At 37.5% G+C, this 117737-nt stretch overlaps 1 protein-coding gene across 1 annotated transcript; it reads right to left on the bottom strand.

The window, feature by feature from the left end:
* Positions 1-801: 801 nt before the first annotated feature.
* OTOG (otogelin) lies at positions 802-114724 on the bottom strand (the record flags this gene model as incomplete). Its single annotated transcript, XM_082485060.1, has 56 exons — positions 802-1030; positions 2302-2381; positions 7017-7062; positions 8350-8469; positions 8882-8986; positions 9762-9940; positions 10880-10955; positions 12137-12177; positions 13042-13140; positions 13599-13700; positions 14929-15039; positions 15411-15515; positions 16297-16509; positions 17397-17591; positions 19724-19862; positions 20752-20972; positions 23514-23697; positions 24075-24164; positions 25200-25336; positions 26321-26489; positions 27115-28799; positions 29049-30902; positions 31315-31394; positions 32088-32205; positions 41070-41348; positions 43485-43652; positions 46203-46229; positions 47254-47410; positions 48765-48881; positions 50151-50270; positions 50865-51011; positions 52119-52253; positions 52516-52654; positions 56813-56920; positions 69293-69446; positions 71041-71084; positions 74326-74400; positions 74934-75099; positions 76620-76832; positions 78304-78428; positions 80251-80428; positions 81417-81549; positions 88068-88213; positions 89082-89128; positions 90481-90589; positions 91797-91919; positions 92734-92843; positions 93694-93800; positions 95833-95963; positions 97493-97698; positions 98074-98192; positions 98584-98738; positions 98955-99047; positions 110393-110483; positions 113384-113547; positions 114673-114724. The coding sequence occupies 56 exons, from the start codon at positions 114722-114724 to the stop codon at positions 830-832; spliced, it is 10488 nt and encodes a 3495-aa protein (XP_082341186.1). The 3' UTR covers positions 802-829.
* Positions 114725-117737: the final 3013 nt, after the last annotated feature.

The following is a 117737-nucleotide window of genomic DNA, read 5'->3' as shown; positions in this document are numbered from 1 at the left end:
TGGTGCATTTCATAAACTGGATGCTTTTATATAGATATATCTATATAAAGGACTGTAAAACGGTTTTCATATGTTAAATCTGTGTATTTTCAGTTTATGTCATATTGTTTAGCAGGAAGATAAAGTAACTACTAATTACTAATCTAGATAGCCTAAAGACAGTATATCTGTTCCATACATTACGTTTGCCATAATGCTCTTCACTACAATATAAAATACACTAGATAAACTGAAATTATTACCAGGGAATATTACATACAGTTATCAGTATTGACAATGTTACCCTATTAAAAAAAAAAAGTTTAATTGATTTTCTTATACACGCTCTACTTTGCAAGAGGAATATGATTTAAACTGAAAATTCTTTGCATGTTGTCCAAACAATTTTTCTTAACAGGCACTGAATGTATTTGCACAATTGCAATGCATTCAAAGTAGTGAACTGCTGCCAGATAAGCCCGTCAATGATTTAAAATGGGAATGGGTGCCAGACAAAGAGTGGGCCAGCTTTCCACAACAAAATAGATGGTGTTCTTTCTGTTCAGGTGTATCTAATGTAAATCACTTCACCTTTTAAGTTGGCACATATCACAAGAACTCTTAAAATAATCCCTGTGAATGAACATAAAGACAAATCACGATAAAAACGATGCAAAGCCATTCTTCAGAAATGTAGAAGAGTCCAAAAATATTTTTACTCCTTTAACTTTTAGCATTAAACTGGTAAAATTCAGTGGATCGGGTATTATATTTTTAATAGATAACCTATTCAAATTATCTTATGCTAAGAAGAGATGGGCTTGCTGTTTTCTTTCCTTTTATGTTTTTTTTAAGACCATTGGCAAGAACAATCTGTAGGCTCTTGGATTGTATAGCTGACCCAGGTTGAATTACTGGTGCAATACAATTGCACAGTTCGTCTCTGTAGTCCGAGCTCCCTGCAGCATTTGCAGAATCTTGCGTATGTGTTGATGTTGTAGTTGTAAATGCTTGCAGACGGGCACTTTCCATCACACGAAACAATGTTTACCTGGTAACAAACATGAAGAATAATCAGCAAATTCAAGCAGCTAGGGAATAAAGTTAGGAGTTCTCAAGATAGTCCAAAGACATTAAGCACTCAAAACCAATGGCAAAGCCATGAAAAATTTGGAGATATTTCCTCTATGAAATCCCGCTGTGTCTGAGTAACAAACTCTGAAGTACGTTGCCCAGATAGGTCTCAATTTTTATCTTTTATCTGAGATTAATGACAGCTTTCCTGTCAATTTTGGTAACAGCAGATTTTGGCTATTAACGGACACAAAGAAACAATTTCAGTTCTGAAGTATTCATAACAAACTTGGCTTGAATATAGCCCCAAATGTTCTGTCCACAACTCCCTACAGTATTAATTTCAGTGATACACTGATGCAGTGTTGCTATATTGTTATCAGTAAGGAGGAATATAAAGAATCAATCTTTTGGAAAGCCAAGAGGAATAATTACAAATGATACCAAAACTGTAATACGGACTGTAACAGAAACAGTCATATAAACTGATAATTTTTTTCAAGTTTAATAGTCAGGCTTTGTGTTTCTTTTCAATGAGACACTGAGACTAAATTTCCTGGCTGCTCAACAGCTTGGCTGTACAAAACCTCCTCTCAGAGTCATTTTAGAGGTTACAGCTGTTTCCCTACACTCTTTTATTACAGCTTTTCCAGGCGCTCTTACACATCTCATATGAGACGTCTGTCTGCACCCTTGCTGCTGCTCACATTGCCCAGCAGGACATTGTTGGTGTCCTCCTGCAGTAAATCCTTCAGTAGACACACAGATAGTGCCTCATTATTGCTACACATTTCACAGTATGCTCATGCTGCTGTCTAAAACCACTTCAGGACCCAAGATTCCTTTCTTCACGAAGTTGGCTTTTAAATACTTTCCCTAGGCAGATGGAAAATCAAACATATCTGCAGCCATTTTAACTGTAGTATATCACTGGCAAGATTCAGTTATATTTACGTTAATTTGCATATAATAATAATTGCATTATAGGGTGAACTGGGACCTTGGCTTTGCACTAAATCAACATGCGCCTAAACGCATACAAAAGCAGAAGTCACATCCCCCTTTTTCTTATTATTTGAGAAGATGACTGCTGAGAACGTAAAACAGCTTTGAAACACAAAACCCTTTGTCTCTGTGAGGGAGATGCAGACAACAGCCTTGTGGAATTTGTGTTTCCTTTCTTCCTTCTTTTTATTTCTCACATTTTTTCCCTTCTATTAGAAGAAATCGTGACAGTTATTTACTTACTGGTGTGTTACTCCTGCAGTCATTCTTGCGGATAGTCATCCTAACAGTCACCTTTTTACAGAATTTCCCATCTTCCTTACCTGCAAAATGGGCATTGATTGAAAAATATCAGCTCAAATTTCTAAATGTTTCAGACACAAGAACATTCCTGAATGTTTTATGGGGTCAAGACACACAAAGAAGAAAATACCCAATACAACACTGCACATACAAAACTTCAGCAGTGGCATTAGCTATACGTTGTATTGCTTTTAAAACTATTCTATTTCATGCATTAAAGTATCTATCTCCTAACATCTTTAATAACAATTATAAAAGGTTCATTCTTCACTCAGAAGCCTTTTAAGAGTAAGACCACTGTCTCAAAAAATTTTGTAAAATTGATCAACAGTCCTGTGGAAGGGTTGTTAATAATGCATAAAATGCATTTTCTACGAAATAACTGTAACAACTAAAAGCAACAATTGCATTCCAGTGGTATAAACAAAGTTTAAAACAAATACTTAACAGCAGAATCTGAAGAAGAATAGGGCTTCAGGGGCTTTACATTTCTGCATGTTTTTATTAAATAAGAAAAAGAACACCAGTGAACAGATGAAATTTTTTATTTACATTTTCATTAGGATTATTTCCACAATTTTTCCTCACAGAATTATGTACAAAATACATAGAAGAAATAAAAAAGATAAAGAGAAATCATGAAACAAAATGAGGAGTCAGACTTAAAGGAATCATGAACATTCGAAGAAAAGCAAAGAAGTTTAGCATAAAGTTCAGTTGTTAGAGATCAGAAAGCACAGCATCTTCTTACGATGATCCTTTCTGTGCTGAAACACATCACATTGCAGATCTGTAAGAGAAATGAATAGTCCATTCCATTATAACAGCTTCCACAGTTTCACAGCAGATTTTACACACCATGATGCAGCTTTTCATGACCGTCCACTTACAGAGCTGCATTTTCTTTCAGTCAAGAAATTCAAAGATGTTGACAAAAGGTGAATGCTTAGTTACAGAAAAGCAGGGGCAATGAAAGACTCATTGGTTTGACCAATACCGGATACTGAACTGTGACAGAGGTTTGAAACATCTCGATGTGCGATGTCCTGTTCCTTGCCCTAATCACTGTCAAACCAGGTAATACTGATTCTCAAAGAGTAGCATTTTTTGTGTTAGCTTGTGTGTTTTTTTTTTTTAAATATATAAGCCTGCTACTATTTCTAGACATAGCAGAGGTTTCTTGAATGTGAAAGGACGGACAGCAATGAATCTTCCTGGAAGCAAATAAAAATCTACAATCAGAAATGGCTGGCTACTGCTTGAATACCATTGAATTATACTTGCTTAGAGAAAAAGTAAATTCAGAAATGAAGAAAAAATAAATTGTTTTTGAAAATAAAAAACTCACCATTATTTCATGTTTCTCATAGTCCTATTCATGTCCTTTCTTCCTTTATGGTATAAATGGTGTGTAGGATGGAGAATTCAGTGCAGCTGTGGCTGTGACTTCATCCAGGCTATAGTGAAAGTACATATCTCAAAGATATAAATATTTAATGGATTTCCATGCATGTACTTTAATGTCCAGTGGCTTTTAATGAGCTTTACAACATAATACACTTTTCCATGAAAAACCTTACAAAACATGTGAGCCTCTTATGCGTGTTGTATTATAATGAGATTCTTTTTCACAGTCTGTATGGTTGAAAATTCTTGCTTGGTAATTGGGTTGACACATAACAATGTTGTTGTTTAAAGTGATGTCAATATGAAAGAGTAATATAGATTTCAGTGTAGTACTTCTAGAGCCATGAGTGTAATTTAATGAAGGATGTAACATTCAGTGATATACAAAGTTACAGTCAACATAATTTCTCTTACAGAAATATGGACAGATGTTTTCACATAATAAATGCCACAGTAATTGCATTCTTACCATGTTACAATTCAAAAAAATAACATGCTCTATTTAAAAGAACAAAGATAATCTCCAATTTTCACGGAGTAAACATAGGCTTGGTGTTTTCAGTTTACTGTCCTAACTATGTATGGGAAAGAAATGAACGGCTTCTATTTTATATGCCACTGGAAGCAAAACTATATGATACATCATCTGCAAAAATGTTGCTTACATAATAAGCTTTAACAAGCAAAGCCATTAGTCTCTACATTCTACAGCACTGTAAACATAATGGAATTAGCTTACATTTTTAAACACAGCAATTTTACACATGCAGCAAGCTAAAGACTATGCAAGTGCTTACTACCAACAGTACATTGTTGGCTAACAACAATGCACTGCCCATACAGTGCAAAATGAAAAACAAAACAAAATCAAAATGTGAGCCACTCTGAACCATGAGCAGTTAAACTACACTGCAGCTTTTGGCATAATTGGGTAACATGAGGCCTGATGCTCCTATCAGGGAGTACATTGTTGGAAATCAACAATGATGCTGTTTGGGTTGGTCCCACCTATTTCCAGGAAAATGTACCTGTGTTACAGCTAGCATAGGCTGTAGGAGTGACTGGGCTAACAGGGAATGGGAGGAGCATTGACACTGAAGAACCTGGTAAGAATATTACATATTGAACAGAGTACATGTTACAGAGGTTTCCCTATCAGTATGAAACATTCTGGAGTTACTAGATTTCAGCATATTTGAGAAAATAATTCAACCTTAAAATGTCTGTATACTACAGGATCACAGAATGGCTGAGGTTGGAAGGGGCCTCTCGAGGTCATCTGGTCCTACCCTCCCTGCTCAAGCAGGGACCACTGTGTCAGCAGTTCAAGACCATGTTCAGGTATTACTTGCATTGCTAAGCCTAATGTCAAAACCAGGAAGAATCTGATCTACATTAGTATAACTAGGACAGTCTGGTACCCTAAATGAAAGTTGTCTTTTGGGGCTACAAGAAAGAAATACTATAATTTCCTCTGAGAGGTGTTTCTAAAAACTCTCTAGGTTTTGATGGAACTCCTGGGACATAATTTTCAAACACCACTTAAAACACACAATGGTTTCTAATGGTAAACTAATTCAAAAGAAAAGAAACTGATAACCTTATAAAACGTCTCACATGATTACAACTGACTAACTGCTCTCACGCCAGATTTGTTCAGAGTCAGAATGAACTACATGATTCACAGAGGTACTATGTTGTTTATAAACAGATGTGAAATCAAAACTGTATGAATCTACTTGTAAATGCATCTCAGAAGTCACTGAATTTTTCAAGGGTTTAATTTTACTTTGCGATGCATGCCCCAAATTAATAACTTCCTTTGTCTTAATTATTTAAGAGTGTGGTTATGCTCTCTCTGTACTACTCTCCATAGTAGCAAGGTCCTCTGCCTTGCTGAAAAGTAGCTTAATGGACTTTTAACAGTCTTAATAAATTGCTTGTTCAGAAGCTGGCTTATATGGCTGCTAAGGCATTGAAGGGTAATGTCAGATAATCAAAAATTAATCTCAAAGAGCCTATGGAGAATCTGCTACAAAACCAGGACAAACACAGGCCCATCGGAGTGAGAAAACATGAAGAGAGATTACCATTCCCTTACAGTGATCAGAAGTAGGAAAAAAGCAGATAAATCTTCCATAGTTTCAGTAACCTTTGTACTACAAAATGTGCAATGAATAATACCAAAAAGTACCTCTCAGTTGGCAACATATATCCCACTGCAGTAACTGTGCACATGGTACCATATCTGGCAGTCATGATTGTTCAAGTCCCATCCCACTCCGCAGGAAACACCTGCACTTTTTTCCAGCTCTCTCCCACACTTTATCTCCTACTATCTTTAGCTTTTAGATAACTATTCCAGGCACTTATGCAAATGAAGTGAGATTTTTGCACCTTTCTGAAGATAATCTGATACTGCCCACTATAAAATCTCCTTTTCAATTGCTTATAAAATCGTCAACTTCAAGTATTTGAGCTTAGATTTTTCAGGTTAGGTGTCTGCCTCAGGCTAAATTCTTCATGAAATCAGCCAAAATGTTTAAGCTATGTACCAGTGTGTTAAGAAAAGTGTACTTAGCTCTTGGTTTAGCTTAAGAATTATCATATTTGGAACCTATTCTGTAGAGAATTATTTTATTTTTTCCAGAGAACCTTTATTGACTCTCTTAGATATCAAAACATATCTTGGTAATCAAGTAGGTGGAGGGGGGGTGGGGGGAGGTGGGGGAAGTTTAATTGCAAGTTCTTTTAAAAGATACTGCCTGAAGGCTTCTAAAGTATGTCTATTAATAGAACATAAAACTATATTACAGTCAATTATTTACAGCATTAACTTACAAACTGCATAGATCAATATTCATTTTTACCAAATATAAAAATATGAATGTAGACGAAGCATGCTTTAAGTATTAAGTGTTCCAAAACACAGTACATTGCATTATACTAAATACAGTAACTAATATTTTGAGGAGTTTTACACGGGAACCACAAAATACTCAAGGTAGCAATTTTAGTGACTTGGCCAGCCACAGTCAGTATCAGTGGAATAAACCCTTCAACGTTAAACTACTTTCTTCTGATTTAACTCCACTAGTTTCACTGGTATTTAAATTAGTAAAGCTGGGAAAAGCACAGCCTTTGAGATCAGTGAATCAAGCTTTCTTGTAGGAAAGAATCCACCTTATTTCTAAGGTAACAAGAAATCAGACAGACTTGTGAGGTAGGAAGTGTCATTAATCACTTACATGTTTTGCAGCATCCTTCTAAGAACGGTACAACATAGCCTCCAACCTGACCAAGAGAGAAATAAACAGGAAAAAAATTGATTTTTTCAGTCATTCCCATATATCTGCAGTATTGGAAATATCTTCCAGATAAAAATCTGCAACATTATTCAGGCAAATGCAGCATTCTGGTCAACGGATGAAGGTTTTGCTGCAAATGATCTAACTTGACTGTTCTAACACAAGTGAATATTAAGTGGTTGTCACTGAATACCACTATACATCACCAGCTACAAAAATGACACATTTGGAGAGGAAACAATTGGGTTAAATCTGACACCATCATCTGTTACTTAGAGTAAACCCCTGACTTCTTGTAGAGGCCATACTGATAATCACAAAAAAACTTATTCTGAAATCAAAGCAGGAAGAAATCTCATCTAAGTGAGAAGCCACCCACTCCCCATAGAGGAGAGTCATGGCTGCCGTCAGTGCTGTAGCATGAAGCATTCCTCAGAGTACTGTAGGAAGAATAGCTGCAGCTTTTTAAAAAGCTCTCTCAGGATTACCTTGAAGGAGAGTCCACCTTGGTATCTCAAGCCATGATGACCTATCTCTCTGCCTCATGTTTTTTAGTTTGCCTATAACAGCAAAAGGACTTTCACCAGCTGTGTAACTGAAACTCTCTCTGAAGAACCAATCCATCGTTATCTGTGAGAAAGAACTACAGCCACCTAGTTTCTTTAGGACTGTTCCCTGCTTGTGTACCATCATTCATTAAGGAAAGTATCCTCCCAGGCACATGTAAATGTAGAATTACAGAGAGCAATATGCGATTACTCCCTGCATACATTTCCTGGCATTTAGTCTAACCTCATTTTGCAAATTCAAATAGAGCTTTTCCTTCTCCTGCAAAAACTAGTCCACAAAACCTTATGTCTCACTGTAGAAAATATTTTCCTGATATTCAGACAATCTTTCATTTTCTTCAGTGTTTTTGACCACTGTGATGAATCAAATTGCTATAAGCCGTTAGAAAGGAGAAGTCCAACCCAGAAATGCATCCAAGTTCAGACAGCTGTGTGAGGATGAGTTTGACAAGCCTCTACGGAAAAAAAAAAAAATAATCTGAGAATAAGAAGAGGTCTCTCCGGCTGTGTAACTGGGCAGTCTGGTGGCACACTAGATGTGTATAGTTAGAGCTTTTCACCTTCAAATGTCTGGGCAAAACCACAGGCATTGCAAAAATTTTTAATTTCTCCCTTCTTGAGGTAAAAACGGCTTTTGTCAGTGTTAATCTTTTCATGCAAACATATATCATAGCTGGAATGCAAACAACGTATCGAACACTGACCTTCACACATTCAGTTTCATTAAAGGGTGGGCAGCCAACTGAAGAGGAAACCAGAACTGGTCCTACTGCTGTGTTAGTGCATTCATATCTGATGCAGTTTGAAATCCAAACAGTACCAGGCTGTTAAAAATTGTAAAACAGAATCTTTACTCAGCAAAAACAGTATTATAAGTATTTATAATACAATTTCATTGAATGTGATCTTGTCTGAATCAAAAGTCATACTTATAGCAAAATATAATTTAGACACATGTTAATGTTCTGTTTAAGTACACAACTTTAAAGTCCACCAAATATATAACGTTAAGCAGGTTCTAAAATAATCGAGTTGACAATGATTCATTAGCCTTTGTAGACAGCTATATAATTGTCTCTCCAAGAAATTAATGTTGTGTACATGCAAAATTATTCCTAGCATTTGGCCATATAAAGCTGCTCTTTGCACATTTTATATGGCATTGTCTGTTAGAGTATGTCAATTTTTTTGTTTACTTCTAAATATTTTGAGGGAATAAGACATGTATAAACTTACCTTAAAACTAGAAACTGTGCCATTGCTGAAAGTGTGGAGACAAGACAAGTTCTTACAGCTACCACAGCAAGTCGTTAAATCTTTTGGAGGCTGATAGACTTGGTTCTGCCAAAATCAAATAGATTATTCCTTGTATGAGACCATCTTGCAGCTCGACATTTTGCTACTGTAATGGGCAAATTTTTTTCAGGTATCTGGTTTTAGGGATGTTTTTTAAATAACTTTCAAAACCAAATAGCTTACATTTGTACACACTGTACATTCATGAAGCTTTTATAAAATACCTTTCATCTCAATTGAAGTAAATGGGAGAAGTTCCAACTCAGAATGAACTGGTCTTTCTACCATTTTCAAGTGTAAGTCTGACAGCTTACTTCAAGAACCACAGCTTACTTCTAACACACTAGACATCAAGTAAGTACATATTCAGAAAAAGCAATCTATATAATATTCCCATGGTAATGTACTATACTTTGTAAAAAGACAAGGTATCATTTGCTTATTGTATAAAGCTGTGTTCACCACATTTAGAATTCTTCTTCTATTTATATTTATTCTCTTCCCAGTTCTAATAGAGCTAATGTCTTCCAGGATTTTGTACCAGTTTGTGCATAATACAGCTAAAGTCATACAGGGATGCAAGGTGGCAGCATGCTATATACATTAGTTTAAGATTTATATGGGGGAGAAAACAGTGAAGGGAGTGAGACTTTTATAAACTTCTATCAGAAGTGCACTAGCACATCATTAGAGGGAGATCTCATAGTTGTTCTTTCCATCTGTTCCTATGACTGTAATCTACTCAGCAACCCCCCCCCCCCCCCAAGGTAATTAAGACCACCAGTCACAATATACATGTCCAAAATTCTGCATTTCTTACAGCTTTGCACTTGACAGCACAGTCTATTGAAGACATGTTTATTCGGTAGTATTTAGTGGAGGGATCAATCACGTTTGTACAATAAGAAATATGGCAAATGCCATCTGCACTGTGTTCCACAATTGTCTGTCCAGGAAGCAGCACACCTCTCTCATTACTCAGGCAAACTTTGTCTCTCACTACAAGAAAATGCAAAAATAAACAGCATGCTCAGGACAATCAGCTTGGTATCAAAACTGTTAAAAATGTTTAAAAAGTAAAACAGAAATAGAAAAAGCTACTCTACCTCTTTAAGAGCTATGGGTCAAATTTTCAAATGTAAACTGTTAATAGTAGTCTAATGCTTCACTACAATTGCCAAATTATTTCAAATGTAACCATGCATGAAATCTAAATAAATATATAATATTCTATTAGCTGCACCACCAAAATGACAGTACAGGCTTCTTCAACTGATTTGGTTTATAAGTCTACATCAGGATAAGAAACGTACCTCAGAAATATCTATTTCTCCCCACTGATTATTGAGGGCACAGAAGATAATTAGCTCAGACCTATAATGCCTTTGTTGTAGAAATCTAGGCATGGACATTCCCGACTCTATTGGCCAGGTAGGTGACCCACAGGAATTATTTTTTCCTGAGTTTTCGCAGATGATATTGGGCATGCTCTAAGATGAATTCACATGGTGCTGCACGCTATCCTTGATCTTGTAAAGCACATAAGCATGTATACCAGCTCCTAGGTAGTCTCATAATGGGTTAGCAGGATTTTTCTTTATGTGGACTTCGGGTGCATGTTTTAGTTTCTTGCTGGAGTCCTTACTCCAGCTCAGCAAAATTCAGACTGCTTAGTCAACACCACCCCAACTTTCCCAAAACTCTGCTATTTCGCTGGACAGACCTCTGGCTGCAGGAACTAACAGAATACAAGGACAGGCCATAATCAAACAAATATTTAGTGAGGGGTCTTATTTTCTCACCTCTTCTTACACTATTTGTGTCAGTCAAATCTTTCCTCCTCTGTACCATGTTCAAAGAGAGCATCTGATTTATCATTCCTAATTACCTTAGCACTCAAAAGGTTATTTCTTTGAATTAAATTCTTTTCTGACTTACCACATTTGTACTTAATACAGTTACAGATATTTTCTGTACTGTTCTGAAACTGTTCATCTATCTGAAGTTTCTGCCCCTAAGTGTATAAAAGCAGAAAAAAAAAAAGAGAAGTGAAATGACACTGTTTTCTTATCTGTATGATGTTTTTCTTTTAAACACCTTTCCTTCAGGATTTGAGTAGCAGTATCTCTTTCCCCTAGAAAACTATTTTGAATCCATTTTCATCACCCACAGGGACATTTAATTTAGTAATGATAATTGAATGGAAATTTTTTTTACACCTGAAAAACAGGAATGGTTGTTGGTGTCAGTACACCAGACATTTTGGACAGAAAAGACTACGGCAGGCCAACAATGAAATGCAATGGCTTGCCTTTGTAAAGAAATCTCCATGCAGTGTGGAGTATGCTCTTTCATGGAATAATTTAATCGAGATAGATAGTATTGCAACAGAACAACAGATTTGTAATATATAAATATATTAAAAATATATAACAGATGTAATTTTTAATTTTGCCTTTTATTGTTTATACGTTTACATATTAAGATTTCTCTCCCAGTTTTCTGCAAGTCCTGATTCCTTATGCCCAAGTTTCTTCATCTATGAAATGAAAGTACTAACAACAACCTCACTTACAAGTATTTTGAATTTCCTCTCTAAAAAATGAGTACTATTTCCAATTCCTTCAGGACTCCAACTTATAATTTTTATAAATTATTCCCATTGCAATATTATTTTCTAGACAGAATAATGACAAGCAAAATCAAAGCACACCCAGTACTGACTGAGAACCTAACCCAGCAATGCTAATAAGCATTTTTGTAATGCAGAACAAGTCACAATCAAATACAGCTAAAAAGTTCTGCTTAGTCAGCAGTCTGAGTGCATGGTACAAGTTAACATATTCACCATAACAAATAATATTAACAAAACAATGATGCTTTAAAACATTTAGTTCTGACACTTTAAAAACAAAATATCATCCTTGGGTGCATGAAAGCAGTTCCACTCTACAAATACTTCAGGGAATGATATGGCCGTAAAAAACTTCAGAAATTTCACTGGTATACAGCCATTTTATTCTGCAAACATTTAAACCTGTTTTCTTAAAAATGCATATATCTTCCTGTAAAGCAATTTTTAAAAAAGAGTGACATGGCATTTCATATTTCACTGATAAAACTATTATTAAGATACCAATAAAAAGATTTATTAATAAATTAATAAAAGAATACTGACAAAGAAGAATTTCATACCAGTTTGCACTGAGGTTTGGGGATTGTTTCGCATGCACATTCTAAAAAAAATACGATAATAAAACCAACAGTTTACAAAGTTATTAAAGCCATTTGCTTAAAAAAGAGCATCAGAGAGAATAGAAATTCCAGGTTTACAAGTCATCACTGAAGAAGGTCTGCTCATTTTTTAAATATACCCACCTGGGGAGTCCAGAATTATGTCTGATTTCTATTCCATCCTGAAAACCATTTTCTGGATAGAATAATGACAAGCAAAATCAAAGCACACCCGGTACTGACTGAGAACCTAACCTAACCTAACAAGTCACAATCAAATACAGTTAAAAAGCATGCTTAGTATCCTTTTTAATAAAAAGCATCCTTTTTAATCCATCCTAATACCAGCTTCTATGACCACCTTTACTTATTACAATTTACAGCATTGTATCAACTGCAGTCCATCTGAACACGTTAAAAAAAGATGATCATTCTAGCCACTAGCCTCCTTGCAGTGATGACAGTCATTACAATTAATACGAAGTAATGGAGAATTGTGGTTAAGGCAAAGAGATGTATGATATACTACCATCTTTTTAAACTGGCAAATTCCTGACCGGTGACCCTAATCTTCTTTTTTTTTAAAGCTATAAATAATTTACTAAGTCTTACAAAATTTTCACGATGTTAAGTCACCCAGTTTGGACAGGCAAATTCTACAATATGCTATCACCCTTGTGAAGCAAGGAAAACCAATACAGGCAGATTAAGAAGTTCTGTACCATTAGATGACTTTTCTATAGCATTTGTTCATGGGCAGATCACAATGGTATAGCTTGCTGAAACCAGACTTAAACCCAAAAGACTAAAGCTCTTGCCTGTGTTTTTTCTTTTAAGGCAAATAAAATGAAAATCAGTCATTTTACCACATGTCCGAAAGGGGCAGCACTTCTCTGGGCTCCATACCTCCACCAAAGACATGCCTAGCATACATTTGAATTCAGGACAACGATGTATTTCGCAAACTAAAATTAAAGAAAAGAAAGTCCAATAAACACAAGGTTGTCATATTTTGATGAACAGAAATGTGAAACAAGAGATAGTAAATTACTTATTCATAACAAATACCTTTAGAAAACATCTTACTTGAAAAGACTAATAACCGAAATCTAATCATCAGCCATCAGGTAATAGTAGTGTGGAGTACAAATACTCTAGGAAAATATTTAAAACAGTTTTAAATCTCCAGAATTTGGGGCCTGAAATTACTCATTTGACTCCATGATGAAGATATTCAGATAATGCTTTAGGCACATGAAGCTTTAAAAGTAAAGATTATTTGTTCAGGACTACAAATGATAGCTTGCTTATATGCACAAATGGAGCTGTATCTCTAATCCACCATTTTTGGCACTGAACATCCACACTACAAGATTTTACATGTTCTCTGTTACTTGAAATATCAAAATAAAGTCAAACTTACCACACTGGTATGTAGGGCAACACCTCTCTGTAGTATTGCCATCCACAATAAGAACTTCTCCTTCTTGACATTTGGGTAGTTGATCAGAGCAAGCCTCACATGCTAGAGAAAACAATTATTGAAATATAAAACATTGGAAGAAATTTTACTACTGCCTAGGAAACATGCCCGTAAGTTTGTCACAGATGCATATGAAAGAGAACCAAGATACTCTGCATTCATTCCTTATAGTCCCTATAAAAAATGCTAATTTTCTGTGTGGCTTGCCTTTTCTTTGTCCCCTGCTACAAAGAATGAATACTTTATTTGTGAGTCAGATCACAATAAACAGGATTTTCTCTCCCTTTTGGTTATGAAAAATTTTGCTAGAGTTTCTCTCCTACCAAGCCACCCTGTTTTCAGGAACGCTCCTCTGCCTGAATTATAGGATCTTTGATCCCAAATAAAGGGCATCTCCTGTGATCCCAGTGTTATCCTCCCACTTGAACACATACGAAAACCACAATAGGTACTTGTGATAGATACAGTGCAAAGCCTCGTTATATCAAAAAAGAGACAGAATGATGCTGTGCGGACAGTGAGAAGAGCCAAACACAGCACATTGCTATCACATGATCAAAGTGGCCCCCTGATCACTGTAAATAACAGAAATGTAATTGAAATTCTCTATTAACGCTCACATTTTTGCACATGGAAGAGCTAATCAAGATGATTTGGCCTGTGATTCACAGATATCTATGTGCAAAAATAGAGTAAATTCAATAGGACCTCATTATCACGTTATTGTCATACAGAAAACAACCATATGGCAACATCAGAACTCCTATACTGATGCCAAAAATGCAATTTTATTATTGAATAAAGTCATTAAATGCCAAACCCCAAAAGAACTGAAAAAAATTGTATAATACTCTGATAGGGGATATTCATCATTGAATAAGATGGGCTGTAGCTGATACAACAGGATATAGGGAGCAAGAGCATATTAAACTTCCGTCTTCTTTCAGCTAAAATATTCATGCAGCTAGTCCACTCACTGCACATGGACAGTCCCTCAAAACACTCAACTCCCTCATCCATGGACTCCACCACCACTTCTCTACATGACCCAGGAATACTACTCAGTTGCACAAAACTGTTTTGTGACTCTTGATGGTTGTTGTCATTTCTTATGTTTTGTAAACTTAATGCCCATTTTTTTAACCACCTTCAAGCTTTACTACGTTGGGAGAGCAAAAGGAAGCAGAAGGAGCCTTAATTGGCAAGATAATAGTAGACATCATTGCATATGCAAAAACACTGATGGTCTCAACCAGCCAGGATACTGTACCACATATATAGGAAATGCAACAGGTACTCTCCACCCGCGCAGCAATTAGCGTTTGATCATCTCGACAGCTTGGCATCTGCTCCATTGGTTCACATTTTGCTGGATCACATTCTGAAAAAAGTACAACAGTTGTATTTCTTTATACAAAGTATAGCATTCCTCCTTTGTTATGCTACATCCCTAAGAAATGGCAGTGCAGAGGAGAAAAACACTACAAGATACTTTAGAAAAACTTCTACCACTTATGGCAAGAGAGGAAAGACACGTTCTCGCCTGATTATTAAACACAAGACTCCATCATTGTATCTGCTAAAATTGAGACACAGACCAACCCTGAGCTTTTAGATTAAAGAGAATTTTGTAAATGGCCATAGTAACAATGATGTCTACACTAACTACATTTTGGCTTCTAAGATGATCTATTTAGTTTACTAAATGTCTTTTACAGGGTAAACTTTTTTACCTTTTCAAAAGAAACCTACCACAAACGTAGTTGGGACAACAGGATTCTTCACTGTAGTACATGACCAGCTTTTCCAAGCCATTACACTCAGGGATTAGGGATTCACATAGGCTCTGATTACAAACTGTTACATAAAGGGAAAGAAAACAAAAAAACCTTCTAAATATGTTATGCATTTATAAGTTGAGTAGAGCAGTGGCAAGCAGTATTTGCAGTTTGATACCTCAAATCTCTAAATAACAACATGCATATGAAAACCAAAACAAACCAGCAAAAAAACCCTGAGGCAATATGCAGAAGTGTCCGGCATTTGCAACACTCTCCATGGAGGCAAAATTAAACTAGAGCTGAGTCCTTGTGAGAATTTAATAATAAAAAAAAAAAAATCCCTGTGAAAAAATCACTGCAACATCATCCCAGGTGGTGACAACATGAAAACTGCTTGCAATTTCTTTTTGAAGATGGACTTTCTAAGCTAAATAAGGATTGGAGAAAAAAAAAAGCAGCTTTTATATACTTTTTATAGTGCTCGCTTCGTAAATTAGATAAACAATCATGTGATCTTTTTTCCTCAGAATTGGTCATATAATTTATTTGTATTTGAATATTAAAAATAAATCAGTAGCCTGTACAGCTGAGATAAATACAATTCATATAAAAATAAACATAGTGCTATTTCAGTCTTTATAACCCTCGTCCCCTCCCTCTACCTCTCCCCCAAAACCTACTGGATACTGACCCTAATAGTACAAAGTTTCTACAGTTTTCTATATAATCTGTAAACTCAAAACAAAGTAATTTCTGTTCACTTCAAAGCTAAGATGCGTGACAGGAAAACAAACCACAGAGAAAGTATGTCTGCATATTCCAGTGGACAGTACTCATAATCATTAAGGAATACTTACTACAGATCTTCTGAGGACAACATGTCTGATCACCAGGAACAAGCAAGGCCACTTCTGCAAATCGCTGGCAGTCTAAATTGTGGATATCTGTACAGTTGTACTCCACTGGAATAACGGTCTCACTGTCAACACATTTTTGCATACAGCATCCACTCAAAGAAGTTTTCCAGATCTCACCTACTGCACGAGGTGCTCCTGAGCTGTCTGTACAAGCTAGATCAGGACAACAGAAAACGGAAGTAATTCCTTTTTACTTCAAATTTTGACCACCATTTTCTTCCACAGCGGGTGTGGATCTATGAAGTATAAAAATCCCAGGGTTTTAAAGGCATTACCTATCCCCATCACCCCACGAAAAAGTGAAAGAGGAGACAGTCTGAGACCGAGTTTGTATGGGAAAGCAAGACACTCAATACCCTCCAGAGGATCAGGGCCTCCACTTTGTTTTGTGTCTCCACTGCAAGGCTAATCACTTAAAATTGCCATCCAATCTTTTGTTTTTAAAGCAGTGATCTGAAGTTACTTTTATATTTCACACACGGCAAAACTATTAATCTACAGTGCTTTATGTAATGTGGTATATAATAATATATGTGGTATATATAATGCATCTTTAAGGTTTGCGATGTTAAAGTATTGGTCCAGAATTTGGTGTGCTCGGGCAGAATTGTAATGAAAATAAATATGAATGATGGCAGAAAGAACATAGGACATATACATGTATTATGCAAAACATGTAATTAACTGTTGCTGCATGTCTTCTGAATGTCATTTAGCATCAATAGGTTGGACCCTTGGCAAAGGGCTGGGTGAAAAGGAGGCCAAGTCTACCATACTTAGAATAACAATGCATAAACATAAGCAAAACCTTCCATTTTGGAAAGCATCCTCCAGCTGAGAGAAGGTGAGCAAAATTGTATGTCACAAGGACATTCCCTGCTTGCTCATCTGTAGTTATTTTTTACTGAATATCTAGAGTCCTCAACTGAATGACACATGCAGAACCCACATAACATCAGGCCAGAACTTGGCTTATCACTAATGAAATATCTGACCATAGACTTGCAGATAATAAAGAAGAAAATCACATCCAAATATACCACATTTTTCTTCAGGAATACAGACAGCAGTGTGAGCTCGGTGAAGGATGGTCCCTCCAGCACAGACGCAGCCTTCTGTCAACACCGAGCAGGAGTCTGAGTCCAGCGAAGCAAACTCGTTATTCTGACAACTATCTGCAACCTCACAGGCAGCTATACAAGCCTGATAGGAGAAGTTTTCAGAGCAGGAGAAGGCTAGGAAGGAAATAAACAAATCACTCATTTTGAAGTTATAATCACATGAAGCAGTACCTAAGAGAAGACATTATTATCTTCTTGTCAACTTCCTGCACTTGCCAATTCAGTAGGATCTACCAACCTAAAACACTGATATAGATCAGTTACCTGCTACAGGACAAATTCAAACAAAAGGAAGTTGTGAGCACTTTTACTTCTTTTCTTCTTGTAGTAACAGTTTCGTCAGGCTTAAGTTGGCATTTTGGCAGTAGAGATATCAAAACATGCAACAGTGTCAACACAAAGTAATTTAAACTTCAAAAATATTTGCAAATACTGCACAGATTAATAATATGGTGTTCTGAATCATTCTGGATACTTTGCAGGGGGTAAAGAAAATGCAGTGATTACTAAAGGGCAAAGCTTTGTCAATTACAAAAAAAAATATATATAAAGGCAAATTCAGCATTGTTTTACATGAAATGATAAAAAATTGGATTAATTCATTACTATGCTTAATATATATCCACTTTAATTACTCTTGTGTGTGTGCGTTATTTTTAAGTCAAAAAACACAGTTAAATTTAACATTGTTTATACTAGTAATGTAAATTCATTAGCATGTTATGGGTGCTTGCAGGAATAGACCAAAAAACCTCTCATGTTGGTTTAACTTTTGCTATTGAAAGCTTAACGTGATCTTTCATTAGTCCAAACCAGTGATTAAAGATGCAGAAATATGGCAAACAAAGAATGACTACAAATGCCAACAGTGTGGTTCTGTGAACTACCAAAATATACGATCCTTATCATGTAATGATACCTAAACCATACAGCAACACCATTTGGAATCATGGTAATGAGACGAAGTCCAGTTTACAAAGGGACTCTCTGCTCAAAATTAAAGGTTCCAGTTAGACTTTAAAGATTAATTGGGAAAGGAGGTTGATTTTATTCAGCTCCTCACTACTAAAAATGGCCATAATGCCCCACAGGAAATATCTACTAGACCCCTGTAAATAGAGGAACTCAAACTTCTAAAAATCAGGCTACAGCATATTAGCGCTTAGTGACCACAAAATCCAGATGCGACTTCATGGTTCTTCCTTGCTAGGCCCGCACCACCAGAGGTCACTGTGCTATAAAAATAAGAGCGATGCATCCCTTCACTGTAGATGGAATACATAACTATATTTACAGATATTTTGTCAGATCTCTTTTTAAACAGTTATTTGCTAGTAAAATCCATACGAAAAGAAGATTTTTTTTTTTAATTGACTGGTTTTAAGCTTCAGACTCCATGACTATTAGTTGCAGGGCATTATGACATGCCTGCATGAAGCCTGTACGCATGCACCCCCTTAAATCACTTTTATAAAGACATCACTTATTTCTGTGTACGATGAGTTCTCTTATATTTGGGGATCACGCTTAATCAATAAGTCTTTCCCTTTCCAAGCACTGAAACCACAGACTTCCCTATGTTACTACTGCATAGGGCTTTTCCTAGGCAATCATCGAGAGCACTGAGATGCTGTAATCCAAATTGTCTATTTACTCACAAATATAGATCTCACTTGGCCTTACATTTTAGTATGTTGCTATGGGAGATGTCTTCTGCCAGGATACTCCAGCTCTCAGGTTTTACTCCTTGCTTTCCATCCAATCTCAAAGGCATTTCATTTCTCTAGTCCTTTCCCCAAAGACACAGCTTTCTGGAGCAGCATCAAGCACACATCACCAATTCAAAGTACCACAGAACTTTCTTTCTGTGGCTTCCTCCTTTCCACAACCAATTCTGTTGTGTTTTGGTTTCATCAGTGGAAAGTGGAAAGAGAAATGAACACTACATTGCAAATGAGAGTATTTGACTTGTACAGTTAAGTACATAATAAGCCAGAGTAGGCTTCTGAGCAGGGTTCTTTAGCTTGCCTTTTCCTCTGGTGAAATGGCTATAACAATCCTGATTCCTTTTTGCACAGTGCTTTGAATTGTATCATTAAAAATGATGAATTTATTAGCTCAATAACAACTCCCAAAGTACATGAGGACTCAAGGAGCACTGGTATTTTCAACTTACAGTAACTCTTAAATTAGGCAAATTTTGTGTCTGTAAACACTAGAGGTAAGCATATATGCAGAATACTTACGACAGTAATCAGAGCTCCTCCATTCTATACAAATATTAAATTTGTTGCACATTGCTACATAGGCAGCTAGTGAAATGCATGGATTTCGAATGTACTCAGTGTCTTGAACCCATATATCACAGAATAGCTCAGGTGGAACCTAACAAAGAAAAAATAAAAAGAATGCACTGTCACAGAGACCCTGCTAAGTAGGAAAAAGGCTGACCTTTTTAAATATCAGCTACAAACAATGAAGCCAAAAGTTCCTAGTTCACAGTAAGCAAGAGGCCACCAACCTTCACTGGTGTACAAAGAAACTCTACTAGTATTTAAGAGTAAGGCTTCCTGAATGTTGAAAAAATGTAAGACGTCCTTCATCTCTTATAAGTGCCAAGGTAAGAGCTAATACAGTTTTTCCAAGAGAAGGCATAATTACTCATTATTCCTTGTTCTTCCTTACCTCTATATTTTTGTCTATTTTTGGCCTCCTCTTCATCAAACTCAACAATATACAAAAGGTGAAATGGTAAATGTACTCATATGAGCACAAATAAATACTTTATTTGCATACTATGAGTTTGTTATTTGCTTTAGGTTTGCTTTAAATGGTCTGTTCTACCCTCTCATCTCTCTAAGCTGGAACTCCCTGCCTCTAAAGCCTTTGAGAATGCAGACTCTCAGATTACCTATTGCGATTTGGAACTTGTTAAATTACTGGACACTTAGGGATAAATTAAATCCTAAAACTACTTTATTTTACTTTGTTTTACATCATCTTGATACAATTTGATTAGTTGGGACTGATGGTATTGTCAAAACCAACAGATATATATTATGAATTCTGAAAATGTTAGTTGCTTATTGCAACTCTATCAAGCTGCCACACTCTTAAATTATTTTTACCTCACAAATGTAAATACAAAAAAGTATATATCTCATTCCACAGATGTGATTACATGTAGTTTCACATTAATGAAACTATCGGGTATACAAAATTTTAACAGAACGCATCTCTCTCAAAATGTAAGCTTCCAAAATAGTTAACATACATAGGGATGACAGCTGCTGAAGGTCTGGTTCAACACCATTCTTAAGCACTCTGAGCAGTCCATGACTGAGCAATTAGTTTCCTGATGCCTGTCTTCTCCAACATACTTTAACGTTTCTGGCACTTGCCAGCTGTCTATAAAAGCCGATGGAGAGTTGCTTTTGCTTAAAACTGTCCTGTTGGGTAGCATCAGGTCATTTTCCAAATTTCTATCACAAAAACCTGTGTATTACCAGAAGAAAAAAAACAGGTTAACTTCACATGGTTCATTCTGAAGTGTGTTTGAAGTGGCATATTCAAACAAGTAAATAGCTTTTAAAAAACTTGTACAACGTGACAGTATCACAACCCAAAACACATGTAGAAAGTCTCTGGTAGGATCAAAATCCACAAAAGTAAGACAAACTAAGCAAAGCAAAAGTAAAGATGCATCTATTGAGTGGAAATCTATTGCATATCAAAGAGCTGTTCAGAGGGCCCAGCTACGGCACACAAACTTCACTCCTCAGTTGCACAAGCACTGAAAGAAGAAATCAAACTTTTCTTATTCACTTCTCTGAAGGCAGCATCACATTTTGTTTCTGTTTAAACTAAGGTAGTTGGCAATTTTGAAACACTTCAGAGCAAAGGAAGTACGGTAACACATGGAGAGTGACTGGTCAACACAGAACATCCAAGTACTACAGTAGTATTCTCTGGAAGGTCCTTTAGGAGCCAGCAGGTACAAAAAAGCAGAATAGTACCCCATTCTTTCTTCTAAATCACAATTTCTGAGACTTTTGTATCAGACTTCTAGAACGTTTTCTTCTGACTTCTCCACAAACTTGCATGGCTATTCTAAATCTTTATCTGTTAAAAAAAATATTTGTGGATTTAACCCTTTTCTAGAGAACTGTCTGTTTTATCATTTTTCACAATTCTTGACAAGAGCAAGCCATTGACTATCACTGACACAGCAACAGGCATTCAGAGAGTAAAATAGCTTCTGAAACTAACGATTATTCAACTGAAAATGTTTCTGGTTGAACTTTTTGAGGTTGTGAGGCTATGCAACACAAATAGGAAGTACTTGATAGTTCTGAGAGACTTCAAAGGATTGCTGTCATGTCTGGGATATCTTTTTCCACTTCTCTTACACATTGACCAGGAGATTTAACACAGCAAAACTAAGGCTTCATGTTTGGCTTGGTGGGATCTGGTTGCAGCTAAAACTGACGTGCTTGTGCCCTCTTTCACCAGTGTTCCCTTCCCACATCCCTCATCTCCCACACTAGCTCTTCACCAGTTGCCAAGTTTGCCTGATCCTTCCACTGTAAAAGACACTGTTGCGTCTGACACAGATCATTCCAAGGGATGCTTGCTGCTACAAAACTAATGGTGTCTTCAATTTTATTATTTCCATGAAGCTGAGAAATCAGGATCTGCAGTTCAGCTAAAAGACATCTGAGAAAGCTCAAATACAAGAAGCAGGCTAACACAGAAAGCACAGGAGATCAGGGTAGACTAACTTACCCTGAAAAGATGCAGTACAACTAGTTCATTTAAAACAAGTTCTGGTAAGTTGCACCAGACAGCACTGTGCAGCCAGAGTTATGCAGAGAATCCCAATCAGAGATGAATACCAGAAAAATACAGCACATTATCTGAAGAAATTGTACTTGGAACACCATCTACAGAAATGTGTTGTCAACTAGTTAAAGTGCCTTGTAAACCAGAAATGTAATGTTCCACATTCTCCCTATCACAGTAATCAAACAGGTAAAGGCAAAAGAGACTTTCAGGATAACTTGAATCAGGCTTACAAAAAAATGCAGTCTTTACTTTCTTGTTTCTTTTTGATCTAATTACAATAACAATTAGCCTAATAGAGAAAGAATGATGTTGAAAACAAAAGTGAGGGCAAATTACAGAAAATAATCCAGTTTCAAAACTGCAGTAATTCAAAAACTCTTCCCTTGCAAGAAGCGCATTACTATCTGCAGGACTTGGAACTGGACTGAGCTATCACTGGTATTTGATACTGAGCTACAGGCATTTGCCCTTTCTGAAACTGGAAAGATATCCACTGTAATGATATGAACTCTGTAACCCTGGGTTTCCAGCTCCAATTTACAGCAGATAAATTTACAGATTCAGGTGTCACAGTAAGGATTTACATCAACAAATACACACTTGCAAAAGCTAGAGCACCAACCGCTTATTCAAGGCTATGTTTTTAGAAAGAAAGAAACTACATGAAACTATTGAGCAGACCCAACAGAGTGCAAAATTATGGTTATTTAATCTATTACTATTAAGAAATTCCATCTGAACTATTTCCTCCAACAGATAAATTAAGATTAGTTCTCTCAAGTTAACATTTCCTTTGATTTCTGACCTTTAGAAACTGAAAATAGCACATATCGCTTCCTATCAGATGGATATCAAACACTAAATCTGTAAATGACCTTATTTGACATATGGATTTAGGCCCAGCTTACTTATTTGGGTTTGGTTACAGCAATCATGCCTGTGATTCAAACAAGTTACAGTCAGAAGCAACACTACAGGTAAAAAGTGATTACATGGATAGGTATCAAACATCATTGCAACAATTAACAAAATTAATAATAATTTATTTCTAATAGTATCTTAAACTTTGCAGAGACCTGCAGTGACTCTTCTGGGCTAGATTCTGCAAAATCTGCTTTATATAATTAGGAAAATGCACCTCCCTAGCAAAGCATCTGAATGCCTTTCTTTCTTGCACTACTCTATACTTACCACATAGTCCCAAAGCTCTTGGTTCTCTGGTACTATTAAACTCAATAATCATAACACCTGTGTTGTGAAACCACTGAATTCTGATTTTTGTTGGGGTCTCAACTGCATACTTGAAGCCCGAATCCTCGACTTTGTATCCGTATTTTCTAACAGTGGGCCAAGCAAATCTTGAATTTACTGTTATCTAAAATACACACAGAAAAGGGGTTAAATGTCAGGTACCAAGTGCTGTACGTACAAGAACTAAGGCCAGATTCTCAACAGCTTAAGAATCTAACTCATGACTAATTTCAAAAGTCAGGCTCACCTCCACAAAGGTAATATAGATACTAAAGAAACGAACAGTTTATGTGTCTTGCTGTGTGACTTACCTCATTAACTGTCCTTATATCACAGTTTGACTGCATTTACAAGCAGTTCTTAAATTACAAAGTTGGAACAATGAATTATATTACTATTGTGTCCTACTCTAATCTTCAGTACCCACATGAGGAGGTAGTTGATTACAGAAGTAAGATGATATCTAAAAGGCAAAGCAAAACTAACCCTCAAAATACTTACTTTTCTACTTAAACGATTGATAATAATTTGGTTTGACACATAGGTTAAATTCAACATTGCCAGGCACAAAGAAGTTGAATTTGAATTACTCTGCGGAGAAAGCAAAAATACATCAACCATAGTCATGATGTGCAAAATCTTTATACTTTAGCTGCTTATTTTTTTTAGGTACTGGGACATTAATGATTTTTGAGGGGTGTATTTTTAAAACAGGAAGACTGCTGCTGATTGTAGTTTCAAGTCCGGACTACAAAGTTCATCTGGATAGCATTCTTGCAAAATAAACAAACAAAATATTATGATCTCATGTTCAGCAACTGTCTTGTATCACTCAATCTTGAAATTACAACAGTTTTTCAGGAAAAAAATATACAACGGACTAGCTGTTTGGAAAATATGAACTACGTATCTGAAGGTAGGCAAGAAGGAGACTTGAGAATGATGAATCTGTATGATATATGAAAAGTACAGAAGTAATGGATCGGAAACTCATCCATACTTCCCCAGCTACAAGGTGTTGAACAAAACAAAAAGCACCGAATACAACAGAAAACCAAATGTGAAAGTCAAACAGATCTGTGTTTTCATATCAATCATATTGAGCTTCTGGAATTAATTTCCATAAGGTACTACCTGTGACCAAATTTTGTGATGGACATTTATATAGACATCAAAATTACCTAGCTCTCATAGAAGGGACTGGAGTTTAAAGAGTCTTGTAAAGGCTCATGAAAAATTAACTCTTCATGACATAAAGCCAATCTACACTACCCATTAGGCAGGATATACATTAGGGTTTCTCTCTTCCCTCTCTGAAAAGACAAGTATTTGCCCCTGTCAGAGACTTGGGATGCACAGGGTGGTTTAGTTCAGTCTGACAAACCTACAATGTTTATGGCTCTGAAGACTGGTGTTTCCAATGCAAATTTCTCAGAAGGAACTATCATATACAGCCAGGTGATAAAACGCTATTCAATTCATAAGTGTTATAAAGTGGAAGTACAATTCATAGATATTGCACAGAAGTGAATAATTAACCACAACTATATAGTATTACTGTGCCCTTCAAGATACTTCTTATTAGCAGTACTGAGCACCATTTGTTAACTGATAAATGTTAGTTACCATTCTGCAGTCAAGTACATGTATGGTTATAGTTTCATCTTGAGTTTGACTAACAATGTAGGATGCTTCTTTGAATAAAGCCAAATGATTTCCATCATAGGTTATAACGCTCAGATCAGAGAAAATTGTGCAACGACCTAAGAGAAATAAAAATAAATTAAATGTTTTTTCTAACTTACTTTAGAATTTCTGTAAATATTACAAAATATGAAGATAAAACAATAAATCTTATAAGATTAACTAGCTTACTAGTTTCATATATGTGCACGTATTTTCAGCTATATTTGATGCTGTTGCATCTCTGTAAATGGACAGCAGAGTCAAATCCAGCCTATTTCAGTGGGACAATCTAAAGCCCTGTGCAATCAGTTATTTTCTTACAGTTCTTGCCAGCAAAGGCTTGTAATTTTTACAACCCCCAAAATAGCAAAAAATATGAATGGTAGTGGATCATGCCAGATCCTTAGTTCCCTTCTGGTCTTGTTCCTAAGGAGAAAGCTTATGTGGAAAGTTTCCTTCTTCCCAGTCTTATTGCTAAAGTTTTTGTGTCTCAAAGGGGTTGGAGTTCTACTCCTAGTTCATTTCGAACACTAGAGGGTAAGCAGAAATTTGCATTGCTTATCTCTGCACCCTTTCTTTGCTGTTATAGACTAAATTGATGGGGTTTTTTAAGGTTTGGATTCTTCCTGCCCAATTCTAGGTAATTGATGGGAGTGACTACAGTACAGTTATGCTTCCACAGTCCCCAGACTGTTAACAGAGCTAGTTAACAGAGTCTAGGGAATCTTCTCATCCTGAAGTAGATATAAGATGAACTAAAAAAACCACTAACTGTCCTCTGATTAGACAGAAGACAACATAGGTCAGACCTAGACACATCCACTGCATATACCTAAAGCTGGGTAAGAGGAATATCCTACCTTAAAGGAGCATTTTTATTTCATTTCCCTGGATGTAGAACTAGAATTACAAATTGCATTAGACAATGAGTAACCCGTACAATACGCATCTTGTATTTCTATGGTGTGGTATAAAAAGAAGTGTCAGTTCTTAGCCTTCTTAAACATGCATTAAGTCATTACCTAAATTCACTGCAAAAGTACTGCAAAATTAAAACTTACATGCACATTCCCACCTTGGGCAGCATTTGTCACCATTCATTTGAGTAGCAAATCCTAAAACTCCACAGCTGGGTTGAGTTGCATTGTACGGGCAGTTCTGTGACTTATTAACTTGGATCAGTTGTCCATCCAAGCAAATGTGTTTTATGCATTCATTCTCTGTGATTGGCTAAGGCATATTTAATAAAAGACACAGGTTACCATTCTTACCAAGCTAGTATCACAATATTGCAGAGTATTTGCTCAAAAAAAGGCGCTCACATTCTTCAGGTACAGGATACTTATGAATCCCTGTGACACTGATGGAAGCTACAAGTAAAGAGCACCTTTGAAAACCTGACCATTCTTTGGACAGTTTAAAACTGCTGTCCTGTTGTAAAGCAGAGAATAGCATTACTGAATTTTTAGCCTTACATTAAAAGAAGCTGAGAAGGAAAAGCATGGAAGGGCACAAGTAGAATAACAACAAAGATCTCTGGAAAGATTTACTTTAAGGAGGGCAGCATGCCATTGAACAAAATGAAGCACCAGATTTTGCCAAAATACAGTCTTGTAACCGTCACATTCAGAAAACTGAGGCCCAAAACACAATGTATTATAGCACTTACAAAAACCATTACACACAACGAAATCATCCAAAGTTACAGTCACCATTGGGAAAATAACAGGGCTCTCTGATACAGATATTTTAAATCCTAGAGAGCAAAGTATGGCTCACAATTTTTTTGATCAGTGTGTAAAGGTAACCAAGATTAAATTTAAAGCCAAACAGATTAATATTTATAGTTACTCACTGTACAAGTTTGAAGAGTTGCTGTTTCTCTAGGCAGCATAAAAGATGATGCTGTGACTCCTGACACACCTTCAGCTGTTCCCAGTCCATCAGAAAATGTTGTAGTCAAGCCATGAAGTGGTTTGGTAGATAAATAGGCAAATGAGGAAACTGATGGAGCTGTTGTGTCATTTGAATGGTCAGATATCATTAGCAGTGAACTCACAGAAGGTGTTTGCACCTCAGATGATATTTCAAGTTTTGAAGTTTGAGTAGTACTGGCTGATGACAGAGCTATAGAAGAAAAAGGTTTTGGTTCAGAGGATGAACGTATAGTGGACAGTACTGATACACTTACATTGGAAGGAACTGAAGTTGTGTTTGTGAAATGCAGAGAGTAAAATGTCTGAGGTGTCTCTGGAGTAATGGTAGCACCTTGAGTATGGACGGCTTGGACTTCTGTTGTTAATTCTGGCTCTTCAGATTTTACTGTATCAAGGGGCATGGCTCCTTTTGCTTCTGAAGTAACATAAAAATAGGTGGGCTTTACAGAGCTTGTGGTGGATTCCGTTACTGCTTCTGCTCTGTCTGAAGTTGCTGATACAACACTGATGCTTTGCCCAGTACTGCTCATCACTGAAGAGGCTGAAGCTGCAGCTGATGAATGGGCCATGGCTGACAACGTTGTACTTGTCAGAAACGTGGAACCATAGGCAGTGGTTGAAAGTGTGACTTGCTTAGGCAACACCGCAGTTTTCTCTGTACTACTTCTGCCTGTTGATGTGGATAGCTCACTTCCCACCACAATGGGAATTTCTGTTGTTTCTGATAACAAAACCAATGAAGAGGTTGACATAGATTGTGGTGAAGCTGTAGTTGTTTCAAGTGTTTGACTAGTGCCTGCCTTTTGAGTGGAAAATGAAGGAAATGCTTCTTTTTTAATCGTTGCTAAAGAAGAAGCTGCAAGCACTTCTGGTGAGGAAGGGAGAATTCTGGTGCCAAAAATCAAGTCAGCTGTTGTACTAGTTGGGACTGTAGACTGCAAAACAGAAGTAGCTCCTGATACATGTGGCTGCATGACTGAATCAGTTAAATGCAACTCTCTTTCAGTTGGTAAAATAACTTGTGTAGGACCTACTGAGGTAGGTAATATACTTGAATGAATGCCTTCAGGTAGTGAGGTGATTAAGGGGTACGTGGAAGTCAATTCTACAGTAGCTTCAGTTGTGCTAAAGACATGTAGTGGATGACCAGTAGATTTTGTTAGAGTTTCTGCAGAATACTGGTAAATTGGAGTACTGCTTTGGCTTGTCAATGAAGGCTCAGAAGTCTGACGACTAAGTTCCATAGCCTTCTGAGTAGATAAATGTGGTATAGCAGTGGTCTTTGTGGTCTGTACTGAAAGTTTATCTCCTGAAGATGTCTGCCAAGAGAAGGGGCCTACTGAAGATGGAGGAAAGGATGGTTGAGCTATAGCGGCTGTAAGTTTTATTGTATCTGTTATACTTCGGACTGTAGATTTCAATGCCGTAGAAACTATTTTAGTTTGTACTGGATATTTCAGTGTGGTTGTTACTTCTGGTATCATTTGTGTCAAAGAAGGTGAAGAAACCAATTTATCTGCTAGGTACTGAGAGGTGGTGAAAGTGTAAGAAGACTTTGTTACTGGAAGTACAACAGGAGGGGACAGAGTTGATCCTTCCTTGGCTGTCATTAATTTTTTGGTTGTTATGAGTTGACTGCTGAATTCAGAGGATGGGGAGAATGTGGCATAAGTGATATTTAAAATGGCTTTGCCTGGCGATTCATCGTGTGATACTGTTGTTATTGGACTTGATTGTTCTGTTACAGTGGATGAAGTAGAGAAAGTCAGGACCGAAGAGGTCTTTTCTGTTGGTAATGTAGATTTTGCTATAGTTGTTCTTGGATATAAGGAGGTCATTTCATGGGATGTACGCACAGGACTGAGAGCTGTCAGTGATGCTTCTTTTCCATATGAGGGTAGTGAAGGAAGAGAAACGTTTAAAGAGATTAGAGAACTTGATGGTGAAGAAGGGAAAGCAAATGGCTTTTTAGTAGAGGTGCTAGTAATTCTTTCCACTTGTGATTTATCAGGCTGTGTTGTCAACAACGTGGTTTCAGTTGCACTAAGGAGAGTAAGCGGGGATCCAGTGAAGGATGTTCTTTGAGCCGATTCTCCTTCTGTAGCTGTGGAAGGAACCGCGGTGGTTTCTTTTGACGAGACAGAGGTTTTCATTGCTGATGTGGTAACACTACCTGAATATTCTGAAGTGCTTGTCTTCACTGTACTTGAAACCAGCCTTGACTTGTATTCAGTAGATGTTTTTCTTGTAAACAATGTTGACTTGGCTGCGAATTCAAAAGGGGATGTTATTTTGGATGTTACCTCTACAGACAAAGGTGTCACCCTGATAGTCTCAGCCACAACAGGATATTTAGTGTATAATGTAGTCAGGAACTCTGTTGTGTTTAGAACTATGTATGAGGGATATCCTGTAGTTGAAACAGTTTTGAATGTTTTTTTTAATTCACCTGAAGCTGGAGAAGCAAGAGTAGAAACAGACACTGAAGGTCTTTTTGTAGAAAGAGAGATGGATTTTTCAGTTGTAGAACTAGGGTGTAGCGAATACGGAGGGAAATAGGAACTCGATGTACGCTCCACACGAGATATTGTTTTGGGAGTTTCCTTTTTATGAGTTGTAAATGATAACAAAGTTGTTTCTGATGATCTCTCTTGAGTTTGCAGAGTTGTTGTCTTAGGACCTTGAGTTGTAGTGAAAGGTACCTCTGCAGTACCAGTCAGGTATTGAACCATTTCAATAGGAGGTTCTGTAATTTCCTTTCCTAATGAAATAGGTGGTGTGGATGTTGGTAAAAATGTAGTCTTCACACTTTGTTCCGTTACAGCAATTGCTGCTTTTGTTGTTGCTGAAGACACTGGTTTTAACAATGACAAAGTAGTGATCACAGGAGAAAATGATGTTACTGTAACATTAGCTACTGTGGTAAAAGACTGTCCTACACTTATTTTTGTGCCTTCTGAAGTTCCTGTTAGGTTTACTGGTGGTGTATATGAAGGCATGCCCAGAGGTGGTGATGTGGAAAACTGGGACAGATACGCAGTAGTTTTTTCTGTTATTGATTCAAATGAACTGGGTGTAAATGTTGTAAGTCCTTCTGGTTTTACTTGTGCTTCTTTTGTGGGAAGTGTTCTTGTGATTTCAGTTTTGACTGGCATTTCTGTTGTTCTAAGTATAAGTGGTGTCCCAGTAAAAATAAAAGTAGAAACTGGTTTGCTTTCTGATTCTGTGCTTGTAGTCACTGCATCTGTAGCTGGTACTGTCTGAGGTTCTGTAGCCCTCAATAGTTTAGTGGAACCACTACTGACTGGTTGTATCTTTGTGGAAGTTTCTGAACTGACAGTAGATGGAAACAACAGAGGAAAGTCAACAGGAGAAGACAAGCTTACTTTCGATTTTGTTGTCTCGGACATTGCTGTAGTGCTTCTCCCAGATGTCAAATCTGTTGACTGTGAAGAAATATTTGCTGATAAAGTTATGGTTGGAAGTGTTTTATTAGATGTAACAGCTGAAAATTCAGGTTTTCCTGGAGTTGCAGTGAGCTGCAACTTTGAAGCAAGTGTTGTTTCCATGTCCTTTGCTCCAGGTCCAGGAAATGAAGTTACGGCTTCACTGATCACTGCCAAACTTGTACTTGATGTTATGTGTGAAACTGCTGGTGTTTGAATGCTGGATGTCCAAAGTGCACTATCATCTGCAGGTTCAATGCCTGAAATCAGATACAAGTAAGTAGTAGTCTGAAATTTATGAATAACTACAGCCATGAAGGTACCAGAGCTAGAAGGAATTTACATTAATTCATAGAAGGCTGATCTTTTCAATTGCCTTTAAACTTCTCAAATTCATAGACAAATTAAAAAATAAATTCATTAAATCATTTGCTCCACATCTAATGATACTGAAATGTTTTATGAAGAAAAAACATCTTTCTTAGTTTAAAATTTGTCTCAGATTTTTGAGAAGTGAAATTAACTAAAATGTATGTTTAGTGAGATCAAGATTCATATAACTAAGGTCATAGTTACACAAATTTATGCACAGACTTTTGAAAATTTGACTAAAGACCTAAGAAATTAATAAGCTAAGTATCATACATAACATATAGAATTTTTCAAACATACAGTCTTCAAAATACACGCATCTTTGAGTGATTTCATCCAGCAACATATTGAGAGGACAGGCAGGGATGCATCCTTCCACTCTAAAAGAAAAACAAATAGTATTAACTAGTGGAACATCATCTTCTGGATCAAGCATTTAATTTTAGGAAAACAGAATTTACTCATAAATTACTTTTAACTAGACAGTTTTGTTCTATCTAAATCTCATCACCTCTGTGTACTCCTTCAAAATGTCATTGCCATGGCTTCCATTCTCACTCAGCTCTATGCTAAAGCCTGAACTTCGCAATACTGAGCCTTTGAAATGAATGGCTGCAGGTTCAATACTGAATGCTATTGCTTAAGAAATGCACAACATTTTTACACACCAAAATCCAAATGCCAGTTTTACAAAACTTAGCACAAATTCCACATGTGAGGAAAAGGCAAGGACAGATATGGATGTCGCAATGCCATAACAAAAAAATTAGGGACACAACTATTTGACCAAACTTCTAATCATCTCTGCTTATTAATACTCTATAGCATCCCCCCAGCTTGAAAGTTACAAATACACTAGTCATTCCAGAATGTGACAATACACACCTAACAACTGAAGTGTTCCTTTCATGTAGCTGCCACAGCAGGTTTTATTCCCTCTCTTTTCTCCTTCACTATCCTCCTTATACAAGAACACAGTTCTACTTATACTGAGCCTACTTCTGTGTTCTTATTATACTGCATAAGTACATTACCCAAATTACATACTTTTCCATAAAAATACAGATGCTTACTTTGGTACTGCCTGACAGTTTTTTCCCAAAGGGTCCCTGCATGTCTTGAAACAAGGGCTTGTACAGGCATCATAATGCCATTCACATGCAGAACGGGATAGAAATTTAAATTTTACATCTGAAAAACAAAGATCTGTTATTCTCATATATTTATAGCAACACATGCAGAAACATATCACTAAGAGTCATGGTTTAAGTTCACTGCAGCTCTAAATCTCTTACTGTTTCTCCCTGTACTCTACAAATAAAATTGGTAATATTTTTTGAACTACTAAGGTCTTTAAAACATAGAAAACCAGTTTACATTTATGCAGAGCACATTAAAGAGTGCTGGCTCTGCAGCCTGTTACTCTTTCTAGTATAAAACATGACATTGAATTAGCCACATTTACTGCATATTACAATCACGTGAAAATAAAGCCAGGCAAGTTAGAGTTGTTTTTAAGTTCTAAAACCGATATTAACAATGAAACTATTTGTTTGCTTATTCAAACAAAATGCAAAATTAAGATTATGTTGATTCAGTACAATTAATCCTATTAGAATCAGCATTAAAAGCACCCATTGGATACACTGATACTATTTATAACATAACGTGTCGTAACAGTTGTTCACTTTGTGTAAAATGTGCTGTAATATAGCACAAAGGTGTACATAACTTGTATGATGCAATTGTATTTTAAAAGCCAAAACAAACACCATTCCAAATAAAGTAACTAGAAAGTATGCTAATTTAGGCTCTTTAAAGCAATATATCTTAACGGCTGATCAGGGCAACTAAGATGATTAAGGGATTGGAGCATCTCCCTTATGAGGAAAGGCTGAGAGAGCTGGGACTCTTTAGCCTGGAGGAGAGAAGGCTGAGGGGAGACCTTATTATGGCGTACAAGTATCTAAAGGGTGGGTTGAAGGAGGATGGAGCCAGGCCCTTTTCAGTGGTTCCCAGTGACAGCACGAGGGGTAATGGGCACAAGTTAGAACACAGGAAGTTCCGTTCAAATACACGGAAACACTTCTTTACGGTGAGGGTGACCGAGCACTGGCACAGGCTGCCCAGGGAGGTTGTGGAGTCCCCTTCTCTGGAGATTTTCAAGACCCGCCTGGATGCAGTCCTGAGTAATGTGCTCTCGGCAATCCTGCTTTAGCAGGGGAGTTGGACTAGATGATCTCTAGAGGTCCCTTCCAACTCTGATAATTCTGTGATTCTGTGATCTTCTAAAAAGCAGTACAAGATAGCCACTCCAAGAGAAATGAATTTAAACCTCAAAACATTTTGAATCTGAAAATCTAACTACCTCTGTAATGAACAAAGCAACTCAGATGAGACATGTAGTCTTGCAAAATTTCCCTCAAAACATATACTTCACCCGACAAAATAATACCAATAATGAAACACCATGGCAAACTAAAAAACAAAACAACAACCAACCCTAAACTGCCTTCAGAGTATCTATGCAGATAGTGTTTATTGAAAGACTTCACATTCACATAACTGAAATCCAAAGTGCAAATTCAGACAGAGGAAGAGTTAAACTTCAAAATGAGCATAAACAGAAATAAGGATCAGTTATACTTCCAGTGCTTATTAAATTATGCATAACTTTACAAAATTAATGTAAAGAAGAAATAGACTGAGTGTAAAATCTGAGAGAAACAAATTTGTGGCAATCATCATGTGGGTGACACGCACTTGCATGATCAAAGGCTTTCTTTTTCAATACAACCCTGCCTCATCTGCATGCAGAACCATTTCCCACACAATGCTAGATTAGCCCAAGTGGGTCTTCCAATGCCTGTATGACTTACACAATATATCTGGATTTTAGTACCTCAACTATGACAGCTCACTCCTGCAGCAGTCAGGGCAGGGCAGTGACAATTCCCTTATATTTATGCCTACAGAAGACCACCATCGTGACATACAGGTCCCCTCTAGATTCGTAAACCTGATCTCAGAGCTATGTTGTTCAGAGCCCACAAAGAGTAGCTGCTCTTAAACAATGTTTATGTTAATAGCTAGAAAGAAAATCCTTACTACTTAGAAAAAGTTTCCATTTTTGGTCTTTTGAAGTCTTTTTGCTTTTAAGGTTTGCTCATCTTTGCTTGTCCGAGATACAAAGAGCGTAGCCCTTTTACATCTTGGAGACAGTCAATTTTTCTGTGAAGATCCTAAGAAATTGTTCTTCCTGCAATTTAGGGACATCTGCACTCATGGGTAATTATCTCTCTGCCATTATTAACCAGTTAACGTCTTCTTTTTAAGTACGAATAATTGTCTTAAATCAAAGGTATAAATTAAACTCAGACAAAAGAGTGTGTATGTTGCCATCTAGTGTTACCCTTTTTACATATCACTATTCAAGGACATGTCACTGGTTTTGAAACCGTGATTTTTACAACAGTAACAAATGCGTTTATAAAGTTACATTCCTATAAAAAGCTAAGTACACGTCACTGAATTCTTCTGTGACCCCCTCTAGTGAAACCAAGTTAAGTTTCTTAAATCTAATGGAGGAAGTGAATTATTTCCATACATTTTGCTGACCGATGTATGGTTTTGTATGCACTGACAGGCAAGAGTGGAGAGGTTTAAGAACAAAAGAAGAAGATATATGACAAAAAGACAGAACATATCACAGACCTGTTGAAACAGGCAACCACCAACAGTAGTAATAACCAGCAATAACAATATATCCAAGTGGAATCTAGGAAATCTCATTTATCAGACTACCCTAGATTAACTATGGAGACAGATCTATAACTTTTAACTCTTGCCACGAACCTCACCATTAATCACAGAAGAAGTTTCAAACACAATAAAGGCACAAGCGTTGCAGAAGACATACTGTAACCACACGAAGAATGTTCATTTCTCAATTTAGCAGAACACTGATTGTGAATTAACACTTCCAAGTGCTAGGATTAACATCTCCCGTTCTACAAATAAACTTAAGACTTTTATGAACTGATTGCCACATTTCCTTCAAGCTTTCCTACCAATTAAGTTCAGAGTTTGCTGGTGTTGCATGCTTTGGTAGGAAAGAGGGCAAATTTCGACATAAAGGGATAGCATTTGTTGAGTGATTAATAAACACTGCTTTCAGTCAAGAATGAAGAGTCATGCTTGTGTGCAAATTTTGTCTCTACTTCTGCAGAAAGAAGTGTGGACAACAGATGAATTCATGAACGTGGTTGTAAAAACTGTTTTCAAAGAAGAGCTGTAGAAGCAATGGACATTTAAGTTTCCAGTCAAGGGATTTTAGAGAATTGAGTATGTTGGGCCAAGCTGTACTAAGTTTTTCAGTGTGTAAATTACATAAAAGGACAGACCAAATCACTACAGCAAGAGTTGAATGTATTGCATTAATTGGTTTCCAGTATCTCAAAAGTTTTCAGTACATCTCAGCAAACCCCAGATATAGTGAAATCTGTGCTTTATCATGAATTATGAGAAAATGCCTTTCCAGCATTAGGAGAATGCCAGTTCAGTCATTCATCATATTTAAAGTTTTCACTATTGGCAGCATCCCTTCTGGAATGCCTAAACAGCCAAGGACCTCACTGATTGACTGTGCAAGCCACTGTAAAACAAAAGGACAAAACCACCAAACCACCGCAGCAAGATGCAGTTCCTGCTTAAAATGTTTACACTAAATAGAGATTAGACAGAAAATGAACAGGAGGAGAAACAGAGGCAGAGCCCTGTTCTGAACTAACATGAATTCAAGACTAAGCCAAGAGAACAATAAAGTATCTCTATACCTAGCTAATAGATTATTTTTCTTCTTTTTAGTACAGCTATATATGAACTATGATCCCAATACCCACAATCATTAGGGCATAAGGAAAAGCAGTAACAAAGTGCTTTAAAGTCATTCAAGCATCCCTCTCCCTAAACTGAGGGAAATACTCCTTTCACTCCTGTATTGATTCTAGACGTTAACTTCCATGCCAGACCAATCTCAGCTTTATTTTTACTACAATGCTGCTATTCCCATGGCAGAAACTACCACAGCTCAGAAACTCTGGATTTCACCAGTGTCATGGCACGAATGCTTTATTCTAGCCAGGATGCTAACCAGCCCACCTCCACCACATGCTTTCCATTTTTTTAGTACTTAAATTCCCCCTCCTGCAACTAGTAATACGAGCTTACTGTACTCTGTGCAACAGTACCGTTCACTCACAACAAAAGAATGATACACAGTTTACAGACAATGAGTCAAGCTTCTTATGTCAGGCATGTGTTCCTCAAAAAGATTTGTCATGGCATTTGAAAATAACCGTGTGTCTCCTGGTGAAATCTACCAGCATTTGTCTTCTGTTCGGTGACACAGCAAATCCTTCACAAAATGGTAAATTACGCCCTGGATGACAGTTGCTCCAGTTGACATGCCAGCTGAGCCCACAGTTCTTTTACCTAACACAAGCTGAGCATATCAGCCTGTTACAGTACTGCAGAAAGCTTTTGTATGAATACAGGTATACGCGTTCCCAAAGACATTATATAAAAAGATAATTCCCAACTCCATTGTTTTCTCACTTGCTTGTACATCAGAGAAGCATTTTGTTCCCTGTAACTTATGATTTTCATTCTTTGTGGCTTTCAAAAATAATTCTGTGGTAATGAGAACAGTTGCTACCATTTAATGAAAAATTTTAATTTTTTTTATCACTGACAGACTGTGGTGTTCTGTTGAGTCACAGACACCTTTCTTAGTAACTTGGCCACTTTTTTGTGTGTTGACAATTCCTACTGTTCACAAGTCCATCTTGCTTTTTTTTTTTTCTATGATGACTTTTACCTCATAGGGACAAAAATTTGCCATTCTCAGAATATATGTGAAATGTTCTAACGTCAATAAAAGGTTGTACTTAAAAAAAAGGTTTTAAAAATAATGAAAAAAACCCAAAGTATTTGGATTTTCATTCTTACCTAACACTTTTTTCCTATTTTGCTACTTTTCCCAAAGATTTCAAAAAATCTAGCAGGAACAAAATTTGCTTTAGAATTAGTTCTATTTATAACAGCAGCAAAACTCTGCTTAGTAACGTAGATTGCCTATCTCCTCAGTTACAAGTTTAGAAACATGAAATCCTATCTACCCACTTAACACACACAAACTACTACCAAACTCTGCCCATGACTTCTAAGTTTCTGCAATGAGAAACGTAAGCAAATATCACTGGAAAAATTGAACTTTGTGCCCAGCCAAAACATCACTGAAAACAAAGTGTAATTATCTACCTCTCAAAGACTTTTTAGTTTACTATTACAATGTTAAATGACTATAATCTTGTTAACATAAATATTGAATCTCCTCCTATTTATTCAGTCAAAAATGGGAGGTCAAATGTTTGTGTTTGTGGTATAAATAGGAAAGACTTTGTAATTCTACAGTAAACTCAGTCTGATTTCAAGAGCTACTGAGCAGATGTGTTCAATGACATACCTGGGATTTGCAGGTACAATAGCAGTTGCTCAGCATTATCCAGTCCCAGACCCCATTTCATGTTCTTTTGGACTGACAAAGCATGCAAGCTCAAATTAAACTTAAAAGCAACTCATTATAAGTAAAACAGGATATTCCAGAAAATTAATTCTACTGATGGAAATGGATAAGAGTAAGTTGAAGTTAAAATAGTCAACAATATAATGTATAAACATGACATAAGTTGCTTTTGTAAAAAAACATTTTTCATTAAAATGAATTTCATTTTCAGTTTTGTACAATGTTTCTGAATGTACTTCAGTTAATTAAGATACAAACATTAAAAGCAACCAAAAATGCCCTGTATCAAACTTCAACATTGATAAATACTTCTGTGCAGTGTGTATATACATAGTGCACCTGCGATTTTAATTTTAGTTGAAAATTCTGACAGGCATTATATTTACAGTAAGTTAGCTATTAAAGCACAGAACTAACATTATTAATAACTTTGCTGTAGAATTTATACAGGGCAAGCTACATTTTTATAATATATATAAAATTAACTCACAGTGATCCAAAAAAGGTAAAGCATATTATGATAATTCTATGAAAGGTAAAAGGTAACTAGCTTGCACATACTATTTTTAAAAAATGTAAGAAAACTGCAGTTGTATCCATAAAAAGATCATCAATTCCCTATACCCAGTAATTTCCTAACAATTTCAAATGTGAATTTATTGCTTTTACATGACACCTCTGTGCCTGTCCATCTGGGAAGACTAAGTGTGTTCTTTCCTTTGACTGAATGCATACCAATCCATTGCTGGTAAAAATTCCTGCATAGAATGCAAAACGTATCTTCTTGTGAGTAAGAATACTCCAGATATTCAAATTCAGTTACCAACTCAAACCCTCAAATGTTTGTGGGAACAGACAAATCTAAGTATAATGAAAATAACCCAATTTAAAAGCTGAACTGACTTCTCATGGAAAATACTTTGCAGTGTTAGCCCATCATATCTGTGCAATTTATAGTCAAAGTATTTCAATGTGACAATATTTATTGCTATGAAAGTGGAAAAAGTGACTCGTCAGCTGACTTTAAACAAACATGTATCTATTGCTGTGTTGATCAGGTCATTTAAAATTCTTCCTTTTGAATGTGCGTCACAGGGCATGAAGAAGTCTCATGAGGAACTTTCTGGCCAAGGGGATTTACTGGGCCTATTATTCTGCTCCCGATATTTATCCTCTGATTCCGCAGGAATAGCTGTTCCCGGTTCAAGAGTTTCTGATCTAATATGCAAAGCATTTACAATAGTCAGCAAGAAACTCAATACGCTTTTGCCTGTGCACTCTGGAGCCGGTGTAACTTTTCCATTAACTTAAACAAATGCTGCTGTATTTTTAGACCATGTAATTACCCTACATCAGCAGGCTGGCCCTTGTGAAAGTACACTGGAGAAAGATTCGAGCCCTATGTTTCTCTGCTTATAAAACTCTGAAACTCAAGCCCTCGGATGTGGTGATTAATGAAATGCCTCTTGATCATTTGATCTGATCCCACTTGCTGAGGTAAATTGTTTTAGTTTTCCATTGGCATAGATAGGATTTTTTGGTATAATGACTGGAGGGTAAAGACTTCACACTTGAAAAGACATACCACTCTGTGTTAATGGACGACCACTGAGAATTGGAACATGTTTTAACCTTCTTCATTCCTCCCTCAAAGATAAAAGACTAAGGAGATATTTTTGTTATGTCCAAAAAAAGTTCCTTGCTTGAAACGCTGTACGAACATCCTGGTAATAGCATTAGCTCTATAATTCTGCTGTTCAAAAACCTCAACAGCTCTGTGATTACAAGCATTTGTCAAGAGGCAACAGGCATTTGGCAATGACAAAATCTGTCATTTTTTCTGAAGTTGGAGTGTGCCAGTCAACAGCTGCATTAGGCTGTCAGCATAATGCACCGCAAAACATCGGCAGATTCACAATGCCACCATTAACACATTAATTCAATGTTTTGATAACAAGAAGCTCCACGAGGCATACAGTTGGCCTCTTCCGTCACGTAAGTCAGTGCCTGCTTCAGATTTGTCTGTGCTGAGATTCAACGTGGCCACTGTATAACATGGCCAGGCCATGCTTCATTTATTACAATATCTCATTTTCTTTCTTTGTTTGTAAAACAAATTGCTGTTTCAGAGAATGAAGAACTGATTTTTTAAAAATGGTATTGCCAGGAAACAAATTACTAATGCATTTAAAATTACAGCCCAATAAAAAGCTTTAGAACATAAACACCTGTAGTGCTTTTCGAATTTTATATACTACACAAAGGCCAGTGGTTTCCGCAAGTAGTAGCTGTCCTGAAATTCACAAATAAAGTCATTTGAATGTGTTTGATATATTTGATGTATCAAGACAAGCAGACACTAAAGCAAATGGTGGTTTCATGAATAATCTGCTTATCTTTATTTTATAGATCAGTATAACTTCTTGCATCTTGTTCTTCACCTGTAAGGCCATCTTCATTTCAGCACATGACACAGTTCCCAAGCGTTTAAGAATGTGAAAACAGTTATTCTTATTATTTCTTTTCCTCACTAATCTCAAAAAGAAAGAGCTTGATTTATTAGTGATTTTTTTTTTTTGATGTGTGCTTTTTGTCATCAGTTCTTGTATGAGCAACTTCTGCATCCAGCTCCTGCAAAGGGTCTGAAGTATATCTCCTACATTTCTGATCCTTATGTCTCAGTGGAATGGGACTGCCAGTACAGAAATGAGAATCTCTCATGCAGGCAGAAACACTCTCACAGCAGTCTACATTGTGTATTCAAGAGCTGTAGCTGTCCAAGAAACATTAGAGAATCTGATATCTAGATCCCCAAGAAGAGGCATGTATCTCCACTTAGATGGCACCTGAAACACTAGGGGATAACAGCTCAGAAGGCAGAGCCTCTGTGAGTGGGTATGTGGACAAAGGTCAGGGTGTTTTTCAGGGGAAACATGAGGTTTGAGAGGTGCAATCTCCAGGCACTGGATGGCATAAGCTCTGAGGAGGCCACAAAGCATGCAATGAGAATGCACCGTACAGAAAACTCTCTCTTGGCAGCAATCAGAGGGAAAGGAGGAGAAAACATCATCCACAGACCTTAGCTTTTAGAGATGCATTCAGTTCTTTTCTATTCCCTTTGTGAATCCGTTATGCATCATCATGAATTTTCTACACTCCTTAGGAATTTCCTCACCGCCTATAAAGCAAGTATTGCCCAGAAACTATACACTAGGCTACGTATTTCCAAAACTAGTTGGCAAATATAGCAAGTTGTGTGTAAGGCTCCTTAATGGCTTTTGACAAGAAAACAGAATCTCATAATCACTACAGAGCTCAGGGAAGACGACTTTGAGCCTGCATGTCACAGCTCCCAGTGATTAGGGGAGAAGTAAGCAATCTCAACACCTCTGAAATATCAATACCATTTAGCCTGTTATTTTCACACGAAGCAAACTGCAGTTCATAAAACACAACTTTAATTACCTACCTACAAGTTTAAAAAGGGTCGACAGTCTGAACTCCTCTGAATGATGGTACTTCAAAAGCTCAACTGAAGAGGCTGAAATGTGGATGAAGTATCCCGGTTTTGCAAATGACTCAAAGGAACTGTATCCTGAAAGCCATGTATTCTTGTGAATGACAAATGTAGATCTGTTGTGAAACTCTTCAGTTTTTTTCCATTTAGAAAGAACAAGAGTATTATTGGAGACCAACTGAAGAAAATAGTTTGGTCTCTCAGCCATTTCAAATGAAATCAAGTTGGAATCTGAAAAACACACACAGAACTCACTTGCTGATAAATGCATAATAAACTAAACTCATTCTGATGTACCACTACTGATATTAGTAGCATGAACAATGAAAGCTGATTTTGGCCTTACCCGTGAAAATAGCTTGCATCTTGTAAGAAAATATAATATATATGGATTTCAGAGTGCTAGATTCTGATGGATATCTAGTTTTCTAAATACCCTACAGATTTCAACAGGAATACAAGCAGATTAAGACATTTGCCCACACCAGAATAAAGGAATATAGCCCTGCAGTCAAGCAGAACCTCAGTTTACAGCCTTCCCTAAGCCATTTATTTAATAAAATTTTAAACTTCATCTTTACAAGTAACGTTTGCCATCAGGAATTTATAGCTTAAGACCTCAGCCTTTCATTAAAAATAAATTACAAAAATGAATTTCGCATTCAGGTTTCTAAGCAGTCATCTCTCTAGCCCTCTCCCTAAGAATGTTAACAGCAAAGTCTGTTTTCTGGCAAACGTACCCACACAATACCTTACCCCGAAAACAGTACTGCTGATTTCAAGCAAGCCTCTGTACAACCAGTTGCAGAGTGGCAGATCTTGAGCCTGTTACAGGCATCTGTTGCTCACAGAATTACTTCATTCTATTTTCCTGTAAACTCTGCTATTCTCTTGAAAACAGCCATTAAACTACTGTAAAATCAACTAGCTCTCCAGGCCTGGGTAGCATTTCTTGAGAAAAAAGAATGCGTAGAAAACAATAATCTCTATTAAACAGATCTACTGTCACATTCTGGTAGAACACTTCTGCAAGACCAACTTGTTTTCTGAGCATAAAAACTTCAATTAATCTGAAAAACATAGTGGCACTTGTGAATATCTTTTTATTGTCTGTAGCAAGTAGCTATTTGATAAGCAACAACGGACAGTGTGATTTATAATACCTGCGATATAGCAAATCAGTGCACCAATGCCCAAAACTTTCCATAGTCTACTATTTGTCTGAAACTGATAAAACACACCCATTTTTCTGAGGTACCAAAGAACAAAGAGCGTCATATAAATATAGACATGGGTATAAAAAAAAAAAATCATATTGATTGTACAAACTGCTCCATGGCAAAGTGATGAAATGCCATTCGCTCCTACTGGACTATAAGGCACAAATTCCATTTGCCAGGTTAAATTCTGAGCGAGAGGTTTTTATATGGGAATAGAACAGTAGGACTGACCTTCCCTTTCCAAACCTAAATTGAACGCAATGTGCAACTGTCTAAAAACTATGACTAATAAAAGAAATCTGGCCCTGGATATTCTGTTACATGAGTTCTTGTGTCAGTTCTACAGACAGCAGTATTACTAATCAAATGCTTGTCATTTTTTCAACTGACCCATATCCCTTCTTTGATTACACAATGACAGCCACCTTCAGGCTGTCCGAAGAGCTGAGCAGCAGACCCTGGGCAGTAAAACTGTTTTGAGACTCAAGTGCTCTGTGGGCAATAAAGTTGTGCATGCAGACAACTCTAGCATTTAATCAATGTCACAAAGTTCTGAATATATTCTTGTAAGCTTTCTCCACCTGTCTGAAGGTGTGCAAGACTTCTTTCACCTGCTGAATTAGCAACACATTCCTCCAATGGAAACTTAAATTGGGAACCGAAGGAGACAAATTTGCAGTACACACCTTTACACAGCTCAGGTTAGTGCCAATGGGCACCTCTGTACAAGTGGGCAGACAATGAGCAATGGTGGCAAAGTGAGTGAATTAGGCAGTACTTTTCTTGTATCATTTCTCTCCCATTCTTTCCCATATCCCAGTTCCACCAGTTGAAAGGTGGAGGGAGCAGCACATATCTGGAGCACTGGGCTAGAACACCCATTTGCCACTTCTGAAGGTTGGGGCGGGAGATGGGGGGTGGGGATGGGGACTTGTTGCTTTTCAACTAGAAGTATCTGTTCATAACGCTACAATCATCTAATTAAAACCAACCAAATGAAAATTTTGCCAGCCAACATTAAGGTGCACAATCAGCTGACAGAAAAAGAAAAAAAAATTTGACCCAGGTCTATTCTTAAATGTAGGCTCATATTCCAGAGCAGAATTTGCTTTGCCTTACTTAAGCCTCTAGATTACAGTGACTTTACCATGTGCTTTGGGTTTATAAAGTCCTGAAGTCAGCATAAAGCTCACTGCATGTTTAGGAACAGTATTTTCTTCTCCCACTGGGAAAACAACACCATCCACCAGTTTCACTGCCATCACCAATCCTCCATCCAAATAGCTGACCAGTTTGTATGGGCCCTTTCCCAGAGCTGTAGAGGAAAAAAAAAAAAAAAAAAAAAAAAAATCAGAATTAGCTTTCATGTCAAGCATCACAACTGCTTGAGCTCTAAATATTATAATAGAGCACATAAACAAAACCACATCTATCCACTCTGAAAAAAGCTCTAGGTGCCATGCACTAAACTATAATGACAACCAAAACAAAGTCAAACCCTTTTAGAAAGCACCTGTTATGAAAACTGTCCAGAATACCTAGTTTAAATTTTCAAGATTCATGATTAGCTCCTCCTTTCCCTCCCTCTCATCCACTTAAATTTCATAGTCCCTTTATTAAAGTTAGCTGACTCTTCGGTTATTTGATTTAGAAGTGAACCGTGTTCTACAGACCACCCTGTGATCCCTCTAAAGTGTTTATTTGTATGGTTGAACTGATTATACACTTCTTACTATTCTTTAAAACCTATTTTATTAGTGTCCAAAGCGTGAGGCATTTTGCAGGGAATAAAAGTTTGTGTCTTCAAGTATCAAAGAACTCCTTGAACGGTATAGAGATAAATGTAACCACTGGAAAGGGAGACAGGAAGAAATCGGCATCATAAGCAAAGGAACGGCCATGTCTTACCTATACATAAAAAAAAGGCAAAAGCATGCGAAGTTACCATTTCACAAATCTTACAACGTCACACCTCCTCATTCAGTTCCAATTTCACCGCAGAAAAATATTATAAAGTTTATTTTTAAATGTTATTTGAAATTATTTTTGTAAATTTATCTGTTAAAACCAGGCATTTTAGACCACGTCTGAGCAATTCACCTCACTACCATTTTAACAAGAAGTCAGGACACAGCAAGCATACATTTAAGGTAGAATTGTCCCAGAACTTCTTAGCTGGCAGCTGCAGGTAATACCATTGACCCTTAAAACCTGTTCCAACAGGTTAAAAGTTTGGACTGCAATTCACAGCCTGCCCTCATATTCCGTTTCTCCCTAATCTTAAAATTTATTAAGAGTTTTGAAATCCTAAGAAGGCTGCACCACAATTAAAGTTTTAGATATTAATGGCATAAATAAGTGGCCAGTTAGGACACAAGCCCATGCCTAGCTAACCATGTACAGTGATGTCTGGTTACCTCCAGTGCAGGGAGTTGAAAAACATTTTAAAAAATTACTTAAAACATCTAGTGTTCTGGAAACGTTATTAAACATTTAAGGCTCATAACTCGGGCCCATCCAAAACTTGAGAAACCATGGCTACCAGCTGAGAACTTCCCCTTTCCAAAGACAAAAGGATCCTGCTTCTAGTAGGACTGGAACTATTTCACTCTGGATGCGTGACAAAGTTATGTAGACAAAACCTCTCCCTGGTGAATTCAGTAACAAGTAAAACTAATTACACACTTCAAAAGTATATGTTATCATCTAACTTGACTTTACTACTACCATAGATGTTAAAGGCACTGCACTTTCAATCTGTTACACCTGCAATAAGATTATGTAGTATCAGACTGTATTTCATTTATAAAACAAACCAAATCAAAAAGGAAATGTAAAACTGCAATCACTTCTTATATTCAACTGGCCTTTATTTAAATTAATTAAAAGGCTTAAATAGTGATTTAGATAAAATTCCACTGCACTAGCAATTTGACCCCACTCAAAATCTTTTCAGCATTTGGTGTACCAGAAAATGTAAATTTCTTGGCCATGTCATTTAGGTCTGGCATGCTGCACAAGTCTCTTCTAATTTAAACTCAGTCCCTCTCGAGATCTTTCTGGGAGTTAGCTGCTGCAGTATGGAGTCTAACAGAAGACCAAAATATCATGAACCATCTGGATAGACACGCTTCTATATGAGCTTGATAAAAAGAGTTACAGAATAAATAGTAGGAGTCTTGACCATTCCACACATCTGGCTGGCTTGCAGTGCTTGTGCGTATACCATGTCTAACTATCCAGACACTCGCAATATAACTTTAAAATAGTCTGAATATGGATTCCAGTGTTAACACAGCAGTACAGCACCTAGTGCAGATTCAAGGTTTACTCTAGCACCTTGTGTGAGTTTTGCACCTCTCTCTGAGAGCTGTTCTAATGCAGAAGCAATGATTGTCACTCAGGAACTTAAAGCCAGGTCAAACAAACCTAAATGGAGAGTTATTCCCCATTTGGGGACAAAAAGTTGAAATATCTTAATAGCTAGCTCCCTCTGGAGGCTGCACAGGAGCTCATGATTGGTCTAACAGACCCACTGGGTACCAGTTTTGAACTGCTGTATGCCTTAAGCAAATAGTGCCACCAGTACTATTGGGTTGAATAGTCTATTAATTACTTAATAATTTAATTGTTTAATCATGATCCAAAAAAGGAAAGAAAATGAGTTAAACACGTATTTTTGGAAAAGGCCCAGGAATAAAAAAGGATCATAAAATTAAAACTCTTTGGAAAAGAAAAATAAACCAATAAATCAGAATCTTGGCTATTTAAATAATTAATCATTTCCAATTGTTTTCATTAACACAATTATTGTTATACAAAGTACTAGGACTTATATAAAGAAACCAGCTCCATCAGGACTTACCTCTGTTGAAATATTCACAATCATAAGCTAAAAAATAAAAAGAAAATAAATACAGTTGCAGGCATTCTGCAGATACACAGGTTTTCTATTACCCTTTACAATTAAGAGGTAAGCCAAATGCTTGGCCAAGTTAGATCATACCCAAACATTTATTAAAAAAGTTACTGCCAAATATTTAATTTACTGCTTTAAATAAAATATTAAACTACAATGATTTATATAAAATACTGTTTTTGAGCAGGAATTAATAAGCTTACATATCTACAGCTGTCTTTTTGTGACCTCTAGTGGTTAAAACTAAGCTGTGCTGTCCTTCCATGCTCCCATTAAAACACATGTACCATTTCTATTAAAAACCCTCTTGCTCGATGGCAAATTTGCTGTGTGACTTTGAGCAAGCTACATACCCTCTCTGTGCAACTGCAAAGTCAGAAAAATTTTTCTTTCCATTCTTTCTATCTTTCCCTTTTTCATCACATCTTTGGGGAAATTACTGTCTCCTGTTAGGCATTTGCACTAGGTGCAAATAGAAAAAGGCCTCATATTTATTTGCCACTTCTAGGCATTGTTGAATAGGGATACTAAGGTAATGACAAAGTCCCGTTTAAAAACCTACTTTTTTTTCTTCAGAAGACCTTTATATTTTACACTTGGACTGGGGGCAAGTAAGGCAGCTATGTTTCCTAGACCCTGTTAAGAAGTTCAGTCCTCCTGAGGATGGAAACTACTTGAGCTCTTAACTTTGTAACTTTGCTTTGGGGGATGCATGCTGTATCCTAATATAGACTTGCCCCAACTTTTCCTTTCACATCATATCACAAGGAATTAAAAACAAAAGAGTATCACCCACAAATACAGAAAACAGCATGTAATCCAGCTAGACCAAAATGAATACGGAGGGCAGTGAGAGGCACCCACTCATCTTCCTACCAGTGTGGCTTAGTGATTCAATTCATGGCCCCAGGTAACTTTATGTGATTGATTTTTCAGGTCTAGGTCTCTCAAATGCAGACAGTGGCAGCCACTGGTAACGCTAGTTAAGTAAACTTACGACACACTCTAGGGGACCTCCAGTCTACTGCAACTCCATGCTGGCAGCACTGATGGGCATAGGCTGATACGCTTGTACAGAAACATTCACAGTCACCTCCTTGGTTACAACCACATGTATCTGTCAAGCAGTTTGAGTAAAACCAGGTGACATCAATCTGTAAATATAAATATCACTTATCAAAAATATCATATAGACACTGGCAACAATCACCTTAATACAAAGCTATGACTCTTTCAAAATTTAACTTCGAAGCATTAAGATTTCAATTTAAATGTTTCCTGAAACAGTACTTAGTAATACAATTAAATCAATGACCCATTAAGAACATGCACACTAAGAAGGACAAATAATAAATGACAAAGAAGTTTATGAAATAAGAGAACTTCTCTCTAAACTGAACACAAATCAATAAATCTCAGAAGTATTAGGAAAGGTAGATATACATGAAATGTAAGAAATAATAAAGTAGATGGAAAACTCTTTGTGTGAGAGTGGTTCATTCTCTGCATATTATTAGACAATTTCAGAGGCCAATTCGTGATTTTTCCCTTAGATTATTTTGAAGTCTTCAATGACAAAATTTCAGAGAAAACTGTCAATGCTAACTTGCTTATTGAATTGTTACACGTTCTACATGGATTTACACTTGAGCAATACTTACATACTTAGAAGGAACTTCGTTGCTCCCTACCTTATACCGTGGACTAAACTGACATTACATTAATACAACTTTAGTATCAGCTTCAACTTTCTTCCAAAATAATATACAAAGCAACCCTGCAAGATTCCTGGTTGTCTTTCATATGAAATCTCCTTTTTCCCTAAGAACCATTCTGACAGTCTTTAAGCCATGCACACAGCATCAATACCTGAACATCTTGGGATATGTCATTTTCCATACAAGACCTAGCTCTGGAAATCAGTCCCCCTGCCATTCTCCAACTGAGCCTGTTGACTGTCAGAACATGCTGAATGGGTCATTTATTTCCTTAGGTGTTTGCCTGAGTGAGGAGATACATGCATTTTTTTTTTTCTAAGAATGAGTTCTTCACATCTGATACTGCCTAAAAGAAACTGTCAATTTATTAAAATATGCCTGAAAAATGTGCATGCTATATAATACACTTGAGCAAAATAAAGCAAGTGGTTCTACTTATGCAAATAGTGCTTGGGATGAAAATAAAGATGAAACAAATTTGGTATAATTCTATCTGCATTAATTACAAAGGAGACTAATAGGACTATCTATATTGTAGAATGCTAAACTGGTGCCAAAGTGCCTTACTGTCTAGGTCAGCTAAGTGCAGATAGTCCAGTTAAACATTCACATTTTGGAATCAGAATAGGTATAAGTCAGACTTTCTTCATGTTCTCTTTTGCTATAGTAGTCAAAATTATTATGTTACGGAAGAGAAGAGGAAGATTTAAAGTTATGCAAGTTAAAGAGTAAAGTTTCTCTACAGTGATATGTTCACTTTCACATCTTTCTGTACGCAACCACAACTCACCACTGGATGGCAAGCTTCAAATGCTTCACTTAACAGTATTCCACATTCTTTCTTGGCAAATGGCTCTCTAAGGGGATTCAAACTGCATGGATTTCGAATGTCAGAGCTGTCAACACACTTAACCAGAAACCAAAATCAAGGTGAGAAACTTGTTTCGCAATTACTTTGTGTTTGAATTTGCAAAGCATAATTTTTGAGTTTTTTAATAAAATAAATAGATAAAAAGATATGTAAACCACCAAGCAAATGCATCATTTATGAAACTAAAGTCAGACCAAGATATGGAATTAAAAGGGGATGCTAATCTGCATAAAAGGAAAAGTACACAATCTGAAAAAATGTTTTATTTGTCCGAGAGCAGCAGAAAAACACATACGCACATATAGGTCTAACCAGAGCTGTCATGCAATCCCCATCTGCAGTCCTCACACCCGAGTAGTCTATTTTACATAAATAACAAATATTATTCAGACAACGTACATTAGAAGTGTAAGAAATCAGATCTTTTTACTCTAACTACTATGAAGGAACATTTCTATGAACATCACTACACACATGATGTTAAAAAAGTTGACTTTCTAACTTTACAGTGTAAGGAAAGAATTTTTTTTCTTTCCATTGCTATGGTTTCGCAGTTAAATACTTCCCAGCTATGAAAGATCAGCTAAACTGACAACACAGTCTAAAGCAGACCCACAATTCTTCCATTACATAAAAAATGGCTACTTTACTGTTCAAATGTCCTCAAAAACACTTGCAGATTCAGAATATTGTACAGCATTTTATTCTACACTGTAGCACAGTATAGAAAAAAAGATGATTATTTTCTTTTCCTTAATGGGTTATGACATCTGTAAAAATCATTGATATTGCCATTTGCATCGCTGCTTGATTGATAATTCCAGCTGAGAGAGTTGGGGGTTTTCAGCCTGGAGAAGAGAAGACTCCGGGGAGACCTTAGAGCAGCTTTCCTGCTGCTCTAAGATCTGAAGGGGGCCTATAAGAAGGCCGGAGAGGGACTTTTTACAAGGGCATGTATGATAGGATGACGGGGAATAGCTTCAAACTGGAACAGGGGAGGTTTAGATCAGATATTAGGAAGAAATTTTTCACTATGAGGGTGAAACCTGGAACAGGTTGCCCTGGGAAGTTGTGGAGGCCCCATCTCTGGAAGTGTTCAAGGACAGGTTGGACGGGGCTTTGAGCAACCTGATCCAGTGGAAGGTGTCCCTGCCTGTGGCAGAGGGGTTGGAACTAGATGATCTTTAAGGTCCCTTCCAACCTAAACCATTCTGTGATTCTATAAATTTCTGATGTCATTCTAGACAAACTATATGATGTAACAGCAAAAAATCTACTAGTAAACGCATTCTTTTTACTAGGTACCTCTACAGCTGTCCAGCTGTTTCCAAACTCTTGTGAGTTTGTAAATTCAAAATTATCTGGAGTCCTCAATTCATTTACAGTCTTCAAATCAAAATTTCCACATAATCCAGTCAATTCACCCTGGGGAAAAAAAGATTATATATAAAAACATATTTCCACACGACAGAAAACATTACCAGCCATGACCATTTTCAAAACTTGCTTCTTAAGTTCCTGTCTTTAATTTCTTAATTATAAATCTGTCAGGATTTGATCCTTTTCAGCTAAATTTCAGCCAAAACAGTTCAGCTCTGTGATAATATAGCTATAGAAAAGATTTTATTTTGACAACATCAATATTATTCCCATTCAACTAAGTATCTTCAAGCCTTTAAGAAAGGAGCTGATCTTTTGTTCAGAGCAGTGACCTGCTAGCTATGTGCTTTTTTACGCTTCAGCAAAATAGCACCTGCTTCAGTTGTATAAGGAATGAGTACTGAAGGAGAATGTTGCCCCAAAGATATTTGTTTCTCTTGCTACAGAAGTTGGACAGTAAATAGCAACTAAAAAAAGTAAATAAGAATTAATATTTTAATTGACAAAGTAGTTGAATGCTTCTCTCCTTGACTCTGCCACTGAGTTCTTCCATGATTTCTGACACACTGTCTATTCTCTGACTTAAGACTTACATGAATACCTCAAAGAAACAGCATAGGAGCGTTGACTTCCCCTTACCTGCCACTGATGACCCATCTGGACATGAACTGTCGTTCTCTGATCCCAAAGAATGGTTATGTGCTCATCAGGAAAATGAACAACAGTGAAAAACCCAGCTTTCCATAACTGCATTTTTTGTAGTTCATCTATGTAACTAGATAAGCTCTGTTCAAAATAAAACAAGGAAGCTTATAATGGAAGTAATGTCACAAAATGTTCACTTGACAAGAAATGAAACACCTAAATAAAATGAATGACGCAGTTCTCAGACAGAAGTCCAAAAACTAACAGAAGGCCACAGAGCCATAAATGGTTAAACAAAAGTGGTCTGGGTTTTGATTGTGAACTGTGTTGTATTTTTATGATTTTTCATATTTTAAAAGTTGATTTTATATCAAATTTACAGGAAGGGTAACAGCAACAGCAACTGGAGTGAAGATTAAAATGTTAATAGTTCATCTGGGAAGTAAAAAATTCGTCCTACGGTTCCTGGTTATGATTTTCACTTAGTTACACATCATTGCATTCAGAAGGTCTTAGCCACGTGCATTTTTGGATGTAGATAGGTATAAATATCCATGGGACAACTTCTCAAAATAAGGAATTGTCTAAGTATGTCCTGAGATTGCCACCTTAATTACATAAAGCATTCTTCTCTCCATCCAACAACAATCAGATTCCAAATTATTTGCAGCATGGACTAAGATGTCTGGTTTAATTATACAACATCTCATACAAAGAGACACAATTTCCTTTGTACAGTCAGTCTATAAACTGTAAATAGTACTATTTATACTAACATTACTAAAAATACAAAATACGGCAATAGAGTTTGCGGTTTGGCCAAAACAAAAATGAAATTCAGGCTGTGAGGGATATACCAAGGACTGTAATTTATTTTTATTTTTTTTACAATTGTATAGGAATATTCCTCCCTCCCATACATTCCAGACCAGACTAAACTCTTAGTTCTAGTGGAATTAATAGCAAAGCTCCCACTGACTTAAAAATATCTATATTTTTCCTAAGAGACTAAACAGGAATTAACTCTAAATAAAAGAAGTACAATCACATCATTAACATTTTTATTAAACATAAACAAGATTTTTTTTTTTAAGGTTTCCATTGAACAATCCAGATGTGATCAGCATTTATGGTAAAGATGTTTATGCCTCTGTACTTAAGTAGCACAGCACGTTTTCGTTAACAAAAGAAAAAATGCAGAGAAGTACATATACTACCTTTTGATCAGCATTAAAGACTGAAACTTACTGGATTTCCAGTTTCATCATCAAATATTAAAAAAGTTTTTCCAACGTTAATGAAAACATTTTTTCTGCAAATGATTCCAGTATTAAAGCAGTTAATATTCTCTATAACAACAGAAAGACTGGTTGAAGAAGTACCCTGAAGAAAAAAGAAGAAAGAAATGGCTACCTTTAATATACTAATATAAATGTGTATTGTTACATAGTTCAATTAGCAGAAACCTCAGTATATAATTATTAGGTTATGCATGATTTAAAGTCTAAGCAACATCAAAGCTTTAAAAACAGTATGTTTATGTTTATGACTCCATAAAATGTACAGGTAGGAAATAAGTAGAAGGGTAATATTTAACAAGTAGTTTTAAAATCCAGTTTTAAAGAGGCTTTACAAAAATTCTCACCTTAACTAGGTAAACCTTACAAGTTCCAACAAAGTCAAAAGTTAGTCCATCAAACGTTCTATAATGCCGATCTCCATATGTAGTACACATTGATGGGCAAGGATGGAAGGTGCATTGAAATGATCCATGATGGCAAATGCTGAAAAATGTATGACCAATAATGGTAATATCAACTGTAACCACAGACAAATGATTACAGCTATTGCACCAAGAAGCCATAAAACAAAAGCCATGCAAGTATGAGGACTGTGGACAGAAGCATTTTGAAATGTTAACTAGAAGCAGCATATATAAGTTGATTCTCTGGAAAAAAAAAAAAAGTACATATTGAACTCATACAATACGTTTCTTCTATTAGAATTTATAGGTTCCAGAAAACACAGACGCCAGAAGAGCATTTCTTTCGTTGAAACAAGAAAACAAAAAATGCCACCCATAACTCTACGGAGAATGCCGTTCTCTAGTAACTCACGTCACTAACATGCCACAAGGATAAAGCTTTCTTTTTCAGCTTCTCACAGAACATTTGTTTCTATATGAGCTGAATCTTACAATCAATGAGCAATGTGTCCTGTTACTACAGCCTTTATTCACTCTCTGCTAGAACAAGAATTTCACAGAAGCACAAAGGAAAAATTTCAGTAGAACTATTTGGGTGATTAGGTTCCTTTCAACAACCATGGTTTGGGTTGTTGGGCTTTTTTTTTTTTTTCTTCAGATACCTAGGTATTGTCATCCCCAAACCCTAGCCTAACAGTTTAGGGGCTTCCAGAACAGTCCAAGTTCTGTCTATGGCCACCTTAAGCATCAAAATGTTTTCATCACACCTAAACTAAGCGACTGTTCAGACCTTTCTGAATTACCTTTGTTTTATAAATGCCTAACAGCAAGGCTTTGCAGCACTAGATATACTATGTCTCTTTCTGCATCATCCTCTTGCAATCTAAGTAACATTTTCAGAAATTACATAAGATTTATAAATAATGGATAGAATTTCATTTCCGGTGTCTACAAGCCATTTTTAAGATGTTATTTTTTATGTTTCTAAGTCACCTGGACACTTAAAAAACTTCTCTTGACAGACAGCAGAGCTGGTGCCCCGGTGTATATTTATAAATACAGGTTAAACCAAATACAGCATGTGATGTTATTTCAGCACAAATTTAAGTTTACTTTCAAAAATATTGAATTTTAAATTTCCTGATAAAATGAATGCTTCACATTTTACAACTAAAACATTAACTTGACATAAGGAAATATTTTATAAGTCACTAACGTTTGGCATCTCATATAGTGAAGCACCAAGCAGTATGAAGTTTTTTGTCAGTACAACATTTTGCCAATATAACTTTGATATCAAGGTGTCAGAACACCACTATTTTCAACAAAGCAGAAATCATCTAGAAAATGTAGACAGCTCCAACTACTAGTAGCATCATGCTTCCTTCTGTTCCCTTACCATGTAACTTGCATCAACCTGGAGTAATTTTCCAGATTTTCCAAGAATCTGCTTATCCCATCATTGATTTGGCCCACTGCTTGTGTTTTGTATAACTACATATATAAATACACTAAGCTCAGGTCTAAAATAAGTGAAAAGTACGACGCATGAGAAGTGTTTGCTGTACCAAAGCACAAGTAGATAGCAGTAGGACTCACCCAGCTAATTCTAGTCACCTCAAAGCGGTACCTAAGGCAGGAACCTAATCAAGCTGATGGAGAGAGAGGCAAATAGAAGTAAGTTATATTTGGACTGAAAGAATAACTGCTGCTTCTCATACTCTCTATGAGACATTAGGTTTACTCTTGGCCTATTCAAATCCTCCTCTACATGCTGATCTGTTAAGGGCTTGTGCAGAAACATTTCTCAACATGTAAAGAGTAGGGAGCTCCTTTGCGTACTTTCTTAACACATTTCCAGTCAGACGGAAGGGCTTAAGAGGTACACAATGTCTTCAAAGTCCTCTGCACCAGTTCTGTTTCATACCAAGTAAACTAACATTCAGTTATCAGAATTTAGAGAGTCCTTCCTGGTTGTAAAAGCTTCTTCCAAACTTTGACTAGCTATTTAAAAAAAGTATTTCCAAGAAGTATTTAAGAACACAGAAGGCCCAATTCAGCAGCCCACAGAGACTAACCAGCATTTGCTCAATGGTCTCAACATATGACAGCAAACCAGCAGAGCTAACTGTGCCACCCGTCTTACCTTGCACAACACAGCACCATAATGCTGCTCTGATACCTTCAGCTAGTGTAATAACCTTTTGTGTTTAATCTTGCCAGTACATCCTAACAATTTCAGGCAGTTGCACTGAAAATCAAACTTGGGAAACCTAGAACCGCGGTTCAGCCAGACCCCAGAGCTTGGGTTGAAAGCTCCCGGCACTCCACTGGTTGTTTTGCCAATTTAAGAAATTATTTTATTTGCTATTTTACTGTTCAATAGACAGATTAGATTAATAGTTATGTCGCTAATGCTACATCAGAACGAGTAAGATGATATTTGGTATCAATGCACGCTATTTCTATACACGAAGTAACACTGAAGTCATTATAACTGCTATGAGTGCCTAAGTGCCTTTGTTTACATAGGAGTATTCGCATGCTTTGCAGAAGCAAAAATGCACATTTCCCTTGACATATCAAATACATCCCTGCATATACACAGCAGTCTCAAAGACTTTATACGCTTTGTATCAAGCAGAGCTTGTTGCAGACTTCCCATCTGTCCGTGGACAACTGATTGCCAAAAAGCCATTACCATTCAATCTGTCAATGCTTCTGGACATGGAAGACTAGAAAAGCCATGACAACCCTAAGGACTTTTACATGAATTAAAGGGCCTGGCCTCAGAAAAGAAAAAAAAAAAAAGAGAGAGAAGGCTAAATATCCAGTGGCTTTCTGCCTGCACTGCTGCTGCCTTTGGTGAAGTCTCATACAGATTAAATGGGATATAATAGTTCTTTCTGATGCAAGCAATCCCACACCAGGTCCAATGGGAGAGGCCTTTGAAAATAAGGGGGTGAATAACCCGGGTCGCTTTACCTGCCTGCCCAGTGGAGATGGCTTGTAAGTCGCTTCACCAGTCGACCAAAGGGCTACAATTATCTTCTAGAGCAGATACTGAGGACCTGACGAGAGGCAGAGGTAGGCAGTCAGCACAAGGCTGGAGGGGGCAACGACATCCAGACAAGGCAGTGATTAGCACTGACTGGACAAGCCTTCACCATACCAGGCTACAGTGAGCTGTGCAGGCCAGGAGCAGTAGTTTACCAGGTAACAACAGTTAAAAGTTCCCGGTAAGCTAAAAGAAGGGGACAAAAGGAAGGAACTGCTCTGCAGAGAAGCTGGAGGCTACACCACTACCATAGTATCTTGCTGCTTGACAGTACAGCTGATTTTTCTGAGGCTCTGGTTAAGACAAATAGAGCTGCTTTCTGTCAGCTTGCACCATTCAACAGTGGACAAAGAAACCATCAAGAAACAAGTTTGTTTCAAGATCATGCAGATGTATATTTTCACGTCTTGGCTCTTGCAAAGCTTATTAAAATGGTAGTGTACCATGTTCTACTGAGAGTGCTCAAGGAACCTTCACAGAGTAACATAGCTAGAGGTTATGTGCTGCATTTCTAACACTGGATAACAAAAGGAATAGTATAACAATAGGAATAGGAAAAGGAATGTATTTGAGTGATCCTATCAACCCTCTTCTATTGGAACACTTCCTTTTAAAGCCGATTGATTCATCAGTTATCTTATCCACACAAATAAAATTAGCAACCAATTTATCTGTTACTATGCTCAGTACATGATGTTGCTCAGTACTCTGCTTTATTTATCATTGCAGTGGGTGTATACTTATGGCCACAGGGTAATGTTTTGGGTTCTTACACTGCTCAGATTCAATGCTGAATGTAAAAACAAACAAGTAAAAAGCTTTAACAATTATCAATGAGGTGTAACATTTGAAGTATTTTACCTGTGCTTTAAGAACACTAGCCAAAGATTATTAATTTAGATTACCTTGATAATTAAAAAAAAAGATTATTTTCCTAAACCAAGTTTTTTTAAAAAAACATCCCAAATAGCTGTTATTTTGTTATGTAAAAGCTCCTTGAAACAACAAACCCTAAAAAACATCATTTTAACAGCTCTTTGAATAAACATAAATACAAAATTAGGGTAGATGATTTACCAGAACCTGGTGCGAAATTTATGATTAAAAACCATGAAGGAATAATCAACCCATAAACAAACAACTAATATGAAATAATCACCTAAATAGATCTCTGCTTACCATGTATGACAGGCAGAAATGACTTTGTCACCTGGAAAGTATTCCTTTCCTTTCCACGAACATGGACATTCATCTGCATCCAAGCACACATCCCCATATTTAACAAGACTATCAAAAAAGAACAACAAATATGCATTCAGCAGAAGTGCATCTAGTATCTAGGTACCAAAATAATTTCTGAATTTTTAAATTAGTAGCATTATTATTATTGAAAAACAAATAATATTTAAAATCTTCTGAAATTGAAAAGGCACAATTTTATTTGCAATTATAAATGAGTAATTTGATAATTTCTTTTCACAAGTACCTGAGTATTTTCTCTTTAGTAAGTTGGTACTTTGGGTACTGGCCCTTTAACCGCTAACCCTGTGAAGACTTACTCATTAACATATGAATTTTAAGGTCAGGGAAACTAAGATTTTCCAGACCTCCTCTAAATTTCACCAAATTTCTTGTAACTCAGCGTATTAACTTACAATTAACTAAAACCAAGCGATTTTCCAAGAGATGTGGGAGCCATCCTGCCCCTTTGCTCTAGTTATATGTATCTTACTATCAAAAGTCAGAGGCTTGTTTATTATAAGAATTATTAAATGAGGATTTCTTCTTGTTCTCTTCCTTTCTTCACCTGATTTAAAGAGTTGCATAGTTTTCCTATATCTGTAGTTACACCTCTTGCTCTGTGAATAATTTAATCAACATCAAAAGAGTTATCCTGGTTGCACAAAATTAATTGAGTACCGATTTCTGTATGACTGGCACCTTCATACAAGCAATTACAAATATACTTAACTTTATTGGCAGAAATATCGTCACAGCTTTCAAAGGAGATTTTCATGATAACACAGATAACCATATGCATAGCTATTTACAGTTCAAGACTAATGCTATAAATTTGCGCTTATAATCACAACTCCTAGAGTAACAGATAAAAACTGAACATTAAAAAAAAAAAAACATGAAAAATATTCAGTTAACAGAGAAAGAATAGAGGAATTCTTGCCCAGCAAGACTAAATCAAGCAACAAGGCTAAATTTAAAAGTAAAATATTTGTGGCTTTTAATAATATCCAGAAAAACTGAATATAAGACTTAGATAAAGAGAGATCTCAAGCAGATTCTACTAATAAACATCAGGAAATATACCAGAAATATTGAATTATTTTATTTAAAAAGCTACCTTTTCACCGAGCCCAAGAAAGTTGTATTTCTTCCAAAGACTGACCCATTTTTAAAAAATACTGTAAAGCTATTAGATAGGCAAACAGATATCAGTAGAAGACCTAAAGATTCAATAACAAAAGAACACCTTTGGTGACAAATCAATCTACCAGCTGAAAATGGTAAAACATAAACTCTCAATAAGCTATAGCACTGTCTGTTGCTCAAACTGCTGTAGCTCCAACTTGTTTTAGGTTCTGTATCTGTTCCTATACAGGATCCTCTTTGATACAGCAGAAGAAGCTGGGGCAACTAACATGCTAATTATATAGTAAGAGGATTCCTTATAGGCACCATACAACTTAGTTATCCTCGTTTCTACGTGCTAATATTTGAAAGGTACTTGTATTGGGAAGAAAACAGATTTGGCATTTCTGATGTTTAGTACTGTAATTTGGGCAAGACATTGCAACCATGGACAAGAGATCGTAGGTGTGAGGCACCTGTGACAAATGGGGTGATGACACTGTTTTGTTTCCCTGGTATCCAAAAGGAAAGATTTCATCATTGCATTTATCACGGAACATTTTATTTACTCTTGTCTTGTACTGGCAATTTGCGTACTCTGACTTTCACTATCCTTCAGTGTGTTATTTAACAGACAGAAATTTACAACTCTGTAGCTCTTCCTAATGAGAATGTGCAGACATCATAAAAAAACCCTTCCCTCATTAAACTGAACAACTGTAATTTTCTCCCAGGGTATGGGAAGTGTTCTTTGTAATCCATACTTATTTCAAGTATTGTGTCACTCAAAGACAATCAACTATGAGACTGAAACTCCTACTGATTTAAAGCTGCTCAGAGCTGAACAGGACACATTCAGACACAAAGAGGATCACGCTGACAAGGTAACACTAAATGCAGGTTTTTCCTCACTTTGTTACCCTAGCTACAACAAGTGATAACAGCTTTCTCTTTTGTAAAGCCAAGCAATGGATACATTTCAACGATCTAAGAATTCATTACAAATACCCTACAGAGAGGCCTTTCCCAGCTCCTCTTTGAAGTATCAGACATTTTTCTTGACGCCTGTATTTACTGTCCAACCTACAATGAACTGCAAAGATACGAAGGCAGCTATTGCGCTTCACCGTGCTGAACATTGTTTCATTACTATCTTATTTTTATCACTTCACCACGCTGAGCATTCAGTTTCATTACTATCTTGTTATTAGCTATAGTTTAGTGCATCCACATACACAAGTACATAAACAGTCTTGGTAAAGGCATCATTAGAAGCAACGGGTCATCCGTGAGTCAACAAAGACTTCTTTGCTTCTGCAAAGCCCGCAGATCTGGACCAGAACACTAAAAAGTAACTTTCTTACAGCTTCCACCGGACCAGTTTTCAACAGGTTGTGTATAGCACAGCTCCTTCTCCTCCCCTGGGCAAGGGCCTACCACCAACTGATTTATGCAGCCATGAATATTTTTGACCCAACAACAAATCTGCTCTCTGAGGGTTTCACAGATCTTCCTACAAAGGTCTGTAATGCAGTTTGAGAGAGGTAAAAAGAATGAAATAAGCAGCAGGTAACATTTCTAATGCCAGCATCCCACCACCACCCATGACTTCCCTAAACAGAAAACAGGATAAACAAACTTTTAAAAAACACTTGATGTTGGTAATGTTACAGCAGCACCTAATGGCTTTATTGTAGCTCACTCACTGTCTAGACATGGAGAGTTACTATATTTCTGCTGAGCATTTTCTTACTTGTTTGGGGAACTTTTCACAGTCCACCTCTCCCCCCTCCCCCCACCATTTATTATAAAGAGATATTAAGTAATTTTGCAGAATGCTTGAAGTGGTTTTAGTATCTTTGATGTATCCTTCTGTGTAACAACTGATTTTGATGCTTCAACTGACATACAGTCAGACCCCTGCACTTCTGCAGTTTCACCCTGTATTGGGAAAACCCCCTGCAGTCAGCTCTACCATCAGCATCCTACTGGTACTAAGTAGAATGGGCCCTAAAAAAAAAAAATTCACAGAAACAGTAGGAGCAGCTTAAAGACCAAAGGTACACAAGAGTAAAAAAAAAAAAAAAAAAAACAACAAACAACAAAACACTAAGAGTGAGAAGTAGAATTACATGGATTCATCTAGATTCCCATATTCTGCAACTTTTCCACAGAGGCCTCTGAAAAATTGGCTCATCCACTGCCTGTGCCTCCTCTGAAGCCTCCTTGAGGAAAATAAGCTCCTGCCTCTGTGCACCTTCTACTGATTGTTGCGGACAAAAGAGGGCAAAATTATCTCACAAGTGTAATACTCAGAGCTGCACAAAACCTGGGCATGGGTTTTGCTGCAACATCAGAGCAAAGCAAGAGAGGGGGGCTGTCTTGATGTCTCTCATTCTAAGTAGAAAAATACTATGGGAATTAAGCAAAGAATGTGGGTGAGAACACTTTTATTAACACTTTATTTTTTTTTTTCCATAGATGTTTTCTTTTTAGTTGGTGTTTTAGGGAAGGAGCACAAGAAGAGGGCAGGGACTGAAGACTGTGAGGCAAAAAGAGGGTTTGAAGCAGGGGCCTCTCCCACCCTGCTCACAGTCCCACCAGGGCTATAAGGTGGGGGTCATCTCAGAGCTGCATAAGGAAGTGGTACACAGTGCATCATCATCAAGCAGCACATATCCCAAGGCAAGACTGAGGGAAAGGAAGGCTGAAGTGCGTACTTTGTCCCAGTCTATTTCACAAATAAGTGGTGCCTGGACTGTCACTGTATCAGCATGATGTTCGATATCTTTCCATATCATCTCAGCGGTACTTCATATCTACCAATGTTACTTCATGGCCATGACTCAATTTTTTAAAAGTTCAAATATTTTTTAATAAGCACACTGGATTAAAACTTCTCTACGTGCCCCCAAATAGCACCATTTTCTCCAAGAATACTGTGGGTGCAACTCGGTGGTAAAAATCACGTAAGGTAGGACTCCATGGGAAAGTGAGCTCCCCAAAAAATTGCCATTTTTCAATGCCCAAGAGGATACTACTAACTGTTCCTGATCTATCATCACTGGCTCTTCGGAAAAGAATTGTACACTTTAGGGAATGAACACATTTTTTTATTATGCTTTTGGGGAATTAATGCATATTTGCAGATACCTGTCTAAGTATATTCCTGGTCTCTGAATTTTTAATCTGTAATAAAAGATGATAATGACTAACAGTTTTATGGCTGAAGCAGTTTTCAACATGGAAGACGATTCAACCAGGCTAGTGGCTGCTCAGTGGACTTAACTCATCATTATCAGTAAATAACAGCACTTTTTTTTTTTTTTAATAGTCAGATCAAGTACCTGCTTGAATCATAGTGGAGATTAAAAAGGAAGCAAAACAAAAAACAAAAAAATAGCTTGACTGATTTCCTCTCAAAGTAGTGAAATACTCCATAATACAGTAGTAGTATTTTAATATGCAATTTTTCTGATTTAATGAACAAGTTTAAATAGATAATGCATTTTTGTAATAAAAAGAATTTCAGAAAGTAACTCCAGATGTAACTGAAGTCTTTCTTTCAAACCAAATGACAGAAATGTCAGTGATTCTCCCCTTAAAAATAAGCCGAAAAACAGAAGGTAATATGAAAAGGTCCTCAAGAATCTGAATAATACTGGTGAAGTTTTACTGTTAATTAAATACAGGCACAGGGGGGAAAAAAAAAAAAAAAAGGAAAAAGAGATTTGTTTGCAGCTAGAAAGTAGAAGGCCAAGAGGGTTTTTGAAGTATTGCAAGCAAGAGGAAATAAGGAGCTCTACAATATATCAGAGAGTAGCAAATCTGCAGAGCACAAGAGGACGGAAAAGAAGAACTGGGTTTTCTTATTATAGCACTGCAATGAAGGTACATTGTTTCTTTGGAAATTAGCTCCAATCCCATACTTTTAGCATTCTGTAATTCTACAGCCATCAGAAACAACAATCAGCATAATCCCCAGTGTGGATAAATACAAGTTCCTGAAGCACCCAGATACAGGAACATTGATGCAGTCTTTGTAACAGAATTGTATTTTCCTGAGGAAACAGTAGAGTGAATAGCCATTAGCGAATCCCTATGAGAGGTAATCCTTATTTACCTGGAAAACCTCTCCAAAACTCTGCCTAAACTAGAAAAAGGAAAAAATTGAAAATGTTTAGCATGATAGCAGCAGCAGGGCCATCCAGAAGAAAGGTTTGAACAGAACCCTACTTTTATTTTCATACTAATAATATTAAATTCTGAGCTTTCCTTAAAATGAGGAGCAGTAGGTCTTTTGATAAGAGACACTAAATACAACCCAAAAGGACAAGACTTTGAATTCATCTAAGGAGACATATTTTAAGACATCAGTTGATGTAATTGCGTCTAAGAAAAGTTAGTTTTCTAAAAATATTTGAAACTGCAATGTATTCTTGCCCCATTATTGAGTTTGTTTGTCCATAGACACATTTATAAGATGACAAAAGTTGTTTTCTTTGTGCAAATTAGAAAGTGATGAGTTTTCTTTTTTTTAAGAAAAACTTTCAAGAATGAGTTTAAGCTCCTTACATGTTATTTGATACTGTACACCACCGCAGAACTACAGTGATAATTTAGAAGTTTTTGGAGGAAAAACCTGACATGATATTCCTTTCTTAGTTACAAAACTTAACTACAGTTACAGGATACTACAGCTTTCAGTTTACTATCTTTTCATAGCTCTATTTTATAAGAGCAATAAGCGATGAAAAAAGAAACAGACTTAAAAATTCTTATTAGGTTAAATTGGCTCAAATTTAGTAGAGTACAGCTTCAGCACAAAAGAGTATTCTCTGTCACAGACGATAACACTTGTCTGCAGAGGTCCAGTCTTGTCCTACCACGCTAGAGAATGTTGCATGCAGCCTGGAAAGGCCCCATAACCCCACACCACTCATTCAAGAGAGAAACCGAGGTAGATATTGGAACACTAGCATCAAAACCTGGTCCCACAAATGCGCATGATGTCTTAATGACTGTAACTCAGTGTGCCAACATTGAAGAGTTTGGAACCTGGAAAAAAATTGCATATATTTTAGTACCAAGAAAATTAAAATCCCTGTTAACTTCTTCCATTCTGTGAAGTATAAACCACAAGCCATATCAGTAAAGTTGGTGAAATGAGACCTCAGCTTTTTGTGGGTTTTGTTTTGTGGTTTTGGGTTGGTTGTTTGGGTTTTGTTTTTTTTTTGGGGGGGTTTTTTTTTTTTTTGGGTTTTTGCAGGGGGGGCTGCAGTAGGGGGCAGAGAAAGAAGGGTTGCTTTTGTTTTTCTTAAGTGTACATAAGAAAAAAAATCTCAGAGATTCTGTTTAAAAAGGTGGCTTACAGAGTTATAGACAATTAAAGCATACGGTGGACAGGAAAAAAGAAAACTGATACGGCAATGCCATCTTGTATTCTTGAGGTTCAGACTCATAGACGATAAAAATATACATACTGGAAAAAATGGAGCACGCTATTTCAAAATATTATATAAGTGTTCCTTTCACGCTTAGAACTATGATCCCATATTCTGTGTTCTTGGTCATTCTACAATGATGTTGCTTTCTTTTTAAGAACCGTCTGTTGACACTCTTGATAAAATACCAAGTTGGGTATTGGATGTTGCTGAACTGCGAAAAGCTAACCGACCTCCACCTACAGATAACCACTACTACTGGCTCATTGAGGATTCATTTTTCATTCCCTTACAGTGTAACATTGGGGGGGGAAGGAATGATATCATTGAAAAAAGGAGAAAGTTACAGCTAGTTTTTTTTAACCATGATTAAATCATAAACAAAATTCTCTTCCTAAAGTTCGAAGAGAGCTAGTTACAACAAAAATTTACTAAAGTTCTAAAACAATGAGAAGTTAGCAGAGACTCCTTGATTTAGGTTAATTGTGTAGCAGTTGGTTTAATTAATATAGCTTATACAGGGGATAAAACAATAAAAGTGAAAAAATGTGGAAGATCTAGTAGGTAGGTAACACAGATAGTAACAGAAGTAATAGGAGTAATAACTGTTTGCATTTGGGGCAATTTGTATTTATTATTCATATTTAGGGGCTGGAGGGCCTCTGTTTTCACAGCAAGATGGAATTAATGTATAATAGACACAGAAGTTATTTAATATGTCAGTTAATGGAAATATAAATAGATAACAATCTAAAATAAATACAAATATATATTATAGAATCATAGAATCGTTATGGCTGGAAAAGACCTTCAAGATCAAGTCCAACTGTTATCGAACCCTACCAGGCCCAGTTCTAAACCATGTCCCTGAGCACCATATCTACATGGCTTTTAAATACATCCAAGGATGGTGAATTCGACCACTTCCCTGGGCAGCCTGTTCCAGTCTTTGATAACCCTTTCAGTCTATAAGTTTTTCCTAGTGTCTAATCTAATTATGAAACAATTCAACCAAGTCAGTCCAAACAAAAGCATCAGTCTTCAAAAAGATAACGGTACTTTTCTTGTGGTGGTTTTTCTTGAATGAGGTGCTTGACAATGAGTAGATAAAAAGAACATACAGCAGGTATACCCCTAGTATTCAGTTTTCTCTTCTAATAGGGAGATTTACAAAGATGCACTTAATTATAAATAATTTTTAAAAGCTCACATATAAGGAAGAAAATTCCCTTTACAAAAAAACCCCATCTGTTAATACCTACTCATTTTTTTCCTTTTTTAGTGATATATACTGTCCTGGTTTGAGGTAAAACAGAACCAATTTTGTTCAGTAACTTCACTTCTTAGCTGGGCCTCTTCTAACTACTGAAATTAACTGCATATTGTGCAGACAGTGTTCACTCTCTGAGTGATCAGACCAATTGTTTATAGTTGATGCCCAGGCACAGTATGCAGAGAGGCTCCTGCTTATACTTATTGCTATAACACCCAAGGCCAACCAACTTCGTTATTTGCCCCACTGGAGGGTCGGAAGCGGAAAAGCATAGTGGGGTCCCACCTGCAGGGAGGAGCGGACACGACACGTGACCCAAAACTGACCAACAGGGTATTCCATCCCATCTGCCTCATGCTCAGTATAAAAATTGAGGGATCAAAGGGTCAGCACTCTTCCTTCAATGGCCAACGTCTGAGGAGGACTCTTCGTCTGCCTGTGATCCCGATCCTGAATCCAGATCCGGAATCCAGCTCCCGTCTGTCACTGAGTCCAGTCTGGGACTGCCCCAGTGCCAGCCGGTGACGTGATTGTCATCTCGGGAGCTTGATACGGTTTTGTATATATTTCATTATTTCTTTTTATTTTATTATTAATATTTCATTAAAGTAGTTTAGTTCCTTCTAAACTCATAAGTCTCTTTTTCCTCCTCCGCCTCTCTCTTTGAAAAGGGGTAGAGGGGAGCATCTGTCGGTCCCATCTGGGGCCCCTCGGGTCCCCAGTGGTGGATTTGGCCTAAACCATGACATATACTCAGTTTGAAAAGTTTTAAGTTCATTGTGTTAGCATTTTTTTTGTTCGTTATTTCAGCGCATCAAATGACATCAGGAAGCAAGGAGCAGAAATTACCAGGCCAATTTCATTTTTCACCTTGTAACCATAAAGACACATTTGGCCTTTCTTTAAACCTGTGTCAAGCTTTCAGTCCTTTATCATTTCTGTGTGCCTCCCAGAACAATGTACAGGGAACATTTGCAAATCCTTTCCAGGGATCCTTGGCATGGCAGTCTGGAGTTTGGTTTGTTCCTGCAGCCCCAAGCATCACATGAATCCTTCACCACTACTACTGGATCACATAAGAGTAGCAGGGAAGCTGCTCTAAAATGTTGCTGAACAATTACATATACAACATGATTGTGGCCTCTGCTGCAGTGATATGGTTAATAAATTCTAAGACATACACCCATACAGAACAGTACCAAGTAGCCAACAAAATTCCAGCTAACCTTCAACTGTCAGTTTGAAAAAACTATATACATTGTATATACTTTTTGGGGAGGGGGGCAAAAAAAAAAATCCACACACGTTTGGTATAGTTAGAGGGAAAAATAATTTGAATCATAGAAACCCAGACGCAGAAAGTGTAATTCAAAGACTGAACTTTAAAAATTATTAACTGTGTTGTAAACAGAGTACTAATTTTTCTGGAATGCAGCACGGAAATATAAGAAGTTGCCATTTAAACAGTGACAGATGGAAAACAGTAAGAAAACCCAACCCACAAAATCTTAAAAAAAATCACTACATATGTCAGCAAAGCAGAGCGGAACATTGGAATGTGTTCCAGGAGAATTAATGTTCAACCTCAATCACGTCTAAAACACAGGGAAAGTATATGATCATAATTTTTATACTGTAAGAACTGTAACCCATTGAATGGGAATGCTTGCCTGTAAATTTAAATATTTACAGCAGTTACTTGCATGTGATTTATTCACTGCAGGTGAAAAAGGAGGTCAAATGAATCACACTCAGAGACAACTGCTACTTTTCACTACTATTTACTTATTTAGTATTTAATTCCCATTTCATGCAAGTTCCACTAGAATGTACTCTAAGCACAACAAAGAAGGAATGCTAGAAATAGTGAAGTATTTGAAAGAATATTTCAGACTCTCCAGATACTAGAAAAATAGACTGCCTTCTTGAAATCTTAATGCCACTTTCTGGGAAAACAGGTTCTTTCCCTCTCTTTCTGTGTTAAGTGTCTTTCATGGTATCGTTGAAGCATAATCATCCCACTAAACAGACTGGAAAGATCCTTCTTCCTGAAAAAAATACAGCTTCCTACACAGGTTTCTTAACTGTGACACGTTCACTTTTCTACACCAAGTTATTCTTCATTAGTTTACCTAAAGCAACCAAAAATAATCCAACGTGTTAAACTGATTTCAATATTGCTTATATCAACTTAGCTTACAGATAATGAATCAAGCTAAACTGATGCAAGATCTCAAACAGGAGCAAAAGCAAGAACAAAGGAATGAAACTATTTCAGGTAAAAAGCTAATGTTAAGATCAAAGAAATTCCATGTATGTTTACCCTTGTAAAGTGGACAATGCCACCTTAGTTTTATATTTCACCAGTAAGAACCAATTGTCTAGAAAGGTAATTTTGAGGTTGCACAATTTCACAGTGTGTTTGAGTCCTGCGCTACTGGAACTGTCATGAACATAGGATAAGGTATTGTTTGAAGATAACAGTATTTGTTCCATATTTCTCTTCCAGCAATTTGGTTTTGTCTTACTGTGTTGCTCTGACTTCTCATGTGGTCTGTCTGCCATAAAAATCACTGGAGTGTGAATTCAGTAACTGACTTAAAAGATTGGGGCTCTTTGGATCCAACAGCTTCTATCCAAAAGCAACTATTATTAAAATAACTAAAATATTAAGATTAATTGTTTAAATAAAAAACCTGCATAGTTATTGCACAGCAGAAGTCTCTTGTTTCCAAAAACACCCTAAAAAACATACACCTTCAGGACCATATTAATTGTTCTTAAAGCATTCTCAAATAAAAACATGTATATACATGCAGTATAGGACCACCAGAGCCAAATATTTAAAAGATATCAGATTTGACTAGTTTGCAGGTAACTCTATAATGGAAAGAACTGAACAGCTTTTACAATTATTCTCAATTTCTTTTAGAATATACATCATTCTTGGATTAAACCTTATATTCCAAACCATGTAGTAACATGCTGTCATGTTATATTACACATGAGAAGAATGGCAGAACCTGGAAATTTGTTCCTTCTCCTTTCAAGGAAGTGTCCCTCAAACACTGCATAAGCACTTCCCTGTTAGTGAGAACCTGGCACTACGTATTGAATACACAGAAACAAGTAAATACTTTTTAATTTCTTCATCAGTACAGATTGATATTCCTGGTTCAAATCCTAGGCTTGTGACACCATTTCCAAGTTTTACCTTAAGCACTGAGGATAAAGGCTTACAAAACAAACAAGCCTCTTTCCTCCCCAAAAAACGTTTGTGTTAGCATCTCTACAAGCAGCATACAGCCATAGGGGAACAGAATTCAGTTTATCGAAGTTACAGTAAATACAGTTCTTAATTTTGTATTTTTGACTCTAGGAAATTCTAAAACTCTGCCTCTTGTAACTATACAACTGTATTATCAGAGCTTTGGGATCACCAATACTTGACACTGAGCCTTCCAACGCTAAAAAGCATTTTCATTACTAAAGTTCCAGAACTAACTTACACCAGGAAGCAGTAAAGTTCACAATCTCAAAGGTTATGCACAGAAAAATAGATCATATAAACTTATTATTCTCTGCCAAGTTGCCTGCCATCCAGTGCTGCTGAAGTTAGCCATTGGCTTTGAAGGGTATGAGCCAGGTCCAACAGGATGAGTTTTTACAATTTTGAAAATGTCTGCCTCCAGTTAGTTTCAAAATCTATCACAGCACTTTTCCACCATGGTGCCATATCGTGAGTTGGACTACTTACAGGTTCCATTTCACATGAACAGTTTGGCATTTCACGCTTCTGAATAGTAAGGTAAAAAACAGAGGTCTGAGTAACAATCCTTCACCATGACACAGAAGAATCTACACATAAACGAGCATGAGTCCGCAGACTTCAACTGAGCTACTTCAGCCCTGTTCTGGCTTTTACTCGTTTTGAGGAAGCTCTCGAGGCATAACAGTAATTTTAGAGTGACAACACCCAAAAACCTCAAGCTATGTTCTTAAAAGACTACAGCCCACAAAAACAACATAACTTAAAAATAGCAATTATGTCTTTATATTTAAAAATCTCTCAGCAATACAGTGCTTGATTGCAAAATGACAACAGCTCATCGGCACATTTTTCAGCATAACTCCGAGACTTAAAATATCATTTTGAGGGCCAGAATACTAAAAATAATGCCTAGGAATGAAGAAGCATGCCTCCCCAGTGAAATGTTCAAGTAACAGTCTAGATATCTGAAAACAATTATCTAGGTAAACATGATTCTGCTGCAGTATAGAACTTGGATCAAATGATTTCAATGCCCTTTCTATAATTCCTGTTATTTTGTTTTTATTATTGTGAGGTATTAGACCTTTGACTCCACTTGTCTGTTGGTTTACCATTTCTTATGCCTTCAACGGCCCACATCGTTGCGTGGTGAGCCTTCACAAGTTGGATGCTCACCCCTCAACACCTCAGATTTTCTAAGTAGAAATGTGGTACGTCCTCAGCAGAATTAATTACTCAATTACTACTGAAGGTAGTGTCATCTGTGTTTGTGCGCCAAAAGATGCAAATCTGTTTGTACTCACCCCAGTGGGCAGACACAACCTGAAACACAAGGAAGGTGTGCTGAGAAAGTGAGGTTTAGCAGCTGATTCTCACAAGTTCTCTCTCTGCTGAGTTCAGGATCAACTTGTGACTTACTGCAGTTAATATAAATCTGTCCAACTGGGCAGCTGTGTGCTGGGGGAAAAAAATTGACAAACACCTTAGTTTTCACACCTGAAATTTTGTATTCCATAAAGGCATGCAATAGATTTAGATTATGTAACACAAAGTGTAACATCCAGTAATAACTACAGTTAGGAGAGACAGGTAATTGGATAACTTCATAGAACCCCTGCAAGTCTAACAAAATACTCAAATTAATATATTCATGTATTAATGGACATGAATTTCTGAACAGTTAATCAGGAATCAGCCCTCCTAAACAGAAATGCAAAGTACTACCGACAAAGAAACAGAAATCAATAGAAAGCAAAAAAAATAGCAAGAAAGGACCTGAGAGCTAGAAGTGAGTTTCCATGCTGGAGCCACTGACTACAAACAGAACAACTCTATTGCACAATTGCTTTTGGGTTGTGCTTAGCATACTGTGTAAATATAACAAATGCCCAAAGCAGTGTCAGTATTTTAAAGTGGTTTTGGTTGGTTGCTGGGGTTTTGTCATTTATTAGGGAGAGGGGCTCTGCATAACTGACAAATCAGTACAATCACCACCTTTAAATGCATGGGGAACAGATATTTGCTAAAGGCCGAGGAGTTGGCAATTCTAGAACAGAAACCTCAAGTAAAAGCCTTTCTCACTGGAGTAAAAGCAGCACCATAACAAGAGTATGGACCATAGTAATTAGAACATATAAAATATACTGTAATAGAAAAAGCACAGAATCACAGAATGGTCAGGGTTGGAAAGGACCTCCAGAGATCATCTAGGCCAACCCCCTTGCCAGAGCAGGGTCAACTACAACAGGTTGCACAGGACGGCATCCAGGTGGGTTTTGAATGTCTCCAGAGTGGGAGACTCCACCACCTCTCTGGGCAGCCTGTTCCAGTGTTCTGCCACCCTCAAAGTAAAGAAGTTCCTCCTCATGTTAAGACGGAACTTCCTATGTTCAAGTTTGTGCCCGTTACCTCTTGTCCTATCACTGGGCAGCACTGAAAAAAGACTGTTCCCATCCATCTGGCACCCTCCCTTTAAGTATTTATAAGCATCAGTAAGATCCCCCCTTTGTCTTCTCTTCTCCAGACTAAAGAGACCCAAGTCCCTCAGCCTTTCCTCATAGGAGAGATGTTCCAATCCTCTACTTGTTATATTATTTTACTTCAGTATGACAAAAGTAGTATTATTTTTTCATATTTTAGTTACTCAGGGTTTGTGTAGGGAAAGAAAAAATATCTGTGAAAAAATACTGCCAGTGCTCAGTTCCTACAACCATGTTTTATGGTGCAAAGCTAACCTTTGCTTGTCCTACTGAAGTTCTGCTGTTTGTCATGCAGCTCAGCTTATTTATGTTAGCAATCAAAAGAGTATTTTAAAGCACTGGGAAAAAAAGTTGCTCAGATTTAACACTATTTTGGACAGCTATGCTGCTCCTTTGCACCAGCCTTACTTTGAATCACACAGATATATAATTCCTAAATTACAGATCTCTTCCTGCAAGTTATTAATTTGTAGATATTCTACAATCTTCTACTACAAGTAAGGGGTTCCACAGAGACTGTAGGATACATATGCATTGGACTTGAAGTATCTTTTCTCTGTCTCTTCGCTCACCGATTATGTTGTTATCACAACTCATTACTCCATCCCTGCAAAGGCTGAAATGAAAATACATGAAGATGTAATGAGAGCCAGGAAGATCTAAAATATTTATGTTTCCCCTTTAATAATGAAGCATGAAGCATGCAGTATGAGTCGATAAAAAATAACTGTAAAAACGTTTGTATTAAACATTAGAACTGTGGATAAAGTGTGCATTGCTTTAACACATAAAGACTATTAATAACACTTCAAACTTTTGCTTTCTGCATAACATTACTATGAGTTAAAATGTCTGAGCTGGCATAAAAATACATACAGAAGTACATCACTATACTGCTCCCAAAGACGTCAGTGCAGTAAGAATAAACCAAGCCCTGCACATAATAGAATCATCATTACCTAAAACAAAAATGCGGAGCAATAGTAGCAAAACAAAATGAAACCCTAAACACACGTATGTATATGTTACAGCAAGCTCTGAGTATGTACTCTTACATGAACATTACTAACACTATTATAAGTGCTCCATTTTCCTCACCATCCACTTAGAACTCTGCTGAAATGCAAGCTATTAGTTTATGTGAAAATCTTGATGATACCAACAGTTCTTAAGTTATCCCACAGTTGAAAGTAAAACCCCCAAAGTTGAATACAAAACAAATAACAGGCTATTGTGGCTGCAACAACTTTTTGTACTGGACTGACTTTTCCCCAAGCAAAACATAGTAACAGTAGATTGATAACTTTGCCTTTTCTCAACCACTCCTAACATGGATCACGAACACACTATCCATGTGAAAACATCATGAATTTCTACCTCATTTATAACAAAATGAATGTTTCAATTATTTTAGTGTTCTTGGCTCACAGGATGAAACAGTGATGCAGTTGCTAACTTTTATCCTCATGCTGTCTCAAACTAACTTTGGTTCAGCAATATGATGGGAATCTGGAATAGCAACTTACTGTGACTATTATCAGAACCAACTAGACCTACAGCTCATCACCAGAAGCTAAAAAAATTCAAACAACTCTGTTAATCAAGATTCAAAAACGAAAATTTTAAGTTAGTGTGTCAAAGGTTGTAGTAGGTATACCCATTCACATATACAAAATATTACACAGACAGGAACAGACACAACATGACATTGTTCAGCAAAGAAACAAGCAAGCTGCATTAAACTCAACCCTAACAAGGCCCTGTATGCAGGGAAACACTGAGCAATGTAACACTGTCTGCTCCTGTCTAATTCCAGCCAAAATTGTCCAGTATTTTTAAAAAGTGGTAGCAGATCTGATAGCAACTCATTGTTAGGGAAAAACATAGAAGCACTGGCTTAATTTCGGGTCTTGTTCTTCACTAGAGAACCTGAGCCCATGAAAGCCAGTGCTATTCTCCTATTCTTTTGCAATGGCTAAGACATCTACACCTACTGCTAGTCAGCAGATTCAGATTCTGAACTTGAACATGATATACACGCTGTTGTCATGTTTGGAGATTTGTGTGTACCCCAAAGCACTGCAGGAAAAGTGCTCAAGGACTTCACAGTATAACTCAGCCAACAGGCAAAGCAGTACCAAAGGGAACCTATAGGGAGGCAACTCAAATGCTGACATAAGATCAGTATCACAATAAAAATATTTTAAAGAATGATTGAAAACAACAGAGCAGCAAGCCTACTCTATAGACAAACATGAGAAGAAATTCCAGTTTGAAAGTTGAAGTTCCAAAGAGAAAGCAATTGAGAAGGCAAAAGGATGGAGAGAGCATAATAAAGATCATAATTGTTTCTAATAAAAACAGTGATAGATTAAAAAACTCAATACATTGTGTGTATTTTTTCCAGTTCATGCACATATTAGTCCTATGTGATTCCTAATGTATTACTTAGCACAAGGTTAATTTTCAGAGGAGCTGACAGTTTGTACCTCCATGTTTGCAAGCCTTTCCATCCAACAGATCTGTATACAGCCTTGTTAAAACACAGCAAAAGGCATGACTAAATAAGAGATACAACTCTCTTTTTATCTTAAAGACTAGTTGTAGTAAACCAGTAGATTTATTTTAATTAACATTTACATGAAACATAAGATGCCAGATCCCAAATAACTCCACTGAAATCAACAGAAAGATGGTTTTCACCTGTAATTGTTTCAAAAAAATGCACTTGTGGATGACTATGTGGTCAGCGTGCGTTCAGCCATACAGCCAGCATAATGCTTACCATAATCAGCTACGCTAGACCTTTGAGGAGGAGGAGGATGAAAGGAAACAAATCAAAGAATCTACCAGAAGCAGTCCTTTCAAATGACTGCCAGTACTGTCTGGCACATGCTCTGTGAACAAAAATACCCAACACAACAGGCCACGGTGCACCCAGAGTTCACACCGCCCCATACACAGAACGGGTTGCCCAGTATTCTCCAGGGAATCTGCCCTAAGGTAAAGATAAGCTCACTTGACAATTAAGATCTAGATTTATAATGAACAGTATTTATGGACACTAGGCTGCTGACAAGAGTGAGAATGAGTGTGTGTTCAGTAAGTGTTGCTATTGCAATAGCTGTTTGACAACATTAATCTCAAAAGGCCTTTATAACAAACCACAGTATTACACTGATCTATCACAGCCATAATTTGGTCCGTTCTGCTTTTAATTAAGAGCTGTAACAACTGATACAGCCAGTGAGAGGTAAGAGCTCAAACATTACTTTGAGAAAAATAATTCTCAAAGCTTGATTTTTTACAGAACTTCTTGTCTACATTATTTAAAGAACAAATGCTAAGTGTAAGGAAAAATAACAGAGATGGTTATTTACCTTTGCCTGGAATGGACAGTTATTTGTGTTGTTTCTTAGTTGATAAAAGAGCAATGTGGCTTTACACTGATTCTATACTAGTAGAAGACTGATTCTTAATTCTTCATAAATGGATTTACAACCTGGTATAGGAAAGGAGAACAGCAACGAAGGTCTAGCTGAACAGACTTGAACGGACAATCAGGAAGTGTCTGGAGTTTTCTGGAGCTCTCCGCATTAGTATAGATCTACAAAATTATAGTGGCTTTTCTCTCTCTACTTTGCACTTCAGTATATTATAAGCACAGCAGCCTGGAAAACCAAGTTCTAAAGAAGCTCTGTCCAAACATACACAGAAAACCAATGAAGGTTTATTCTGTATGTTTCATTTTAAAAAATACGAAAACAACAAAAAACCAACAGACTAGTCAGAATGATTTGACAGAGCTCTTAAAGAGACACCATTTAGTGAGGTGAAAACACAGTGTTGTATCTTACCATTTGCCCACAGAGGTTATAACATTTTCTCCAGGAGGATAGTCAATTCCTTGAAAATAACATGGGCATTCATTTCTGGAGTAGAGGAAAAACATGTAACTAACTCAAACCGAAGAATGCAAAAAATTCTCATTGACTTAATTGCTGTTCAAAGTTCAATTGGTTGCTTACTTGGTTTGTGTGAGGTATTTTGATTCATTGCATGGGGGTTTTGTGGTTTGTTGTTTGTGAGGCTTTTTGGATTTTTTTTTTGTTTTTAAATACAAGAAATTGATCTCAATATTGCCATATAACTCCAGTGCATTCCAAACAAAGTAAGTAACAAGCAGAACCTCTACACAACAATGGACACCTTTTGTATCTCTTCTATGCCAAAAAAACCCCAGACAATATCTAGCAACTAGCTTTAGTGATGTTGGATGAGCATCAGTTCTATACATGAGCTATTTCTGATCAATATAGAGGTTCTGTGTAATTCTAAGATCCTGCCAAGTTTACAGATGCATAATATCTACAAGGCTACATGTTTATTAGCTTTTCACTCTGACTTGCGAATGCAGTGGTCTAAAACAGTGAGTGTAACTATCAGAATTGCAACTTTTACCTACCTCTGCACACATCGTTCAGTCTTGGAATTCAAATACATTCCAGAGGGACAAGCACAGCCTTCAACACAATCAGTGCTGCATGTCTCTGGCACAGACAGTGCTTGGCAGGTCCTGCCACACGTAGATACACAAGTACTGTACTCCTTTGTATCTTCACATGAAAGAGCTGTCCAAATGAAACAAATCTCTCAAATTACAGTGCAAGAGACTCAAGAACCTCCCCACAGTTTTCTGATAAATATCTCTATTCTTTCATTTCCAATCACATTAAATTCCACTAAAATTGCTATCTTGGCACTATGCTGTGTAAACTACACAGATGTAAATCCACAGTAATAACAAGTACAATGAAGTCTGCACAGTTAATCCAGATTTACACTGGGGAAACCGAAGTTGAAGCTTTTTTTCCCGTCTTACTCCAAAAGGATTTGGCTTTTGTGCATGGGCTTTAGGAAATGCCCAGCATCTTAAGGAAAACATTGAAAGCAATAAATAAAATGGATGTACTTTGCACAATGCCATCTTAAGTTTTCTTTTATATAGAGAGATCCTATAAAGCTCTACTTAAAAAAATGTGAAGTTCTTGAAATACTAAAAAGATTCACATATTTTAAACCCTACAAGCATGACTTTAAGTGTTGCTTGAGTCTTGCTTCTAGAAAAGTAAAATAAAATTAAGTGGTTTGAATGATTCAGTCATAGTGGATGCAAACATTCATGCCATGACTGCAAGCAAGCCAGTCTTTTCAGATATACATAGAGATACCCCAGCTTGAGATAATTAAGCTAGACCAACTTTCCAAACTCCTTTTTATCATGCATTACAACATGGATAATTACATGATGTGATTAAAAATTACCAGATGTTAAATTATTGAGTGTTCCTTAGAAAAGACTATCAGCCTTGTTTATGGAGCCAAACTTACTGAAACATCAGGGGTATCAGTTTAGGGTTTTTTTATAGGGTTTGCAATTCAATTATTTTAAAAAAATATTTTAAAAATTGTACATAAGGGCACTAAATGTCTTATCTTTTGCATCACTAAAAGTTTGCATAAACTAAAGATTTAATATTATTCCACTCCTCTACTTGTCAGGCTTTATAGAGCAGATAAAAAGTCACCTTTGACTAGTCTCTACATTATCTATATTCTTCCATTCATTTTAAATTAAATATCAACAATACCAATTCTCTACATGCGTTTCAGCACACTGTATTTCAGTGTCATTGACAGTAAGAGAAAAAGCTAACAGAGATCATCCTTTTTCACCTCATTCATTTAAACAATCAAATAAACCTAGCATCTACGATGAAAAGAACAAATCTATTCATGCACCTCATGAATAATATCAACATTGGTGAGAGACATGCAATGCCACATAAAAGATGAAGATGTATTTTTAATTCTGTATACATTTTAAGCCCTCCAACTACTTAAAAAAATCTTTGCATTGTTTCTTAAGTCAAAAGAACTAAAGAAAGCCAAGTATACAGGAACAAACCTCTAAAATACACTGCTACTACTTCTGTCTTGACAAAAAAAAAGAACCTTGTCCTGTACACAAAAGATCATGCTAGAATTAATGCTCTTCTCATTTAAAAGATTTATTAATTTTATTTTCTGATTGTTGTTCTAAAGTCCTCAAACAATAATTATTTAAGACTAGAATTGAAAGGCAACTCACCACAGTCTGGGACACCTCCTCTGAAATCTATTATAACTCCAAATCTTCGGCAATGATGAGCATAATGGGCCAGAGCAGAGCAAAAACAAATCTGTCCACATTTGCAAGTGTCTCTTCTGCACTGCTCAAAATAGGGAACAGGACTCAAATAGGGGTAGCATGGAGCAAAAAGTTCTTTTGTAAGGATGCTACAAGCTTCTGCTGCATAAGAGGCTACACAAACAACAGATTAAACACTGTTTCAGTGAGGGAGTTTAAAAAGACTTAGAATAAAAAGTGTTTTCTATACAACACAACTGATCATGGTTATATACTACTGCCATACATCCTTTATCTTTGATATATATACAACTATATGGAAGGACAGAAAAGAAGTTAGCCGCTCATAGTTTTGAGCTTGTTCTGGGAATGGTTTAAGGTATTCGGAAAACTTTACAATACACAGACAGTGCCTACATACAGTCTCCTAACTTTAAACTGATTCATGGATGTGTGTTAGCCAACAGATGCTACACACTATCCAGTGCCTTTCATAAACACACAGGATTAAATACCCCTTCAGTTTAAGTTACTCCCAGTAACTCCTTCGTTAGGTCACTATTTTAAAGAATAATCTGTTACCCATTGTTTCAGTTGTACAAGGCTGCAACCACACGCAGAACTTGGGGTAGCACTATCGCACAGGAGAACAAGAGCAGTATCAAACAGCTACATAAGAGGCTTCAAACACAGCACTCATCTGAATATCTTAAGTCTAAATGCACTAAATAATTGTGCAATAGTGGTCAAAAGAAATAACATGTTATATTAGCATAGCTAGAAAGAGATGAATTTGCATTTCCCATAAGACAAATGTATAAACTAGGACTTCAAAATTCCTTTTCCAGAATTTCTGACTTCCTGTACAGGCCACTTTTTTCTACATTTGTGTCCAAACCCATTACCACAAATGAAGTTTCTTAGTGTTGCACATCATATAAATATTAAAAAAATAGGATGATGTCATAACAGGAGACAATGATTTCCTAGCACTGCTGAAATTACAGGCAAAAACTTAATCCATATTTTACCTCTGTATCTGGCCTTGTCTTGGCTTAGGCCTAGAGGTATACAGAGTCCAAGACAAGAAGTGGTAGGAACTGTGAAATGGATATACCTGATGATCTACGAAGTTCATCATTATTAAAGAATGTCCTTATTAAAGGATATTTGGTCCTCATGGCATCACCCACTAGCATCTGTCCCCAACTGGATCCCGTCAGCTGAATCCAAAGGCTGGCAGTGCGTAAGTACCTTTCTCCTCCATAGCAGACAACTAAAATGTTTCATTTTTTCAGTATTTTCAAAAATGAATACTGCAACACTTCTGAGCCTCCATCTTCACTAGCAGCATCGCCAATACTAGACATACTACCAACATTTAATGCGTGTCTAACTTACTACATTATATAACTGCCAACCAGTAACAAAATGGGGTATTTTCAAGTGTCTCTGCAAGTATCACAAAACATTTAAACAATATGCTACATGATTTGTTAGGGGATTGAACTCAACAAATGCTACCTGTATTAATTTTATCAGTGGGTAGGACTGGTTATTGCTTTACCTGATCCAACTGGGAAAAATGGGCACAGATAAGCAGTAGAAATGTATTTTTCAATAACAATTGACCTTCACTGCCCACCTGCCTGCAGATGAATATCACACGGGTCCATTTGCGAACTATCATGCACAAGAATGCATGCGGATGAAGTTTTCCACGTGTTTCCAAACAGCTCTGGAGTGCTTTCTGTTACTCCAACTGGAGATCTTTTACAAAACAGAAGTCAGTCACAAAAGATACAGTGAATATGCAGAATGGTCTCAATTCTACCAATCCCTTCAGCAGAGCTGACTCAAGCTCCCCTTCCACTGTTTCATATTCTCATGCACTCTCCCATAAAGCACTGTCAGCTTAAGTTTCAGGACTCTTCTTTCTTTCCAGGCAAAGGCCCAGAAATGAAAGAGAAGATGTGCTCTAGAGCTATTAGGTACCTTGTAAGGAAGGACAGATCAAAACAGACCAAGTTCCTTTTTCACAAGAGAGAAGGAGGGAACATCCCTGTCCTGAAAGTGCACTCTCTTATTCATACTTGTGCATTCTCTGTGATATCTGATTCATTTTTATCTCTCCTCTACCTATAATTTCCTGTGTGTTCCTGAGTAGCTGACTTCCCAGGCTTTCTAGTCTGTGCAAGAAAAAAGAAGGAACAGAAATCCAAGAGTCCAACTGCAAAAGCAATTGAATAAATATCTATGAGGCCCAGGTAAGCAGAAGGGTAGCAGAAGCTGAAACGAAAGATAGAAAAGACTTTGATCAAAATAACCAAGGCACATTAACATTGTATACAGAGAATAATTGAAAACATGCATTTAAATATGGATGTTACACTCCAGGGAAAAGATTGCATTAGGCATACAACTAGTAGTATTGCTTCTGGTAAAGTAGCTGGGAGCAGAGGCATTGCAGAAGACAGCACTGTCTAGGGCAAGTCTCTCAAATATGGTGTGGATCAGGTGTTTTGTATACATGTCAAGATGCTTGCACATTATGGTTTGTGTCATGTCTCGACACAGTTCTTAAGTTCCTGTGGTTTAAGGGCTTTTTCCACAAATATTGAACAACTTCTCACTTATTTGAGAACAAGAACAAAGACTATCATAAAAAATATACTACAAAATTTACTTACTTCAAACTAAGAAGTATTTTAAGTAGTTTTACATAAATAATCTCTTCATTGATATCCTGCTTATATATTTCCTAGTCTCATTATAAACAATATTCTGATAATACTTTTTAATCTTTGAGATAGAAATTGTTCAAAAATCCACTAGAATATTTATGTGTTTTTTTTTTTTTTTAAATGGGAATTATTATTATAAGTTTCCCATTTTTCTATTAGTTTTTATTTTTAAAATTCTAACCGTTTTGAGAGAAAGAAGTTCTACTGTTTTTTTCCCTTGGTCAAAAATATTCTATCATGCCTTAAACTCATGTTTTCCATCTCCCACTTCCATTAGGCTGCTCAATCCTCTAAAAGCCAATTTGTTCTTTAGTATCTGTAGGAAATATGCTGCAAAGAAGTTGGACAAACAGCAATCTTGACTATGGCGCTCAGGCAGCTTTGACCACGTTTCACTGCATCACAACAAAGTGAAGCTCAGGCAACAGCCAACTCCTGTTGTTGGCCTGCAGGCACTGAACAATGAGGCTCTGTCAAAGAGCACAGACTAGCACTTGCAGCAGAAAATAGGAGCTGGAAAGAGAGAAAGAGGCTCGCAGGGAGGCAGAAAGTACCTTATGTAGGCCACTCTATATTTTGGACAAAACTCTTCAGATAAACTAGCACTTATGACTCGTATATTTCACTGTATGTTTATATTAAAATCTTTTAACCAAAACCTGGCTTGATATCCTATAGCTGAAGTTACAGATTTTCTGTTAGCAAACTAAAGCCTACTAGGTATCTATCTCATTAACACAAAACTCTGAAGTTAATTATTCTTGGTATCTATCCATTCAGCTTCAGTACACACTTGATCTATCAATCTAACATATACTAGCAAATAGAAATCTTGCAGCTATTCATACAAAAAATCATCCTCTGTATTTCCATTGAAGGTTCCACAAAGTCCCACAGTGTCATCTTTCCACCGTCCATCAACTTGAAGGTAAAGCCTCAGTCCTCCTCTGTCATACAGTATCTGTAATCCAATGTGTGTCTTTACTTGAAGAAATACAGAGGACAGTTTTCGTATTTCAAATAACTCTGGTGAGTAAAAACAAAGATTGTTGAAAGACAAAGAAAATCTGCTCCTGCTTGTAATTTGTGTTTTGTTTCTTGTCATTTCACTGTTTTTCTTTTATATAATTTTTATTTAAGTTACATTTTTTCCTATTAAGACCCTTTTTCCCCCTAATCATTGATTTCTCATGAAAGTTTACATTAAGTCAGACTTTAAAGAAAACTAAAAACTTATGACAGTCACCACATTTTTTAAAAATGCATCCAGAGTTCACTGGAATATTCATAAAAGTTAACTAAAAGCAAATCAATTTAAAGATACAAACCTTGCAGACCATTTATTTTAGACAAACTAATCCTTACACTGGCAATGTGCTCCCTGTATTAAAGCTTTTTTTGATAAATTCCCAGAAACTCAAGGCTCCACAAATATCCAATGTACTCGTGATTTGCATATAAAGCGCTCATTAAAGCTAACATTGAATCTCACAGAACACAGTCACATATTCATATGTAGATCACTTGCTAACATCTTCCAGAGGAAGAGATTTAAAAAAACTCATTGAAGCAAAAAGTAAGAGAAACAAGACATTTTTTGTCTGAAAACCTGTAGCTTATCTGTAAGGGAAAAAAGGGCTCCTTCCACTTATATTTACTTGAGCTGCTTACAAAAAAAAAGGAAAAGAAATTATTTCCCCTCAGAAAAGAACTAAACAACCTTGTAAGTGTGAGGGATGGCATTTATACTTCTTGGAGACAGAACACACAATCTTAACACATAAGAGACACTAGTCCAATACAGGCACTATACAACTCCTACCATTAGTGTAAAAAGTACATCAGCAGTTAATTTGTGGAATATTTCATAAAAAAATAACAAGGTTGATATTAACAACATACCATTAAACTTCAGTATGTTAGCAATATTGACAGTATAACAACACACACATATGCCATTAAAATACTGCTTTAGTCCTTGATATGAGTTATATACTTATACATTATTCCTTACCATCTGCATAAGGCAGGTTAATTTTGTATTGGTCATATACCAAAACATCTCCTGAATGAGTCAGAGTCACTTGCCTCTTGGGGTCCTGCTTAAGAATAAGGGTGATTGATTGGATACATGATCCATCCTGGTTCTATAAGTAAGAGCAAAACAAGTATTTTTTAAAAAATACTTAAGTAGGATGAATGTTAAATAAGAGTGCAAGTAAAGCTATAATTAGTGGGGAATTGAAAAATTTCAGTTGCATCTCACTTCTTAGCAGAGTGGATTTGTAAACCATACAGCTTTACAGTAAGAACTTAGTATTTTGAATTATTTCACATGCATGTTTAAATATAACGCTAACCTGTTATGCACATACAGGTTAAAAGTAGGATTTGAAAAGAGAAACTTGAACAATTCTTACATAGCTTAGTATACAGACACCTGCAATTCATGAGACCTCACTGATTAAAGACCTACTAAGGCTGAGTTAATGCTCACAAACAAGGCTCCATTATCTACATAGCAGTGCACAGAAATCCAAATTTGTACTTTGAAGTGTTCTGATATAAATATGCTGTAAAAGAACATGTGTAAGATATCAAATTCTTTTAAAGATGAACAATAATAAAGACAGAAGCACCTTGTGAATCATTATTTAAAACAGCAGGTAAGTTCATTATTTCTGAGAGTTGTGAAGTATGTTCATAAGCTCCCTGGAGGAATACTGATGAAAGGCAGGCAGCATTGTGACAGCATACAATAATCACAACATCCAATTGGCCTGACTTGCTTATTGTTACCACCATTGCTTATTCTTATTTTCATTTCAGTTCTCTAAGTCAAAAGTCATATAGAAAAAACATGGAAAGGAATACTGCATTTCAGTATGGATGAAAAATATCCCCAAAAAATCCTAGATCAACCTCATCTACATTAGCAACACCTACCCTTTTCAGTGGCACTTAATTGTCAACATTACCAAAAGCAGCTAATGAACTGAAATCCCAAAAAGCCAAATATTGACACTCACGTGTTGAAGCTTCACATCATGAAGAAGCTACATAGCCTACACAAGAAAATTTCACAACAGCTTAAAGATCAAGAATTTAATTCAAGTTAACTGCTTTCATCAAAACAGAAGTGGACTATAATACAATTGTTCTATGTTAGTTAGGCTGGACTCTTTTCCATTCAAGCAAGTCCTGGAACTGGTTGGTACTTAAATGAAGTCCCGAACTACTTAATAGTCCTGCATGTTTTATGTTACTGTATTGATCTTCAACTAGACAGCATACCACACAGGTGGAAAGCAGCACAAGTCTGAGGGCTATTGAATATTCAATGTTTTCAATATATCACAGTAACAAATACACCAGTACTAAATAAGATGGAAATAAGCCAGAATGATAGGAACTTCCTAGTGTTAATCATTTGTTTCCAGGCCAGGACTTCCACCTTCCAGAATAACTACAGGTGCTCTAGCTTTTGATGCCAATAGGGAAAGAATGCTTATTAAAGCATGCTTATTAATCACAGATGATTACCAGATTTTTCTTAACAAAATTCATTTGATCACTGCCTAATTTTTAAAAGAGAAAAATGTTCTGTCACAGACAATCAGGCACCAAGGTGGACTGAGAGACGACTTGAACTTTACCATGTCAGCATTCTGTAATTCACCTTGCTACATGCTGAAAGACATCAGAATCACAATCCACCTTCTACTTGCTCTCTACGCTCTAGGAAAGAACTAAGTTTCTGCCACTCCTGCTATACTCAAATCTCTTTACTACAGCTTTTGAGACATTTACATTGGCTTAGTGTGGCAGGATAAAGTTAAAATATTGTCTATTCCCTGCTATCTAAAGAGGAAAGGGAAAAGCACACAACCGCTGTTCTTCTGCTTAGCCTTCTTCACTGCAAGACCTTGTAACCATTTAAAAGGTATTCAAAAACAATGACAAAAATTGGATCTGGTCACTTTGCTCATTGGTTTTTTTTCTCATTTTACTCTCATCTTGATTATGCATCTTCAATATCTTATATACCAAAGCATACAGAGACATGTCTGAAATTACTTGGTCAAAAAGCAGCCTAGGTCTCACTGCTGGAAGTTTCTCATTGATTGGATCTGGCCCTGAGCTGCAGTCCAGAAATGCCCAGCAGTGGTGCAGGAGGATGCACTTTTCAGTCCCACTGCCTATAGTGAAGGCATAAATGATAACAAAATAGTAAAACGTTAAACATTGTCAGTGCTGAAAGAGGCACTGAACAAGATTTAGTTAAAATATCCCTAACCTTTGGACAGTTGCACTAACAGCAAAATTGTACTATGAATAGACCATTCACAGCGCAAACAGATTAGAATGTTCAGTTCAAAGATCTACACTTTTGTCCATCTCTCACTGATTTTCACTGGAACTTACCTAATACATGGCAAGTGTTGCCCTACTCATTGAAAACCAATTGCTGGAGCTGCAAGGATCTTTGAACATTACCATGTGGTTTTGGCAGATGCTGAACTAGCACAGAGCATATCATCTGCCAGTCCTTCAAGTACCATGGGCACACAAGTATACACAGTGGTGTGTAAAGATTACAAACTACATTCAGAATTTCCCTGTCTCTAAATAACAGCACAACAGTGGTCTTTCACCAACAGCTGAAGTGATAAAATGAAACTTAAAAATAGCAAATTATAAGAATGACTGGAGATATTCCATCAGCCCAACCAGCTTTCCTGGACAGATAGTGAAGACAGACATGCACATTGCAAAGCCATGCTTTTGTAGCTTATCTTGTTGTCTTGCCTCCTTAGTAAGAAAGTAGGTTTCTATATATATATCATTCAGCAACAGTGGTTATAAATTGACAATTTTGTCAAACTTTTAAGAAGATGAAAATGAAGAAAAAGAAGATGAAGAATACCAGCCAGTACGCATATCAGACCAGACCCAAGAGAACAAGCCTCTATAGTATATACATTACTACACAATATTGACAAAAGCTTTATTATTCCTGAATGCTGAAACTAAAGGAGAAATTCTGCCTGACAATTATTCTCTGTTCCAATGAACTGTTTCTTTCACAGCCCCGTCAACTTTCAGCAGGTATTTTCACAGGAATGGCCATTTCTCTCACTAGACAGTTAAAAAAAAATTCTACATTCAGAAGACCTTCTCAGCATACAAACTACAAAGCCAGTGAGATTGTCACCCGAAACTCAGATAAGGTTAAGCTGTGCTGATCACTTGACTGATTCTCCTTCCAAGAAGTGCTTAAACAAAATTTCACATCGTTTTGAAATAACTTGTTGCTTGATGACTGTTTATGTCACCAGCTCTGAAGCTCTAGATGACTGGATTCTTTGTGATTCAGAGAGCTAAAACCTCCACAGGTATTTTCTTTCTACATTTTTAATCTGCCGGAATGAGATGGGACTGATAAGTTGGTTGTTTTTTGTTTGTTTTTTTTTTTTTTTTTAAAAAAAAGAGGCACATAAAATCTCAAACCATCGAGAAATGTGAGATTCTGCACTACAAGTCTTTTAGCTTCCCATTTCAATTCATTAATTTTTATAAATAGGAAAAAGACAATGGATCGTGCCTAGGGAACTGTAAAGCAGCTCTTCTGCCAAGTGGTACCAGCTAGTTGATAGACGCTTGAATAGCTCCACTGAAGCCCCACATTCTTTGATTATAGTACATAAACTGTTCTCACTACCTTCTCACCGCTACATTGATAATTAAATTAGCAACTCACCACATAAGCCTCTGTTCAGCTACCTGGCTGTTAATGTCCCGAATACTTCACTTAAATCTCTGTAAAAGTCTATACCTATTAGGGATGAATCAGACTAGCTTTGTTAAAGGCTAGGTGAAGGATGAAGTCCAATATGTAGTAAAAGTCAAGACAGTTTTTTCATCTACAAACCACTTAACAGAGACACATTAAGCAAAGTCCCTAAGTCAGGGTGAAGAACAAACAAGAATTACTGCAGGGCTCTTTGCAGCTGCATGAGTGCTGCAGAAAGCCAATTAATTTGATTATCACCTTCCCCAATGAAAGTATCCCAACAACTAAACTGAAAGGCACATTTCTCTCTGTTTTGCAGAGATAAGTGTTCTGTAACACAAAAGGGAACAAGACCCACAGTACACAACCTGCATGTTACAATACCAAATATTTACCCATGACCTGTGTCGTCTGTTCATGGGCTTTTCAACAGGTCAGGCTGAAAGGTATCTCACTAGGTTTCTGCAAGAAGTTAATCATGCTTCAACTGTCATTTGATAAAAAAAGTTGCCTGGAATGTTTCTTTGGGGATCCCCTTTGCTTATCTTCAACCATACAGTACAGGACACGGTTTAAATATACAACTACCTTTCTCAAGCTTCTTGGACTCCATGAAGTTCTGAGAATATTATACTGAATGAATGGATTTATCCCTATGTTGAATGCCTATGTTTATATTTCGTTCCACAGCTTCCCCCCCTCGTCCCCAGATGATGATACTGACTTAATCACCTCACCAGTATCCCAAGGTTAGCACAGAATTAAGCCAGCTAAACTCATTAAAATTGAAATAAGCTAAGTTAAATATGCACTTGAAGTGGGGAATTGTATCAATGATCAGCTATATTGTATCTTGAAACAATCTCAATCCTCCTATAAACAAGAAATACTAGCAGGATTACCAGATTCTTCCCAACCCAGAGAACAATGCACACAGGTTAAAGCCTAGAAGGTTTTTTAATGTGCATGTCCTCACCAAGATCTCATTTCACAGCCCCCACTGTAACTCTTCTACCTCAAAGAGCTAGAGGCTATTTGAGCGCAATAAAGCAGTCGTATTCACAACACAGGAATCCACTTTTTCAACACTAACACTAGTAACTTCTATGTCCCATCACACACCTCACCTGATGTCCTGATAGACTTCTACTAGGAACCATAGAAGAGATAGTGGGACATTAATTTGCGGATCATCCAGTTGGAAAACATACTTGATCTCTATCCAGTTAAGCTATTTTTTCTTACCTCTCAACTTTTATCACCGAGATGAGAAGGGGACTCAGTCTCCCACCTCTTACCTGGATTACAGATAAATAATTTATCTTATAATAAACCTGTCATTGCCATTTTAATACAACTTCCTTCTGCCTAAAGGTCTTCTCTGTATGACAGAGAAGTAGGTTTTAGTGCATAAGAACAAAACGACTTTACTGAAACATGCCGTTAGAAACTGTGGCATGACAACTTATATGACCGTTTTTCTTCCCAAGGACATCTCAAGTGCACAAAAAATACAAGCTGCAAAGAATGAATGCCATCATTAGTGTAAGAGGATTTATAGAATCATACATTTATTTAGAACATAAAAGAAAACTACTATAATGAAGTGTAGGTGGTTACCTCCACAAAAATAAAAAAAGGTGCTAAATCTGATTTTATGCAAAGTACGTAACTGCAACAATAGGGAAGCTTATCATGCTAAGAACTAAAATAGCCCTAACATAGTAGATGGTCTAGAAATACAGCAAAAAGTTGTATTTAAGTCTATACACACTTCAAATACCCATACAGTTGCTCCTAGGTAAAAATCATTACACAAAACCACTGGAGACAGAACATAAATCTAGCCAAGATACAAAGTTTAACATCTTGTTCCTACAGCAAGTCCAGCAGCGTAGTAAGTAGGCATCCACAGTGACATTATGACCCTAATACAAATGTGGGCCAAATTCTGCCCTTAGCTGCATACGTAAATCTCAAAGTCAGTGAGAAAAGCCTGACTCCAGAAAACAGCTCAACTCAGTCAACTACACTTCGCACACCACCTATGTATGTTTAAGATTTATTCTAACTTGCTTTAACTTCCTCAAAGTTACAAGACCTATCTAGACTGTAGTAAGAATGAAATATTGTAGTGAAAATCTTACCAGTGTTCCATACCTCACATGTACAACATTGTAATACGTGTTCAGAAATACACACACAACATAAGAAAGAGAATGGGTCTTGGACATAAAGCAAATTAAATATTTAGCAACTTCTGTGTACAGTATCAGAAACCTTCAAATAAAAAGTAGGACCACTCTTCATATCAGCTATATATATGCACCATAACAATTGTATGGGATACCAACTTAACAGTTGCATACATAGACCCAAATTCAAGAGTTTCATCCCAAAAGCTATCCAAAATTTTTCATATTAATGTAAGTAAAAGTGAATTTCAAGCTGTGAGAACAAAGCTGAAAGAGAAACCTATATTCAAGGCACAAAAAAGTCAGCCTTCCTTCAAGCAGTAGACTTATTTTGTGCTGACTGCAAATCCAGAAAGACATACTCAGAAAGCTCAAGAAAATAAGTCATCATCCAAGGTTTACTGCATGAACCACCATATACTACTGAATGACCCCAGTGAACACTGAATCAGAACACTAGCATAATCTTTCCGATTTATTGCAAGCAAACATGAGAATTTACGTACAGACTTCCCCTGAGCACTGTTCAACTATTTCATCATTATTGAAATTGTTGTTACTGATTAATTTTAATATATTCAATTGCAGATAGATTTTTTTTTTTTTTTAATACTCCCCATCCCCAGTTAACAAACCCTTCAGGATATAAATATTACAAGAAGGTTCTAAGCCTTACCTGTCCACAAGGAGCATTTTGCAAGGATATGGTAAACATTCCAGATGTTCGGCTTTTTGCTAGAATATATTGGCACATAGCTTGGAAAGTGTATTTGCGCCCATCAAAGGTCATGAAATGAAGGTCTCCTGAAACTGAGCATTCAGCTGACAAACATAACAAATAATATATTTAAGTATGTAGAAAAGACAGTGTACTCTCAACAGTTATTACTGCTGCAGAGTTCATATACTCTAATACACGCTGTAATTTATAAAATTATATTCCTATCATAACCAGGTATTAGGAACATGGTTAGGAACTGAACCTTATCCTTGCTTTTGTGATGGAGTTCCTACCTGATGCCAGGCCATGATAACTAAACAATTCTTCCCCCAGAAGGAAGCAATAATGTGTGATCCTTACATTCTGGGTATTTGATTTGCGGCTCTAAAAACTGATCTGCAGAACATGAAGCCCTCCCACAGTTAACTGATAACTCTGAGACCACTGCTTGAATCTATTGGCAGATATAAGAACCATGAGGCCATGGGTACCTTTAATATGCAAAATCCTTTTGACCTTAATCTCTGTAGTTCAGCTGCTTATCTGTGAATTAAGAATAACATCCTGCATTCCACAGGCATGTGAAAATAATTAACTGATATTTGTACAATACCTACATACTATATCAGTAGCCAGCAATACTGTGGCAAGTAAAAAAGGTAATATTGCCATAAGTCCATCAAGTGAAGACTACAGAGGAAACTTTAGTTGAGTGACAAGAATGAGTAAGTAATGACCAGACACATTACGGTGATGTATAGGGAGACACATTAGTGTGCTAAGCTGAAAGGCAGATGGCCTGCTATTCAGACCATTTTAATTTTTAATCTACCCTGTGTGTAGATGCTTTTATATCTAGCTAGAAATAAAAATACAAAATATATAGTGAAGTATCACATTAACAGTAATATTTTACCCCAAGTTAAAATTCAATTATTGAATAGTTAAGTATTCAAGACTTTCACATACCTGGACATGTAAGATTTGTACAAATCCACTTTCCTCCAATGCAAGTGCTGAAATTAAAAAAGTTTATTACTTTTTTTTTTTTTGGCCAAGTATACATGGCTGTCCCTCAATTGTTCTTCCTAGATTCCTTTTCTATGAAATGAGCACAAAGTGTCCTGAGTCTCAAAAAAGGGTACAACAGAGCTACCATGGTGACTAGAATGCCTGGAAGCTGTGGCAAGAGCTTGTCATGATGATATGCTCAGGTGAAATTTCATCCATGCATCCAGTAACACTTTTTTTCTTTTTAGGTCCTTGATAACCATTATAGAAGTTAAGGATGATTAAAATTGAGAAGACTTGACACAAGCATTTAGAATCTTACTACTTTAAAAAAAATAGAACTCGTGAAAAAAATTGCACATCTGCAAACTCATCTGTTTTCTTCAATTAAGTTGATCCAATAAAAGGCATTATCTCTTCCTACAAACTTTTCTTTCAAATATATAAAATTAACTTAAAAATTCTAAAAAAAAGCAGCTCTGTATTATAATGACATTAGACTCTTCGTGTCTGACTGAGAAAACACAAACAGGAGACAAAGTAAAGTCAAAGTAATTCTCCCGTTAAGATTTTGAATTCTAGATTCCTTTTAGTTTGAGGCAGAGTTCAGGTGAAAAAGAGTACTAGGCATTACAGTATTCTCTGCAATATCTGTCTGTCATGGTTTAACCCCAGCCACCAACTACAACCACGCAGCCACTCACTCACCACCACCCCCCCCCCCAATTTTTTCCCCCCAGAATGGTCAGGAGAGAAGAGAAGGAAAAAACACAACAACAATAAAAGAAAAAAAAAGGAAAGGAGGGAGGAGATAAAGATAGTTTAATAGAAACAATAGCAGAAAATGAAAAATAACAATAATGACACAGGTCACTCTTACCACCCTGTGAATTGGAACTGTCCTGAGCAGTGATCAGATTCCCACCCCCCAGCTAACCCCCATTTATATACCAAGCATGACATCTGTGGTATGGAATATTTCACTGGCCATTCCATCGTTCTTGCCCATGCTTCTATGGGAAGCTGAAAAAAGTCCTTGAATAGTGTAAACATCACATAGTAACAGCCAAAACCAATAGGTATTGGCATTCCTTTCACAGCAATCAATAGAAAAAATTAACCCCTTTCCAGCTGAAACCAGGACACTGTCATTTGCTCTTCTTCCACAATAATAGTTCTATAGTTTTTTTTCATCTTTCCCTTCATTGCAAAACATATACAGAAAAACAGTTTTTGTATAGGGAAAGAGTGAGGGCTTGCCAACTTTATTCAATTTTTAACTGAAATAGGCCTTAAATTTGCCTTTCATGGCCACAAAAGGATTAAGTCCACAGAGTTAAAAAGAAAAATTACTAACCAGTTATTACATTCCTCATAAACCACTGAGCCCATTTCAAAGAAACTTCCATGGTAGTCACAAGGACAGTCCATAGGCTTGACACACAATCCATTTTCATAAATTAAGCCTAGAAGAAATAAAACAACAAAAGAGTGAAATATCTGTACAAATGGCTGATGGGGCACTAACACGTATACCTAAGAACAACACAAATTGTCATGTATGATAATAAACTCTAGACTATTTGGTAGTCATTTCTGCAGAACAAGTGTTCATTTGAATTATATTAAGATTACATGGACCAAGTCCCTAAATTGCTTGAGATACACTAACAACAGTATGAATAACAAGTATTTAAATTGGGGGAGAGAGGGAGGGAACCACTTACATAGAAAAAAAACAAAAACAAAAAAAAAAAAAAACAACCCAGAAAACACACAAACACCAAACCATGCTGCTTTGAGTACCTTTGGCTTCTTTTTTTGACACCTTTACAAATCTCTCCCTCTACATTTTAAGTACTGTTTGGTCCTTATTTTACTATAATGTTTTTTGCTTTGTTTCTTTTAATTATTCCATTATTAGAGAGCCAGAAGCTAAAAGACTTTATTAGCCCATGAAGATAAAATGTATGGCAATTCTTATACTTATAAATCATCAGGGTACGTATAAGATGCAGGAATTGTTTTATGCCATGGATCTTCTTTCTCTGTCCTCTTTTAGATAGAATTATGTACCCAAGAGAAGCGAGTAACAAGGAGAAAACTGGACATCAAGGTATATTTTGGTAATAAGGGTAAAGTTTTGCTATAGGCCACATCAGTCAATACCTCACTTGCCAGAACCATACAACAGTATCTCACTATCAAAAGCTGTTTCTGACCACACGAATGAGTTTTAGTCATGTCACATTTTTGAGCTCTCCTAAGCACCTGAGCTTGCAGGCATTCTTCAGGGAAAAAAAGAAAACCAAAATACACCAACCAACCCAAAAAAAAAAGAAACCAACCCACCAGAATAACCCCCCAAAAAAACAAGCAGCAACCACCAGAATCAGGAGGATGGCTGCTCTGTCAACAACAGACCAAGCTGCATTTTTCACTCAAATTGTGGAGCTCTATGGCTAGAACATGGATCTGTGCTGAAACCTATTCCCACTTGCTAGAGCAAAGACTCTTGTCAGTTACAAGGAAAAGAAGATCATTCATCCACACTCTGGCACCACTGCATTTACGTCTTAATCTAGCCAGGCCATATAGGTATGTAAACTTGGGGGAGAACAATGTGAAAGTTATATGGAATCAAATAAGATGTATTTGAGAAGCAAAACTTACCATCTGGACAGTAGCATCCATCAATGCAGGGAAGCTCACTGTCAATGCACTGTGACTGTTGACATGAAACAGGGCAACAGTTGATGCATTCATTATAGGTCAAGGGCTCAGCACAAGGAATCACTAAAAAAAATAGAAACACGCAGAGAAATGTAAAGGTATCATGCTACTACCATGGGGCTTAAATAGATGGCACACCTTTTAGTTATTTACTTTTTGGTAAGTCGCTTGAGTATGAGTTGTCTAGAACAATGAAACAATGGCTTTCATAACACATACACAGAATATACATATATTCATATTCTTTCTATTAAAGGTGAGAAGGAATAATCATAAGTTACACCAAGGGAGACACAGGGAAATTTTCTCACAGCAGAGCTACTTAGACACTCAGACCAGTATAAGAAGTGGTAGGACATCCATTAACAAACATTTTTGGAAACACAGGGGAAAACTTTGTCATGAAAGACAAACCGGTTTTGGTCACATGTTCCAGACAGGCAGATAAATTAGATGATCTCTTTCAAACTTACTTTCTGTGACCTCTAAGATGAAGACTTATGCAAGCGTAATTCAAATTTATTTTTAACGCTCATGACCCACATTTTATAGATCTGAAAGCCATGAGGACTTGAGCAATATTTGAAAGAGTAGCTCTATGAAAAAACAAATGGTTAATTACCTTAAAGAATCTCTGATGTTTTAGCAAGAAGCTAATAAGCTTAGTGCTTTAAATACATTTAGTACAAATTACACATATAAAAAAAGAAATTACATTGCATTTACGTAGCCTTCATGTGAGTCCAAAGTTATGCTTTCATTGAGAACTATGGGAGTTCAAAGTAGGAGGAAGTACAAAGAAGTACAAGTATGAAGAGCACTCCTTTCAAAATACAACTACTAAGCAGTATTTCCAAGTACAAAAGCATCTGCATACCACACTGCTGAAAGTGCATTCGCCATCCATGAAGTGGCTTTCCTGCTTGGGCACATGCTCTGGCATATTCAGTTAATGCTCGACACCAAGTTGCATTATCAACTGCTGACCTTACACAAATAAAAATGAACATATTACTTTCTACCTACACTCAAGCCTGCAATCATAACCTCCTGAATGCTCCTGCATTGCATAAAACCACATTGTTTGAATTCACTTTAATAGCGTTTGAGAATACTGTACTGTTTGGCAAGGTTAAAAGTCTTCAATGGATAAGACATTCTGCCACACTTGAAGACAGGTCATCAATATATTTGAGACTTGATGCTAGCTTCCTGAATAAATCCATGAAAGCCAGAGATACAGCAGTATAAACAGACTTGAATAAAGGTCTTCATTTTTACAAAAGGAGTAACATCCTTCAGAAAACTCACAAGAAGAAAGTACAAGATTTCCACCGGTGAGACACAATGGTACAAGAAATGGAAATTACCTTCTCCTGTCCTGCCTTTTAATTTAAATAGTCAAAACTGCTTGGACAAGGAGCATAGCAGGTGGTGAAATTATAGCATAAATTCAAATAGTAATCAAATTCATCTTTTCACTGGATTAACATGCAGATGCCAAGCTGATCTATTCACCATTACTTTTCATTAAGGTTAGAAATACTAATGCACACTCAGAATCAAAACAGATGCCATAATTCAAGCAAAGGTACACAAACAAGTTATGAAAATATCTGGGCCTGATTTTAGTCATCCTTATACCAAAGAAAACAGGAACAACTCTACAGAAATTTCTGTCAGTAAAACTAGAAAAAGTGAGAAAAGCAAGACAATAAAAAAAGTTAGATAAAAACTGATATGTAGAAAAAGACACACATTAGTTCTGTTAATATTTACAATTCATTCTCATAATAGGAAGACAACGTTTTTGATAATAGCTTTGGAATCCACTTACATGCAAAGATCATTGGTGCAGCTTGCCATAAAAGGAAGAGGACTCACATATTCATGACATTGTTCAAACAGGGGATGTAACAGGATATTACACAAAGTGTACACCTCCTGAAATGAATGAGATAGCTGTTTGTGAAGAGAAATTTTTCAAGAAGAAACCTAAGCAGAATAGAATACTATAGAAATCAGAAGAGATATCTCAGTCTTTGACTAGGAATCACTTTCATCTCATCAACTAGAAGCAGTGGCTAGCAACATACTGCTCTCCATGCCATAGTATTCATAACATTGAATCTTTTATCCAAGGTCATACCAAGGGTAGTAAAACATATTCCTTCCCCAAGAAAGGTATAGACCATGTTGTAGCTAAATTCAGATGACCTGAAGTAGTCTTCATTTTAGTTAAATTACACAGTAAAAGGCAGCAGAAATAAGACATGCCTGGTATCAGCTTTAGTTTTACAGCATTTCATTTCAGGGTTATATCTTGAAAATGCTACTTGAAAAGGAAAAACTTCTTCAGTGTGATGGACAAAAAAACCCAATAATTCACTTTTTTAAACCCTAGAAAATTAACTGTGCTCTCATTCTGGTTTTGCCTGCCTGCTTCTTTTTATCCTTCCTAAGGGAAGGAATGGAAACCAACTCTAAAACACATCTCTACCTCACAACCTTTCCCTCATTTAGCCCCAGATTCAAACACTTATTGGCTGCTATGCAGCCAATATAATATTCAAAAAAATCCCAGAATTGGAAGGGACCTCTGGACATCATCTAATCCAACCCCCCTGCCACAGCAGGGTCACCTACAGCAGGTTGCACAGGACAGCATCCAGAGTGGCAGACTCCACCACCTCTCTGGGCAGCCTGTGCCAGTGCTCTGCCACCCTTAAAGTAAAGTCCCTCCTAATGTTAAGATGGAACTTCCTATGTTCGAGTTTGTGCCTGTTACCTCTTGTCCTGTCCCTGGGCACCATTGAAAAAAGACTGTTCCCATCCCCCTGGCACCCTCCCTTTAAGTATTTATAAGTATTGATAAGATCCCCCTCAGTCATCTTTTCTCTAGATTGAAAAGGCCCAAGTCCCTCAGCCTTTCCTCATAAGAAAGATGCTCCAATACCCTAATCATCTTCGTAGCCCACTGCTGGACCCTCTCCAGCAGTTCCCAGTCCTTCTTGAACCGGGGAGCCCAGAACTGGACACAGTACTCCAGATGCAGCCTCACCAGAGCAGAGTAGAGGGGGAAGATGACCTCCCTCAACCTGCTGGCCACACTCTTCTTGATGCACCCCACGATGCCATTGGCCTTCTTGGCCACGAGGGCACATTGCTGGCTCATGGTCATCCTGTTGTCCACCAAGACTCCCAGGTCACTTTCCACAGAGCTGCTCTCCAGGTTGGCCCCTAACCTGTACTTATGCATGGGGTTATTCCTCCCCAGATGCAGTACCCTACACTTGCCCTTGTTGAATTTCACTAGGTTCCACTCTGCCCAGCTCTCCAGCCTGTCAAGGTCACGCTGAATGGCAGCGCAGCCTTCCGGTATCAGCCACCCCTCCCAATTTTGTGGCATTAGCAAACTTGCTGATGGTACACTCTAACCCTTCATCCAGCTCATTGATGAATATATTGAACGGGACTGGACCCAGTATTGACCCCTGCGGAACACCGCTTATTACAGACCTCCAACTAGACTCTGCACCACTAACCACAACTCTGAGCTCTATCTGCGAGCCACTGTTCAATCCACTACACTGTCCATTCATCTAATCCACACTTCCTAAGCTTGCCTGTGAGGATGATGTGGGAGACAGTGTTGAAAGCCTTGCTGAAGTCAAGGCAGACCACATCCACTGCCCTCCCCTCATCCACCCATCCAGTCACACCATCATAGAAGGCTATCAGAATAGTCAGACGTGACTTCCCCTTGGTGAATCCATGTCGACTACTGCTGATACAAGAATACATAAGAAAAGTTAGGGGGAGAGGACAAGGGAAGCTCTGCTGCAGCAACCATTTTAATCCACTTTCCAAAGAAGAACTGCAAGTATTGCCAGTCTCCTTCAAAAGTTTTAAGTCAAACTCTCACTCTGATTAGAATCACCAACTATTGTAATAATCCTTTTGTGTTGATCCAAACCTGTAGAGATTCGTGGCTTTGTGTCAGGCAGGGTGGTTCAGTGAGATGAGGTTTACCCCAACTGGGTGTTCCTTGTGGAGGATTTTCCTGCCAACTCTCTACGAATTCTGTTACATTGTCTGTCAGTTTTCCTAAACAAGACACACACAATGACTTGGAAGAACGACAGTTTTTCTATAGGATTTATCAGGGAAACATCTCAATAATCAAAACACCACATTAAGCAGAAAGCACCGAACCCTTCCTAAAACTAAATGAATCAGCTGTCAGTCTGAAGACAATCTGGTCTGTTCAAGAAACAAAAATACTCTTAAAAGGGACTATAATAGGACAACTTTAGAATGGCAGAAAGAAGCTTACTCAAGTGATTTGGCAAGGAAGGGCTGCTGCAGTCCTTGAACGGAAGAAAAGCAAGATAAACTGTAATAAACTGCATATACATAGATTTATGCTGTCACTTTATACAGAATTCCCAACAGAGAGCCTAAAACCCAAGAAAGATGAGGCATTCCTGGGTCACTGCAAGGGTACAATATGATTGTATACATTAACCAAGTAAAGGTGTGACTTTTTCCACACAAGTAGAAATGTCCATGCTAGCCTTAAACTAGCTAAGGTATTATCCAGAGACAAGTGGTGACATAGATTACTACTTGGATTACCCACGAATGCATATCTTGCCATATCTTGCTCCCCAAGCTAATTGGATAAAGCTAGTATGTAGTGTATTGACTTGTGCTACAATCGCAGCTTTATGTGACTGAGATATCCTGAGTAAGGTGAGAGGGTAGAGAAAAGTCTCTGAAGGCAATAAGGACAATGAGCTATTGACCTTGGTATTCTTTTAAAGCATTTTGATTTAGTGAGCAAACTATTCAATGAGGGTAAGAGCTGATATTAGTGCAGGGCTGATGCTTTCTAAAATTGAGTGGCACACTTGAACAGAGTAAACACCTACTACATGTTGTACTCTGAGCTTTGAAGTAGTAGACTACAGAAATACCCTAATTTTAAAGAGGAGGAGCAAAGAGTTAAACAGTCCAAACCAATGACTTCAAGTAGTTTTATCGCCTAACTTGAGATACCTTTCCATGAGCCTGATTTTTTCCCCTGGTTCTTTTTATTTTATAGAGGTCTTCACTCAGTATTGATTGAAAGCCAAGACTCTTGGAAGTGTCTGAATTTGGTGTCCAAGGATCACTGTTCACTTCTGAAAGTTTTAGCACAAATGAAATGCCAGATCAAACAAGATTTGGCAGTCTTCACTGATATGATTTACTAATTAAAATTATCAATTTATTTCCAGTAGCAGTATCTCAGGCTTCCACAGGCTCCTATATAAAACTGTTAAGACAGCAGCAGATTTTACCTTTCAAGTCCTAGGAAACTGAAGTACCAATACCATTGCAGGTAACGGAATAATGCAGCTTTTTGTTGTGCTTTTTAAAGATCTTCCTCCCCAGAGCCCCATCTATATTTAAATTGACCCTCTTCACTAACAATATAATCTACCAGAAGCATCTCCATATCATATTTTCCATTTCAAAAGTTTCCCACCTCATATTCAATTAGCATTGCAATTAAAAACTAAGCAAAGTAACATTTACTTCACCTGAAAAACAACCGTAGTAACACAAGAGCAAGTATTTTAAATACTCACCATAACTAGTTTCAAGATCATCCTGCAGGACGGCATTATTGTTTCCACACAGTCCACGCGTTTTGCCCAGGTACTCTGGTGCCATTTTGATATACACTGCAGATGTACCATCCCAAGCCAGAGTAAAGGCATACTGGTGCCTGACCAGGAAGTACCCAGCCAGCTTCTGGATGTGTAAGTTGCCAATAATATAAGGTAACTGTACTCTGAGAACGAGAATCAAAAACAACTTTACATGACAAAGTATCCCTATTAAAAATAAGTTACTTGCTGATTTAATGACTTCCTCATACATCTGAAAACCCCCCATATAAATATTGAGTAATTCCAATAAAGATCGAGTTGCAAATAAGAGCAAAAAATCAAAGGACCAATGTCAATGGTTATGCTGCTTAATACTATGTACCACTCATTTAGATATCACCTTCCTCAGACACTATTCTGTAGATGGGGAGTAATTATTACAGCCATGGTCTCAATAGGTGTAACAAACAAGCCATCTAGTTTACATCTCTTATCAAGTTGGTATCATGAGATTAGTTCCAGTGTAACTACAGCATCAGAAACATCAGTGCAATTACCCAGATCCTTTATAGGTGACTTCACTGCTCATCTTTATCTGTTCATCTCCAGAAAAGAATAAACTAATGGACCTTTTGCAGGAGTAAGGAGAATAATGGCACTCAGGATCATTATTTACCTGCCAAAGAAAATTACTAGTGTCAAATTCAAGATTTTAATCAAACTCTTTGTAACCCACGTTATACAACTAATAGTCCCAATCCCACCCTCAGCATGTGAACAAGTAGTTTGGTCCCATTCTTCACCAAAAACCTGAGTACAATTAGCATTTTTTCAGAGCACTCTTTTCACAGCAGCAGCAGGTTTTGAAAGTATATACATCGATTTCCTTCCAGCTATTTAGATTTTGTGCTATAATAACTGGTAGCCCACATTACATTAGAATTACATCTAAATTACATTCTAGAACCCCATACTATCATCACAAGTTACTTTAAATCTCTAAATATTAATATATTATTAGCAAGCTCAACAACAGCTAAAAGGAATGTAGAAATGCAGTCCCCTACCTGTATGGAAAAACTCTGTTCATCTAATTCAGTGTGTCTCACAAGCGCATATGTGGATTTCCCAGAAAAGTAATAATAGAGTCCATCAAAAGTTTCGAAATTATATTGACCCCATGTTCTGCATATATGATCTCTTTCAGCACCTGTATTATACACTAACAAAAGGACAGTCACTTGAGAAGTATCACTGTTTATTAGATTCAATCTGTAGTTGAGATGCATGTATGTGGTATGCTATGAAATATCACCATAGAAAGGAGGGAAAAATACTAGGGTGTGAAGGAACCTTTAGGCAGAGAGCAGTCATTCTTGTAGTTGTGAGAACTCAAGTACAATCCCAGAAACCCAATTAGTTTTCTCTCTTTACACACCTGTCTGGCATCTTGGTCCAGTTGCATTAAATCGACTGCAGTTGCACAGCTCTCTGTAGACACACTCACCTCCATTAAAACATGTCAATGAATCTGAGTGGAAAAAATGAGGCATGTTAAAAATAAATTAGGATAATTTTCATTCTGAAGACCCAGCTCTGTCACCAAACGCAACTCCATGAATGACAGGAGATGCTGGCTTAGCATTTAGGTGTCCAGGAGAATCCCACAGGCCTCTACAAACAGGAAACATACTGCAAAAGTTTCACCTCAAGAAATACAACCAGGTGAAGTAAATCTATTGCACATTTAGAGAAGCCACATCAAAATGGCTGTGATATCTGTTAGTTGACATGGTTTTAGTCACCTAAGCAGTGAATAGAGGAAGTGAACAAGTATTACATGACAAAAAAGCACGGTGCCTATATCCTTACACAAAAGATTACTAAAAAATAACACTGTATGGGTAAGCTCTACCAGGATGAGAGCATACTGCCCTAGAAATACAAATGTTGAGATCCCAGCTATAAATCTTTCAGTTGCCCACCCTTCTTCCATCTTACAACTTTTAAGTATACCACCCACAAAAACTTTCCATAAAAACACAGATCACTGCTCATTTCTAATTTTATTAGAGACAAACTTTTAAGAAAGTAAAAATTTAATGTTTAAGTACAGTGAGCCTACTGTAGAAAGAGCAAGTTCCCCAACTTGCCATGACAGGTTTGGGGTGGGGGGAGGTGTTGGTTTTTGGTGTGGGTGGGTTGGTTTTTGGGTTTTGTTTTTTTTTTTTTTTTACTTTTTATCACACTGGGAAGATCCCCATCAAAATCTGACAAAACAAGCTTTCACAATCTAAGGAAAGATGTGCACAAGCAGAAACAAAACTTCTTGCTACTAAGTTTAGAATTTGTGATTAAATGCTTTTCTAACAGTTGTGATATATTCACTTATTTTGCTAACATTTGATCTTTTAAAGTTTAACTCTTTAGGAAACCATTTCAATTTTAATAATTGAGTATTATGCAATCATAGTAATTTTTGTGTTCGGAGAACACAAACTGATATTATATTTGCTGCATACAAGCAGATAAGTTGCTCAGAAGAAACTATTTCAGGAAGAGGCAAACTGAAGACTCAGCCTTCTTGTTTTCTTTATCTTCATAAACACATCATTCTTGAAAAATAATCTTATCTTTGAATGTAAGTGCTGTCCTGAAAACCAGAATTTACAGGAAAAGGTCTTTTCTTCCATTACAATAAAACCCTTGCTTATGAAATATCTAATCACCAGTAGTATACACAGAAGTCCTAACATACCTAGATTACCTTTAGGCTTTTGAGAAAGCTTTACTAAAGAGGATTTGCTGACGCAGGCAAAATAAAGCAAGCTCCAATTCTGACAATACAAACGAACTCTACAATCAATTTAGTCTTGGCAGAATTAGACTTCAGGGGAAAGCCTTATAGGATACAGACCACTGTTTTATAATTTCATGGGTCACACCATCTTTAGGTTTTGTACTTACTATTGGCATTCATTAAACATACATGAAAAGCACCAACATCAAAAGTAGATTCTGAACTACTTTACAGAATGGTTGAAATGGTGAGTTTTTTTTATAACCCGATTGCAACAAATCAATTGCTTTCTAACAAGAGTCGATCATTGACATCCTACTGCCATTAAACAGGTGCTGAATTCTTGATTCCAGCAACAGAAAAATAAATCCATTTTAAAGGGTGTTTTCTCCCAACTTAATTTCCCCCCCTCTTCTAGAAGCTCATTTTTTTTGTTTTACCAATACCAATTTCCTACCAACATCTTTTATAGCATGTACTTAGTTTGTTTTGCAAGCAGAGAACATCAACAGAAGCACCATTACAGAAGCCAGTGAGCCATGCCATCTTACTAAGAGCTTTAAACACACTGAAATAATCCAAAAGCAAGCTGCAGATAGAGGGTATCCTGTGAGCGTATCTCAGCCAAAAGCAACTAAACCTCTGATAATCAGAAACAGCATTTTTAAGAAGATGCTACACTCTCCAGCTTCCTTTTAAGGCTGTATTTTAGCTTGAGCAAGACTTCCCAATGCCTCTTAAAAACCTCACCTGGTTTTCAAGTGTATCTACCACACACAAATTGCTTTCAGATGTACACACCAAGTAACTCTTGTCAGAATTCATGGATTGAATGCTGTTAAGACTTCGCCTTTTGCGAGGCTACTTTGACCATCACCAGCTGTTTTACCAAAGTTTAATCAATGTAGAAGTTTAATGGGGAAAAAGGTCACATTTAAAGTTCCTTCTGCTTTGTGAGATCCTAGAAACTTAGAGGCTCTGTGCTCACAGCTGGCTGTAATGCTAGAATGAAGACGACTTCAAGAAATTTACGGTGTACCATAGTTTAAAAATAAAAAAAAGCAGCTTACATCTTCATCTACTCCAGGCCATGTGATTTTACAAAATATTATCTTCAGTTACAAGTTTACAGAACACTTGCTTACTGAGTTTTGCCAAAATTTGTCAGTACAGTTCATTGGTGTTTATATGGCCATTTCCATTTGCAAAAACATTATAAATACTAGTTACTTAAATGAAGACTTAAAATATCCAAACAATTAATGTTGATTCCTTTGTTTTCAAATACCACTCTCCCAAAAAAAAGAAAAAGATGCCATGCTGAGAAGAACAAGGCAGGCAAAGTAAAAGAGAATGCTCCTTTGCGTAGCTAGCCCAAATATCTAGCTCCTTTCCCTGCCTGATCATCATGATTTCAATTTAAAAACTAATGCAAGCACCATGTAGAAAGGTCCCTACTTATTCTGTCTGAGCCATCTCATTTACATACTCACAGTGACCAACCTTGTCACTAATGCAAAAAGCCTTATTTCTCTTGTCAAGTGAGGCAGACATTGATCTCTTTCATCTTGAGTGTTGCGAGCCCTGTGTAATCAGAGCCCAGGTCTCTGTTCTTTGCTTCTCTAAGATTATTGTAACTAGACAGGCAATAGGGCACAATGTGCAATTAGACTGCAAGTCATGTTTCTCTTAGCTGTAGAGGAAGTTAGACTGCTTTTGATGTTTCAAGTTGAATGATTCCCCTTTAAGCGTGGCTCAAGTAACCTGCTTCAAGCCATGTTTACTCAGATTGTGTATACAGTCAGCTGATCTGGGGACCCTTCTGTCACTGGGAAGGATCTCCCTTGCTCCCTTTTAAAAAGAAAGAGAGTTAGTCAAATCTGAATTGGAACTCAAATGACAACGATAAATATTTTCTTCTTTATGAAGTTCTCTTCTGTTTGCGTATGTATGATTCTAAGAAAACATAGCTTTTGTATTTGCTTACATCCCTTTTTACGTAACTGTAGTATCTTTCCTCACACTATGTAGAAGAGCTCTGGGTGCAAAGATTAGTTATCCTTAACCAGGTAAGGAGAGGAATACAACGTAAATTCAGATCCCATTTAGTGTTCCTACTACTGCAGACAATGTGGACTCCTTTAATCATCCAATTCTGCTCAATTAACAGGGAAATACTTCCTCAGGTATCCAAAAGAAACATCCTATAACAAAGGGTTCACTCTGATCTTTGTCATTAAAGGACTATAAGCTCCCTAAATAAGCTAACCCATATAATTATATCACAAGTTTAGGTCTCTCCCATGGAGATCAAAAACGTCATAACACCTGCAGAAAGGGAATGAACATCAAGACTAAGCAAAGGTTAATATTAGGAAAGGTTATGGAAGAATATTATGCCCTTTGTTTACCTGAAAGTGACCTCTATTAAAAAGTCCTTAGCTCCTCTTTTTCCTTTGACATTATGCCAGCTGAGTGCATTGGATTAGAATCTGAAATTGAAAACTGGTGAGACTTTTCTAGCAGAAAGTGGTAGGCCTAAGTAACATGATTCGACTTGCGTAAGTAATAATGTGATTTCTAACCAGTGATGCCATTACAACCTGCGAGTCACTCTGATAATATGACCATTGTTGCTACGAAGGAACTTGTCTCAAATTCCTTCTTTATTGAACAGGGTGAAGACCTGGGATCATCTTATAACACAGGTCTGAATTCTTCGCTGCTCCTCTCATTGCTTAAATACTCAAATAATTTGGTAATTACTGAATAGTCTGCAACCCCACTCAATATGTGGACAGTATTTTAGAGCCTTGGGCACCTGCAACTCAATTTAGTTCATTTCCCTTCTCAATTCTTCAATATCAGGCAGTGAGAGCCTTCAGGCCAGAGGAACAGCAGAACCTCATGCATATTATTTACCACAGCCTTTGAAAAAATGAGACTGATCTAGCCTGTTTGCATTTCATTGCAAGTGTTTTACGATCAGTGTTGTCCTGGTTTGAGGTAAAACAGAACCAATTTTGTTCAGTAACTTCACTTCTTAGCTGGGCCTCTTCTAACTACTGAAATTAACAGCATATTGTGCAGACAGTGTTCACTCTCTGAATGATAAGACCTATGTTTATAGTTGATGCCCAGGCATGGTATGCAGAGAGGCTCCTGCTTATACTTATTGCTATAACACCCAAGGCCAACCAACTTTGTTATTTGCCCCATTGGAGGGTCGGAAGCAGAAAAGCATGGTGGGGTCCCACCTGCAGGGAGGAGCGGACACAACAGGTGACCCAAAACTGACCAACAGGGTATTCCATCCCATCTGCCTCATGCTCAGTATAAAAACTGAGGATCAAAGGGTCAGCCTCTCTTCCTTCAATGGCCAACATCTGAGGAGGACTCTGTTCATCTGCCTGTGATCCCAATCCTGAATGCTGATCCAGAATCCAGTTCCCATCCGTCACTGAGTCCAGCCTGGGACTGCCCCAGTGCCAGCCAGTGTCATGATTGTCGTCTTGGGAGCTTGATACGGTTTTGTATATATTTCATTATTTCTTTTTATTTTATTATTAATAAATTTCATTAAAGTAGTTTGGTTCCTTCTAAACTCATGTCTTTTTCCCTCCTCTGCCTCTCCCTTTGAAGAGAGGTAGAGGGGAGCATCTGTCAGTCCCATCTGGGGTCCCCCAGGTCCCCAGTAGCCAATTTGGCCTAAACCACGACAAGTATCCAAGCTTACTGCTGTAGCTCTCTGAAAAGAGATGCTTTAATATCATCATGCAGACCTGAAAAAAGGAAGTTCCAAAATCCATTTTGAAATAAAGTACAGTCCTACCCAACCCTGGCTGGCCTTTCAAACGTTCATCACCAGGGCTCCAATCAGGGAGCCAGCAGAACTGCCACCTTGGATTTCCAAAGGGCAGACTTTAGCCTGTTTAGGAGCATGGTCGAGAGTGTCCCTTGGGAGGCTGTTTTGAAGAGCAAAGGTGCCCAGGAAGGCTGGGCATACTTCAAGCAGGTGCTCTTAAAAGCGCAGGAACAGGCCATCCCTGTGTCTCGAAAAATGAGCAGACAGGGAAGAAGACCAGCCTAGCTAAATAGAGAGCTTTGGCTGGACCTCAGGAAAAAAAGGAAAACTTACATTCTCTGGAAAAGGGGGTTGGCAACTTATGAGGATTACCAAGATATAACAAAGCTATGTAGGGGGAAAATGAGAAGGGCCAAAGCTCAATCAGAACTCAGCTTGGCCACTGCAGTTAAAGACAATAAGAAGAGATTCTTTGAGTATATCAATAGAAAAAGGAAGACCAGGGAAAATGTAGGCCCACTGATGAATGAGACAGGTGCCCTAGTGGTGGAAGACACAGAGAAGGCAGAGTTACTGAATGCCTTCTTTTCTTTGGTCCTCACTGCTAAAGCTGTCCCTCACAAATCCCATACTCTGGAGGCAAGGGGGAAGGTCTGGAGAGAGGAAGATTTTCCCTCAGTTGAGGGGGAACCGGGTCAGAGACCACTTGGCCAAGCTGGACATTCACAAGTCCATGGGCCCTGATGGCATGCATCCACGAGTGCCGAGAGAGCTGGCAGACATTATTGCTAGGCCACTCTCCATCATCTTTGAACAGTCATGGAGAACAGGAGAGGTGCCTGAGGACGGAAGGAAGGCTGACATCACTCCAATCTTCAAAAAAGGCAAGAAGGAGGAGCCAGGGAACTACAGACCGGTTAGTCTCACCTCTGTCCCTGGGAAGGTAATGGAGCAACTCATTCTGGATGTCATCTCCAAACACATTGAGGAACAGGAAGTTATTGGAAGTGGTCAACATGGATTTACCAAGGGTAAATCGTGCTTGACCAATCTGATAGCTTTCTATGATGTTAGAACTGGTTGGCTGGATGAGGGGAGAGTCGTGGATGTCATCTACCTTGACTTTAGCAAGGCTTTTGACACTGTCTCCCATAACATCCTCATTAGGAAGCTGACGAAGTATGGGCTAGATGAAGTGACAGTGAGGTGGATTGAGAGTTGGCTGCGGGACAGAACTCAGAGGGTTGTGATCAGCAGCACAGAGTCTAGTTGGAGGCCTGTAACCAGTAGTGTCCCCCAGGGGCCAATACTTGGTCCAATCTTGTTTAATATACTCATTAATGACCTGGATGAGGGGACAGAGTGTATCCTCAGCAAGTTTGCTGATGATACCAAACTGGGTGGGGTGGCTGACACCCCAGAGGGCCGTGCTGCCATCCAGTGTAACCTGGACAGGCTGGAGAGCTAGGCAGAGAAGAACCTAATGAGGTTCAACAAAAGCAAGTGCAAGGTCCTGCACCTGGGGAGGAAGAATGCTAGGCACCAGTATAGGTTAGGGGCAGACCTGCTGGGAAGTAGCTCTGAGGAAAAGGATCTGGGGGTCCTAGTATACAGTAAATTATCCATGAGCCAGCAATGTGTCCTTGTTGCCAAAAAGGCCAATGGAATCCTGGGCTGCATAGGGAAGAGTGTGGCCAGTAGGTCGAGGGAGGTCATTCTCCCCCTCTACTCTGCACTGGTGAGGCCACAACTGGAATACTGTGTCCAGTTTTGGGCTCCCCAGTTCAAGAGGGACAGGGAACTGCTGGAGCGAGTCCAGCGAAGAGCAACTAAGATGATTAAGGGCTTGGAGCATCTGCCTTATGAGGAAAGGCTGAGAGAGCTGGGACTCTTTTAGCCTGGAGGAGAGAAGGCTGAGGGGAGACCTTATTATGGCATACAAGTATCTAAAGGGTGGGTTGAAGGAGGACGGGGCCAGGGTCTTTTCAATGGTTCCCAGTGACAGGACGAGGGGTAACAGGCACAAGTTAGAACACAGGAAGTTCCGTTCAAATACATGGAAACACTTCTTTACGTTGAGGGTGACAGAGCACTGGCACAGGCTGCCCAGGGAGGTTGTGGAGTCCCCTTCCCTGGAGATTTTCCAGACCCGCCTGGATGCAGTCCTGAGTAACGTGCTCTTGGCAATCCTGCTTTAGCAGGGGAGTTGGACTAGATGCTCTCACCCGTGATTTGTTCTTCAGATCTAACATGCTTATTAGGAACTAGAATAGCTGAAAAAGTAATTTATATAATGTGAAGCCTTTCAGCATAAAGTGAGATCCAGTCACTAAAGCTCTACTCTTGGAGAAAAGAGGTAACTGCAAAGAAAGCATGCATTCGTATCCCATATAAAAGTTAAGATACTAAATCAGAGACATCTAAATTAAAGTTTTTACACAAAGTAAAAGCAAGCCAACAAATTCAAGAACATGTCTGACTACTCAAATTAGCATGCACACCAACTTTGAAATACTTGATTTTTGTTTTAACCATCACGTCAATCCAGGTTGTCCAACTGAATTTTGATTTCACTGTAATACACCATTATCACCAATACAGTATAATTCTTGAAGATTTGTGACCGATTTAGACCTTCCCATGGGTGTTTTTCTGTAAAACATTAAGCACTTCCTAGTGCTGGAATTCTGTACTTTGTTACTGTTTAAGACATCGCGTGAAAAATTTGTTTAATGCAAATCACTGAAGACAGTTTTCCTTTCAGGATATTCATTATTAGATTTGCCTGGACAGAAATGTTGAAGCATGAAAGATTGATTTAGAGATCTAAAAGTGATCAAGTTTTACTTAAGCTAGGAAGGTACAGGGTCCAGCCTCTTCCCTCAGTTCTTATGATTCTGCCTGTTTACCATCTTTGGCCCAGTTTCAGAGCTCCAGATAGTCATTTGCAGACATAGGCAAAGACTTTATAGTTTTCAGGATTCTTTAAAAGATGGCACATTTTAAAAGCTTTACGCAAATGTATGAGAGGTCTGTCTGAAGGTTTTCAAACCACTAAAAAAAAAAAAAAAAATCAATATAAAAGAAAAAAAATCAGCAAATCTTATTCTGAAATGGAAAAGTGAAAAAACAAAGCAGTTTTGGATAAGAATTTGCAAGAAACTTCAACTAGAACATATAGTTGATATGAACTAGAACATATAGTTCCGCATAAGAGTAGGAAGTATCCTTAAAATTGAATATTTAAACTATTGCTGTCAACATTCTTAAAGTTTTATATTTTTTAAATCTACGTAGTTTCCATTGCACGCTTACTCTAGAAAGCTTTCGGGTGTCCTTTTGACTATGGGAGAGTTAATAGAACAAGTGTTTCTTGCATTATCTTTTACCGTTCATGGTCTTCGAAAGAATCTGCCTGTAATGGCACAAGTTTTCTGTGGCATACAGGCTTCAACAGAATGCAATACAGCCTTGAAATGAGGACAAAGATCCCATTACACCAGGATGTGAAGTTTTCCTTTTCAAGATTGAGGTGAATGAGTAGAATGTAATTTTAATCCTTCAATACTAAGAGCTTTCCAGTTGGTTGCAGATTTTCTGCTCTGGTTCATCTCTTGAAATCAGCACACATATTGTAAGGGATAAGTACCTTCTACACTAACAGGCACTTTAAACATTAAAGACTCATGCCTGCTACAGCATTTCAACACAGGAAAATTTGAAGTGTTTCACCTGTTCGGAATTTTCAGCAGTATTTTGAAACTTACTTCCAGAAAGATTTTGTTTTGCCTGTCCCAGGTTCTTATTATGCTTTAGCTCTGGGTTTGTTTTTGTTTGGGTTTTTTGTTTTTGGGTTTTTTGGTTTTGTTTTGCTTGTTTTGGTTTTTCCAACTTTGCATGAAAAACATTTGTGTGGAAGGAAGCAACAATTATAACAGTTATGTAAACTACACATTAACTGCTGTCAGTTATTCTGATAAACATTTCAAAACTCAAATCTCATGTTCCCTGGGTACAAGAAACTAACACAAGAACTTAATCTCTTGGGCTTTACTTGTACTATACCAACTTTCCCCCCCCCCCCCCCTTGACATATGAGACATTCCATTGTTTTCTAAACTGCTTTCTGTTGACTAATACAACACAAAGGTAAAGAGATCTACTGCACAAAACACCACACACTCGTCACACAAAAAATTCCACATAAAACATGCTGGTTTATTTATATTGACAGAGTTATAGGAAGCAAGAAAAAAAGCTATTGCAACAAGAATTAACTATAACAGGATGAAATACAAGTCCATTATAATTACAGTTTTATAAGCATGTCATGGAATAATTTTCATAGAGACATCCCTAAACTAGAGGGATGTTTAAACCCACCTTGCTGGGTTTAAAAAAAAAAAAAAAAAAAAAGACACACACACCCAAAAAACCCCACCACCACTTTACTATTTCATATATCTCCAGATTGGTGCTAATCCCAGTCTGTGGGCAGAGCTATAGCAGCTTGCATGTCCCTTCAAATAGGAAGGGCCAAAATTAAACCATTGTTCTAAGCATTTAGAGCGTGTTACCGAAACTCTTGCACAAAGCAGATCAGGTTGTTCTTTTGTTTTGTTTTTAAAGTCTTACACACACAGACAACAATGAATTCCATTTCCCACTCAGTTTACTGGGATTTAAAGAGGAAACTTCCAAGTGTAGGTATTCCACTGTTCAAAGAGTTTAATAATCCTGATTTTATTTGCCTTCAAGTATGGGCAACCACCAATAATTTTTAAAGTATGTCTCCAACAACATTGTCTTGCCAGAGCAAGTACATCAAAAATAGAAAATCCTTATGAAATATTTTTGCCCCATAACAAGAGGCATTAGCAAGAGAACAGGAAGTTTGTACTATTACATCTGCAGAGGGCAATGAAACCTAATTCTTGCCATCATAATTATGGTCTCCTTTAAAACTTAGACATGTGATGAGTTTGCAGGAGATACTTGCTAACCATTTCATTCTCCCACCTTCCAGATTTGTTCTTCCCTTTCATAAATCTTAGGCCTATTTAAGAAACAATAAACTTGCGCATAAATCATTTGCAAGAGTCTTGCAAAGGCTTTATGTGCAGATTTATTATTGCACACTTTAACAGTAGCACAATGAATCTTAAAAGCCTTTTTTCCCAGCTGGTTGCTCTGAAGCAGAACATGAAATCCACTAGTCCCATTAAAGGAATTTTCACTTGGCAAAAAATAAACCTAGGGAACTAAAGAATTATTATGGCAACAGATTTCTCAGCATGATTTGCACATCTCTTTGGAAAAGGTAATAGTTTTTACTTGAGTAATATTATGCCTCTCTAAACCCTTCCATTATTCCTCCACATTCAGCTACGCATTTCTCAAAAGCTTCTGAAAACAGAAAGTATTACACAAAGAAATCAAAAGTTTTTGGAGATGACACAACCTAACCACAATTGATCAGATCCCAGCCCACAAAGTCTTACATTTTGTGCTATAAATCCAGGGGATGAAAATCCAGACTATTCACTATTAGGCAGGTCCCGCATCCAATGCGACCAATCAGGCTGACTGAAGAGAAACCAGAGGTTTCACATCACTAAAGTTACTCTGAATTACTTTGCTTCTGTTTTTCCTTTGCACAAGACAAGTGTGACACAGACTCTACAGAAGACCTAAGACAGAGGATCTTTACCCTTGAGCAGAGATTTAAGCCTGTGCACTTCACTGCTGAATATAAGACAAACCAAAAAAAGCCAAGACACAAATTCCTGAAACAAATGCCCTCCACTGCAAGCTGGTGGCTAAGAGTACCTCATCCTGCTAACCTACAGGTTACACACACAAAAAGCATCCACAGATTACCTCTGCAGAAAAGTAACAAACAAGAAATCTCCAAGCACAGAAGAGATACAGGACAGGTAGTTTAGTGGCATCTAGGCAGTAATCCACATCTTTAGGTATATCACTACACAAGCACATTTCCCAGCTGAAAGCTCTTTGGTAAAGGAATTTCAGTTGGAGACAGTCTTCCAATGATCAAACCAAAACCAGGTATAAACTTAAAGCTAGGTCAAACCCCATGATAAATTGTCATAGTCCTGTAGTCCTTTGACTGCAGTCCTCAAGGTTGACCCCCTTACCCTGAAGACCTGGATTAGCTATTTTAGGGGGTTTTTTTCTTCATAGAAATAATTAAGTGATGCAGAATATAAAGGACATTATGTTATTTCATGTAGAAATATAAATAACTTACTGGATGGTCCACACTTCATATTGTGAAGTCTCCTGTTCCGAGATAAGGATATCGTAGTAGATGAAGTATTATAAACTGCCACTCCAGACTCCTTTCAGAAAGAACAAAGAAATCAGCCACTATAACCAAGTCACTTTAAAAAAAAAATTTCTTCATAGTCTACCAGTAAGTTTACCATTTTTAATATGCTGTTTCACATTGGCTTGCTAAAACATTATCAAAAAGATCAGTCGCCCTACTCAAGACTCCAGTAAAGGACCAAAGTACATTATGCCTGAAGAGAGCAGGCAGATGTTAAGCCAAAATGCCTAAAACTGCATGTCCAAACAATGCCCTCTGTACCCTTCTCCACAGTGCTTTTACTCTCAGTTACAGCCTCTGTACCATCCTGTGTATTTAACATAATTCTCAGCATAAACAGTCTGCTGTTTTGAAATTCTTATCACTCAGTTATTTAAATCTTTTCAAAGTATATGCATGCATGTTTCACTAAACATCATCATAATCATTAACAAAATGTCTCGTAATGTCCTAAATTAACATTATTTTCCAAGAACCTGACCCAAAACCCAGCAAAATCAACAAGCTCGTTTTGTGGTGTGTGTTTGTTTTAAAAGGAAATCATAAACACCCAGGTTAGTTTTCAGAAAATTTCCTTAATCTTTTCATGTTGTTCTAACATTCAAAAACATACGATAGCAGACTAAAACTTTTATTCTTTTGTGTTTCCTTTCTCATAAGCACTTCTGCCTTCAACAGTCAGCAGCAAGGCATCTTGAGTTTCCTTGTATTAATTCTCAATATTGTGGTAAATGAACCTTCTTTTTACTCCACTAAACTGCCCTTTGGAAGCCAGTGTTTCTAGTCTATTAGACATTGTAATCATTTTTATAAATTGCTATGTCATGGTACTTTCACTCCCCTGCTCATTCTTGCCATATTCATCTATTAATCTAACTTCCCTTTCATTCTTCCATTATCAGTGGTGCCAGCTGCATCACCATCCCTCCACTCCCTTTCCAAACTCAAATTATTTACACAGCAGCACCTGTATCACTTCTGAACCAGAAATACACTGAGTCTCACCAGAATACCATAACAAGAATTCACACCAATACTTTGGGGGCTGGGGAAAAATCCACAGGTTAGTTTTTAACAGCTTAAAAGTCAGTCATCACCACTAGTCATCTAACAGCTTCAAGTAAATTGGAGGGACAACATTCTTTCACACTGTTTTACCCAAATATGGTGCATAGTTTAGGTACTGTGAGTGAATATACAAGTTACTTCCTATCTTCTTGCAAGTGCAAAGTTTTAATACTTTACTTAAAATTTATGACCTTGTCTACCCCATTTACAGGTAAGTGGGACTAGGTAAAAACCCCGTTATTTATACAAAGAGGTAATGTAGATTAGGATATTGGAAATAGCTCTTCAGTTAATAGCAGCTTTGAATGCTCAGGTTCAAGAAAACTTAAGAACAAAGACAATCCATCTTAAAGGCAGTGTTTTAATTACAGGAAGATATAGGAGAGCACCTGAGCATGTATAACTTAATATTCCCCACAATTTTTCTTTGAGAGGAAACAATATCCAAGACAATTTATGTTTTACTCTGAAAACAATCTCCATACCAACTCTTGTAGAGAATATGATTTAAGGGAATAACATACTTGTAGTTTTAGTCTGCACTAAACAACCAGTCCTGTAAAGTGTGCTATCATGCAGAAGGGAAAGCAAGTATCAACACTGATCTATTAAGGTGCCTTAAAGAGTTCTTCAAAATTTAAATACTTACATTTCCATTTAAAAAAAAAAAAAAGCCAGCAATACCTCAAATCACAAAAGCCAATTCACCCTACATCATCCACTTGAAAAAAAAAAAAAACCACAAACACAAACAACAAGAGTAGACCTACTTAGAAAAGTTACAAAAATCCATTGCTTTTGTCATGTGGTTTCATTGCCATGCTCATAACAGGTAGAAGTATACCTCCTAATTAGTATGCCTTTATTAAAACCATGTCTCTCACCTTCTCTATAACCTGCTATCTTTGTTCTAGAACTGCCTACATTTAGGGTCAGTGACATTTTTCTCAGTTTAACATGAACTTTTTGATTGTCAGAAGCCAATGACTTATTATCATAAGTTTTTCCTTATTAAAGGTGTATCTAATTACATTTACCTAGTTTACTTAATACAGTAACACAACTGTCACAGCTATTTCATGTTATTTCTTTACGTGCTTACTTCATGAACAGCAGTAGCTATATCCTCTAAAATTTTCATATTTCAGTGACACATTAATTATTGAGTTTTCCTTAATGAAAACTGTATTCCATGACAAATACAGTGCCTGTTAACAAAGAATATTAGCTACAATGTATGCCTACAGTGATACAAATAACTGAGCAAAATATTTCCAAGATAACATTAAAAACAGAACCAGCTATGTCTATATAATTTTACCTAAGGACTTGGTTAGATTTATTGCATTAATTTCCATGCCCTAGAGTTTTATCATTCAAATTTCTCAGTCCTGTGCACAATCCTGCAAAGTATTTTTAAAATAGCAGGCATTTTCCATGTTCTAAACACCTATTTAGACATTTGACTGAAAACCAATCTCAGAAGCTATGTCATTAACTAAGTCTTCATAGACAAAATTCTACAGAGGGCTTAACCATCATCACTTGGTTTTTCTTCACCTCTTCCCCTTGAAGAAGCTTATTAAAAGCAAGAACATGTAAAAATGCATTATTGTTGGGTTTAGACAGTTCAAATGGCCAGAACAACTACTCTTCAGGTCCTTACCTTTTAAAATTAATACTAAATTTATTTGTTTTTCTTTCTCCTAAGCATACTTCTTACTGAAGATTCCTGTTCAGTGGGCCAGGCACAGAAGGAAACAAAAGTCTATTGCTGTATCTTGAATTCTTGGCGGGGACCTCAATCCACAAGCATTTGCTCTTAGCAGTTGATTTTGTTACCTGTTTGCAGTTATGCGGCATATTTTTCTCTCCGCTGAGCTTTTCCCAGAACGAGCAGGGAGAAAGCAGAAAGAAAGGCGACGCCTCTACAGAGCCACCAACAAGGACTACAAAGCAAACTTTCCTTTTCCCACCCTCAAACAAGAGAGCAGGAACCACACACCCTAATTACATTTCAGCAACACGCCACAAATGATATAGTCAGGCTGCCAAGATAAACCACATCCAAAACCCAGTACTGCATTGTAGAGATCTGATACTGCCAGCTCGTTTACTTCCACTGAGAAGTGAAAAGGCTCCTACAAAGTGATTATTGCTGGATGAGGCAGACCAGACCTCAGCTTTCCTCAGCACAAGGATATTTCATACTATGCATAACTACTTCCAAACGAGCTGAAGCTCTAGCTACCATCTTCCCTTATGGCTTAAACACTCTAAACCTCAAGTTTCCTTTCGTTCACGACTGACACTTCTTCCTTATGGCCAGGATAAAATACACATTCAACACTGTTCGAAGGACAAGTCCTGAAGGATCACAAAGCATCAAACATCCATCAGAAACACTGACGGTATCATGGTAGTGTACAGATGTATTCAGGTAAGATCGGAGAAACACATTGTCCTGATGACAGCCAGAACACCCGTCCCTCAGACCGGCGCCGCCTCAGAGGCTTCTCGCCAGGCGGCAGCGGCGCGGCGCGGGAAAGCCGGGCACTGTCTTGGGCCACGAGCGACGGCACCGCGTCGCCTCCTCAGCCCTGGTTCGAGGCCACCGACCGCGGGAAGGGGCTGCTGCTCTCCTGGCGGGGGAACTCCTCAGAGAAAAGCCGCGCTTCCCGGCGGCCTCACCTCCCCGAGGAACCACCGCAGCGCCCGGCCCCGCCATGCGTGCCCGCCCGCCGCCCCTCACAGCGCCGTGCCCGGCCCGCGCCCCCTACCTGCGTCGCCGCGGCGAGGCCGCCCCCTCTCCGAGGTCCCGCGGTGCTGCCTCGGCTGAGGGCAGGAGAACAAGGCAGGGTTTACTCAGCCCGGGCAGCCCACCCCATCCGGCCCGCGTCAGGGCTGCCGGCCGCGCACGGCGGCGGCGAGAAAGGAGCCCCGCTGCGGCCCCGGCTGGCTCTTACCTGGGCAGCGGTAGGTCCCCTCCGACGGGGAGCTGGGCCCGAGCGCCCCATGGAGACAAAGCTGGAAAGTAAAGGCGCCAGGTTAGTACCGGCCGGGACGACCCTATCCTTCCTCCTATCCTCCCTCCCGTCCTCCTCCCGTGCCCTGCCCGGTGGGAGGCTCACCCGGCGGCAGCCAAGCGCACAGCAGCGCCCCGAAGAGGAGCCGGGCCTCCATGCGGGCAGTAGCGGCTTCCCGCGGAGCTGCGGCCTTCAATACGAACCACCACCTGCACCCTAAACTCATCCCGCCCTCCCAGGCGGGGCGGCCGGGGGGTTTATCAGCCGCCCGCCCGCCCTCCGCCCACGACCCACCCCGGGCGCCGCCCCTCGCCCTGCAAACGGGGCTTTGGCCCCAGGGCGTACGCTGACTCCACAGCCGAGCGGCTCCGGCCCCGCTAACGCTTCTCCCCGACTGCCCATGCTGGGCGCCGACTTGTGCGGCTCCTCACCTTTATTTTCACTTTCCCGCCCTTTTGGGGTTGAGGAAACGATTAGTGTCGCGGCTTCTCCGCAGGAGCTGAAACTTCCTGAAACCGCGGTGCGGTGCGGGGTGAGGCTCTGGCGCGGACAAACCTGCGGCTTTGCCTTTGCTCCCGCGAATGTCGCACGACTGGGGACTGCCCGCTTGTGACGAGGGGCAGCAAACGCTGCCGGTGCTTGACAAGGGAGCATTGGCCCCGGCCCGCTGGAACAGGTGTCAGGACTTGAGTAATGAAAGGCATGAGTAAAACATGAACTGAATGCTGTATGCATTTCCACAGCTTCTGATAACTACTTGTTACTATAAATTCACACTCCTGAATTTGAAGCACTCTAGGGACCCTTTTCCAGGTTCCAGGTTTATTATTCTTTTTTTCCCTTGTGATTAAATTTGCTGTCTGTTTTACCATTCTTCCATTATTTTTCTTCCCTTTTCTCTTCCCTCTTCCTATCGCTGTTACCTTTTTTTTCTGTTCTTTTCCCTTTCCCATCTGCTGCTGCCTCTCTCCCTGTCATTCTTCAGGTTTGCATATCTTATAACAGAAGCTTTAGAAGCTGCCCATACCAGGTGAGAAACTGTCTCAGATGAAAAGGGGCCTTTTCTGACTGCTTTGGAAGTCTGTTAACAGTAAGTCATTAAAAAGATCTCTTTTCTGCCTTTGTAATTTGTCCCTCTGGATTGTGTTTCTTGCTGCAACAAGTGTTTCATTTCTAATGAAATGATGGAAAGCTAGTGATGTTTTCACTGAGAATTCTGTTCTGTCCTGTAAATGTTGGAGGGAGAATGTGTATGAGAGAAAAGAGAGACAGAAAAGATATTCTTTTACTTCAGCACAGCCTTTCCCCAATAACTCCAAACAGATTTTTAAGAATTATGTGCTAGCCTCATCCTGTAGCAGAGCCCATCTACTCTGAATGCACCACGCACTTGGCTTTGGTGCATTTTCTCTGATCCAGATTACATTAATGGAAGTAGAGAAAGTAGATCAAAAGCAACAGGAATCAGTTTACACAACACACATTTTATGTATTTCTTTGCCTCTTGAATGGGCTGCCCACTATTATTCATTTTCCCCTAATGACACAAGTAGCAAACTTGAAACTAGTTTAAAACTAATTTAGATGCAATTTGATTTCTTGCTATGAAAGATTTCATTATCCAAAACTAATAAACAGGCATAATTGTACAATCTTTGTACTACATCTGAAGTAATGGAAACTTCAGAACAATCTCATAAATTTCCTGTTTATCAAACTTCCAGTTTTGGAGCATGGGATAGCTTTGTATGTTGGTTTGCTTTGTATTTATGCACAGTAGAGCACTGGAATTCATGTAACAGAGGAGACTAACAGCACACCAAGTTTGTTGTGTGGTGTGTCCTTTACCTGATGATTCAGAGCAGTTTTGACATCACCAAATAAAGTTAACTCTACAATATTTTACTACATAGAGGAGTTAGAATTCTATGGAATTCCATGGAATTCTATATGATAAAAAAGTCACTTTCTTTCAAATGTACATAACTTTTCAGCTTGTTCCTATAAAGTCTTGTAGAAGCAATTGATAGATATCAATGACTGTTATAGTCTAGATGTAAATTTAAAGGAAACATACATGCTAGTTTATGTGTCCTTTAAATTTCATGTATCTCCTTCCTTCTCTTTTCAAATATAAGACAATTTTGTTTTGTGTATGCAGGAAAGAAATTCTATAGCTGTGTGTCTAATGCTTGGGTAGGATAGCTTTCCAATATTGTGCGGTGCAGGAACTTAGGTAGAAGACAAATGATTTGTGGACTACTCGTTGCACTTCTAAGAGAAAATTGTTTTCTGAAAACAGTTTTTGTATTTGTTTGTACACAGGCTTAAAATGATTCCTCTCTTATTCCTGACACCTGATATGAGAAATGGTAGTGTACATACCAGTGAAATGTTCCAATACAGCAAAGCCATCCTGAAAGGGGTAAGAGCAATTTCTACAGGAGCTGGTGTAGCTTACAAAGATTATCACACAGAAATAATAAAACAGATTTCAGTTTGTATTTAGCAGTATGGATTTTTTTTATCACACCTTTATATGTATTCATACAAGTTTCTGCTCTGTTGGAAGGAGCAGCAGTGTGCTTACCTAAACCCCATTCCCTCTGGAGTTATGTGGGTAAAGCTGATTCTGCAGGGTAACTAAGGGACATTGGTTAGCAGGTCTCCTCCACTTGCTTCCAGCCTTGATTGCAGAAGTCTTTATTATCACGTACTGCAGTGGGGAAAGTGGGAGAAGAACCAGCCCAAGACAAAATAACCTAAAAGAGATTAGTCTGAAATAGGTTTCTTTTCAGGTATTCTGAGCTTGATTCTTATGCAGTCACTCACAGTAGGCACGTCAGAGGCTACATTTGTAAACAACAATATTCTGTTAGTGGGAAAGGCTGGTGGAAATCAGACTTAGGGCTACATCAGATTCACCCTGTTTACTTAAAAATAAAAAACTGAGATCATTTGCAGTAGAGCAATTTATTGAAGCAAATTCTTCTCTTTTTCCCCCTCCAGGTGCTGGCATGCTTTAAATTTCACATTTTCATGTTTTTCTTAAATAGTGAGGCTAGTGATGCACAGAAGAAGTTAGGATGTGAGCTCCGTGCCCTACGAGAAGCACCGGTTGGAAAAAGCCCAGGTAACACGCTGGGGGCGAAGGGGGTGGGCGTGTGTTT

This window comes from Vanellus vanellus (genome assembly GCF_965231255.1).
Source record: "Vanellus vanellus genome assembly, chromosome: 6".
In the NCBI taxonomy this organism is placed as follows: Eukaryota; Metazoa; Chordata; class Aves; order Charadriiformes; family Charadriidae; genus Vanellus; species Vanellus vanellus.
The sequence above is the reverse complement of the archived record's forward strand: the minus strand, read 5'-3'. Positions and strand labels throughout refer to the sequence as shown.